The sequence below is a fragment of the Maylandia zebra genome, linkage group LG15 (assembly GCF_041146795.1).
Source record: "Maylandia zebra isolate NMK-2024a linkage group LG15, Mzebra_GT3a, whole genome shotgun sequence".
NCBI classification, from domain to species: domain Eukaryota; kingdom Metazoa; phylum Chordata; class Actinopteri; order Cichliformes; family Cichlidae; genus Maylandia; species Maylandia zebra.
The window spans coordinates 25,282,026-25,426,204 of NC_135181.1; the positions used below are offsets into that span (position 1 = coordinate 25,282,026).

Consider the following 144,179-nt stretch of genomic DNA (forward strand, 5'->3'; position numbering starts at 1 on the left):
GCCGTTACAACTTGTGTCTAAAAATGTATAGTTTCATGCATCAGTTAAAACACTCGACTCCAGGTACATGACGCCCAGCTGGAAACACTTCACGCAAGTTGAGCTGCCCGAGATTCACAGAATTTACATAAAAAAGCTACATTTTTGTGATTTATATCGTTATCGGACGATAGTAGAGGTGGGAATCACCATATATATTATCACGATACTTAACGCACAATACGATATTATTGCAATTTTTAAAAATATTTTGCGGTATTCAGATTCTGTACATAAAGGTAAACTTTATCAATATTCATTTTATCTAATGTCAAAGTCTCACACTCAGTCTTTGTCTCATTTCAGTCAGTTTTATTGGTGACAAACTGAACGGTTTGTATTACAGTCTAGTCCAACTTAACTGAATGCAACCATCTGGTATAATTATAGCTATTCTGAACTATGCAATTTATGATAACTATGCAGCCCATTCAGCAACTGAAGAATTTGAAAGTAAATTAAAACAAAATATAATTTTACATTAAATAAAAAAGTTTTAAACTTAATTAAAATAAATCATGTCTTAAATTAAAAGAAGTAAACTGTCATGTTTATTGCTGCCAAAAAACAAGTTAAACACATTTGGACAGTGAAGGAATGTCAGGATTCTTGCTCAGAAAAAGGATCAACATGCTCTGAAGTCAGAGTTCCAGTCCACAAAAACTTTTTTTGTAACAAAATATCGATTTGTTCTGTCCCTGTATCGATACATTATTAGCAAACAAAATATCACGATACTATACAGTATCGATTTTTTCCCCCACCCCTAGACGATAGATGTCTTAATATCGGGATATGAGATTTTGGTCATATCGCACAGCCCTAAATACAAAAACCAACTATTTACATTTCAACTTTTAACTATTTAAATTTTCAGCTTTTTCCTTTTAAACAAATTTAAAATGAAACAACACAAAACCTGCAAACCACAACACAATTAAATATAAATTACAATATGAAAACAAAAAGAAGATGCACATTCTCTGTCATATGGGCCTGCATGAATAAACTTTCTGAATCCTTTATCATCCACAGCTTGTTGAAAAGGCTGTGGAAGTCCCTATATTAAACACGTAGACCTGTGACACAAAAATCACCAAACTCGGACGACCACAGACTGTTTTCCTTCGTGGTGATTAAAGAAAACGCTGGGTTGGCATGTAAAAGGGCATTTATTCCCTTCAAAGACCTGCAGTTCAAAAAAGCGCCCCTCTGACAGCCAAACCCATCTGTTCTCTGATTGGATTGTTACATTTGTGATTGACACGACATTGACCAATCAGATGAAAGGAAGAAAAATAGGGTCAAAATTCGTACTTGTAACTTGCAGGGTTTTTTTTGGCTAAGTCCACACACAAATCTTTTTTATGCACGCACAAATCTTTTTTACACATACAAATCTTTTTTATGCACGCACAAATCTTTTTTACACATACAAATCTTTTTTACGCACATACAAATCTTTTTTATGCACACACAAATTTTTTTACACATGCAAATCTTTTTTAGGCACACACATTTTTTTTTTTACACATACAAATCCTGATTTACAAGTACAAAATATTTATGACCACATTTTGAGCCCATACCTGTGCTACTGCAAGTGTAACTACTGCCCCTCCCCCCTCTGCTCAGCGCAAAGCACAAGGCTGGCATGCAGAGTGAAGCGGAAAAAAAGTGCGAGAGAGAGAGGGTGAAAGAAAAAAAAAACAAAAGGAGCCAGCTCACGTAGTTCACGTCAAAGAGTCGGCTCTAAGAGCCATTTCGTTCGCACCGACACATCACTACCATCTTTCTAGCTGCTGAAGATAGGCTAGCTCTGAAAGTGAAGGACTTTCAGTTAAGTTTATTCGGAAGGTGAGGAGGATAGGCAGCGGCTAATGGAGAAAGAGGATGACGGCTTAACAGGTAAATAGTTATTTGTGTAGTTTGTATATCAGTTTGTTGAAGAGTGCAGAGAAAAATGGTGAACATTAGCTGGACTGTTAGCTGTGCAGCTAGCTAGGTCCCATTAGATTTTGTAGTTTGTAGTTTTAACTTCACCTGAAGCAAAGTTTCACTCAGTTTTAGTTCTCCTCTCAGCTAAGGGTATATGAAAATATAGAAAATAAAAACGGATGGACTGTGTGAGCTGTAAAATAAAGTCATGGGTTTATTTCTCTCTAGCGCTCTATTAGCTGCCTGTCCAAAAATAGATGCATAATATATTTGGATAAAATTGGGACAAAATGATCACCACTACCACATGCAGCATGAAGGACATAATTTCATTGTATCAGTGAATAAATGCGTTATATATTTTGTATTGTCCTGTGTACTGTCTATTATACTGTGGCTCATTGGATAAGCACTCAGTTAAAATGTGACAGAAGACACTCACTAAACTTAGTTTAGTTAACTTAAACTATAACAATTAAATAAATTAACACCTTCAAATGTAAAAACTAGACTATAAAGAACAGTAAAATTAGCGATAAACAATAAACAGAAAAAAGGAAAAATGTGTAATTTTTGTTAATTTGGCTTTAATATTTAAGTTCAGTCAGTAAAGAATTTAAATAAAATATAAGAAGTAAAAATACCCCCCCCCCCCCCCCCAAAAAAAATGCATTAAAGGTAAAAGGAAAAAAACTCCAATGAGCAAAAAATGTAAATAATATCCAATAAAATTAAACCTGAGAAGTAAAATTAATTAAAGGGAAGGAGAACAAAAGTTAAAGTTTCACTTTTTTATTTTAAGTTAAGACTGAAAGAAAATATAATTAAACCTATTTAAAATATAGATATTATTTAAAAAAAAAACACACATTAAATATGCTTAACCTAATAAAACTATGTTTCTAATAACATTTCTACATTCTACATTCATGCAGTTAGTCAGCCCATCAGTTTTTGGAATGTGGACTTCCTGAAATATTTGCCCCTATCTTTTAGGACTGAGTCGAGCCGAGTGGTTTTCCACGCAGGCTAAAGTGGCGGTGGCGGTGGCTTTAATAAGAAACCGCCCCCCGGGTATGAGCGGCAGGCAGTACGCCGAGGCTCTGGGCTGCAGGCTGAGGAGTCAGGATGAAGGCTGGAAGAAGAAAGCAGAGGAGCTGCAGCGGGAGGTGCTGAGGCTGCGGCAGGAAGCACTGATCGCCACAGCGACATGTGCCTCAAAGAGCAGCACGCAGGTGGCAGGTAGGCCTTCCTCCAGAGTCAGCTCACTGAAGTCAGAGTGGCTTATTAGTATAATTAATAAAGAGTTTTTAATTTGAATTAAATCCTGTAGAAATGCTGCTTATTTACAGAGTCTACTTCTAAAACTCTATATGGCACATTTATATGCGCTCTCCTTCTTTCCACACTTACTGCCCATCATTCCTCTTTTATGTGGGAGACCTGTAGCTGCCTGCTGGTTCTCGCCAGGCGCCATGACAGGCTTAAATGATGATATCATTCATTTCCCATACCTGAATGAATCCTGGTTCCCAGCAGAGGCTCCATCTTTTTGTCATTTAACAGACTGTTGCATATAAAAACAAACAGAGCTATAAATAGAGCCACCTTTATGAAACCTTTTGTTTCAAGGAAAACGTTTGTCCTCCTAAATCTAAACCTCAAGGGCCGTAGGGAGACATTTAGGGCTACCGAGGTGCATCTGCTGTCAGGGTTACGAGGTAAGACGGCTGTAATTCTGAGATCAGAAGCCCACTGATCTGTTTTTAGAGACCTTTAAAACAACAAAGCATTAGGGTTCATCTCAAGGTCAAAAATGAAGTTTTACCTCTGAGAAACTCTTAAACGTACACTTTAAGTAAATACATATTTATACGAAATTAGACTATCAGTCTGGCCCCTAATGCTTCTTCATTAGATACTATAAATGCCACACCATTAACGATAATGTTCTAAAAGTATTTAAAACAGTTTCCCTCTTTAAAAAAAATGAGGTGTTTAGAGGTGTGAGCTCTCGATGTTTTTGAGTGTGAAGAAGAGCGCAGGCTGAAACATAAACTCCAGTTTATGAGATGTCGGCACCTTGTAACTTCCAAGGTCGACAGTAAAATTCGGCTGAAGGCAGCTCAGTGACAGCTTGTCCTGACGACGGGGATCATATTGGAAATAAGTGACTGTGATTATCTTCTTTATGGCATAATTACATGATTATTATACTATTTATATTAAACCAAGCCATACATATGCTGCCAGTATTGCCCCGCCCACAGGCCGCGATGGCCTCTTGCCCCAAAACCGCTTTATTGATGAGAGTCTCCTGACCTTCATTCGCCTTTTAACTTAAAGCATTCAGAATTCAGGCAGCAGGAAACGAACATGCTGTGCGCTCGATTCATTCTTCTGTGTAATTCTTTTTGCAGACAGCAGCAGGATGGATGACCCTTCCCAGGATTTGTTTGGTCCAGGAAGAGTGGAGTTCAGCGAAGAACATCAGCAAGACTTTGACTCAGAGACTCCCGAGCTCTTCCTGCATAAAGCCAAGCCTGCCGCCGCTTCCCCTCCACCGCTGTTTCCCTGCAGTCACCGTGATGAAGCCACGCTGCATCCTCATGTGCAGTTCATGCAGTCGCTGTGTGCCCTGCACCGAGTGGATGGGAACAGCAGAGGAGTGGAAGCTCTGTGGTTCGGGTGTGATGGAGACGTGGGGTCAGTACTCGCTGACACCGTGTGCCAGCTCCTTGACTCTGTGGCGGCCGCCTGCAGGGATTCTTCCACGCTGGAATCACACAACCTCCTCCTGAAGGCCTGCCAGATCGCTGCCCAAGCGATGGACCTCTACTGCTCCCAGCAGCTGCCGTCGGCTGAGCTTGTAAAACGTGTGGAAGAGCCACTGAGGGAGCTGAGCAGGATGCTGCTGCACAGTGATTGGCCCAACAGGGTGAGTACAGGAAAACCTTCCCTGAGGTTAGAGCTGTACAGTTACAGGTTTAAGCTTCTCAGTGCGGGCTGCAGAGGGTTTGCTCTGTTTGAGTCTCCATAATTTACACAGTCGCTTTGTTTACAGAAGCTTTGAGCTATTTTACAGTTTTTGTTTAGTCTGCAATGATCTGCAGATTCAAAGAGATTTTTTCTTTACATTCTTTTGCTGTCTCACCAAACCTTTCCCAACTTCCTGGATTTAGTTTTTGGGTGTGTTTGTTTTCATTAACTTGTTGCCTGATGGACATGTCCTCATCGTTTTCTGTTTAGTTTCCGCCTCAAGACAGCCTGTGTGAATGTGTGTGTGAATGGGTGAATGTAGTGTAAAGCGCTTTGGGGTCCTTAGGGACTATGTAAAGCACTATACAAATACAGGCCATTTACCATTTGCAGGCCATTTACAACAAACGCTCCCAGTTTGTAGACCAGTTGGACTGTTGTGTGTTGAGCCATTGCTGGCTTTCAGTATGCCAGTCAGTTATGACTGGAGCCAGTCGTATCCTCTTTTCAGCGGTGGTAATCGTGGGTAGTTTGGCTTCAGCCCAGTGCTGTGAGTGTGTATCGTGGGGAGTTTCTTTGTTTCATGCAGCAGAGATCTGCAGAGTAACTGGCAGACAGAGAAGCACAGAAGAATGAATGATGGTGAAAGTCACAGAAAAAAACAGAGTGTCTTTGTTTGGAGACGTTCAAGGGCACCACTGATGTCCTAAACTAAAGTCAGCCTCACACTTCTTTTATGACAACATAGACAAAGTATGTGAAGATTTTCAGAGTTTGGACACCAACATGGAGAAAAGACTACAGCCCCCAAAATGTGCTTACTGTAATCATGTCTCATCGATGTGTTTTTGCACTGCAGTTTTTCTTTTGTGATCTTTTCTGTTTGGGTATTTTGTGTGAAACGTGCTCAAAGGCTCATGCTAACGGTTTCATTCACACAGGGATCATCTCCTTTGTCTTTGTGTCTGTCTTTATTTAATTTTTGGGGGGTTTGTGTGAAAATATGTGTCGATTCAGCTGAATGTAGCAGCAACGGAGAGCTCAGAGGCAAATGTAAAAAATGATCATTAGCCCAGTGAACCACCAACAACCACAGAGTGTGATTAGGGGTGAAAGAGACGCGTCGCTGGGGTGGATTTAAAAGCCGGCTCTGCAAACAGCACAACTGTTTTCAGTCTCTCCAGTTTTTCTTTTGATCAATTACTCTGTAAAAAACAGAAAAAAGAAAGAAAAGACTCAGTTACAAAGATATAAAACAGAGGAGCAACTCTGAGGCTCTCAGAGAGGCTGCGAGTGGCTGTAGCAACGCAGATATTTGTTGTGCAGAGAGTTAACATGTTGCTGTCTTTGTTTTCATCCTCATGAAACTGGAGATTTTTCTTTTTTCCACATGAATTCTGAACAGTGTTTGTTCGATGTTGCTCTGCCGTAAGTGTACACAGTTCGACATAACCGGTGGCCCGATGTCCAGTTTACGGGACACTAAACCTGGATGCACTACAGTCGACATCAAAACCTTCACATGTAAAAAAATTATATTTCCTCCAACCAAGATGAAGAGAAACATCCAGCCACCACTGCTTTGTGTTATACAGCAAAATAAATGAAAAGCTAAAGCTCTCTGTATGCAGATGAAGTTTTATTTCTCCAGTCTCTCAATTCCTCATATTTCTTGTAAACTTTGCTGCAGGCCAACAGCAGCTGTCCTCCTTCTTTCTAATAGAAGTGCCTGTAGCCAACAGGGGTGACTGAAAGCTGCAGTTGGTCAGTTATTTGCAGATGTTTATAGATTAATAATAGAAGACTGATAGGATGTGTAGTGGGGGTCACAGGTCAGGTGTATTTTCATTACTGAAAATCCTCGGCTTGGTTTGGATGAGGAACTATGAATTAAAGTGTGAGTAACACTGAAGTGCTGCCAGTCAAATCCACTTGATTGATTTATAATCAGTAACTGTGAACACATACTGTAAAACAGCTGCTGTATGTGCTTACAGCAGTTTGCTGATCTGCAGCATTCAGTTGCCACATTGGATTAGACATCCCATCTCAGATTCACCCTGAGGTCAAACTGTGCAAAACAGCAAAAGACCCAAGAGCTCCATCTGAGACTCTACCGGCCTCAGTCAGCCTGTGGGAGGTTAAAGTTCACGAAAAAGACTGAACAAGTACGGCCTGGTTGGAATGGCAGCCATATCTTTGCTCTAAGCTTCCTGGAGCCATTTAAAAGAAATGCAAATGAAGGGACAATAATATGAAAATAATAAAAACTGTTAATACATCAAACAGATGTAGAGAAAGAGAGAGCATTACAGCATATCTAACCAGCATGTCTGAAGATCCAGAGAAGTCATGTGATTGTAAATGATTTACATTTACAATTTTATTCTGCGCTTTATTTTATATATTTATATATTTTACTAATAATCACAATAATGCAGAGTGAATTCAAACTGAGCAACATCAGCCGGAAGAACAGGGTTTAACTACGACACCAGCAGCAGCGCTTGATCATTTTAAAAGTATGTGATATATGCAGTGTTGGGTAAGTTACTTTAAATTAGTAACTTAGTTACATTACTAGTTACTTCTATCAAAAGTAACTCAGTTACTTCAAGTTACTCGTTACTTTCAGAGTAACTAGTTACTAGGGAAAGTAACTTTGGTTTTACTCAGAATTCTCTTGTTAATGTGTTGCTTCCGTAACCCAGCAAGATTGCCAGTCTTCTAGCTTGCTTACTTGCCACAAGTGCACTGTGCCACCAACCAATAGAAAGGAAAAGATAATGTGCACATTCCCACGAGAGAAATCCCACGCCTGATTCTATCCTAGCCTGCTTTTTACATCCAACACAAAAACTGCAGTCGTGGTGCTTTCAATTGTACTCAGAACTCGGAAATTCTGCCTTCTGAATAGGAAGATGTAGGTAACACCAGACTGCAGATGAGCTGCATACAGGGCTGGACTGGGACAAGAAAATCGTCCCGGGCATTTTGACTAGAGACTGGCCCACCATTATAGGAAAAATCATGAAGCCTTTGAATGAAAATAAACACTGTTGTGACAGTGATGTACACTGTTCTGATGGTATATATGCATCAATCTATCAATTGTTTGTTGTAAGATTCAGATAATTATTTTTTAAAAGTGAGACATTTTAAATGAGAATAAAAAAGTATTTCCTTGTGCCCCCCTTTCCCTTTTAATGCCCTACATGGACCCCTGGCAACACTTTGCTAGACCCGCCCCTGCACAGTTACCAGCTGTCAGCTACATAGAAAAGGATCCTGGTGTTATTTGTCTCTCAGAAACAGTTCATAACTTCCCTTCAACTCATTCATGTTAACTAAAAGGTAAACCTGTTTCTCCATCACAGCTCTGATGATTCAGTAAGGACATCTCCTGTTTTCATCTTCATGTTTCCCTCTCACCACATAACCAAACAGACATCATGACCAGCAGGTTTACAGCTGTGGCTCCAGGAAACATCAGCTGATACTAGAAATTAATATTAAATAAATTCTAACAACAGCTGATCAAGCTTAAAAGTGCTGCTGTTGTTTAGCGCGACATCGGCTGGTTTCCTCTTTCTGGCGCAAAGTGGGCGATAAATAAACAAGAGAGCCGATCAGCTGATCATTGATCAGTTTCATGACTGAAGTAGAAACAGGAGAGGGAGGGGCAGAGAATGAGAGAAGAAGAGGCAGCTGTGCAGCAAAGACACAGAATAAATACAGTTTTGTGCCTTTTTCATTCTAGCTGAAGTCCGGGACAAACTGTGTTCCTTTTCACCTCAATACGAAACGCGTAATTCTGAATACCAGACGATTCCGTTTTTTACGGGACGGTTGGCAGCTCTAATAATTAACTTTATGAACAAAATAAAGTTCAACATCAGTAACATAGCACCCACCCAGCTGTATAGAAACTCCGTCATGCTAGCTAGCACGCAGTACGAAAAAGTCAGCATAACGAAAATAAACTCCACCTAAACTTGGTTCATATCTGACCCAGATGGACTGCAGGTTATAACTTCTTACCTGAAGTTCAGTTCACCTGACACTCTCGGACCAGCGGCCACTTCGGGTCTCTCCTCTTGCCTCCCTTTTCCCTCATCCACCTGCTGGCCTCCACCACTTGCTAATGTTATTGAATCTGTGGAAGCTCCGCGATAGCCACCACACGAAGTAACGAGTAACGAGCCTATCTAAATCCCAGTAACGAGTAACGCGTTCCCGGTTTTGGCATAATAACTAGTTACCGTGCTCGTTACCACAATAATAACGTAGTTACTGTAACGCGTTACTTAATAACGCGTTAGTCCCAACACTGGATATATGTAATGGGCACATTTGATCTGTTTAAGCTACACTCGCATTAAAAGAAATTTAGCCTGGAGAGCCTCAAAATTGTAATTCGTATTTATCATTGCTGTTAGTGATTCTTTACAATCTATGAATGTAAACCTGTATAGCCACTACACAAAAAAACATAAACATCAAAAATCAGTAGTTGCACTGAAAGTAGTTACAGCGACCAACAGGCCATCTGGAGGTTGAGCATTTAACACCTTTGCCTGGCAAACTGTCTCCAAACAATCACTGTCTGAATCGGACTGACTGCAGTCACTCTGAGACATTGGTAAAGGTTTGCAAATAACTGCCGTCTGATGTAGAAATGTAGAGAGTTTGCCAAGAAACTGCAACTACTCAGGGTCAGCCTGCACTGACGAGTACAGCTTATCTCTTTGCATTGGGGGACTGAACTGGCCATATTTCTGTATAAAAGCAAGGCTGCTGAGCTCCTGTTGATTTGCAGCTAGGAGGCCGTCACTCACAGCATGGCCAAGCTGGTGACCACCATGAGGAGGAGGTGCCAGGTAGGGCTGCTCGATTATGGCAAAAATGATAATCACGATTACTTTCACTGAAATTGAGATCTCGATTATTTGACGATATTTATTTAACCCTTTAAGACCTACCATAGAACCAAGTCCGCCAGAGCTTATATTATTTTTTTTACATGCTGTAGTGCCATTTGTGGGAGCATTTCAAGTTGCTATACATCAATACAACTGTTATAGCCCATATTTTAATAATATGTATGTATTAAGTCCATAGTAACTACATTAATTCCAAAAAATTGCAATAAACTACAAAAAAATTGAAAATCATTTTTTTGTTTTTTTTTTTACATATATTTCTACTTGGAGAAATTTAAGAGGTTTATCCCTCAAAACTTTAAATACAAAAAAGTTGCAAAAAAATAGTTTACAACAACAGGAAATTTATTTTGAGCGTCTTCATAGTTTTATTTTGGAGATACAGCAATTTTTATATGCTGCAGGACAAACGAAAAACAATCCTATGATGCAAATTTGCAAAGAAAACAGCATGTGCATCAAAATAAACTATTTCCAGCAGTGCAATTCGAGTTCTAAGCATCAGAGAAACTATTCAGAAAAGTCAAACCTGACTTATTAAGAACACCAGTATAGGCTTTTAAGGCCTACAAGTAAAAAACTACATTTTCCGCGAAAATGACGTCACTTCCAGTTTCGGGCAGGAAATGGCGGACATGCGTGAGTTAGCGGTGACGTCTGTTTCAATGTGGGAAGTGTTAGGAACAGCTGATCGGATCGGTAAAGCGTGTTTCTGGAGTATTATGTTTTTGTTGCTGCAAGCGCTTTTTATGCAATATTTGCAAAGCTTTATGTGGAAGGAAATCGTGACCGAGGACAAGCTGATGGCATAAGATGTAAGTACAACTCCTCTGGTTTCATATGCAAAAAAAATTATTGCGCTAGCTTACATGGTTCAGGTTCTACAGGGATTTAAAAATAGTTACACAAAACAGAGCGTGCTGCTCTGACCGGCTTTAAAGGGTTAAAAATAACAATGTATTGAATAATGACTTTAAAAAAATAATATAAAACAGTGTGCAAATACTGATAACAGTGCAAATGTTTGCAATATAAAAAATAAATGAAAAATGTAAACATCTATGTTTAGTGAACTTTGCAGTGTTGCTCTGTGGTGCAGCTACCACACCATAGCAAAGTTTACACACTATGTCTACTTGATCCACATCTGACTCCGCGAACCCATAATGTTTCCACACCACTGAAGTTTTTTTGTTTTTTTTTACCTCTTTTCAACCAACGGCAGTCACTCTCCTCTCCAAATAACTTCTGCTTAGCTTTCCGAGCTTCCCTCGGGTCCTCCTAATTGTTGTGACAGGTGTTCGAAATGCAGAGAGGTGCGCTCGATTTGCCACACGGAGCAGCGCGAGAGTAAAGCATGAGGGAGGGGCTCATAATCGGCTCAGTCATTTTTAATGATCGTTGAAAGCCCAGCTCGTAATCGTGATTAAAATTTGATTAATTGAGCAGCCCTAGTGCCAGGCGTTTGTGGCTGTGTGCGGTTCTTCCACATACTACTGATCCCCCTGTTTGCTAAATCAATAAATTGCTAAATTGCCATTATGTGTCGCTTCTTGACCTTTCAGTCATCCAATCCAACAAGCCCAACCAAACAAAAGTCAACAGCAGAAAAAGCTGTTTGGCACTGAGGGGGAAGATTGAACAAGTTTTTCAAAAAAAAGGTACAAATTTCCTTATTTTCTTATGCTGAGATTATATATTTTTGGGTGTTTTCAGTCTTTAAAATAGAACAGTCTGGAGAAAACCGGAAAGCTGGAGTAAAATTGGTTCGTTCGTACAATATAAATATTATATTGTACGAACGTGATAATTATGTATATTGTAATAACGTGATATTATGTTGTTCAAACGTGAAAAGTATATTGTACAAACATGATAGTATATTGTACAAACAGGAAAAGTATCTTGTTAGAACAATAAACCTTTCACGTTATAACGTGATACACTTGTATTTTTCTTTTGCCTGGGTGGCTGCTCTACGCTTCCGTAGATTTGTGATTTTTCACTGATTTGTCACATTTAATGACCGTACTAGCAGAACCAGAACCAGAACCAGATTGCATGCAGTGGCCTGTTATTTTTATGTTTTATCACCATCTTCATGGAGCAAAAGTCACTTTGAAAACGATGTGGTCCCTGTCTTTGAAGCGCCCATTTCACAGGGGGCGAGATTCAAAGTTTATTGCATACGGTTCCAGTAACTTCTCCTCCAACAGTTTTCCCCAGTGTGACTCCAACTCAGAGCAAAAATCCTCTTTGATGGTTCGATTTGACCAATCAGTGATGCATGTGCAATCACTGTTTCTGATGTGCTCCCTCCTCTTTCAGTCTGGGGTTTGATTTTTTTTTTTGCAGAATGAAGCAGCGCTCAGCACAGAGGTGTAAAGTTTCTCCTCTGAGTCAGACATGGTTGTACACAGGCAGAGAAATAGCTTTTAAAATGTGATCGTTCTTCTGTAGGTGATGCAGTTCACTGAGCTCAGCTGGGCCCGTTCTTAAAATGCAGCAGCTCCAGGCTGTGGTGCACTCTGGTGCACTGATGCTGCCGAGCCTGGAGAAACTGGTTTTTCTACCTCTTCTGTTATCGATGCGCTCTGGTGTGGTGGATGAACTATAGAACAAAACAGCAGCTTTGGGACGAAGCCTTTGCATGTCAATTCAGAGCTGTTGGCACTGAAACATCCCAGATAATGCGCACTGCTAACAGTAATACTGTAAAAACATTTTACAGAGTGTTTAACTCATTAAAGCATTAAAAAGCAGCAGCAGATGATGATTTCTGGAATAACTAGTGCTGTGCAAAAGTTTAGAGCCATCCCTTTAAATTTATCTGGGAAAATGGGAAATGGGTTTAAAGATTTTGTAAAGCTCTGAGCAGCTCTCTGTCAGCTCTGTGAGGATCTTCAGGAATCGTTCTCCAATCAAAACTCTTCTTTGGATGCTTCTACGTTTTGTTCTGTTCTCTGTCAGGATGATCTCATGCTGCTTCAGAAATGCTGAGGTCCAGGCTCTGGGAGGCCCATCCATGACTGATATATAAGGTATATGTTATTATAACTGTTTGAATATTTAAAAATCATGCACATCCTTTGTTTTGACTGGGGATGGCACAGGTTTTGTAGTTTTCTGCTCTCCTCTTGTTTCCAGTGTTTGCTTTGGTCTGATGAATGAAATGTTGCATTCTCCAAGTTAAGAGTTCGCAGTCTGTCGGTGTTAACAGAAAATAGGGTAATGAAACTTTTCAGCACGACGTTTTCATGAAGTCTGAGCTCTTCGACCTCGTGGTTGGCAGTTGGAGAGGCAGATGCTGTCTGTTTACATGTTTCCTGTCACTCCTGATTAACCTGTAACACGACTGGACTGGAATACGGCTCATCATTAGCTCATCACTGATAAACACAGCTGCTCTGTCATATCAAATGCAAGCATACAAAAACCCCTTTAGCTTGATTTTCCTGGCAGGAGGAGTGTGGACCTGGCTACAGAAACCAGGTGTAACGGCCTTCATTGTTGAGCATGTGAAGCGTTTTCACTTGTTAAAATGGAAAACACACTGAACCCTGCTGTGTCACATGTTTTATGCCATCCAAACATTCACTTATTTTTAGGTTTTTAAATACTCAGAGGTCCCACTTATTCTACGTATTTGTTATTAAGTAGTTTGCAGAGGAGCACCTTATGAACCGTCTTATTAAATAATTAAGAGCGCTTATATCTGAAGCAAAATGTGGTCATTCACTGCTCTATCTTTAAACGCGGGGCTCTGGGGTCTCCAGCACACTAAGCATTTTCATTGTGCAGCTGATAGCCTTCTCTCAGCTTCCATTAAAAATTTGCATTCTTTGTAACTTCTTGGGTCAGGACGTTGGAAAGGACTTTGAGGATAGCCGTTTAATGAACTCTTTCTGTTTCTGACGAACACGCCATCGCTCTGCCAGTCAAACTGATTGTCACAGACAGTTCGTATATATCAGAGGAGGTCAGAGATGAAGGGCAGGGGTAATTATAATACTGGAAACGGCTCCTGACATGATCGAGGAGGAAAAAACGGCAGCTGGGACACGACTGTAAAGCTTTCTGACACCAGACTAATCTATTAAACACGCCGTTCAAGAACAATTTCATATCTGTGAGCAGACGAGATTGTCTGGCAAAGTTCGTGGAGCTTTGAGTAGATTTCAGTGTCTCCCTTTAACTGACAGAGATGAGGGAGAACACTATCGTGCATTATTACGACCTCCCTGCCTATTAAAACTGTTGAAATCATTTAATAAACAACATCAGTCTTGATCCAGTTTATCGTGAGATGTTTTATACACAAGCAGTCGCTCTGTTTCTGTCAGGAACTTTCGTTTAATTGCAAACACAATTGAACACAAAATAATAAAACTTACTTTTAAATAAATGATTAATCTGCTTGTGATTACCTCATGCAATTGCTTTAAAAAAGAGAGGACTTAAATGTTATATCTTTCAGGATTTTAAACTCAAAGTATTCCTTGTCTTGCCCGGAGTTCTTCTTCGTTTTGCAAATACATAAACCAAATGTGCGGAAATTGTAGGTTATATAAAGCGAATAATTTTGGATCTGCTTCCCCACCATAATTTATCTGAAATTAAAAAACCTAGGTGTGATTCACAGTCTCAGCTTTAATTTTAGGTTTAAAAACTCAAGGGCTTACAGACATTTTTATACCCAATTTCCTCTTATCGAGGACTAACATGTAGCTGGGCAAATTGTCATAATCATTGTTAAAATGCTAATTTGTAATACGCTGTGGAGAGTCTTTTGCATGCGGCTCAGTCTGACCCTTCAGTCATTTGTGATGGTTTGTCAGGATTTATTGTAGCTGTTTTTAGTCTTCGTTTGTTTGTGGGTCGAAATGCTGATAAAATCAGATTAATGAGCAACATAGTCGTACCTCAACCTTCAAAGATTTCTGGATCGACTTTGCTGATTATTTTGGGTCATTTTTGGTCTAATTCATTGTTCCTGAAAGGTTTGGTGTGAGTTAAGGCGGGCCTTGGTATTTTATTATTCTAATATACATCAGCATACAAAAGTAATGAATGAATTATTGAACCATTACTTTGTAGGGACTTATCTAAAATTTTAAAGTGAAATTTTATACATGAAATTTCGTTTTTAAAGGGATCCAATCAAACAGTCCAGCACTTTAAGAACAAAAGCATTCAGAGAATTAGTACAGCCCTTCCCCTTTAGGGTAAGGGCTGTACTAACACTTACACTAACTTGTATTAGCACTTTGTTTTTATGATGACGTTAGCCTGTTATTGTGTCACTGTCATGCTGAATTGAAAAAATAAAAAGCGTGTTGGACAGCTGTCTTCGTGCCTGTTCATATGATGTATTACTCTATGTGGTTTCTAGACATTTTTTTTCCCGAGGTGAACTTTGGGCGCTAATAATGAAGGTGAAGGTTAGCTTAGCAAACCTAGGTACTTATGTCCCCAAAGATCAGGTGTGTTGTTGGGAAGCTTGAAGATGTTTTTACTGATTTTGACATTTGTTGTGACCTTGACCTGATTTTCACTAAAATTAAATCAGCTCAAATGGTTATTGGTATCTGCCATCACACAAAATTTTAAAATTATATCTCTCAAACTATGTTTGTCTGTCCGTCTGGCTGTTAGCAGTCTAGCGTCAAACAGAACTGATTGACACGAAGCTAACATGACGACCTTCTGGGAGAAACCCATCCAACTTACCTGAAACCTCCATATTTTCAGTCTTCTCTCTGTGGTAGACTTTGCTATCTTGATAGGTTGAGAGGATCCTGTGATCAGCCACCACTACTGTTCTCTCCTGTAGAGACATCAAGAATTTTTTTTATATTTCAGATTAAGTTATTTGGCTCTCATGCCTGTTTCACTTGCACAGAGAGCCACAGTCTTGACTCTTTGCATGTTTATTTGATGAAGAAATGTAAAAGAATTGCCCAAACTTGTTTGAAATGTGCTGTTACAATACATTCAAGGCCCTGAGAAAGACGAGGTTCCATATCCTAAACCCTTTCTCCAATTTGTGTGTGAATGGCATCAAATAAAACAAATGTGCACTTGAATATGCTTCGGTCCAGAGTTCACTCCTTCCACACATCAGTGAGCATCGGGCTGACTGTGTTGCTGGCTCACTGATTATCTTTGGACCACTTTTGGTGGGTATTTCATCACTGGTCCTTGCTGTTGTCGAGATGCTCTGTCTCAGTCATTCAACCATCACAATCTGTGACTTTCTAAAGTCTCAGATCCATTTTCTTTCCATCAGTGAATCAACACCAAGAACTGACTGTTCCCCCGTTGCCCTCATGTATCCCACCCGTTGGCAGTGCCACTGTAACAAGATAATCAGTGTTATTCTCCTCACCTGTCAGTGTGTTTGGTGCTGTGGCTGACAGTTGCATGTTGTAATATTTAACTTGTTTATCTCATCTTGCTGTGTGGACATATTCACTCATGCCATCTGTTGGGTCTGTCTAGCACAGGCCCACCGCACACCATCCAGCACAAGTCTTATCAAAATCGACGCTCTAACTCTTCTTTATGTGATGACTTTTTTTCCCCACAAAACAAGAGGTGGTCTGTATACATGAATCAGAGGTCCTGGAAATTAGGTTTTGGAGATGGAAGGCGAGGTTCAGGTGCAGTTTAACACGAGTCCTCTCGCAGTTTTTCTTTGTTGGGGGACAGCTATAAAACAACTGATCATCCAGGATGGAGTGATTTATTCTTTAATCTTTTGTTTTTCTTATTATGACTTGAAATGTTGAATCGAGTGACTCATAAGAAATAGGTTTTAAAAAGTTAAAAACACCATAAAGTGACTTTAACCCTTGTGTTGTCCATGGGTCATTTTTGTCCTCTAAAGAAATCTTTTGCTATCAAAAATGTATTTGTTATTCATCAAATGGGCTGAAAATAACAGAAGTTATTCATTACTATACTATGAATGATTGGAATAAGTTTCAAGTAATTTGATTTATTTATGTGGTTTTTATTGAATTTTATAACGTTGTTGGCCCTCGTGGACAAAAATGACCCCAAAGTACAAAGTGTTGCAAAGAGCCGTATTTTCACACCATACTGCTTTCAAACATCTTTGATCTTGGATCACTGATGTGTGGGGTCAAGCACTGGTCATAACAACCACAACAGGCAGCACAATGAGGAGGCAGGTGCTCTATATTCAATGAAATTTTATTTATACAGCGCCAAATCACAACAACAGCCGCATCAAAGTGTTTCGTATTGTAAGGTAGACTCTACAATAATACATACACAGAAAGTATCCTCAAAAGCCTCCATTGCACTGGAGATTTGCATACTTTGATGAGCATACTTTTTTTTACCATGTTGTGCAAAGCAATGACCAGTAGGACAAAGCACATATTGTCCTCTAGTATAATGAGGAGGGAGAATCAATGTTCAGGAAGATCCAGGGTTAGAAGATATAGAAAATATTGTCAATATTTAGAGCACATGCTACCCTTTCTCTGAAAAAGCACATCAGCCACCTGCAGAAGTGGAAGAAGGCTATGAAGTGAAGAAAAGTGATGAAGAATCTGAACTATGTTCAAGTAGGTTCTCAGGCATCCAGGACATGGTAGTCTGAGGAGCTTGGAGAGAAAGTGACTGGGCTTCTTGAAGTTTCTTGAATTTTCAGAATGTGAAACTGAAATAGAAGATGTGTCAGAGGACTACACATCATCCATTTCAATTATGATGAAGACAAAGAATCAAGCAGGAAAGAGGAATCAGCTGAGACAGAGGAATATTTGCAGTAACGTGAGGAAACACTGATCTGGTCTTCTAACCTTCCCAGTGACAGACGATGCATGACTCTCTCATGTGCCTCAGAGAAAGATGATCTACCACAGTCCAAGCACATGTGCCAGGTCCCATACTCCTTCAGTGGCTTTTCTACTCGAGTACTGAAAGCATTATACACAGTGTATTCTGCTTGTATTCTGCTTTTTAACGTTCACATGCCAATGGATGCATCAGAGACCAAGTTGGGGTTCAGTAACTTGCCCAAGGACACCTTGGTAAGAACTCCAGACTAGAGCACACAGAGATTGAACCAACAACCATCCAATTAGCAGATGACCTGCTCTACAGCCAACTCAATGATGAACAAGGAGGGACAACAAGAGAGGAAGAAAAATGGACCGAATGCAGCTGTAGGCATATGTGGGTGTGTTGATTCTTACTGCCGTGCATCCAGTAGAGTCGCTACGGCCAGTTTATGACATCCTGAGTCTGGTAGAGAAGTTTTCATGCTGACACAAGATTAATCATAGAAGCACAAAAAGGACATAATTTCTTGATAAAGACACAATAGATGATCGTCGTTCATGACACAAACGTGCTCCCATTTGAGGTGTATGATGTGTGTTGGTGTTGACTTGACTTGAAACACAAGTGGGTGTTCCTCCTGCTGTGATGTAAGATCCTGGTACTGATGTGACTGTATGAGCACCAAGTCCCCTTCAGAGGACTCTGTCCCCTCCAACAGAACATCCAAGTAAACCAGGGAACTTTGAGACAAAAACATGGGCAGCATATGATGCAGGTCCAGCTGTACATGGAACATGCTCGTGTGCGATGGCAAACCGTCTGTCCTGCAGTCAGGACACGAGTTGTCCCTAACATTGCAGGTTTCCAAAAGAAAACAATCACCTGTAACAGCTTGTTTACTGTATATGCCCCTTGGCCTGCAACTGCAGAAAGAATGCTGTCCATGATGGGACCAGTGCAGAGGAATAAACCTGAGCTTCCTCCTGCACTTGGGTCAAATATGGACACGCCTTTGTCCTCATGAAAGTTTGCCTTCACTCAGACTCATGCCCTCCTACCATGCCAAAATATAGAAAACTGTCAGGCAATGAGTTGGAATAAAGTTGAATAAAACCTTGAAACACAGAGATGGATGATATTTTATACTTGTTGCTTCAAAGCAAACGGGGTCATTTTTGAGCCCTGAGGACCACAGGTGTGATTATGTGCTGCCATTTAAAATTTATAGATGGTTCAAAAAAAGAATTCTCACTAAAGTTCAACATACAGCACTCTGTATGTTGAACTTTAGTGAGAATTTAAAAAAAAAATTTTTTTTTTAAATATTTAATTTTATTAAATATTTAATTTTCTTGTTTTATTTTCGCTAAAAAACAGGGTGTATTTTTTGTAAACAAGGTCTGGTGGCCCTAAAATGTAAAATGTTGGGTAAATTATGTGTTAATGTGTTGGTCTTAAGTAAAACTAAGGTGTAACACTGAATTGATTGACAATTTATACTTTTTACTTTAAAAAAACAGTCAAATGAAGTGGGGACATTTTTGACCCCTGAGGACCACCAGTGTGATTATTTGCTGCCATTAAAAAAATTTCAATGGTTCAAAAAAAAAATTCTCACTAAAGTTCAACATACAGCACTCTCTAGTTATTCAGATAGTCAAAATTATCTAAACAATTAAATATTTAATTTTCTTTTTTTATTTTCGCTAAAAAACAGGGTTTATTTTTTTGTAAAGAAGGTCTGGTGGCCCTAAAATGTAAAATGTTGAGTAAATTTTGTTTTAATGTGTTGGTCTTAAGTAAAACTAAGGTGTAACACTGAATTGATTGACAATTTATACTTTTTACTTTAATGCTCTACCTGCCCCCCTGGCAAAACTTTGCTAGACCCACCCCTGCACAGTTACCAGTTTTCAGCTACGTAGAAAATGATCCTGGTGTTATTTGTCTCTCAGAAACAGTTCATAACTTCCCTTCAACTCATTCATTTCACCTAAAAGGTAAACCTGTTTGTCCTTTACCTGTTCAGCTCACCACATATCCAAACCGATATCATGACCAGCAGCTTTACAGCTGTGGCTCCAGCAAACATCGGCTGATACTAGAAATTAATATTAAATAAATTCTAACAACAGCTGATCAAGCTTAAACGTGCTGCTGTTATTTAACGCGACATCTGCTGGTTTCCTCTTTCTGGCGCAAAGTGGGCGATAAATAAACAAGAGAGAAAAGGCGATCAGCTGATCATTGATCAGTTTCATGATTAAAAAACTCCTGCTTTGTGTCTTTTTAAATTCTAGCTGAAGTACGGGACAAACTGTGTTCCTTCTCAGCTCAGTACGAAACGCGTAATATTTTCTCTGAATACGGGACGATTCCGGTTTTTACAGGACGGTTGGCAACTCTATTAACTAACCTTATGAATAAAATAAAGTTCACTATCAGTAACATCATAGCAACCGAACAGCTGTATAGAAACTCCGTCATGCTAGCTAGTACACAGTAAGAGTTATTGTAACTGACTGTAAAAAGTCAGCACAACGAAAATAAACTAAACTTGGTTTAAATCTGACCCAGATAGACTGCAGGTCATAACTTCTTACCTGAAGTTCAGTTCTCTCCTCCTCCTGCCTCCCCTTTCCGTCATCCACCTGCTGGCCTCTGTGGAAGCTCCCCCATAGCCACCACCAAACAACTGAGTTATTTTTACACATCGACCAGCATCCGGCCAGTCCACCACCTTTCATTGTTTATACCGTTACAAAACAAACAAACAAAAAACAATCGGCCCATAAAAATGAAAAATCACCATCACAATGCCCGGTGGGCCGATGGCCAGTCCAGCTGTGGCACGCGTGCCCTGGGTTGCCGACCCCTGCACTACTCTATATTTCTAGGAATACAAAGTTTTAAAAAAGCAGTGATTAACAGGGAATGGGGGGCACAAAGAAATACTTTTCTTTCTTATTCTCATTTAACCCTTTAAGACCTACCATAGAACCAAGTCTGCCAGAGTTATCTTTATATTTGTACATGTTGTAGTGCCATTTTTGGGAGTATTTCAAGTTGCTATACATCAATATAACTGTTATAGCCCAGATTTTGATAATATGTATGCATTAACTCTATAATAACTACATAAATTGCAAAAAAGTGCAATAAACTACAAAAAATAGTTGTTGTTTTTTTGTTTTTTACATATATTTCTAGTTAGAGAAATTTAAGTTTTGTTCCTTAAAACTGTAAATACATTAAGGTTGCACAAAATAGTTTCTAACAACAGGAAATTTATTTTGAGTGTCTTCATAGTTTTAGTTTTGAGATACACAAATTTTTATATACTGCTGGAAAAATGAAAATAAATAGTGCAATTTGAGTTCTAAGCATCCCAGAAACTATTCAGAAAAGTATGAAGTCAAACATGACTTTTAAAAACACCAGTACAGGCTTATAAGGCCCCGAAGGTACAAAACTACATTTTCCACGAAAATGACGTCAGTTCCAGTTTTGGCCAGGTAATGGTGGACACGCGACAGTTCGCGCTGACGTCTATTCCAACATAGGAAATGTTATAAACAGGTGATCGGATCGGCAAAGCGTGTTTCTGGAATATTATGGTTTTGTTGCTTCAAGCGCTTTTTATGCTGTTTTTGCAAAGCTATATGTAGAAGGAAACCGTGACTTAGGACAAGTTGATGGAATAAGATGTAAGTACAAATTATTGTGCTAGCTTACGTGGTTCCGGTTCTACAGGGATTTAAAAAATAGTTACAGAAAATGGAGCGTGCCCGCTCCGACCGGTTTTAAAGGTTTAAAATGTCTAGCTTTTAATAAATAATTATCTGAATCTTACAACAAGTTTTTATCTGATGTAAAATGTATACATATACCAACAAGACAGTGTACATCACTGTCACAACAGCATTTGTTTTCATTGAAACGCTTTATGGCCTTTCCTATAATACCTGGTAGGTCCGTCTCTAGTCAAAGTGCCGGGCCAATTTTTTTTCCCAGTCCAGCCCCGGGCATGACACACAGTGAATTAATCTGAGATGGTGCATTAGAAAATAAATGACCTGGCCAGTGGTGCACATCGCAAATTAACTCGCATAGACACATTAGTTGTGCCACTTCTTAATGACGGTATCTTAGCTAACAACCCCAACTACCAGATTAAACTTGTAATTGGCTAAAAATAACTTAGCCTACCGGTGAGAGGGACGTTGCTTGCTGGCAGTTTTTTCAAGCAATGTTGAACGTTCCATATTCAGACACTTCAAAAGCTTCAGGAGCATCAGCACCACCTAAATACACGGATACATCCGGATACTCGAGTCAGAATTCACAATGGGTTTTTGGGACTTTCTTGTGTATGGACCAATGTTTTCTTTTCTGATCAAACCAGAAAGCTTTAATGAGCAGCTGGATTTGTGTTGCATTAACTGGCTGGACACAGAGGACATCGAAATGCAGCTGATTGAACTGAAAAGCTCGACTCTGTGGGGGTCAAAGTTTGCAGAACTACGAACGCTGGAATCCACAGCTGTGCGTGTTCATGGAGCTTTTCACCTGCTGGACATCACTACCTGACAAGTTTAACTGTCTTCAGAACATTGCAGAGGCCTTATTGACAGTATTTGGCTCTACATATCTGTGTGAGCAGATTTTCTCTCACATGAAGAGTGTCTTCAGGTCTGAACGCTGGACACTCGGAGACCTGTGTCTCTGAGTGGGAGACCAGAGATCACATTGACATGTGTGTCTCTGTATTAACAAACATGCCATATTGGCCCAGTTTACTTTTCTTATCATTGTTGTGAGGAGGCCATAAATAGCATTTGTATTTTCTGTTGTACAGTTCATTTGCTGTTATGGATAAAAAGTCTTTTTTTTGTTTCAAAATAGTTGATAACTATTCGCTGATAGCTGCCAACATCTGCGCACAAATATAATTCTATAAAGTGGTTCTATATAGTGTGTAACTGTTAATATAGAGCGTTATTAAATTTATTGCTAATGCAATCATATGGCACACTGACTTCTGAGGACATTTTAGATGGCACTCTTCTAAGGAAGCAGCTAAATTATCTGTTATGTAGTGACAGTCAGCGTTGTCAGAATCACAGCAAAGATCGTCGCTACAGCTCAATGCTGAATGTCAGTAATGTCAGTTTTAATAAAAACTATTAACTAAAGTTTAGTTACAGATAATAAGTGCTAAACTGGCAGTTATGAAGTGTCACCTTACAGATCTGCTCATATTCAGGTCATTTGCTTCATGTTTTTACACAGATTATTTTTGTTGTTGCTGCTGTTTATGCAACTAGTTTTTAAATAGATTAGATACCCCAGTTCACCCTTCAATAACACTCGAAAGGTCCAGTTTTATTTATGTCTGTCTCCTATATCCCAACGGGGAGCTGGCTCCAAAGAAGAGAGGCCTGAAATGTTCTGCCTCCCATTCTACTTTTAAATACTTGAGGAACAACAAGTAAGCCTGCAGTCTGAGAGCAAACAGCTCTGCTCGGTTACTATGAGGTCTTCAAGGTATGATGGGGCCTGATTATTCAAGACTTCGACTTTGGAAAGGGTTTTCAACATCACTGTGAGACAGGGCGTTTATAATTTTAACATTCTTCTAAAAGTTGGGATCTTCTGACAAACCTACCTCGTATTCATTCACATGCTCCAGACTTCTTGGATAAGTTGCTACAGGTTGTGCATGCCTGTGTTTTAGCACTTAACCCCTTTGTGCTCATTAACTTGATCACTTCTATCAGCTACAGTCTTCATTAGATGCATTTCAGCATTTTGTTGAGCCACTCAGTCATTTTGTAGTCGTGCAGAAAGGAATAACAAGAGATTTCACTGTTTGGTGTTACTAAATTTGAAAACGGAGACCCATGTGACAGCTTTAGACAGTTTTATACCATCATTGTTTGGCCTTTTTCTGAAACCCTGGCTGTGTATTCAAACAGTGAAAACAGCTGAGTAAGAGTCCTCTGCAAGTTTCAGCAAACTGCTTACAGCCTCAGTTTACAGCTGCAGTTTATTCGGTGGTAGGTCCTGCCTTCAGAGCTGCTCAGGTCCTCACGGTGAGCTCTTATTTCTGCCTGCATTTCTCAGACACACCTGGACGAGCTGTTGTGTGCCAAGACGAATGAGATTGGACAAGATGAAGAGCTCACAGGGTGAAATTGCCAGCTCCGGATCCCCGAGCGGCTTCGTTCAAATGTCACTCTCCCTCTGTGCTGAACTGCAGACATATTTCATGCAGTAACCTTTCAGAGGGTGAACAGTTTGGTGTCTGTCTGACTTCTTATAACTCCACCGCTGCCTCATCTTACCCATGTCATCCTTTTGTCTGCTGGACGAACTTTTATTACCTTCTCGTACCCTGGATCCAGCCAGTGTTTAAACTCGCCTTCATATCACACCATTAATTTTTCTGACGGTGCTGCCTTTCACTCTTACAGTGCCTTCACATATGCAGACAAATCAGGAAGCTAGGCTTAAAAAAATAGGCCTCTTGCACAGGTTTGTACTCTGTAACATCATTTTTCCAAAGGCATACAAAATAAATGCATTTTTAAAGGATGTGCAGGTAACGCATGAAAGACATGAAATAAGAAGATGTTGCAGTAAATTTAAGGGGGGAAAAAAAACTTCCAACGATCAAACCAAAGACTGTGAGTAATCCTCAGTCTGTCTCACAGCTGAACAGAAGGAGAATAACAAACCTTTACAAAGAGTGTGTCATACTGGTTGAAAGGCAAAATTTTTTCCAGCAGCAGAAAGGAGATGCAGGCTGGCTTTTTGTCTCTTTCATATAAATAAATAAAGATTTACACCTCTCTGCTGGGCTTCAAACTGCCAGGTCAGTCGTAGGTTAACTGGACGTGGTCCCTGCTCAAAATTGAAGTTTTAATGAAGTCTGAGAGTTGGGTATTTCACCCCCTGGTTGCTGTTTTTGGAGCTGCCAGGCGGAACTACATCAGAGGACAGTTTGGATGTGTCGGCTGTAAAATGGCTGACAGTGTGTTTTGGGATCAGTATACTTTTAATATTCTAGTCAAAAAACCTCTTGTGTGCTCCATTAAAACTATTAAAAACACGTCAGTGAGCTGCACTGCTACCCTGAAGAGTCCTGCTGCCACAAATACTCAAGAAAGCACCAAACACGCCACTGAAAATAGTCCTAAACAAATGCACTGTTTTTGTATGTTTGATGGGTGCAACATCACCTAGCTGCCTGGTTAAAGTAAAGACCCCTTTTTTAAAGATGGTGTTGGAGGTGTGTCACCGAGTGAGGACTTGGTGATCTGCTGGTTTCATATGGGCTCAAAATGTGGTCATAAATATTTTGTACTTGTAAATCGGTTTTGTACTTGTAAATCACGATTTGTATGTGTAAAAAAGATTTGTGCGTGCATAAAAAAGATTTGTGTGTGGACTTAGCCAAAAAAACCCTGCAAGTTACAAGTACGAATTTTGACCCCATTTTTCTTCCTTTCATCTGATTGGTCAATGTCATGTCAATCACAAATGTAACAATCCAACCAGAGAACAGATGGGTTTGGCTGTCGCTTTTTTGAACTGCAGGTCTTTGAAGGGAATAAATGCCCTTTTACATGCCAACCCAGCGTTTTCCTTAATCACCACGAAGGAAAACAGTCTGTGGTCGTCCGAGTTTGGTGATTTTTGTGTCACAGGTTTACGTGTTTAATATAGGGACTTCCACAGCCTTTTCAACAGCGCTGCGGACCGCGGGGTGGGGGCGGGCAGTGTTTTGGAAATGACAGTCTTCATTACAAAGCTTTCTTCGTTATGAATTAGCATAGATGTTTTTATTTAACATTTGAAGAACTAGCAAAAAAACCAGAAACTCTTGTAGAGGACATAAAGTCAGAGATAGAAACGACAAGGAGCAGGTGCATCTAGTACAGGTAGAGCTGCTGCAAAAACCCACAGAGCCCAGCAGCCAGCGCAACAAATTCTGGATCCTTTGCTTTTAGTTAGCAGTTAGCATTAGCAGCACATCCTGCGTCCGATGTGAAAGGACTTTTATGCTGCGCACTGTGACTCACAGCAGTGGTCCCGGGTCAGCCCTAACTTTGTGTTAAACTAATCCTAAAGTAATAATAATATTTCTAACCACTGATATACCACAACTTTATCCTTTCAACAGTTAGGGGACCTAGCTGCTATCGGATATTTATATAGAGATCCTCCAGCTTCAAACTGTATTACCCTTCAAGGACCTGCAGTTCAAAAAAAGCGCCCCTCCGACAGCCAAACCCATCTGTTCTCTGATTGGATTGTTACATTTGTGATTGACATGACATTGACCAATCAGATAAAAGGAAGAAAAATAGTGTCAAAATTCGTACTTGTAACTTTCAGGGTTTTTTTTGGCTAAGTCCACACACAAATCTTTTTTACGCACGCGCAAATTATTTTTTACACACACAAATCTTTGTTACACACACACAAATTCTTTTTACACATACGAAACTGATTTACAAGGAAACTGATTTACAAGTACAAAATATTTATGACCACATTTTGAGCCCATAGTTTTACCCAACCTGAGAATATTAATCTGAGTTTGTTTGATTGGTTTCTGTTGTGAACCTTTAATCGGGCAGCTTCTGTTTGGTTGGGAGGTCATTTAAGTTCGTAGTGTCAGCCTCAATCAGTGTCGAGTGATTGTTGCCTTCAGGATTCTCGTGTGTTTGAGAGTTGCGAATTCTCAGAAGGATTTAAGACTGTGACTGAAGTCTGTTCTAATATTCATGCTGCAGAAAGCGAAGGAGACGACAATTGTCGAAGGTTCTGAAGAACTTTCAGACAGGAGCTAACCTCACAAAACAGATTTCTCACAATGGATTCAGTCGCACATTCAGCCTGCTTTGGCGAGCTTTCCAACCACCACAGTATTTAACCACAAAAATCACATAATCTTCACCAAATCAATATTTAATTATCACATATAAGGCACCTGTTTTCCACAGAATCGATCTACCAGCATAATTTTTTTTCCAGTCCACAGGTGAAAGATCATTAAGTAAAAGCTGAAATAATGAAACAAAAATAATCTTACTGGAAATGTGTCAAAGTATATTTAAATTCCCAGACTGGAAGTGCACATTATGCAGAACTGTATACATGGAATTATTGGAGTCGGTGTTAATTACTTTATACACTCCCGGGTAACTTAATCTGTAAAAACCTATTAACTTATGTTAATGAGATGAATCTGCAAAATTAAATTAGTGCTACAGTAGTACAGTACAAAAGACATTTTCCTCTAATATGCACGTTCGTTGAAAACCACAACCGATCAAAATAACCGCACACATGCAAGTAAAGGTAGGTGAACCCCAGCTTCTTTAACAGAATAATGCATAATAATACATGTTTTGTGACTGTATTAGATACACAAGCACTAATTTATCTTTTTGGTTTCACAGACAAAACTCACAGATTTTAATTGATAATTAGAAAAGTTATTTTCAGCTGGTATTTATTTACGAGAGGTCGCCACAGCGAGGAGCTCCACGTGTTTGATTTGGCAGAAAGGGAACTAACATGAAAAAGTGGAAATGTAACACATAGAGCACATACACCACAGGGTTTTCATATAAAGATGTTTTTATGATTTCCACCAATGGAAAACTGACAAGGCTGATTTAAAAAAGGAAAAGAAAAATGCTAGAGTTCAGTTTATTCATCCATCTTTGCAAAACTGGAGCCTTGGCAAAGGATGCGCTCTGAGCGTAATCTGGAATTTAAAAACAGCTTTTCTGAGTCGACTGCTTCTACACCTGGGGCATCCAGTTATAGGAAAACAAGGAAAGAAGCTCTGCTGCGGTTGGATCGAAGTCTGAGTGTTTTATCATTGAAGTAAAAAACTTATTCTTTTGTATTCATTTTTGGAATTTCCATTGACAAAACTGCATTATTTTACAAAATGAAGCAACTTTTGCTCCACTTGAGTATTTCCATGTCAGATATTGAGCATGCTGCTATAAATCATGCTCTAAAATATTCTCAAGACTAAAAATATTTGGCTGCTCCTCTGTCATCGAGTGTCGGAGCACTTTCTCAGCTCAGCAGAGCTTTTCAGTGAAATTAGATTTTTTTTTCCCGACTGGAGTTAAATCAGCAGCTGAAATAATTTAAAAAGTTTGTTAATGAGCTTCGGGCAGTGTTTGTTTGTTCTAAATGTGAGGCGTCTGGAGACTGTGGAGCAGCACAGAGGATGTGTTGGTGTGTGGAGAAGTTTCTTTGTGGCGCACAAAATAAAAGGAAAATCTGAAATAGGTAGGGTCCTGATCTCTTATAAATCCATTCATCATTCCTGAGTCAAATAATGCAGAAAATAAAAGACAATAAGGGAAGATGTGCGTTAGATATGCTCTATAATCTGTGTCCAACCAACCAACTAACTAATATTAAATAAGTAAATAAATGTGACATAAAATAAACCTAAAGTACAATTAGGGCTGGGCTATATCATACCGTTCGCGGTAATACCGGTATAATGTTGGGCAACGATAAGAAAATGAAATATCGTGATAGAATATGGGTAAAACGCGCATGCTCAGTGCCTTTGTTTTCATAAGCACATGGCGGAAAAAGCATGGCGGCAACGGAGAATAAGAAGGGCAAAAGCAGATCGTTGAATGAAACGGATGAACCAGAATTGGTTTGTAAAAATGCTGCAACTTCAGTGTGGAACTGGTTTAGCTTTCGTCCGTCAGATACACAACAAAGCACTATTTTTGGTAGAGCATGCTAGCGGGCCGTCGTTATTACCGTGTTTTTTGGAAAATACGGCACACTTAAAATCAATCCTTTGATTTTTCTGAAAATCGACAGTGCCCCCTTGATGGATACGAACCCGCACCGCTTGATGGATTGTGGGAGGATTATGGCTATCGTTGGCAGGAGCCTCGCAGAGTGATACGTACTGTGCTTCAAGATAATATTACCGTATTGTGTGTGTATAACCTCTTTTTAAGTTTTGTGGATATTATACATGGTTATGCTGAGGATATGTCTTTTGGTTAAACTGTCAGCGAGGAATTTGCATTTGCACTGTTAAATTTTTATATAACTTTAATGCACATAAAAAACAGCTGCTGTTTAAGTGAAAATACATTGATGGTTTTCTTTTTTTGCACTAATAAAGTTGTGGAGTTGTAAAGTATTCTATCTAGTGTAATTATATTGTCAGTTATATCGTTATTGCAAATTTTCAAATGTATATCGTGATAAATATTTTTTGGTCATATCGCCCTGCTCTAAGTACAATTACAGCCATTAATATTCAATACTTTAGTATGTTTGTCTGAAAGAGGTTTCTCTTTTAAATGAGACTCAATATCATTACCTGTATAAATAAAGGTTAAATGAAAATTATGTTAAATTTAAAAAAAAAATCACAGATCGTGAAAGTGGTTTCTTCTGGCTCAGGTTGAACCATTCACTGGAGCCATTTTTTACATTAAACATAACAATGTTATTCTTATCTTTTTTATGTCTTTATTTGCTGGGTTTATTCAGAAAAGGTCTCACTTATTGCATTTTTCGTGACCTGCTGATCAGGATTGATCCTGATTCTGGTTGTCTTTGTTTTGTTACATCAGTGTTTTTTTTCATAAAAGTTTGGTGAATTCAAGTCGTTATTGAGTTGCCATTGGTCGTGCCGCTGCTGTGTGACAAACCCTCTGTTAAAAAACAGCTTATTCCGGTCACAGGCTGATATGAGGTGCTGCACAAAGGCCCAGTATCAGATTAAGAAAGCTTATTTTGAACTGGGAAACATTGTTCTACCTTTTCCTCATGTGTCAATAGAAAAAGCTTTATTAATTTCATAAACTAACTATTTATTGTGTCTGTTGTAAAATGTGAGTGTAGAGAGATCCATGTTAAATGCATCACTAAATGATGTCCACGTTTTAGTTTATTTTACAAAGTTAGATATCATGATGAACTGTTGATGCTGGAGGTGAATCCTGCAGAAACTCTGTTTATGATTAGTTTAGAATCTTGAGCAACAGAATCAGTGTATTTACAGATTTTATGTTCTGTGTTATTAAGTTCTAAAGTTCTAAGGAAGCATCATCGTGGTGTTTTTCCAAACTCAGCTCGAGCCTGCGGAGAAGCTGATGGAGTACGTGATCGCGCTGGGTAGCAGCCGCATGTCAGCATCTTTGCTCGTTCGTCACATCCTCTCAGAGATCGGCGCCTTGGCCGATCAGCTCTGGCAAGCCTTCCAGGTAAACGCCCGCTGCCTTCCCCACACCTGCTCCTCCACCTCTTCTCCTGTGTCTTTATTTTTGGCTCAGTGACAATGCTGATCCCTTTTGTTTCTTTCGTCCTCCGCTGCCCGCTGATAAACTGCAGGTTTATTTTCCCAGTCTCTGCAGCTTTGCAGCTCTTTTTTTTAAAAACCATGTTCAGATCATAAATGTGTGACTTGTGCTCACTGTTTTTTTTGTTTTGTTTTTATTGTTCTTCCCCACAGATTCTCTCTCTCTCTCATACATCTATTTTTTATTTGACCTTTTTGCTCCTCAAAGTCGCCCTTTGTACGAGGCTTCAGGCCCAAACAGTTTGCCCTTATCGACTCATTGCCACGGTCGCGTCTGAAAGACCGTAATCAATACCGCTTCCTACAGGTTTCCTGTCCACCGTATTCAAGAGTTTCTCAGTGGGTTTCTCTGACCAGGTGAGAGCTGCGTGTGACCGGCGTTGCTTCCTGTGAAAGACAGAGGCAGGTGTCATGTCTCCGGGGTCCTGCGAAATGGAAATGTGTAAAAATCAAAATTTAAAAAAAAAGGATACAGACAATTTTCCCCCTTCACTGCTCCTGCTGAGCTTCCCTCCCACTCAGCAGGGTCGGTCACGCTCACTTGAAATTTATCCATGCTGCATTTTTTTAGAGCCAAGTTAAAGAGGACAAACAGCTGAACACACTGTTCACTGGAGATATTGACAACGCAAAACAGCCTTGAGCTGCAGTGAAGCCTTTGTCTCCAGCAAACTAGCAGTAATGGGTATCTGTAAGCAAGACTCTGAAGAGGTAGTCCTTCGTAAAAGTGCGGCCCTGTTATCATCCTGTGTGCATGCACGAGGCCTGTAATTGCGAACTTGAATTAAGCAGGATGTTAAACCTGTTGCTATGACGGTGTGACATTTCCAAGCACACGGGCAGCCATCAGTGTGTCCATGGAAATGTCTCAGAGACCATCCCTCCCCACCCCACAAGCCTTTTGTTCCTCTTTTCTTTCAAGGCTAGAGAGATGGGATTGAGATTGGTATTTGCAGACGGCGGTCCCATATTTGCCTGCAGCTCTCTGTGGTTCAGCCTCTCGGGGGAAGAGCTGTGTGGCTCCCATTATGTAAAAAACTGGAGAGCAGCATTTGAAACACACAATCATGCTCTGCTTCACAGTAAATGATGATGGCTGCCTCTGTTGAATCTTCAATTCTTCAATCACAGCCTTCAGAAGAAAACTATTTCAGCCCGCAGTCCTCAATATGTTTTAAATGCCTTCTCCTAACAAAGTATGCTATTAAAAACTAGAGATGGCACGATACCACTTTTTTATGTCCGATACCGATATCATAAATTTGGATATCTGCCGATACCAATATGAATCCGATATAGTGTTTTTTAATCAACAAAACTGTTTTTTTAAATATCTTGCTGCATTTTGTATAAGTTCATACTCAAGTTTAAAACAACAACTACACTAAAGCTATTCTGTTATACCTGTATGCAAAAAAAAAAAAGTTTCATAGTTCAGCAATACTGATCAATCTAATAAACTTAAACCTACACCATCCTTGTCACGGATTGCCGGGGCAAGCCGTGTGGAATGTAGAAAAGGACCCAAAGGGCAGCAGCTCTGGAGCAGGTGAGTGTTTATTTAACAAAAGAAAATACAAACAGCAATGGCGTGGGTGAAGGTGAAACAGGAAAACCTAAACTGGGTAAAACTAACAAAACAAACCAGAAACGAAGATGCAGAGGTCCGGGGAAATACATACGGAGAGACGCAGGGAGACCGAGGGGAAACAACACAGACGAACAAGCAATTACTAAGACAGAAAATACAACTTAATACACTCAGAGAACACAGGGAGATTACACACAGGTGGGAAACACAGCTGGGAGTGATTAACATAACGAGACTAGGGAGGCAAACTGAAAACACTCACATAAGACGCAGACCTTCACAATAAAACAGGAACACACGGGCAGAACAGAGTAAACACTAAACAAAGGAAGAACAGAACCAAAATCGAAGAGAAAACACAAAATGCTGGGTCAAAAGGACCCAGGATCATGACAATCCTCCCTATTCTGGTATTTTAAAGAGTACTTAGTGTAAATATTAAGCAACCTAACTAATAGGGTTCCAACTCCCAGCAACAACAAAAATAAATAAATAAAAAATAGGGAACCACCCCTCACGCTCCACCTCATGATGCTTAATCAACGTAATCAACTTTAATTTGATGCAGTGTGGAAAAAAAATGCACAGAAATCAATTATTTTTCAAGAAATATTAAATAGATTCAACATCTTTCTTCAACAAAATTGCAGACTGCACAGATGGTACCTTCCCAAAGGAAAAAGTACTATAGCTTACTAGGGTGTATATATATTAGACTTAATAGTTACTATATACAGTAATTGACTTCTATTCATTTTACATCAAATTAAAACTTTGGGTGTCAGATAATTATTTATTAAAAGCTCGACATTTTAAATGAGAATAAGAAAGAAAAGTATGTCTTTGTGCCCCCTTTTCCCTGTTAATGCCCTATCCGCCCCCCTGGCTAAACTTTGCTAGATCCGCCCCTGCACAGTTACCAGCGTCAGCTACGTAGAAAAAGATCCTTGAGTAGAAAGTAATATTAAATACATTCTAACAACAGCTGATCAAGCTTAAACGTGCTGCTGTTGTTCAGCCGCTGGTTTCCTCTTTCTGGTGCAAAGTGGGCCAAAAACAAACAAGAGAGACGGACTCGCGACAGAAAAGCCGATCAGCTGATCATTAAGCAGTTTCATGATTGAAGTAGCAGCAAGAAGAGGCAGTCGCTTGTTAAGCTTAATGCAGGAATGCTTTACAAACATTCAGAGATGGACTTACACATTTGCTTTACTTCTCTCGGGGATAACTCTGTCGGAGATGAAATGCCGGGTTGCTAGCAAAGCTCCAAATGCTATCCAGACCACCGACAGGTCCCGCATGCCACAGCCGCTCTATCACGTGATGCATACTGCTCCGACGTGCTAACGTTCTGAGGTGAGTTACGGTGTGTTGCAAGTTTTGTGAGGTGCTTTCGTGATATTTAATGGATCGGATTGCATTTTTTATTTTTCTCCGATATCCGATCCAGTAATTTAGGTCAGTATCAGACCGATACGTAATATCGGATCGGCCCATCTCTATTAAAAACACATAGAATGTATTCGTGGTTTGGGGTAGAGCTGGCTGGACTCAAATTAGAGGATGTCTTTGACTCTGTAGTAGTTTTTCTGCCCCAAAATGGACCTTCAGTGAGATTGGTCCACATGAAGAAAAGAAAGTCTGCATCACCTTGCTTACATACACCATCTGTGCATTTTCCCTTTGTTTTAATAAACAAACATTTATTTTAAGCTGTAGCAGATTAAACATTACTTCAGAATAACCAATTTTGACCAAATTCCTGGTGATTTTTCCTTCCTTGTGGTCCTACTTTTGCTTCATTGCACAAAAAGCAAATGCATACATTTGCCTAAGGAAAAAAGAAAACACTGGGCCAGTTTTTTATATCAGGAAAATGTTTTAAACCCATTATTTGCACTCTGTACAGTTTTATATACAAGGGGAAACTGCTGAGTTGTCCACTTATTTAATGTAAAACCAAATGGAAAGCCTCAGGACAAAGTGAGAAGTGCTTTATGTAAGACTGCTATGTCCAAGTAGGGGATTAGTGACTATATGAGTTCAGACTGATTTTTAAAAATTTCTGCCCTTCACCCCAAGGGTGAAGTGCACAAAAAAAAACTCAAAGTAAAGGTAAATGACACTCATTGTCAGCATTCATGAGGAATTAACTTCACTTTTAACTTAAGTACCAAGCAAACTCCTCAACAACAGCGATTTCAGGTCTATTGGGCTGAAATGTAAGTAGAGTAAAACATAACCCCTTAAACATTTCACCAGAGACTTGCGGGATGTTAACTAGTGAAACAGAAACATCCAGTGAAAGTTCAGTGAAAACTGTACTATGTCATAGATAAGAAGATTGAAAAGCAGTCACAGGCTCTAGTCTGATTTGTGCATGTAGGTCATTCCCCAACTGTGAGGTTCTTAAAATGCTCCAGCACCTTTAGTTTCCTGAAAATACATACAGTGTATAAATAATCTGATACACAGAAGTAGAGATCTATGTAAACTTTTGTATAACAAAGCCTAAAGGTCAACGTTCTTGGGTTTGCACTGGTTTTACACTTAGCTTTGGCTTTTTGGCTTGGGTTTGGAGTAGTTTAAGATCTAGTTTTGGTTGTGGGTAAGTTTTTCTCTTCACTTTAGGCTTGGTTTTGAACTTGTGTTTAGACAAGTTTGAGACTTGGTTTTGTTCTAGAGTTTGGGCCTTTTTGTAGACAGGTTTGTTTTGGGTTTGGACTGGTTTTAGATTTATTTTGGTTTTGGGCTGGTTTAGATCTATTATGGGTTTGGATTGGTTTTAAATCTAGTTTTGAACTTAGTTTTGGGTAGTTTAGGGATTTGATTGGTTTAAGACTTGGTTTTGATCTTGGGTTTAGGCTGGTTTTAGACTTTGTTTTGGGTTTGGACTCATTTTAGATCTAGTTTGGGCTGGTTTTAGATGTAGTTTTGGGTTTGGGCTGGTTTTGATGTAGTTTTGGGTTTGAGCTGGTTTTAGATCTAGTTTTGAGTTTGGGCTGGTTTTAGATGTAGTTTTGAGTTTGGACTGGATTTAGACTTTGTTTTAGGTTTGGGCTGGTTTTAGATCTAGTTTAACAGCAAAAATTAAGAAAAATTATGGAATAGGATAAGAAAAAAAGAATAACTCACTATAAACAATAGAATACAAATCAAAATATCAAATTCAAATTTTATTTGTCACGTACACAGTCATACACAGTACGATATGTAGTGAAATGCTTGGACAACTGCTCGTGACCTAAAGAAAACAAAAAAGGAAAAGGCTATGAATAAGATAGGAAATAAATATGAAAAATTAAAAAGGGTAAATTTAACTAGGAAGGAATAAAATATAAATTAAGGTTAAAAATGAAATAACTGTACAACACAAATTAGAATGAAGGGTAAATTTAACTGGGAAAGAATAAGATAAAATATATAAATTAAAGTTGAAAATAAAATAACTGTACAACAAAATACACAATATAGAACTATATAAGAATGTATGAAGAAATATAAATAAATATATACACAATAACAGCAGCTGTACAAGTATTAACTGGAAATGAAGAATGTAGTGACCAGTGTTGTGCAATCCACATTATGTCTTGTGCAGTGCAAATATGCTTAAAGTGATTTAAGTGATGAAGTGAAAACAATGTCCAGAATGTCCAGTGTGTGTGTAAGAACTATATGTGTGGGTCAGTACTGTGTGGTGGTGTGATTGAGAAACCGTATCGCCTGCGGGAAGAAGCTCCTCCTCAGTCTCTCTGTGTTGGTCTTCAGGGAGCAGAATCGCTTTCCTGACCTCAACAGAGAGAACAGTCCGTTGCTGGGATGGCTGAGGTCCTTCACGATCTTCCTGGCCTTGGTCCAGCACCGCCTGCTGTAGATTGAGTGCAGGTCAGGGAGCTCGGAGCGGATGGTGCGCTCAGCTGATCGCACAACCCTCTGTAGAGCTCGTCTGTCCTGCATGGTGCTGTTCCCGAACCAGGTTAAGATGTTTCCCGTCAGGATGCTCTCTATGGTGCACGAGTAAAAGTTCCTGAGCACCTTGGAGGGCAGTTGGAAGTCTCTCAAGCGTCTGAGGTGGTAGAGACGCTGACGGGCCTTTTTCACCACGGTGTTGATGTGACAGGACCATGACAGGTCCTGCGTGATGTGAACTCCGAGGTATTTGAAGCTGTCCACTCTCTCCACTGGGCACTCGTTGATGACGGGGGTCTGGTAGTTCCTCTCCTGCTTAGTGCTGAAGTCCACTATCAGCTCCTTTGTCTTACTGACGTTTAGAAGGAGGTTGTTCCTCTGGCACCAGTTCTCCAGATTCCTAATCTCCTTCAGGTAGGCCGTCTCGTTGTTATCAGAGATCAGGCCCACCACGACGGTGTCGTCAGCAAACTTGATGATGGTGGTGGAGCTGGTAGTGGCCACACAGTCATATGTGTACAAAGAGTACAGCAGGGGGCTCAGAACACACCCCTGGGGGGCTCCAGTGCTGAGAGTGGTGGAGGCTGAGACATGTCCGCCCATCCTTACTGCCTGTGGTCTGCCAGTTAGGAAGTTGAAGATCCACTGACACATAGATGAGCTGAGTCCCAGATGCTCCAGCTTGGTGGTGAGTGTGGAGGGAATTATGGTATTAAATGCAGAGCTGTAGTCTATGAAGAGCATTTTAACATAATTCCCCCTTCTAGTGTCCAAGTGAGTGAGTGATGTGTGGAGGAGATGAGAGATGGCATCGTCTGTGGAACGATTTGGACGGTAAGCGAACTGTAGTAGGTCCAGTGTGTCTGGTAGTGAAGAAATGATGAAGTCTCTGACCAGGCGTTCAAAGCACTTCATCACTACTGAGGTGAGGGCTACAGGGCGGTAGTCATTGAGAGAAGCAGGGTGGGGTTTCTTCGGGACAGGAACAATGATGGACTCTTTGAAGCATGTGGGGATCACCGACTGAGATAAAGAGATGTTGAATATCTCAGTGAACACAGGAGCTAGCTGGTATGCGCAGTCTCTGAGGATACGACCTGGGATGCCGTCTGGTCCTGCTGCTTTCCTGGTGTTCACTCTCATAAAGGCTCTCCTTACTTCATGCTCGGAGATGACGAGCACGTTTCCGGTGCTGGCAGTATCTTCCTGTCTGCAGCCGTTAGCGCCGCTAGCACTAGCATTGTTGGAGTCCTTAGCTGCAGCCTCGAAGCGAGCATAGATGAAGATGAAGATGGCGCCGGTGAGGTCGGCTGCCGTCACGACTGCTCCGACCACTTTTTCTTTGTCTTTGTTTTTTAAGTTAGTTTTCAGCGTTTCTAAATCGGCAAAATCATCACCATTGGGTACATTAGCTATGACAGTGACACTATTGTCTCTATTGGTATACAATTTACTCACAATTCGAAGTTTTTAACTCCGGATCCGAGCTGGCCGAGTGAGATCTTGAGGGAGAACAAAGGGAAGCGGTGGCAGCCTAGAGGGAAGCGAGCCGGCGTCAGGAACAGGCTGAGAGCTCGTGCACACCGCACACCTCTGCCTAGCATCCTGCTCGCCAACGTCCAGTCACTGGAGAACAAGCTTGACGACCTCAGGGCCAGGGTAAATACAAAACTATATGCAATAGAATAAAATACTGTGTCAGAAAAAATCTAACATTTTAGATTTTGGGTCTAGAATGAATGCTTTAACATTTACTTAATTTCTATTGCAGTTTTTAGGTAAAAATAGTTTGACTACATTTTAAAGTGATATACAGTGGGGCAAAAAAGTATTTAGTCAGCCACCGATTGTGCAAGTTCCCCCACTTAAAATGATGACAGAGGTCAGTAATTTGCACCAGAGGTACACTTCAACTGTGAGAGACAGAATGTGAAAAAAAAATCCATGAATCCACATGGTAGGATTTGTAAAGAATTTATTCGTAAATCAGGGTGGAAAATAAGTATTTGGTCAGCTCAAACAAGGAAAATCTCTGGCTCTCACAGACCTGTAACGTCTTCTGTAAGAAGCTTTTCTGTCCCCCACTCGTTACCTGTATGAATGGCACCTGTTTGAACTCATCATCTGTATAAAAGACCCCTGTCCACAGCCTCAAACAGTCAGACTCCAAACTCCGCCATGGCCAAGACCAAAGAGCTTTCGAAGGACACCAGGAAAAGTATTGTAGACCTGCACCAGACTGGGAAGAGTGAATCTACAATAGGCAAGCAGCTTGGTGTGAAAAAATCAACTGTGGGAGCAATCATCAGAAAATGGAAGACATACAAGACCACTGATAATCTCCCTCGATCTGGGGCTCCACGCAAGATCTCATCCCGTGGGGTCAAAATGATCATGAGAACAGAGAGCAAAGATCCCAGAACCACACGGGGGGACCTGGTGAATGACCTGCAGAGAGCTGGGACCAAAGTAACAAAGGTCACCATCAGTAACACACTACAACGGCAGGGAATCAAATCCCGCAGTGCCAGACGTGTTCCGCTGCTGAAGCCAGTGCATGTCCAGGCCCGTCTGAAGTTTGCCAGAGAGCACATGGATGATACAGCAGAGGATTGGGAGAATGTCATGTGGTCAGATGAAACCAAAGTAGAACTTTTTGGTATAAACTCAACTCGTCGTGTTTGGAGGAAGAAGAATACTGAGTTGCATCCCAAGAACACCATACCTACTGTGAAGCATGGGGGTGGAAACATCATGCTATGGGGCTGTTTTTCTGCCAAGGGGACAGGACGACTGATCCGTGTTAAGGACAGAATGAATGGGGCCATGTATCGAGAGATTTTGAGCCAAAAACTCCTTCCATCAGTGAGAACTTTGAAGATGAAACGAGGCTGGGTCTTCCAACATGACAATGATCCAAAACACACCGCCCGGGCAACAAAGGAGTGGCTCCGTAAGAAGCATTTGAAAGTCCTGGAGTGGCCTAGCCAGTCTCCAGACCTCAACCCCATAGAAAATCTGTGGCGGGAGTTGAAAGTCCGTGTTGCTCGGCGACAGCCCCAAAACATCACTGCTCTCGAGAAGATCTGCATGGAGGAATGGGCCAAAATACCAGCTACTGTGTGTGCAAACCTGGTAAAGACCTATAGTAAACGTTTGACCTCTGTTATTGCCAACAAAGGTTATGTTACAAAGTATTGAGTTGTATTTTTGTTATTGACCAAATACTTATTTTCCACCCTGATTTACGAATAAATTCTTTACAAATCCTACCATGTGGATTCATGGATTTTTTTTTCACATTCTGTCTCTCACAGTTGAAGTGTACCTCTGGTGCAAATTACTGACCTCTGTCATCATTTTAGGTGGGGGAACTTGCACAATCGGTGGCTGACTAAATACTTTTTTGCCCCACTGTAATAGGCTTCTAAAGCCCAAAGAAAAAGTCCAAAGTGCTTCAAATCCTCTTTTAATGACTAACTTTAGTCTTTCAACTAATGAACCAATTCAACACTATACAGCATTAAAATCACTAAAACTTTCTGGCACATTCCTTAACGGCACCACACATAGCTAATTTCAGCCTGAATGTTTATGTCACTAATACTGACTGCGTGATTTGGAGTGACATTAAACTACATATTACTTTGCCGGCGACCCGCTGGGACGCTACAAAGACCCTCTAAGAGCTTCTTGTTCGTCATTCGAAAACCACTGAGCTCTGCAGTTACAAGCTCGCCCCATACAGAACTGAGATCTTTCACACTCTCGGCAGGCTGAGTCAACGCCATGAACAGACCCCTGCCTCAGCTCTTTGTCAGTAGCAGCAGACCCCATGAGCAGTGTTGAGTGAAAAGTAGTTCTCAGCATGGAGGATTTCTTTTGACAGGAGAACCATCATGACAGTGGCAGAAGTGAGTGGGTGGATTTTATTTGTCTCCTTTCATTTTCAAATGTTTTGATTTTTCTTGCCAACATTAACAGGACCATCAGAGAAAGTGAACACTCCTTCATAATAGCATATCACTGGGTGACAGAAATTTATCACCAACACATTCATTTCAAAACAAAATACCCAGTGGTGTGTCTTTATTTCACCTCACGGTGCCTTTAAACCTTTAGCTTAGGTTAATTAATAATCTAATTCTAAACATACTCTGCCGCAGAAATATTACTACTAGTTTCACTACTTACCTGTAGCAGTCACATGATCCGATCATCTCGGTAAATTAACCTGTAACGATAGGCCAGCATTTACTGTGTTGCGCCAGAAGCTCGGGAGGAATGAACCAACAAAAAAAACGGCTTCCCTTCATACAGACAGACACCACCCTGTAATCAATATGCAGGTAGGTTCCTAAGTAGCCCAATCACATGATACAAGGAGCGAATGCAGCGGAAAGAGAGAAAAGGTGAAGCAAGCAAGCAAACAACCAAGAGAGAGAGACACGCGCAACCCATCCGGCCACATAAGTATAAAAGTACATCCAGTTCTCAGTAGGGCTGCCACGATTAATCGGCTTGGCTGAGATTAAAGTTATAGTTTTTACACAGCTGAATAAACATCAAGCAGACAACTGATTATCAGAAGTGTGAGATGCTGGAGAATATACTCCGGTGTCCTGTTATATTTTAAATAGCAAGGAGTTTATTAAACTTCAAATCTGCAAATTTCATTAAAATTTAATAAACCATCATCTTGTCTTTATTGTTAGTTAGCACATACCTGAAACACTTAAGGCTATAAGCTAATGATAGTTATATAAGAGCAGATGCTGCTGGTGCAATAAGCTGTACGTCCAATGGGTGATGATCTGATTAGTCGACTAATCGCAAAAATAATCGGTGACTAGTCAACTATCAAAATAATCGTTTGTGGCAGCAAAGTAATATGTAGTTTAATGTCACTCCAAATCACGCAGTCAGTATTAGTGACATAAACATTCAGGCTGAAATTAGCTGCTATGTGTGGTGCCGTTAAGGAATGTGCCAGAAAGTTTTAGTCATTTTAATGCTGTATAGCAGCCCTAGTTCTCAGCTGGAGATACTACAGTTTTTTGGCTAACCTTCATCTTTAAACTAATGATTCAGATCAGATTCAGTCCCACGCGGGCTTAAAGTGACTAAAACTTTGCAACACATTCTCACTCCCAAAGTGTAATATTTTATGCTAGGTGACAAATCGTCAACATCTTACACTTCTGGGCACCCAACACGTCCCTTAATTATGAAATCGGAAAAATTAGGAAACATGAGAACCGTTTGGAATCAATCTACACATGTTTGTTCATTTTACTTAAATCGCTTTGGAAAACACTATTTAGGCTACGTCCACATGTACACGGGTATTTTTGAAAACGGAGATTTTCCGTTTTCGTTTTAAAAAATAATCCCGTCCACACGTAAAGGCAGAAATGAAGGAAAACGCTGCTAGGAACATGCCAAAGCAGCAGGTGGCGATATAGTCCTAACCGTGCAGAAATGTTGGCCAATCAGAAGTCTAGAAGCCTCGGTGGGAAAAAGTAAACAAAGCTGGGGCATAGAAGCAGAACCGAGTCGTATGTGTGGAGGGACAGTAACTGTGTGTATATGTAAGCATTTAAACACTGCAGAGAGTAGAATTAACAGTAACAGTATTGTAGAAATTCATTTCACCGAAACAATAACGTGGCGCACAGTGTGACATCAAAAAATGCGCACACATTTGACGCTGCATTTTCTCCGTTTTTTTCGTCCGCGCGTAAATGCAAAAACAGAGTTTTCAAAAATATCCACCCTGGCTGGAGTTTTTAAAAATCTTCGTTTTCAGTGACCAAAAACGCCGTTTACGTGTGGACGAAAGGTGCAAACGCATAGAAAAATCTGCGTTTTCAAAAATACCCAGGTACGTGTGGACATAGCCTTAATGTCATTATAGTGCTGGATAAGGTTAGGGATCAGGTTAGGGTTAGGGCTGGAATACATGGCTGGAATGTGTATTACCGCGGGACCGTAATTCTATTGGATTTAACCCATAACCTGGCGCATAGCATAAGAACGCTGAAGGTCACCTTTCGCGTTCCTCAGGAACGCCTTGGGAATAAGAACGGGCTGAACTTTATGGCAGATGAGTTTGGAGTACATTTAGTTTTTGACTGGCTTTAAACGTGGTTTGGTGGTTTGGACATATTTTGGTGTATGTTTTAGTCTCTGTTTTGCAATTGCATGAAGATTTATTGTCTTCATGTAATACCTGAACGATGTAAATAACTCGCAAAAATAACATGTTTTTCATGCGATCAGCAGGTCAGTTTATTTATTGTGTCTGTGATTTGTCATGTCATTCAGTTGATTTTCTGTCTAACAGCATCTAATAATGTTCGTAATCATTTATTCCTGTGGGAGATCTGTGACACCGGACAATCTAAATATGCATATAAACAACGTTAAACTCTGGATTGCATTGACAAACACGCTGCTGCCCTGTAGCACACGATCATAGAGCTGTGTGCGTCATGAGTTATCCATCAAATAGTGAGTTGCTATGCATTTCTGTCTACTCTTGATAAAAAACACTGATTACATTAATCAGAGCTGAGCATTAGTCATACGAGCAGCACATTGAAATTTACAGGAAACCTTTGGGAGCTGGAGTGATGAGAAACCTTGGTTTGAAACCTTGTTTGGTTTGAGCGTGCCTCTCTCTGGGTTTGTGATTTTGCCTTGAAAAATGAAGAAAATAAATGCAGCTTTCTGTTGGCATTCATTCTGCTGTATTTCCCTAGAAATGAAATACATCATTGAGGGCTAAACTGAGGTTCTCAGGCGGTGAGTAAGAGGATGTTGGATTTCTGCAGACCTACCAGATCGTTTTAGAACGACGCTGATAGGCTGGTTAATTGAACAGTTGATTGTTTAATTAGTAATTTCTTTCCATTGAAGGGACAAACTTAATGTTATGAATGCCTCTCTCCTTGGCTTCAGTAAACTGAAACTTTTTAGATTATTTCAAAACCTTTCACATTGTGTTTTGATGATTTTCTTTTCCCCTTTGGTTGTTTCTTTAAGTTTAACAAATCATTTGTCGCAGTTTTCTTTCTCTTTAATAATGGTGGCTTTATTGTTGGCCTTTTTCTGCAGTGCTTCACTCACGTCCAGAACATTTATTGCAAAGGTTTGCTGATTGATTTTTGTGTAATAGACCAGTGTACCGCCTTCAGCTAAAAGCAAGGATGTAAATGTTGCTGTCGAAGACGTAAGCCATGATAAACAAGTCAAACTATAAACTCCCACATGCTGACTTTTGTTGGTGGCTATTGAAGAAAGGCTTGAACTGGGCGCTCAGGTGGTGCATTAAGAACGTTTCCCCTGGGAGACGAGAGCTGAAACTTTGTAACTTTACAGAAAAAGACTTAAAGGCAGAATTTGAGTCCCATGCTGTGTTCCCACAGGTTACTCAGACATCCAGGTACTGTGCACTCTATTTTTAGTGTCTGTCAGTGAGTGATTTATGTGGGCATTGAGATTCAGTTAACCCTTCACTCCTGCTGATAACAGAAGCAGATGGCTTTCCAGTCCTCTCTGTAGGACCCTCCCCCCGGACAGGAAGCAGTTCATCTACCCGAACAAAAACTTGACTTTAAGCATTTCTTTTGCAAACCTCAACACAGATTCCCGACATTTAGCTTTACTGAGGAAACATCGAGATTTTTTTAAATCTCACTATAAAGTCATTAGATTTTTATTGTTACTTTTGAAGAGGCAGGTTTTCCCTTTTCGAAGTTCAGACCCCACTTTTGTCATTAAGTAGATTTTAAAACAGTATCTTTATTCTTGTTTTCATAAATATTAATAGAAATGAGCAAAACTGGACAAAACCCAGAAACTAACACTATTTACTATTTACCCAACTAACTAACTTTAATCATAATTTTGTCCTTCTGGAAAGAAACCAGAGAGCACTGACATTCAGGTTTACGAACGCGTAACAAGTGTTCAGAATAACATGTTGGTTCCATATCTTAAATTTTATGCTCAGTTTCCATTTAAAGTGCACTGTACCAGTAACTGTTGATACATGGAAACATTTTTTAAATAATAAATGAAGAGGAAGCTCCATTTGGTTGGCTGTGTGTACGGATACTGTTAAAGCAGTAATTAATTGAAGTGGTCAGGTCATCGGCACACTGCCGGCCCTCTTTTTCTCCAGCTGGTGGTTCAGAGAGCAGATTGTTCCCATCTGTCCGGGGACTCTCCGCTGACTCAGGCCTTCTTTTTCCAGTGGTGGAAAGGACAGGCGATGATGGCTGAAGGGCGTGGTGTCAGGTTCACACATCATCAACCTTATTTCCTTGTTGTCAATCGTGCTGTCTAGTCAGAGACCTGAACATTGTGCTATGAGCCAGTCTGGAAGCACATTCAAGCGAGAATTAAAATGGATACCAGCACAGGGATGTTATTTGTTGGTTTTTCAGTGGCTGCAAGTGCTGATGACACTATTGTGAACTGTATTATTACAGTTTATATGTCAGTATGTCAGCAGTTAAACTGGTTTTAACAAGTCAGCATTCAATACTGGGTGCAAAAACACATACAAAATTATAATTTAATATATATGTATTATTTGTGATATATTAATTCAAAAATGTTCTTTAAAAACATTCTGAAAGGTAGAAATGTCTTCCACACTATGAATGCCTGGATCCAGATTAGTTTGAGATATTTTCCTATTATAAATATATAAACTGAACGAGCAGCCTAACTGACAGACCCAACAAACTATTTAGTCCCACAGTTTGATTAGATTAATCATAATGAACAGATTTGTCTTCTTCAGGCCGAAGCTTGTAATAATGTTTTTGTTGGAAAATGGAGCACCAAAACATGCAGTTCCACAAATGTCCACTAGGGTTTCCAACAGAGAGTCGGTTCTCATTGCGTGCATTACTAAAATGTCCAGCAATAAACTGTTTTGCTGTCTGTTAGGAATAGTTTCCGTATTCCTAACAGCAGTCCAGGCAGCTGGTGAGCATTAAACTCTATTAAGGCTTTAAAGTTTGAATCCTTAGGGGTGTGGTCTCTTGGAATGACAGGTGTATGGTGAGAGAGGTATTTGTGTGCTAGGCTTATCTGCCATCGTCTGCTGTGCAGCTAATCGTCACGCTGTCCATGACACCTGAGTTCCAGTTTTAGTGAGTAATATTCTAGGATTTAAAATTGGACGTTACTCAGAAATGATTAATTGGGATCTGTATTGCTGCCTTGCAGCTTACTCACTAACCTGGCCAGAGTTAGCTCTGATAACTTAGCTGATAACTTAGCAGTCCTCCCTCTTGTTCAAAGATTGTATTAAAAAACCAACATGGCTGTGGCAGAAGTGCTAACATGGTAGAGTCCTAACCCCACTGACTTAACTAAAGATGGGTAGCTGTGGTTGTCTTTGGATTTTCATATATGTCGCTTTTACCCTTCTGATCCTAGTTGAAGGAGAGATCCTAATCTTCAAACGCCTGTTTGAAGACTGTTGGCAGTGTCATGCTTTTTTTCTTCTGCTTTTGTTTAGTGGAGGTTTGCAACCTGCTTATAGCTGCATTAGCACCACCCTCTGATGGTTGTAGCACATTACGTCCTACCAGGAGCTTTAAAATGCACACTGACCCGCTGGAGGTCAAGAATTCATCATAAACCTGAATTACAATGTTGATAATCAGATAATGTGAGTCTGTGATGAGGCTCTGTGTTAATGTGTAGGTAGACTTGATGATTGTACTAAAGCAAAGCAGACACTAGCATGTAAACTTCCATATGATGACACTGAGGTGCAAGATGATAAACTGCGCATCACTGAAATTCAGAGCTGTCACGACTAAGGAATTTTTTTTATTTTTTCACATGCACGGCTTCAAGGACACGAGTTCTCAGTGAGTAGTGAGGAGGGCGAGAGGATGAGGGGCTGCGGCACTGTGTAGGCGGGCGTTCCTGTCTGACATATGCCCTCAGAGATGCTCCAGCCCAGTGCCGCTGTCCTTGGAGCGACGCAGCATACAGATAAGCCTCACCATCTGGACGTTTCGCTGTTCTGTCAGAGGTCCGTGACACTCGGTGGCAGCCCCTTAGGACAAAGCACGCAGAGATCCGCCAAACCTCTGGGCAGTGTAAATGCCACTCTGACGCCATTACTATGCACCCTCAGTGGTTGCTGTCCCGGCGTCTGCCTTTTATGCAAAGTGTCGGTGGATACTTCATCCTTTTCTTTTTCTTTTTTTTAAACTGATAGTGCAGAAGATTTTTAGGAGGGTGAAAACAGACAAAAGCACCAAATCTCAGCTGCTGAACAAGCTGAAAACCAGACGACAAATAAATGTCTTTACGGTGGAAATGGGCCCAAATCATGCAAAACTCTATAAACTAGCACTGAAACTGCACGCACGACACAAGAAGATGTAAAACTCGGTCAACAGACCGACGTGAGCAAGTTAATTAATAAGATAAAAATGAGAAACAACAGAAAAAAAGAAACAACAGTCACCGGCAAACACAAACAGAAAGGCAACAAGAGGATGCTAAAAACTTATTAAAACTACAGAAGACACAGAAAATGATTACAATCAAGAGTAGAATTTTAAAAATGTAAGAATCAAAAGTTAAAACCAGTGAACAATCAACATTAATCCAGTAAAAATTATTACAGGGTAAAAACAGACCATAAAAATGGCCTCCCTTTGTTTGAAGGTACTTAATATTCCTTCAGGTCAATTTTAATCTCTAGGATGTGGAGGAAATAAATCTTTGGTGTGGTAAAAGCGTTTTCAGCGTGATGTGACGTCACCGCTGCAGTTCTGTTGGTGCCTCTGAATCTTCTCCCTCAAGCCTCAGGACATCATGGTAGGTCTCACGTTCTCAGTCTCACCCTGGGGACAAATTCACGGTGCATGATCCGGTGAATCCTCCCAGTTACCTGAGGCGCTGTCTCCGGGCTTGGAACGTGCGGACTCTTCAGCTGCAGTGCCAGCTCTTAAAGGACGATCCTTAAATATAAATTCAGGTCAGTTTGAAACAATTTTGGGGTCTGCAGTGAAGTCAGAAATAAAAAAAAAAGCTGTGGACATACCTGAGAAGATGGTTGTTTGGACTCAGTAAATGGTGGAAAATAAAGAGCATGACAGTTTGCCAGTGAGCACAAAGTGACGAGGAAGAGAGAAGAAACACAAACGGACACATCTTAGGAGCTGAAGGCAGAACCGGCTTTTTTTCTAAAGGCTCCAGAGACAAATATCTGGCTCTGGATGCTAAACATCCGCCTTTCTTCACTTCCTGCCTGCGTCCGCCTGCTGCTTTGTGCCGGGCAGGTGGTGTTTGGTGACTTTACTGCAGCTAGTTTGATGAAAACAGCTGCCCGCTGCTGCCACCAAACACAAACCGTGAGCTGGAAGAGATCAGCATGCAACGTTTGATGAGGTTCTCTGTGGTTTGTGACTAAGCAAATGACTGCTTTTGCTTCATATAAAGTTGTGGTAGTCTGCTCTGACACAGCGGTGCTTTCAACTAAATGTCATCATTTTAAAGCAGAGAGAAAATTCATTAATTTCCAGACGTTTGCACGTTCAGCAGCAGCTGGAAAACCTGCTTTCTGTATGCTTTTGAGCACACAAACCATAACATCAAGTCTTCCAGTCTTTTTCCAATGTGGATATTTCTTACCAAGCTCTTTGTGACATAAATAACATCCAAGACAGGAAGCTGGAGTTAACGGGTTAACTCCAGCATCTCTAAATGATTCTAAGTTTGGATTTGGGGGTCAGGTAAGTTTTTAGACATCTGATGACTTTGTGGCTGGCAGGTTGGGGACCCACACGCTCACGATTCAGGAAACCAAGAGTCTACTCAAAACACAGATTTAATGGTGGTAATTCAAAATACAGAGAAAGCGAAATTCTCAGGGAATCCAGGGCAAGGAAACACAACAATGAGGGATGGTGCGACAAAGGACAAAAGGAGACAATATGTACAGTGGGGCAAAAAAGTATTTAGTCAGCCACCGATTGTGCAAGTTCCCCCACTTAAAATGATGACAGAGGTCAGTAATTTGCACCAGAGGTGCACTTCAACTGTGAGCGACAGAATGTGAAAAAAAAATCCATGAATTCACATGGTAGGATTTGTAAAGAATTTATTCGTAAATTAGGGTGGAAAATAAGTATTTGGTCACCTCAAACAAGGAAAATCTCTGGCTCTCACAGACCTGTAACGTCTTCTGTAAGAAGCTTTTCTGTCCCCCACTCGTTACCTGTATGAATGGCACCTGTTTGAACTCATCATCTGTATAAAAGACAGCTGTCCACAGCCTCAAACAGTCAGACTCCAAACTCCGCCATGGCCAAGACCAAAGAGCTTTCGAAGGACACCAGGAAAAGTATTGTAGACCTGCACCAGACTGGGAAGAGTGAATCTACAATAGGCGAGCAGCTTGGTGTGAAAAAATCAACTGTGGGAGCAATCATCAGAAAATGGAAGACATACAAGACCACTGATAATCTCCCTCGATCTGGGGCTCCACGCAAGATCTCATCCCGTGGGGTCAAAATGATCATGAGAACGGTGAGCAAAGATCCCAGAACCACACGGGGGGACCTGGTGAATGACCTGCAGAGAGCTGGGACCAAAGTAACAAAGGTCACCATCAGTAACACACTACAACGGCAGGGAATCAAATCCCGCAGTGCCAGACGTGTTCCGCTGCTGAAGCCAGTGCATGTCCAGGCCCGTCTGAAGTTTGCCAGAGAGCACATGGATGATACAGCAGAGGATTGGGAGAATGTCATGTGGTCAGATGAAACCAAAGTAGAACTTTTTGGTATAAACTCAACTCATCGTGTTTGGAGGAAGAAGAATACTGAGTTGCATCCCAAGAACACCATACCTACTGTGAAGCATGGGGGTGGAAACATCATGCTATGGGGCTGTTTTTCTGCCAAGGGGACAGGACGACTGATCCGTGTTAAGGACAGAATGAATGGGGCCATGTATCGTGAGATTTTGAGCCAAAACCTCCTTCCATCAGTGAGAACTTTGAAGATGAAACGAGGCTGGGTCTTCCAACATGACAATGATCCAAAACACACCGCCCGGGCAACAAAGGAGTGGCTCCGTAAGAAGCATTTGAAAGTCCTGGAGTGGCCTAGCCAGTCTCCAGACCTCAACCCCATAGAAAATCTGTGGCGGGAGTTGAAAGTCCGTGTTGCTCGGCGACAGCCCCAAAACATCACTGCTCTCGAGAAGATCTGCATGGAGGAATGGGCCAAAATACCAGCTACTGTGTGTGCAAACCTGGTAAAGACCTATAGTAAACGTTTGACCTCTGTTATTGCCAACAAAGGTTATGTTACAAAGTATTGAGTTGTATTTTTGTTATTGACCAAATACTTATTTTCCACCCTGATTTACGAATAAATTCTTTACAAATCCTACCATGTGGATTCATGGATTTTTTTTTTTCACATTCTGTCTGTCACAGTTGAAGTGTACCTCTGGTGCAAATTACTGACCTCTGTCATCATTTTAAGTGGGGGAACTTTCACAATCGGTGGCTGACTAAATACTTTTTTGACCCGCTGTATACACACACCAGGTAATGAAACAGGTGATATGATGAAACATAGCTGACACTAATTGGTTTTATGAGACAAAGGCAGAGAAACCTAAGAAGGAGATGACTGTGGAGATTAGACTAACTCCACACAGGACACCCTGAAGGACAAAAAAACTAAGACCAGAACAGAAAGGAACAAAAAAGGAATAAACTCAATACTATTTACCCAAGCATCACAGAGACCTCCACAAGATAAAGGTAAAACATAAACGGACAGCCTGTGATGCAAAAGGAGCAAAACTCAAACACAAATGATCCTCAAAACTAAAACAAAATCACAACTGTTCACAGAAACCCCAAACTGTGGGTCCAAAGCCTAGGCGGTGACACACAGCTGTTGGGCCTCAGCTGTGTGTTGCATCTAATCTTCAAATATCAGGACTTTCAAATACTCAGTCCTCTTTTTTTCTCCAGAGCCGCCTGATGCTTGTTGGTGATCTCTGACTCAGAAAAATGTGGCTTTAATGGGATTGTGCTTTCAGTTTGAGTGGCAGAGGTGTTCTGAAGGAGAAAGTCTCAAGGAGAGATGAGAGGTGAACTGATGAAATCTCCAAAAAGCGTTCAGCCTCTGTAGGTGTGACGGTGAGAACTGAAATCCTTGACTCGGTTAAGTCCTGATAAAAGTGATCGTTGGTAAATCAGCTGTTAAAACCCATCATTTGAAGACAAAATGATGGGCTGCTGTATTGAGGAATTGGGTAAGTTTTCCCACAAATGTCTCTTCATACAGAAGATTCACACTGAGGTTTAAGGACATCACACTGAGATGGTGATGAGAGAATCAGTTTGATAAGAAACAATTGAGCAAAAAGGACCTTTCTGTGTGTGATGTTGAATCTCATCTCCACACAAAAGGGAAAAATATGAATCGTATGCTCACAAGCAAAGTGTGCAGCATGCAGTTCTGTCAGTTATACTCTGAAAACGTGGATGAACATTAAAAACTGAATTATAAAAAGCCCGAGTCTCAGCTGGAGTTCCTGCAGCAAGCTTTGTCAGGACTTCTTGGCTTTCTTATTTATCCTCACTCACCAGCTCCGCTCTGTTCCTCGCGGGGACAGAAAACCAATAAAACACCTTAACGGAAAAACAAATGATGACATCAATCCTAGAGGCGGTGCTAAAGTTGGTGAATGCGGCCATGTTGAGTTGAGTCAGCAGTACGTTGAAAAGCGGTTGAGAACACGGGAGGCATTGTCAGGTAATAATCAGTGAACCGTCAGGTGCTGACAAGGCTGAAAAAGGCAGATCAGCAGGTCCAAATTAAACGTTTTATTTCTGGTACCAAAAATAAGAAATTAACTTTTAGTTTTAATTAAGTTTCCTGTCTGACACAGACAATAAGCTTCACCCAAATCTATGGTTTTGTGAATGAAAGAACACATGAATTTACCAACTTCATGATTTGAGGCATGTACTCTGTTGGAGCCCACCTCCAGTGGACGTTAGAGGAGCTGCAGTTTTTTAGCATCTCCTTTCAATAAACTTAATGACTTAAAGGATTACCCACAGTCATCCATAGCTGTTACGGTAATACACTTGAAGATGCAACATCATTAATCTAGCAGCATGCATGAGTTTGGCTGAATCTGTCCGATCAGGTTCTCGTCATGTCATGTGCTGCAGTGCTTTGCTTCTTATTGTCTTCTCTGCCTCTCCAGCTTTTTATTTTCACGGTTTACGTGCAGCACACCTTTAAGATTTGGCCTAATGGCCACACAATATCCCAAACACCAAGAAAAGAATCACTCAGATTTTAGTGGTGACATTTAGTTCAGGATCAGAATACTTATATCGAGTTGCCCAAACCATGCAGCTACATATTAATGACTTAACCCGGTGCTCAGATGTTCTTCGACTGAAGTTTTTTCCATTTATGGTGCCTTCTTCCTGCTGTATGATGGAGTTTGTCCAGCGAGGCCATCGAGGATCCCCGGCATGAACTTTTAGTCTTCTCACCAACATTTATTGATGAAGACCATCTTAAAGTTGCACTCTTGTGATTAAAACTCAGGTTTTACATTGGTCACTCCTCAGTTGGCCTTATACTGAATGACCACATGGCCAGCCCATCCCTGCTGGTGCTCCATTGGTAGATGTGTATGTTGGATATTTACAGTTGGTTGTTTTGTCCACTAGAAATATTTTCTACTAAAACATCAGTGCTATTTAAAGTATGTCTGGAAGATGTCTCGATGATCCTGATGAAGGCTACAGGCTGAAATGTGCTGGTCCAGAAGTAAAGTTGTTCTTCCAGATGTTACTCGAACTTCAGCCTAGTCAGAGGTTTGATCTTCTCCATGCATCTCAGAAGCACTGCCAGTTGCATCCTTCGTACCATCCTGTTTCCTGGAGGAGCTACATCACTAGCATGCAGCTCTGCAAAAGCCCACTGAAGATCTCGAGCATCATATGAAATTGCTGTCTCATTCCTGCTGGCATGTCATTTTGTTAAGAGGAAATAGGGAGCCAGGCACCAAGAGGTGTGAAACTGACTGAAGAAGATGTTGGATTGCAGAATGAAGACCAGCGGGATCTGGAAAATGATGATGGTAAATGGTAAATGGCCTGTATTTGTATAGCGCTTTTCTAGTCCCTAAGGACCCCAAAGCGCTTTACACAACCTGTCATCCACCCATTCACACACACATTCACACACTGGAGGATGATGATGATTATGATGTGTGTTACACTAGTGTGGTAAGCAGCAGGTCTGTTATTTTCTTTAAACTCATAGCACTCATAATTCTTATTCTCATGTATATATGTCTGGCACTGATCACCACCTGCACTCATGTATATATCTTTCTACGTAGCACTCATAGCACTCATAATTCTTATTCTCATGTATATATCTCATGTATATCTCATGCACATATCTTTCTTTCTACATAGCACTTTAATTCTTATTGTCTGCACTGAAGCACCGCAGCAATTTCCTAATGTTGTAAACCTCAACATCTGGCAATAAACCCATTCTGATTCTGATTCTGATTCTGATTCTAAAGTCACAGATGGAAGCCACACAGAAGAATTAATGTCATTTTTATACTTTTCTTCCTTTTCTGGGGAGTTTTCTTTTTCCTTTGCATCCTTTGTCTTGAAGCTCTGGTGGCATCTGTGGCGACGGCTTAATTAATTAGCATTCTTGGGCTCTCGGGCTGTCTGTTGTCTTTATCTCTATTTGTCGTCTTCCTCCTACAGTGCCCGCCTGTCTCAGCTGTCACTTAAATAATCAATTGGATCCACTTTTCTGCTTAGTCTTTAGTATCACATGCGTCAGGCGACTCGGGATGGATAACCACATCGAGGAGCTGCAGTGACTCTAATGAATTGGCAAAGACAGGATGGGAAATATATGGTTTCATCGCCTTTATGGCCTTCATGTAACATGATGAGTTAATATAAGCAGAAAAGACAGAGAAGATATTCCTCTTTCCCTTCGTTGACTCTTTTTTTAGTGCTCAAAAGCATTATTTAGTGTCTTACTGTCAGTTAATTGTTCCCCACGTAAATGCAAGCTGCAGCATTTTCATGTAAAGCTACCAGCTCCTCACAGTTGTAACGTCTTTGGCATTTTCAGTTGAGCTACTGTCTGACTGGCCTACAAATCTGCTGAGAAGCAACATCCTGACACTGTGGTGTGTCTGCATAGCAGCTCAACTTTGGCTGTCACTGCTGGAGAAAATATAAAATTAATTGAGCCAATATTTAGACCTATCTCCGGTGCTGCCAAGTACATTTAAAGAGCGGAAATTTGGCAGACAAAAGCCAGTTTTCGCCAAAACTTTCTGGACTATAATCCAAGTTATGACTGAGCTCACATAGAGAGAGACTGTCTGCCAGTTTATTTCCAAAATCCACTGATGTGTCTAACTTTAGCGACCTCAGAAGCACATAATGTAGGCAAAAGAGAAACAAAACTAACCAAGGTTGTGTTAAGGGTGCTAGCAGTGGTGTAGCGGTAGTAAAATCGTTTTTTTATTCTTGGAAAGTGGTGTTAAAGTTTCATAAAGGAACCTTAGCAGATCTGTTGGAACGAAAAGAGCAATCAGGACAATTTTTTTTATTGAAGAGGCAATAAATAACACACAAGTTCATATTCAGGGAGAGCAAACTCTTACTGCAGAGCCCCCCTTTTCTATCTAAGGGGTTTTCTTGGTAGTCCATAGTGTGCTACCAGTGCAGAACTATGCATATTTGCAGTTAAGCCCAGCTATTTTCACTCTACTCCTTTTAACTCTGGCCTAAATCAGAACCAGATTGAATCATTAATCCGATAACGGAGATAAATGAGGTTGAGAGGCCTCCTAAAACTGCAGATATTTCATCTGCTTTCAGCATAGGTTTAGAGATCTGTTTAGAGTTAGAGACCACTGGTGGCTGGTTTTCCGCCTAAACAGCCTGATGATGGACATTCTCTCTGTGCGGTGAGGTGGGCTCTGTCCGTCCACCGGTGCATGTGTGACATCTGAAGAATGGTCAGATTAAACAGGATGAGGCGAATAAACTGACGGACAGTTAGCTGCAGATCAAAGCTGTCCTCTGTCCTCACAGCACACCGGCCTCATTAGAGGAATGTTCAGAGCAGCTGATCAAAGTCACTTTAGAAAAGTAAACGTGGAAGCCTCTGAGGGGTCACTTTACTACTCACAAGCTCCAAGTCTGAGGGGTTACTTTACTACTCACAAGCTCCAAGTCACAAACACGAGGTCATACAAAACAGGCTTTTAACATTCTGCCCATCCATTTACAAATGGGGAAAGATTACTGCTTGAATCTTAATTTTAGAATTTCTAAGATGATTATTTCTCATAGAAAGCATTCACCATTTCAGTTTTTTGTCCTGAGCACACCAAAAACTGCATTTCCTCTGATGCTTTTATAAACTCATGCTAAATCTTCACAACAGCTGTAAACATGTTTACAGCCTGATACTAAAACTGTTTGGCATTTATTGCTACATAACAGCTGTGTGGGGGATTCATTTATTAATAACTCATCCATTTGGTTACAGTGAAGGTTTAAAGGTAGGGGTATAGTGGCCAAGTTCCAGTTTAATGAACAAGTCATTAAACTGGAGCTTTTGACTGTGTGTTTGCTGCTGCTGACATTTGGAGCATTTTAATAATTTTTTTTCCAAAAAGGCCTCCTGTGTGGTGCAGACCACCCAAGAAGGTGGTAATAAAACTGTTTTATCAGTGTATCAGTATCCATGTAGTGTGTTGTACCTGTACAGTTTAAAGGTGTAGTTTGCCAATTGAGCTTGCTAGGTAAATATTTAGCGCTCCATGCCCGGTTCGTAGAGAGTTAGTAGTGACTGAAATTTCCCTGGTCTGGTGTTGTTATGGTGGTTCTCTGTGTCATTCAGCTGTTTCTCTAATGGTGCTCCTGTTCTGCGAACACCAGCATTTTAACCTGCAGCCAGCGATTGTGTTGGTCCTGTTCTTCAGTTTTGGTGTTGGTGGTGTCGTGGCACACGAAGCGGCTCGGTACCTGCTGCAGGTTCTGCGTGATGTCACCCGCTCTCCCCTGATCTCGTCAAAAACAAATTTAACCTGACCAGCCGGCTGTGAAGTAAAGTTTACCTGCTGATGGAAAGACTGAAGTGCTGAAGCTTTGGCAGTGGTGCTGTTACAGAACTTTCTTGACCTTGTTGGCCTATGTTTGTTAAGTTTGGGCTGTTAACATTAAAACCAGTGGTTTATGAACCACTTCATTTGTATGTTAAACTGAAAGTGAGCTCCAATAAAATGTGTCACTGCTAGGGCTGCCACGATTAGTCGACTAGTCACAATTATGTTGACTATCAAAGTCGGCGACGACTGATTTAATAGTCGATGCGTCGTTTGAAGCTTTGTAAGATCACAAAAGACGCAGGAATAAGTTGTTATGATTCAGTGTCATGGATATTTTTTTTGTACTGTGTTTTTTGTCTTCCACACCAGGGGTCCGTTCTTCGTACCTCGCTAAGTAAGTTAGCTGGATTTGATTGTTGACGATTTCGCATGATCTTGGATCGTTCGGTTCTCCGAAGCTCATCCGGGACTTGCTGTCATAGCAACAGATCCGTAAGCGTAAACCTGCTTGGGAGCAGGCTTACTTTATGCATTTCCCAGAAGAACCCACCCGAGGGATTAATAAAGTTCTATCTTATCTTATCTTATCTTATCTTATCTTATCTTATCTTATCTTATCTTATCTTATCTTATGTAAACAGGATTAGATCGCGGCCACTCAGGTATGTCCGCTTCATCTATATGAAAGCAACAGCGATATTTTTCCACTGTTTTTCCATAAATAAATATTATCAATGTAACTAAAGCTAATGCAGTATTTGATTCTGTTATTGATTTCATACAGATACATACAGGCCATTTCCTAAAAAAAGGGAAATGTACTATTAATCATTCTATTCCATGTATTTGATTATTTCAGATGTAATTCATATTTTAGAGTAGTAATAGTAAATTACTTCGTGTAATCAAGATGAGAGACCACGGCTATAAAAACGAAGGGGGATTTGGGAAGTCTGTCGCAGCCATGTCCTGTCCGTATACGCGAGCCACCCATTGCGGAAGGTGCAAGATTGATAAGGAGAGTCCTCAGAATTCAGCGTATATTGCGGGATAGACAGGATCCTTTAGCTCAGCGCGACAGTGTGCTCATTGAGAGATATCGATTTTCCCGTGAGGGTATTATTTACTTAACCAACTTGTTGACGAGGGGGTGCAGGACCACCACCTGTCTTTTTTTGCTCTGCCCTTTTCTTGGTTGCTGTTATAAACAAACAAACAGATTATTTCAGGGTCTCTTTCCAAGAGACTAAAAGCAATATAAGTGATAAATCTTACCATTCTGTAGAATATTCTTATATTTCACCTTTACTTGTTCCCATGTTCTAGTGGGTCCTGTTGTGGCTCTAATGTGAAAGAGGATTTAATGTAATATAATATAATATGATATAATGTAATATAATATAATAGATTTACCCTACCGCCTACTGGTGTTGGCCAGAGGGGCCGATGGCGCGATATGGCAGCCTGGCTTCTGTCAGTCTGCCCCAGGGCAGCTGTGGCTACAACCGTAGCTGCCTCCACCAGTGTGTGAATGTGAGAGTGAATGAATAGTGGCATTGTAAAGCGCTTTGGGTGCCTTGAAAAGCGCTATATAAATCCAATCCATTATTATTATTATTATTAAATTACTTACGAGTTTAATTTGTCAGCAACTTTCTGCCAGCCCTCTCTCCTTGCTTTTGCAGCCTTTGCAGTGTTCCCTTGCGTTTTAATTAAACTCTGAAACTCCTGAAATCCCTCAATCAAGAGTTCTTGCTCTGCTGCCGAAAAATACTGAGCGCGCTCCTTCGACATTTTCGCCGACCAATCAAAGGGTTGCCGATCAATGTTTCTACTATCGATGCGTAGCCCCTGTTAAGCCACCCAGTGATCTCACATTACTTCATCCAGCTATACTAATCGTCAACAACAGGTGTGTTCGGAGAACCGGAATAGCGAGCTCAAAGTTGGCGCGATGATTTGATCTTGGATGTGTCATTTGATCTTGGATGTAGTAAGCGAGGTACGAAAAACGGACCCCAGAGGGTGCCATAGTTTGTGTCCTGTGTTATTGCTGCTATGTGAGTTACAGGTGGAGGCTGACCATTGGTGGAGGACTGGGAGAGGCCGGCTATAAATGAGGACCCTTTTCAACTGACACGCCCTTGCCTACTTCCTGTTCCCAATGAACTGTGCATGTGGCTGCGTGTGAATTTGTATTCTGGGAGCTTTTGCCGTGTTGTAAATAGTTTGTTGTATATAGATGTAAATAGTTGTCGATACTTGTTTTTACTCGGTGGCTGTAGGGGTGAGAAGCCATTTTTCTTTGGGAACCTTTTCTCCTGTTTTTGGTTAGGGAGGCAGGTAAGACACCTGTAATTTTCTTTTGGGGTTTTCTGTGAAGGTAAGCCAGCTGCATTTCATTTCTAGAGTTTTTTGTTTGGTGTTTTGGCCATGCTCACCCTGACGCCTGCTACCTTTTGGAACTTAATAAACTGACTGGCTGTTGTGAAATCCGTGGTAGCTGTTTTTTGTTGGTTTCTTCCTTGAGAGCAGGGAGTGTGGGGGCATTTCTCCTTATTTTTATTTTCCTTATGTTGCACGCCGGTTTTCCCTGGGCTGGGGTGTAACGTAATTGGGGGCTCGTCCTTTCCTTTTTTTTCGTCTTGTTTGGGTTGGCTTGGGGCGTGGGCTCGTTCGTTCTTTATTTGTTGTAGTCGTCGTTGCCGGTGTCATTTGTTGACTCTGTTTTTCTGGTTGGCAGTTTTTTCTTGTGTGGGGGGCAGGGTGTTTGTAGTGGGTGTGTTAGTATGGAGTTTAAATTAGAGGAGTTCACCATGAGTCCAACTAAGGGGAAGTTGGAAAGGTGTAAAAAGGGTGATTTGGTGCTCATTGCAAACTTTTTTGATGTACCTGTGCCATTGAACGTGAAGGAGAAAGAGCTGAAAGAGCTCCTGTGTGTTAAACTGCATGAAAGGGGGTTGTTTGGTGAGCCAGCTCCTGCAGAGGGAGTTGAGGCGGGAGCTGTTGCTGGCATTCCTGCCCCACTGAAAGATCTCCCTCCTCAAACTGGCCCTTCTGCGGTTAACACTGCGCATAAAGGAGGTTGAGTTACAGAAGCAGCAGTTGGAGGTGGGAGCCGCTGTATCTGCCAGTCCTCCTACACCTCGGTCAGCCCCGCAGTCACCATCCCCGCAGTCAGAGGACGGCTTTGATGTAAGTAGGCACATCAAATTAGTCCCAGCTTTTAGAGAGACTGAGATAGATTCGTATTTCATAGTGTTTGAGCACATTGCAGGTGCACTACACTGGCCAAAGACTGTATGGTCTCTTCTACTCCAGTGCAAATTGGTGGGGAAAGCTCAGGAGGTGTGCACAGCTCTTTCATTGGAGGACAGTTTGGATTATGAAATGGTAAAGGCTGCTGTCCTACGTGCATACGAGCTTGACCCAGAAGCTTACAGGCAAAACTTTAGAGGTCTTAGAAAAACTGCTACCCAGACTTATGTAGAGTTTGCCAGGGAAAAGAAAACTCTGTTTGATAAATGGTGTAACGCTACCATGGTAAAAACCTTGGATGATTTGCGTGAGCTTGTGGTGTTGGAGGAGTTCAAAAGTCAACTCCCAGAGAAAGTAGTAACCTACTTAAATGAACAGAAAGTTACAACTCTTGCCGCTGCTGCTGTACAGGCCGATGAGTTTGCATTGACACACAAAAGTGTGTTTTCATCTCCTGTTTACAGCACACCAAACTCAGTCAGTCCAAAAATCTGGTCTCCAAAGAACACCCGCAGTATCACATCCGCAACCACTGAAAATAGAGAGTGCTACTATTGCCATGAGCAAGGACACCTCATTGCTGCCTGTCCCGTTCTTAAGAGGAAAGGAGCAGTCCAGGAAGGCTAAATCTCCTTCCCCAATCAGCTTTCTGCAAACCAAACCGTATGCTCTAGAAGGGGTGGCCGTACTTAAAACTGAGAAGGACAGGATAGATGACGAGTTCAAACCGTTCGTGTAAAAAGGTTTTGCTTCTCTGCAGGAGGGGGAGATACAGGAGAGGTGGAGGAAGATCTCAGCCTGGGTGTTTATTGTCTTATGTAGTCTGGAAGATGAGTGGATGGTGGGGTGGGTGCAGTTTTCTCTGTGGTGGGGTTGGGTGGACTGTCCCGGGCTCTGTGGGGCCGGGGGGCGCTGCTGCACTGGGCCCCGGTCTGGATGGGCCTGGGCCCCCTTTCCCTGGCGGGTCGCGGAGTATGGGGGTGCCTACTGGGGTCAGCGGGGGAGCTGGCCCCAGGGAGGGTTCACTTGCCCCTCCCTTCCTTCCCTCCCCATCTCCAGCTGCCTCCCTCTTCCCGCTCCGCCACAACCACCCACACATGCAGGACCTTGGAGTAGGGGTATGTTACCAGGGTGCAGAGGAGGCTACCCCCCCCCCCTCTGTCCCCTTCTGGCTGCCTCTGCCTCAATTTTATCCCACAACTTAGACATTCACATTACTCACACTCTCATTACACATACATATAGGATCTTGGGGGTGGGCACGGTACACGGAATCCAAAGTACCATCAGGGTGTACACCCCACCCCTGGCGTCGTTGCCCACCTCTCAAGGTTAAATACACGTAGACATTGAGGGCTAGCAGGAGGGACCATGCGCTTACCTGCTGCTCTCTGGCAGGTAGCTCCATGCCCTCCTGGGTTTTAAATGTACCTTAGAACACACATGCATCAACACTACAATGAGCGGGTGGAGGGAGGTTTGGAGTCTTCTCTCACCCCCATTCTCTGCGACCTGCTGGAGCGGGGGGGCTAGGAGGAGGAGTTGGCCGTCCGACTGCGGTCTGGAGTGTGGGGCCTCCCTGCTGCTGCGGAGTCGGGGCGGTCTGCCTCCCCCCACCGCAGGGAAAAGGGTAACACCACCTGGGTCTGGGTGCAGTTCCCCCCTCCAGGGGCAAGGGTACCTAGACCCGGTTTGTAGAGTACGCTTGGGGAGTGTGATCGTGTGTACAGCGTCTCTTTATGTCTGTCTCCACGTTGGTTGAGTGTGGAGTAAGTGCATATGAGAGCATGAGGGTGGGAATGGATGTTTGTATATGTGTGTGCCTGTATTTCTGTGTCTATATGTCAGGTTGGGTGTCAGGCGCCACCTCTCTGGGGACATCTCAGGCCCTCCAAGGTTTGGAGGCCTATCTCCCCCCACCACCACTTCCCCTGCCAGTGGCGGACTCCCTCAGACATCGGTGCGTTGGTGGTTCTTTGTGTCCGGGGATGGGCGTCCAGGTACACACCGGCTCACTCCTTGGCGGCCGCTTATCGGGGCCTGGAGCCTGGGGCTCGCTCGGCCACTTCGGAGGTGGGGTGCCCCCGGCCTCTCGGCCTGGGGCTCGGTCACTCAGGCATGGCTGGCTGCCGGCGGAGCTCATGGGCGCGTCACTGCAACTCCCCCTGGCTTCTGCTCCGCGGCTGCTGAGTGAGCCCTCATCTGGGACTCTCCTCAGCTCTTTCTAGGACAGTGGCGCGGCTGCCCCTCTGTTGGTCTTTCTTGGTCTCTTGTGTTCTGGGGGCCTCTGGATGTCTGGAGTTTTGATCTCCTCCATACCTGCTTCATGCCCTGGAGGACGGGGCTGTGGCCCCCCCACACCCTCTAGCAGATCATTACATGAAGGAACCTTTAAAAAACAAAAAAAACAAAAAAAAACCCCAAGCGCGTCCATGTTCACAGGTGTACACACGGGTGATCACACCCACAAACTACACCCTTTTTGGCTCCTACCTCAAAGCACACTGTGTTCTGTTGATCTTATGTGCTGCACAATAATGTTTGATATTTAGTATTTACTGTCATATTCCCATATATCATTGTGATGTTGTTTATTCTATTACTCTTGTTCTCTTCTGGTTGTTTTCTTTTTTCTTTCTCAGCAGGTGATCCAGGTGATTGATATATGCATTTTTTTTTCTGCTCATTCTGTTGGTTTTTGTTTTTTGCCCTTCTCCCCCGTCCCTCTTCTCAGCTGTTTCTCTTTCCCTCTTTCTTTCTCCCCTTCTTTCCCCCAGTCAAGTCTGTCCCGTATTCAGTAAGTGAAAATAAAATAAACAATAAAAGGTGAATCAAATGGACCATTACGGCAAGGCTGGGATGGTCAATTTGGTAAAGTAAATCCGTTGGGCATCTTTCTTTGCCTTTAGACAACAATTCTGATGGCAAAAGAGCCAAACGGGACAGGCAAAAAAAAAAAAAAGGTTTTGCTTCTTTGGTGGGAGGAGAGAAGAAAGTTGCTGTTAACATTCTGCGTGACACTGGGGCAAAACAGTTACTCATTTGTGAGGGTGTTTCACCTTTTTCAGCCCAATCGTATTGTGGCGCCGACGTATTAGCGTGGGGAGTTGAAATGGGGGTTATGCGTGTGCCATTGCACGCACGCGTCGTTTGGAGCTTTGTAAGATCCCAAAAGACGCAGGAATAAGTAGTAGGATTTAAGAGTGTAATAAGATAAGATAAAATAAGATAAGATAAGATAACCTTTATTAGTCCCACACGTGGGAAATTTGTTTCCCACGGACTGAAACAGAAGATGGCAGCAATGCATGTACAAGGATGCCAGCTGCCGTTAAACCGTGAAGAAGTAGCTCTGTCCCAGAATTCATAGCGCGGCCCAGCTCAGTTTTCAACAATGGTGGCAGCTAGTTAGTTTTAATATTACTCTTATTATTCTTTCTGGGTCACAAAATAAACGTTTAACATATTTTCAGCCGAGAATGTAGCTGTGTAAACCTCAAATATCTGCCCAGTTTATCAAGACACCACATATTTTCAAAAGCGCTCCGACGTTTTCAGAGACGTCCGTTACCCACTAGCTCGATAGCTAGCCGGGGGCAAGGCTCACTAGCGCCGTGAGAACACCGGACTCCCCGCAAATCATTTTCAAACCCACCGCCGTCTTTCGCTACTCAGGTTAAATATATATGAGTCACTTAGATAACTTACAAATGTTATTGTTTGGCTTTTTTAGTATTTTATTTGTTCCTGAGTAAATCGGTTTGGCTGAGATTAAAGTTATAGTTTTTACACAGCTGAATAAACATCAAGCAGACAGCTGATTATCAGAAGTGTGAGATGCTGGAGAATATACTCCGGTGTCCTGTTATATTTTAGATAGCAAGGAGTTTATTAAACTTCACCGAAACAATCTGCAAATTTCATTAAAATTTAATAAACTATCATCTTGTCTTTATTTTTAGTTAGCAAATACCTTAAATACTTAAAGCTATAAGCTAATGATAGTTATATAAGAGCAGATGCATGCTGGTGCAATAAGCTGTACGTTTTACATCCAATGGATGATCTGATTAGTCGACTAATCGCAAAAATAATCAGTGACTAGTCGACTATCAAAATAATCGTTTGTGGCAACCCTAGTCACTGCACAGGAGAGCTGTGAACAAGTAACTGCAGCAAAGGCAGTTTAGTTAAATGTGTAATAAACAGACTTTACAACAGTCCTTTAACCTGAGCTGATGCATCATGTGTCTGAACATTAATATTCTGGATTATTTCTGACCTTCAGAGGCTTCAGAGACAGGGAGGCAAACAGAAGGAGGAAAAAGAGTAAAGCTTATTTGTCAGTTCTGGCATTTCTACTCTATCAAGTCTTTCCAACTGGGTAAACACTGTAAATACTGTGGTTTGGTCTATGGGGGAACGCCGCTGTCAGATCTGCCACCTCCACTTGACAAATCACCCAACCCAGTGGAACTTTCTAAGTTTCTGATCATGAGAAACTCACAGGTGTGTGTGTGTGTGTGTGTGTGTGTGTGTGTGTGTGTGTGTGTGTGTGTGTGTGTGTGTGTGTGTGTGTGTGTGTGTGTGTGTCAGAGAAACCTGTGTTCTTCCACCTCCCCGGGCAGCCGAGATGTCAAGATATGAGCCAAGAGAACGCCGACTAGGATGAGATTGTATCGACTTTCTGTCAGTTGAATCAGTGGACCACCCTGAACCAGATGGTTAGCAGGGAAGGAAAATAAAACACGGGTAGGAGAGGCTCCTGAACGGACAAAGAGAGGAAAAAGGAAGCCGTCAGTTTCGGGGACTTGTTTCCTCCTCTGTTTGTGCGGAAAGCAGAGAGTGGTCGTGTTCACGTCAGTGCAGAACCAACAGGAATAGTCTGTGTTCCTCACCTTAGGTCCAGGTAAACAGAGTCAACAAAACATTAAGATAATAATAATTAAGATTATTGTGGTTTTATTTATGTGGAAATAATATTTCTGAAAGCATAACAGATGCTTTTTGACACATGTAGACATTCAGAGATCAAAAAGTCTGCCACTGCTGAACTCTGTCGAATAGTTCTCAGTGAATAGTCACTGCTCAAAATGCCCATTACCAACTTTACAGTACTTCATGTTTAAATACTTTGGTCATTTTTTCAGTATAAACAGCTAATAAATGCAGTGAGTCAGCCTGAAAGAGCAGCGCAACAATGTAAAACTGATTATGCTTTAAGAAAGGAAGCAATTCTTCACATCCAAACACGTCTGGAGTATTTTCTAATTATTGCAGTTTTAGTTTGTTTTGACTTTTTGTTATTAATTCAGTTTAGTCTCATTTAGTTTCCAGAGTGAGTTTTGATTGTTTTGCTTAAGTTTTTATTAGTGTTAGTGTTAGTTTAATGCCAGAAGGAAATCAGCATAAAAACACAGAATCTTCTGAAAGAATCTCCAAAGGCTCAATAAACAGGCCCATCTAAGCTTCATCTGCAAACTGTGATAACCAGTTCTCTCCAAGTTAATGAATACTGAAGCTAGGGCTTAGTTGTAGTTTTAGTTTAGTTTTCAGAGTCAACAAAATCATTTCACATAGTTTTGTTTTCCAGTGTCAAGCTTTTATTTTTTATTTTAGTGATCTAGAATAACCTTACAATCCCAAATTTCAAATCAGAGTTCCCTTAAAAGGAAAAAGAAACCAGATTTTAAGATACAATAGTAGATTTTAAAATTTGACATAGATATAAACACTCCACCAACACTATATGCAGTAACAAGAAGAGACTGACAGCGATGTGGTTATCATTAAACTCAACAGGAAGTTAAACTGATCTCAACTCCGAGCAATTAAAATCGTTGGAGCCAAGCTACCTGTAACTCCCAGTGGAGCAGGAGCCCAGAGAGAGAACTCATCCCACTGGAGGGTGTGAAGTGATTATCATCAGTTACTCTAGTTTCTCAGTGAAAGCTCGTGTTCTTCCAGGCTTTACTGTTCTGGAATAAAAAAGTGATTAAAAGCCGACAGCACGTTCAGATCGAGACAAACTGAGTCACAATGATGTAAAATACCCAGTTTAGTTCCAAATCTAAAGCTCTTATGTCTTCTGTGATTTCTAACATATGAAATAAATTAGGGCTGAACGATTATGGAAAATAATCTAATTGCGATTTTTTGCCCCAATATTGCGATTGCGATGCGATATGCGATTATTTTTTAAGGTATTTGTCTTCTGTATTATTAAACAAAGACAAGCAATACATCATATAGTATGGCCAATACTATATTACATTAATTTTAAACTGTTCTTTCCTGGAAGACAGACCTCTGTTATGATGACATGAGGTGATGCATGAATTGATGACTGACATTTTTATTTAACTTCTTCAATCACAACAGTATATTTGAACATACACAATAGTTTATTTTTAGCTTACAAACATCTGAGCATAAAGTGCTGACAAGGAACCCTGGTGTAAACATTAAAATGAAAGTCAGTACAATGTGCAGGTTGCAGAAATATACATAAAAAAAATCAGTGGCTTTACCACACTCAGTTTTTCGACATCTGTGAACTACTAGACAGTCATTCAATTAAAAAATAATATTAAATAAATAAAACTAATAAATAAAAAATACACACATCTTACTGATCTCTGCAGTCAGTAACATTACACATAAAGTGCAAACATAATAGCAATTGTATAAACACACACACAAACACGCCTTTAAAGTTTAAAGGCGTGAAATTGGACGGTCTAGCCTTCTGAATCAGAAGGCTAGTTCTGATTAGTGTCACCGCTGTCTCGGTGGAGTTTAATAAACTCGGCCGTCTGCTTCTTGCTATCTAAAATATAACCAGACACTGGCGTAAATTCTCGACTGTCTCATACTCCTGTTTAATAAGTTTTCTGTTTGACGTTTAGTCAGCTGTGTGAAAACCAAGGAGGAACCCACCCGGGGGATTAATAAAGTTTTATTTTATCTAATCTAATAACTTTAATCTCAGCCAAACCGATTTACTCACGAACAAACAAAACACTGAAAAAAGCCCAACAATAACATTTTTAGGTTGTCTAAGTGACTTATATATTACGTTTAACCCGAGCAGCGAAACTCCGCGGTGATCTGAAAATGATGTGCCGGGAGTTGTGCCGTTCTCGGCCGCATCAGTAACCCTCGAGCTCCCGGCTAGCTGTCGAGCTGGTGGGTAGCAGACGCCTCTGAAAACGTCGAAGCACTTTTGCAAATATGGGATATCTTGATAAACCGAGCAGATATTTGATGTTTACACAACTACTTTCTCGCCTGAAAATATGTTAAAAGTTTATTTTGTGACCCAGAAAGATTAGTATGAGTAATTTTAAAACTTAGTAGCGGCCGCCATTGCTGGAAACTGGAGTTTGGCTGGGCCGCGCTATGAATTCTGGGATATGGTAGTAATTTGGACAGCCTTCGGCGCGTCGCTGTGACGTAATCGGTCTACAAATGCGGCCTCAGGAGGATGCAGCCCATGAATTGTATAATATAATCGCAGTATAATCGCAGCCTTTGCGGTTAGAAAATTGCACTTGATCATGTCGCGATATTATCGCAAATGCGATATATCGTTCAGCCCTAAAATAAATATAATGAGTGATGGCGGGTGGGTTGAAGCTCTGTGTACGGTGCTGCTGTGCAGGCTGACTGACTGACAGAGTTGTTGTGAGTGTGGGCTGAGAAGCTGAAGCTTCTCACTCTCACTGTGGGCTTTCCCCTGCACTCGGGTGACAGATGAGCCCGTCCTTGATCTGTAAATTACTGCCCTTCATGCTGGCGGCCGAGCACAGCTTCATTATGTGCCTCTCCCTCTGCCGCTCTGCCTCTGATTCCCACTTCTCCTCCTTTAAAAAAAAAAGAAAAAAAAAGACTTCTCTGTTTGGCTTTCTGGACCAATTTCTGTGAACCACCTTCCCTCTGCTTTTCCATGTGGTTTCCTGTGTGTCTGCACCTGCATAGTTATAAAAAAGAGCATATAAAAAACTGAGTAAACTCTGGAGTCTACATCAGAATTGCAAACAGACGTGCAGCGATGAGTCACTGAAGGCTCAAATCTAATTAGCACCATTTATCTGCTTTAAAGGAGTTTCGTCAATTAGCACTTTGATGTGAGATTTTTTGAAAGCAATGGTAAGAAGCTCCTCTGAAGGACTGAAGTCCAGAAATCAGCCGGTTCACATTTAAAAGGGCCTGAACTTTGGTGTGTGTGATCCTCGATGCTTTATTGTCGGTCTCGGTTGGGTTCGGGTCTGATCATATAGAGAGAGTTGAGTTTTGTTGTCCTGATGTTTGGTGTAAACGCCAGGACCAAAGGTGCGAGTCGTCGTTAACTCTGTGTAATCTATTCAGTTTGCTGCCGGTGGGCTTCAGTCACGTTTTCCACATGTCTTAAGGAAAATTCAAGGAAACTGATGAATCTGACCTAAGTTTAGATCCACAGCAAATAAGCTGAATACATCACATGGTTTCACATATGCCTGCTTGAATTTGGCTTAAAATGCTTAAAAATGCTTTTAACCTCCTAGGATCTGGCGTCCACATATGTGGACATCACATTTTGGGTTATTTAGACCAAAATACTCCATTTTGCTCTACAAGGGCCTGATATCCACTTACTGGTACTGTTCTATCAAAATTTTAAACGAATATCCTCATATGTGGCTCTTATTTTTCTTAAAAACAAAAATAAGGTAAAAAAAAATAATGGTAATTCTTTGTTTTTACATTCATCGGGCCCCAATATCCCCAAATATCAAAGAGAAATTAAAAATGCATGCTGTGGAAGAGTTCGTGTCTTAGGAGGTTAAAGAAGGTTTAAAAGCATTTTTCTTTCGGATGTGTGTGTGTGTGTGTGTGTGTGGTGGGGGGGGGGGGGGGGGGGGGGGGGGGGGGTGATACTTCTTCCAAGCCAAATCTTGGTGTATTTTTTCTCTTGAAGATGCAGCTGTGAACATATTTGTGTTTGTATTGTCTAATTTTTGCTTTAAGATTTAAAAATCAGGCCTGTGGTAGCGTCTTGTCTCTGTGGTCAGAGATGTTCAGCTCAAAGTTTTTAGTTGATATTCAGACCAGGAAACACATTTGACATCATTGTCATGACTCCTGGACTCCTTTTGTGATTATGTACTGTTAATCTCGCTCTCTCTGCCTCCATTCTTGTTTTCTTCTACTGGAGAAACTCTGATTAACACCTCGGCATGACCATCCCTCCATCACCATCAACGGTGTGCGTTGCTGCGGTCCAGTTGTGGTGTTACGAGCTCCGAGTCTAATCAAATGGACGATTAAATACCTTTCAGAATGCTGTGCTTTAATCTCAGGGCAGCTGATGCTATCTGGGTCGTGGTGCTTCAGACTGCCTCGCTGCATACAGATCTAAAAGGGTTGCCAAGTGCAGGTCCTCCACCTCCACCCATCCACCTCAGTGCAAATTGCCCCGCATATTTCCAAATCCCCGAAGTGGTAATTAACAGGTTCACCCAGCCTGTTAGCCAATGACCCGCTGCGACCCCGCTTGGATGAATGATGGAGGAAATGGGTGAATGAATGGAGATTTCGACCCGCTGATGACAGGGTTAGAAATCACCAAAGCTGTTACAACTTTTCCTGAGGGACACAGTAATGTATGTCCCAGTCTAATGGACTCTGGCTCATAACGTAGATATTTTAGTCTGGATCGATGTGATGGACTGCTAGCACAGTTAAAGAATATATTTTTTATGGAACTGTAAAAACATAGACTTGTTTGTGTTTTGATAATTTAATCAGGTACTCTAAGTGTTTTCTTTAAAGGCCCACAAGTTTTTAATGCCTTTATAACTCAGTTGCACTTCACCGTCATGAACACCTGAAATATATCAAGAGGTAACTGCAGAGTCAGAAGCACAAACTCCTTTCCCCTCCTTTCTCCAGGTAAGTCTCCTTACCTGCTGCTTTTAAACATGTCAGGAGCTGTAGTACAGTTAAGTCCATATTCAAATCGAATAATGACACAACACCACTAGGGCTGCCACGATTTGTCGACTAGTCACGATTACGTCGACTATCAAAATCGTCGACGACTGATTTAATAGTCGACGCGTCGTTTGAAGCTTTGTAAGATCACAAAAGACGCAGGAATAAGTAGCAGGATTTAAGAGTGTAATAACGGACTGAAACAGAAGATGGCAGCACTGCATGTACAAGGATGCCAGCTGCCGTTAAACCCCGAAGAAGAAGAAGAAGAAGAAGCAGCTGTGTCCCAGAATTCATAGCGCGGCCCAGCTCAGTTTCCAACAATGGCGGCAGCTAGTTAGTTTTAATATTACTCTTATTATTCTTTCTGGGTCACAAAATAAACGTTTAACATATTTTCAGCCGAGAATGTAGCTGTGTAAACCTCAAATATCGGCTCAGTTTATCAGGACACCACATATTTTCAAAAGCGCTCCGACGTTTTCGGAGACGTCTGTTACCCACTAGCTCGATAGCTAGCCGGGGGCTAGGTCACTAGCGCGGTGAGAACACCGGACTCCCGGCAAATTGTTTTCAAACCCACCGCCGTCTTTCGCTACTCAGGTTAAATATATATGAGTCACTTAGATAAATTAAAAAAGTTGTTGTTTGGCTTTTTTTTTTTTTTTGTATTTTATTTGTTCCTGAGTAAATCGGTTTGTCTGAGATTAAAGTTTTTACACAGCTGAATAAACGTCAAGCAGACAGCTGATTATCAGAAGTGTGAGATGCTGGAGAATTTACTCCGGTGTCCTGTTATATTTTAGATAGCAAGGAGTTCATTAAACTTCACCGAAACAATCTGCAAATTTCATTAAAATTTAATAAACTATCATCTTGTCTTTATTTTTAGTTAGCACCTTAAAAGCTTAAAGCTGTAAGCTAATGATAGTTATATAAGAGCAGATGCTGCTGGTGCAATAAGCTGTAGTTTTACGTCCAGTGGATGATGATCTGATTAGTCGACTAATCGCATAAATAATCGGTGACTAGTCGACTATCAAAATAATCGTTTGTGGCAGCCCTAAACACCACACAACACCTCTGATCACATGCTATAAATGTATTATTTCCTGTGGAGTTACTGAATAACATTAAAATGAAACTAAAATCTGGGTGCTGAGCTCCTGCTGCACAGAGTAAACATGAACTGATTCTAATTGTGGTCTTTTAAGAGGACATGTCTCTGTAACATCTCAACTTCCTGCACTCCTCCAGAAAATTGGCTCAAACTCCATTTTGCCAGCTTTCAAAGTTAGCACTTGCCTGGACCTCGGCCTCAGACTCAGGTCGCTGTGAAAATGTTTAGGTTCATTGTGACCTCATGGTTTGGCCTGGATTAAAAATCTGTACCTGGCGTGGAGGGATAGGGCAGTTTATCAGGATCAGCTTGTCTCATCACTGTCAGCCTGCAGAGGAGGAGGAGCGCTAACGACCCGACACTAAGCCCATCATGTTGTCTCCAGCTTTGCGTTTACAGCAGGAAACATGCAGTTATCCTCTGCTGTCTCCTGGTTTCTCCTGTATGCCAGCTCTGTGGTTCTGTGAATAACCACGTTTACAGTGAGTTTATAATGATTGCTGCTGCTGCCTTCCTGCCTATACCAGGATCTGGCAACTTCTAAAGCTGCTTTTGAGCCTATAATAGACACAGCCTGTTAAGTATAAATGATCCTCTCATATCCCTCCTGGGTGTAAATAATGCAAATCTGCTGCCATATGTGCAGTTTAGTTCAGCTGAATGCAGCATTCAGCCCTCAGACCTGTAGCACCATTAAATGAAAATTAAAACGTTAACCAATCAACACAATCAGTTCATCACTGTAAAGAGAACTGCAGGAAGAGGAGGTCCGCTTTTCAGGGAGGGACCTGAAGCTTGTGTGGCCAGAAACACAAACTTTATTATTTTTCATGCAGCAGAAGTTGTTTTTTTTTATTATTATTATTGTTATTGTAGTTCTGTCAAAGTTGCTGAATGAACACAAAAAGAGAAACTCTGCAAATAAGTTTGTTTCTGCTTGGTCCACTGGATTTCTCGTTCCCTTCAGCTGCTGTCTGTTCTTTTGCTGGTCGCACAATTTTAACTGGAGGTTTATTTGGTTTTGTTTACTCATTAAAATCATCTGGTGGATTGTAAAAGAGAAGTATTACCCGAGGGAGATTTTAATCTCTCAGACCCACAGAGAGGATCAGAAGCACCCACTGATGGAGGGGTCTCAGCTCATTAGAAAGTCTCTTTAACATCTCCTTTCCTTTGTTTGGAGACGACCTGAGGAAGAGTGCAGTAGATGAGATGCTGCTCGTCTCTGCGTGCGGACGCTCTTAACCACTTTTTCTTCAGAAAGCTTGTTTTCTCTCTGGTCGGACTGTAGTTCTGTAGTCACAGCAGAGTTCACGCTGACTTTTTTTTGCAGCACATTAAAGGAGGAGTTAGATGTGCTGTTGAGCGGGGGAAATGGAAGAGTGATTATTTAAAGTCTGTGGTGTTTGTACCTCGTGTTTTTGGGGCAGATACTCCTAGATGAGGGAGAGAAAATGGTTTGGTTTGATTGGTTTGGTGTGCATTGTACTTTGGATTGGAGGAGGAGGACTGGTTCAGACTGCCTTTAAGCAGTCTGCTGAAAAGTCACAGATGTATTTGAATGTTACAGAAGCTTACAGTACAGTACCTCACACTTCTAATATCTGATCACTAAGAAGTGAAGCCAGCGTGGAAGCACCAAAAGCTGCAGTTCCTCTAATGTCCATTAGTGGCTGGCAGTCAGTCCTCATAACCGCCTAGGTTAAAATGTCTTTATAGGAGAAATTAACACATTTACAGCCTGAAAATATACTCCCATCAGCTCGGGTGAAAGATGGGACAAAATGAAGGTTTTCTTTGTGAGCTTTCTCCTGCAAGATTCACACAAATGCCATAAATCACAGGCTGAATTAACTGAAGACTTACAAGTTAATTATGACACAAAGCCAAACAAGCTCAGATTTCACTCAATGATCCTCATTTCGCTTTCATTTTAAATAAGAAGCAAAGTTCTGTAGTCACACTGAAATCCCATAAATATTCACCCCAACAGCCAATGGGATGAGGAGGAGGCGATCAGGTGATGGCTACAATCACAAACATGTTTTCAGGACTTAACACGAAGTTTCATGATTTTACTCGCTTTCCTCCAAGCTTCCTCTCTCTGTTTTTCTGTATTGTAAAACAAAATTTAACAGCAACGACAAAACCTGCCCTCCATTTCTTACTGTTGGTGGCATCGTGAAAATCCAGTCTGTGGAAGTATCTTAGCAAACACGGCGTGAAGCTGATTTTATTCCCAAAGTTTTTTATTTGTAGTCCCACAGAAGCAGATTCACATATGTTCACCTTTCCTGCCACCAATTTGTGTCTTTGCAGAGACTTTAATGTAAACATGGTGGACAGTTGTTCAATAACTCTGTGACCTCTAACTGAAACTAACATGGCAGCAGCCGCAAAGCTAATGCTGAGGCTCCTTTAACCAGTGGGTGGATGCAGAAAGCTGGATGCAGCTTCAGATTCTGAAAAATGAAGCTTTTCAGTGCTTTAAACTGGTATTATTTTTAATGACCAGCAGGGGGCGATTCTTGTCGTTGCAGAAAGGCCCTAGGTGCTTTTTGTCATGGTCCTGGGTCAAGCGACCCAGTATTTGAGTTCCATGTATCTTCTGTATTCATTTGCACCTAGCTTAGTTCACCTAGTTAATTTCTAGACTGCAGTTTAGTTTTGTTCCTTAGTTGTTTATGTCATCTTCCCCTGTACTAAGTCTCCCCGGTTCATGTGTCATGTCTAATCTCCATGTTTCCTGTTTTACTTTGAAAGTCTGTATTCACTGTCAGTGTATTCAGTTTCACTCCTCCTGTCCTGTCGTTAGGTTCATGTGTGTCAGCTGTGCTCCCATGTGTGGCCACTTCCCCTGATCATCCCTCATGTGTATTTAGACTCTGTGTTTCATACAGTCTGTGTCGCGTCGTCTGTGTTCTCACCTCCATGTTTTCCCGGTCAGTCTTTACAGCGAACATCATAGTCTCTGAGTTTCCTTAGTTTGTCACAGTAGTAGTTTTCCCAGTTTAGTTATAGCCTAGCCACGCTATCCTTGCTTTGTTTGTACACCTTGTCTCCAGCCATAATAAAGGCTCGCTTTCTGTTAAGTTCACTCCCGTCTACTCACTTGTGTACGCACCTGGGTCCATTACACACATTTCCGCACGATCTGCCTCCGCAGATCTTGACACTTTTGCTCTGTGACCTCAGCAAGCGCTTTCCTGATGAGTTTCTTGGCTCACTGAATGAAGCCTGAAGTTGATTTTGTTGTTTTGTAAAATACAGCCTGTGACTAAAGAAACATTAAACTCCCTGAAAAATGAGTTTTATTGGAGTAAATGTAGAAACTTTGGGAGGTTGTTGATTTTCTTAATCAGATTTGATAGGAGGAGGCCCAGCAGGTCCTCTGAAGGTATTTCTGTCTCCTGCAGCGGAGCTCGAGCCCCCGTTATGTTTCTATATGCTCCTCGCAGATGCTCCATCACCGCTCCCTCTGGATCCTCGTTCCAGTTATCGATTTCTGCCGTTCATTGAATCTCGCTTCATGGCTTCATAAATTTCATGGGCATGTGAGTGTTTGACAGGTTGGAGATTAAAATGGAATATCTCGCCAACCTCACGGGCATAAAGCTGCTCGACCTCCTTGACGTTGCTTTGTTGTTGTCAAATGAAAGTCGTGGTATATTCTCCTTTACAGAGGTTTAAATCTGGTGGACGCACAGGTCTGCAGACAATAAACCATTCAGGTTGCACATATTTCAAAGGTAAAAGTTGGGTTTTATTGTTTTCCTCTTATCAACAGTCCAAAGCCCACAAATGAGATTGTGACTTTCCTGAAGGAGGACCCAGAGACCACGAATTCCTTGTCGGTTTGTTCGAATTGATTGGTTTTGTATCACCTGCAGTATTTCTTTTAGGCTGATGGATTTCACTGATATTGATGAGTCATAATATAAGAGCCATTAAATTATTGACTTTGTTTTTTTGGTGACCTTGTTAGAACTGAAATGTTTCCCCAGTTCCTCAATAAGTTGACTGATTGAACTCGCGAACAGTTTAGCAGCCCCTCTGTGTGTCCTCTGGCCGGTTTGTCATGTTAGATTTCTATCAATTAAACCGCAAGTCGGTTAGCTGAACCAGTGATGGGTAGTAATGAAAATAACTGGACTTCATCAACAGTGATTAGGTCTGGTTGTTTTTAGGCCTGTGCTAATTACAAGAGAGTAAATGGTAAATGGCCTGTATTTGTATAGCGCTTTTCTAGTCCCTAAGGACCCCAAAGCGCTTTACACTACATTCAGTCATTCACCCATTCACACACACATTCACACACTGGCGATGGCAAGCTACATTGTAGCCACAGCTGCCCTGGGGCGCACTGACAGAGGCGAGGCTGCCGGACACAGGCGCCACCGGGCCCTCTGACCACCACCAGTGGTCAGAGGAGGTCTAGTCCCTAAAGACCCCAAAGCGCTTTACACAACCACTCATCCACTCATTCACACACACATTCACACTTTGTAGCCACAGCCACCCTGGGGCGCACTGACAGAGGTGAACAAAGATAGGTCATATCTTTGTTACATAAACTCAGTGAAGGTAATAACAGAACTACAGTCAGCGGCTTCATGTGAAGCCCGAAGTGTGATTGACATTTTGCATATTAAAACATTCAAACATTCAAAGTCCTTTAGTTGAGCGTTAAAAAGAAAACAAAAAAATTTATAGCACAAAAACTATGTAGTGATCATTTTTGAATCGTACATAGTTATATTTCACATTAATACTCAAATAAAACAGAATACTTTTTGTAAATTCTTTGTCACAAAAATGAAGTAAATGCTATTTTCACTTTTATGCTTGACTTAGCAAATATCACAAGCTGTGCCACAAAAACAAAAAGTTGACGGTCTAACCCGAATAGAATAGAACAGATTTCTACTACTCTAATTTTAACCGATTAATTCACAGGCACCGTTATATATGTGTCCAAACTTTTTATCATAACATTTTTATGCAAACTGGAGAAAATGACCTGAGTGTAAGTCTGAGGGTAAATGCAACGACGTATGTAGCCTTAAGACTGAACTGAAAATCTGAAATCAGACGCTGAATGTGTCCGATATCAAACAGCAGTTAATCAAGCAGCATGTAAGCCTGAGCTCTGCTCTCATCCACAGCTGCTGTATTTCACTCAGGCGATGGATCTGCTGGCCGAGCTGATGCACTAATAGTCTTTAATGCTCTGACTCTCCTGGTGTTGTTAGTATGCTCCAAACACAGACGTTTGCATTCAGTGATTAGCTACCAGTGCTGGTCCACTCTCACTAATCAAACGCCGCATTTAGATTAAACAATAACAGAACGTTCTCACTCGAGGGGTGTAACACAACAAAGGGCCGGCTCATCTGCAGGTAATGAGCAGGACTTTTTATGTTTGAATAGCTCCATGTATTTCTGTCAGGTTTTCCACTTTGCTGCTCAGGAGACAGACAGCAGTTGTGCGAGCTGCTTTCCCCCCCACGATTGAATATTAATTTCACAGCTGAATGTCTAATTTTTTTTTTTAACTGATTATATAATCAAATTATGAAACACTGGTTGACAGCCCTCCTGAGATCAGTGCAGAGCTTTGGTTGTTTTTCTGGTATAAAGCGAGAGGTTCTTTTAAAAATTAATCATGATATTCTCTCTGCACTTATCCCTCTGTGTGAACCGCTTTCATTCCCTCGTCTCAGCTTCACCACTTGGTCGGTTTGTTGGTTTTAAACGGATGGTAGACCAAAGCCTGTCGGCGGCACAACGACGTGAAAGAGGAAGGACTCAGAGCGGATTGAGTCGCCTCTCTAGCAAAGACCTGCGAAGCCTCGTCTCTGCCTTCACGCCTGTGTTCACCACATCAGATGAAACCGTCTCCATCTTGCTGACAGCCGCTGACGGCCGATTGTGCGAATATCTGCGGCCTCTTCGTGTTCCACCAAATATAACCACATGCTGTGAGTATGTGCATACCATAAATTCACGGTTCAGACGCAGAGCTAACAGGACTGTAACCTGCTGTCACGCTCACACTGACTGACATGCCTCTAAATAAACAGCACAGTTACATAAGCATGAGCTTTGCATGTGTGTGGTGCAGTCTGGAAACAGCACAGCACATATTGAATAATCATTATGTGTGAGCCCTCCAACGAGCTATAAACATTAAACATTTCCAGCTTTGTATTGTTACTCTTGGATTCTATTAGAGTAGCTTTGCATGATTTACGGATCATAATAAACATCCTTTATTTCACCCTGAGCCTCGGTGGAGCTCGCATCCCTACTGGTGCCTCCTGGTGTCTCCTTCACACCCCCGTGATTGTGCCAGGACACTTGACAAACCTTCTTCAGGTGACACGTATGGATAAGCTGGACTTCCTGTGCTAACATAAAGCTGAACAGGCTGAAGGTGACGTAGAGGACACTAAGAAAAATCAGTGAAGAAAATGCAGCGGTCTGTGACCACCACCTGCAGAAGTGAGGGTTGGTTTGTTGTTCCCTCTCCTGTTCATCTGTTTTCACGTCAGTTTGGATGAAAGCAGCTGAAATGGATTAACAGTGGTTTGATATCCCTGACTTTGTGTTGTACTGAGCCGATCGAGTGTTCCCTGAATCTGTTTATTAACAGTGTCTTATCGGTTGTAATTCAGCTTCAGCTGGCTTTTTGGGAGCTCTTTTCATTACCATGAAACATGTCATACATCTATAGTTACATTAAACGACCAGTGGGTGGCAGGGTGTGGAGTGACACATCGCTGTCCAATGTTGTGGTTTATGTGCAAGTATACCATTAACACTGACACAAATACAAGAGAACAGTCTTTGACTAGCTGTCCACTGTAGGCACCACTATGCGTGAAAGGGTTAATACATTTAAATTCTTACGTTTTAGGATTTTAACTGATTTTTTGTAGCTTTGCCTTTGTACAACACCACAGTAGATTTTAAATTAGTCAAGAATTTTTTGGCTTTAATTCAAGGAGTTCAACAAAAGTTTTTCATGAACTCTTCAGGAATTACTGACATTTTTATAACTATACAAGTTAAAGGTTAGTTAGTTAAAGTGCTGTAGCTGCTTGGGTTTAAATGTGTTGGTGGAACGATTAAATGTACCTGCAGGTGTTTCTGGAGCTCTGATCTCAGAAATGTGACGCAGTGATTGAGCAACTCATCACGACTGTTAGATTTGTATTGTTTATTGTCATTTATGCTTAGAAATATTTAACCATATATGCTTGGAGGTGTATAATCGATTGTGTAGTGATAGGATGTGTGATCCTTAGTTGTCTGCAAAGACTTTGTGTGCATTCCAGAGCACTCTGGCATTCACACCCACATTCTTGTCTTATTGTTTTATGGTAGGATAAACTTATCTGTTTTAGGCTAGGTGCCTTTTGTTTAGATGAACTGCTGGACTTCCAGATTTAGGGAAGTCATTTATGGGGTCACACTCTGACCACACACACACACACACACACACACACACACACACACACACACACACACACACACACAGACAAGTATACCTATGTAAGATGTTATATGTTAATGAACCAATGCATATTCATGTAAACCACAATAACAGGAGTGCTATGGGGAACCTGGCTGAGAGTCTGGCGGAGGTCAAGTGGGTGGAACGACACTTGGCTCCAGGCAGGTCTCCCTCATGCATGAGTAACACGAAGAACTTTGCCTACTTGCTGTTCAATGCTTTTGGCTGTGTAGTTAAACTGTCTCGTTCCAGCGGTGGGCCTGTGCTAGACAGACCCAACAACGACTAAATATTATCTTATTTGGTGATGGTGAAATTGGCTTTTTCCTTTCTCCAGTCAGACTATCAGAGGCATTTTTAATTCAGTGAGTTCAAATAATGAACAACAACAAAAACACAGTTCTAGTATTCTGCGTGAGCGGAAGTTAAAATACACCCAGGATCCCAAAAATGTTGGGACACTTTGGAAAATATAAATATTTATTCACAGTACAACGCACAAAGCATCAGATGCTTACACTGAGAAACAGTTGAAGTCACTTTAAATTTGATGGCATCTGTGTTCAGTGATTTCTGGAAGTGTTCCTGATCCGTAGTCTCCACAGAATCAGCGCTTCCGGAGGACCAGAGATCCCAAAGATTTAGATTTTTACAGTTGTTACAGTGGAAGATGACATATTTGAAGTGTTCACAATTTCACATTTCCCTGAAATATTTCAATGATTTTTTGACAGTTTATGTGTTTTTGGTGAATCTGTGTGTCTCTCAATGTTTTGTCTCTTTGTGTCAGCAGAGGAGAAGCTGGAGAGCTTTCAGGCAGAAAAACATGAATCGGGATTTTAAAAAATGGCTGCTGACCTGATGCTGATGGGGTCCGGGCCTTTGTGTTTGTGTTTGTGTGTGTGCATGTGTGCATGTGTATGTGTGTGGGGTTAAGAGGGTGTTGTTGTCACATCCTGTCGGTTCTCTGAAGGTTTTTGCCAGGAGGAATACCTGACAGCCATCTGGCGCTTGTTTTTCTTTGTGATATCCCTCACACACCAACTTTGACATGCAAATAACACACACACACTCTCTCTCTCACTGGGATGTACTTGGAATGAGATGCGGCAGCTTCTGCTGGTTTGAATAATTACGTTTTGATTTGAGCTGTTGTGTGTTGTATTTCCTTTCACTCAGTTTGTACTCATCTTTCATCTGCAGTTAAATAACTCGTGGTACGAGTATTTGTTGTTTCATCATCTAAAAACCCATCGTCTCAGGGATTACCCCAGTGCTCCAGTTCTTTTAATAATCATTTGGGCTCCTGCAGATCCTTCAAGTCTTCAAAGTCAATGATCTCAGTTTGAAAATAAGCCCTTAATTGACACTAAAATATTTCAAATTACTTTTTTGTTGTTGTTGTCTCCTTAAAAACGAGGATGAGTTGCGACAGCTCGTCTCGCTGTTGTCATGTCTGAGACCTGCCAGCACCTTACGCAGACCTTCATCACATGAGACCAGTTTGGAAACCCCCCGTTTAAAAAGATCAACAATACAAAATTATCTCCTCCTGCTTGTTCTTCATGTCCTCCTTCTCCTTCCTCTTCATCATCATCTTCTGTCTTCTCATCCTTGTCTTTCCTCTTGCCCCTCTTCTTGTCCTTGTTCATCTTTTTGCCGCGTTTCTCCCCTCATGTTGATGAGATTTGTATCGCTGTAACAGTGAGTGAAGTGAGTGGAACAAGTACTCCTTGTTTTGTGCTGAATTCTGACCTTAAACCTCACACAGGAAACTGGTCCTTTCATAGATTCGAGTTTTGGTTAAACTAATTTTCATTTACAGGGGCGTGACGGCTCGGTGCTTGACACGTTTCCCGTCGACCGGTACCAGAAGTCATGCTACCTGTTCACCGTCCTGGAGGAGCTCCTGCAGAAACCCGAGGTGGCGCACAGGGTCGAGGTGGGCCCGGAACAGTTGGAATTCCTGAGCCATGTGGAGCAGCAAGTCTTCCTCCTGTCCGATGAGTTTCCGTTATTTTCCATCCGAATGTGGGGGATACGAGGTCTCCTCACCCCTCTGAGCAGATAGGATATGTCTGGAAACATTATTCCTTTCTCTTAATGCAAAAAATCTGACAAAAAACCCCCCAAACATTAAATAAATGTATCGCTTTGAGTGCTTTATTTTCAGATATCTCATTTCTTTGTGCCACAGCAGGCACACACTGTAGTTTCTTAACCAAAACACATCATTTATTTGCCACAAATACCAAAGGCGTCAGATGTTGCAGCAGACAGAGCTCCAGCACACCCTATTATTGTAAAAAAAGAAAGGCTTTAATTGGCATTGGTAGACGACCCCAACCCTCCCATACACAGAAGTCTCACAGACATATTAAAAAATTAAAAACACATAGCAAGTATTTTTCTCTATTTACAGCCTTAATTTGATCTATTTGTAATGAATTTATCTGCGTTAGCTCCTGTGTCAGGAGATAATATATTTTCCTTCTATCACTTTAGATAAAACCACCAAAAATGTGTGAAATGTTTCTACTGGAGTCTGTTTTTTTTAAGCGTCTTTATTCTGCTAAGTGGTACAAAAACATTAACTGTCTCAGTATTTCATTATGAGCTCTGTGGGGATTTGCTGGACTTTAAAGTGTTTGTCTTTGGATGAATGACACTGAAACATAATTGAAATGATTCACGGTGAGCGCTAATAGGATTGATTTCCCCGTGAAGCCGACACAGACCCGCTTTATTTCTGTGAATAATGACTGGAGCTCTTGACCTTTGATATCAGAGCTTTTGGTGTTTAACAGAGTCAGAGCAGGTCTGTGAAACTTATTAGCTGTTGGAAGGCAAGTGTTTAAACTTTGATCTGATAATTTGATCCATCCATTTTATTCATGTATTTCTTAACGCAGGTATAAAATGAATCCATTAAAAATCTGACATGGAATAGATGAAACGTTCTGGAGGTCTTTAAACTCCTCTACAGGTTTAGGCCACGCTGTTAACGTTTGGGTAAAGACTATGAATGACTCATGATGAATGGTACCATTTATTATTAAATGCCATGTACAGCAGGTCCCCGTGGGTTTGCTGTCTTCCAGGTCATGGCAGCCTTAGATTAGGCCCATGTGACCCTGATAGGTTGGCAACACCTCAAGATGACAACCCCACTAGAGGTTCATTATCTCAAACTCCTCATCAGCTTTGATAACTAAAGAAGCCTTTCAGATAAAAGGTGAAGCATTCATGCATCCATCCATCCATTTGTTTTGATTCTTTCTGTCCGGGTCCTCATTAACTGCCCCTCCCATTCTTTAGGAAAAAAGAACTTCACTTGTTTGGGAGCCTATATGAGCTGATATCGTTCCAAGATGGCAGCTCCTCACTCTCTCTCCTCCCAGAAAGCTGGTGCCTTTCTGGCGCCCCACTTAGGTCATCTTTCTGCTTTGGTTTGTAGTTATTTCTAATTTCAGTCACGTGTTGGTTATAGGTTAGCACGTAGTTTTCTTTTGTCTTTCTTTTCCTCAGTTTATACTTAACAAAGGAATCTGCTTTATGTCCTTAGCGAGCCGGGCATAACCATATCTCTGTGCAGGCTGAAAACATCTTCATGAACCTAAAAAGAAGTTTGCACCAACTTGAGTTTTTAAGACTTACAGAATATCTAATAAATACATTTTAACTAATGAGAAAAGTTTTTCTTTCTGAAACAAAGACATTACGTGGCTGATCACTTAAAACAAACCATTTGTAGGCAGTGTATAGGAGCTGTTTTGTTTTCTGGTTTCATTTTGGCCAGTTAAGCTCAAACTGCAATCAAGCTTCAGTTTTTGTTTCCTGCAGGTTAATAGTCCATCTGGATAATAAAACAGAGGGATCCTATTTCCCAGAATGCATTAGATAATGATGAAATAATGGTTAGTCGTTTATGAGCTTCAAGTTTTCCTTTCCTCCGTCATCCACAAAGGGAATTGATGTGTTTGACGGCTTACAAACATCAGCTTCGGCGTTAAATCCACCGTGTTAGTTGTTTTGATGCCAGAAGTGATCAAAACTAAACTGTGTCCATACACTGTGGCTGATAATTAGTGCTAACTAAGTTTCCTTATTCACTAAAATTGGAGCACAATCTTTGATGATTGTAACAGTCACGGCCCTAATAATGCAAAGTTTAAGGCTGCGTTATTAAAAAAATCACTGCCTCTGATTAACAGGCAAACTATACATAGAAACTAGTAACAGGTTGTTTTTTTTTATCAGGCTGTAAACAAGTTTATTTCTATGGTAAGATTGGACATCTTAACATGTGTGCCTGTGGGGACTCAGGCACTGTTAGAGACCCTCAGAGGAACTGCATGTTTTGGGACTTAAGTAATGGCTTAGTTTTCCGATAGTTTTTCCGATTTTAATTTGCAGTCAAAAATAAATGAAAATAGAACTCACTGTGGTTATTACAGTGAAATTATTGTAAATGTTACGGCTGATGGAAATTATTTGACTTTTACATCCACTCATCTCTCTCTCTGAATTTTAGGAAGGGAAAAATGTAGAGGGACTAAAACGAGGTTTTAAAAAGTCAGAGGAGACGTGCTCTATTATGTGGAGTGTAAATGACTCCCTGACTGTCTCTGGTATCGGATTCTTCTAATGGAGGCTGTATCTCTGTCAGCATCCTAATGATGTGGGCTGCCATCGTTCGGTTTCCAACTCCCTCCTCGGGAAGCCGAGAGGCTCCATCAGCAGTGCTGCTCTCTCCCCTGCTGTTCATTCGGCGTGTGAAATAATAATTTGGGCACGAGCGCGGCTAAATAAGCTTCCTGGTACGTCATCGATACCATCGCTCCTATTGTGTTTGCTGCAGGCTTCTGGCCCTCTCCGTCTGTGATCTCCTCATCTTTCATATCCTGTTGAGAACAGCAAACCAGGCATAGGGCTCGCATTAGAAAAAAGAAAATTGGGTCGCTCATACGTGCGCTGCTGGTTAATGTGCCTCTGTGGAGAGGTGGATACGTCTCTTCCTGTTGGGGGTGTTTGACGGGCGCAGGCATGGCGGATTGGGTCATCAGCTGAGTACCCCAGTGAGAGGCACTCCCAATGATGGATGATGGGAAAATGACTTCATAACATGAGAAGTTCAGAGGCTGGTCCTGGTTTATTTGTGTTTAGCATATAGAGCCTGAATCATTTGTTCTTCTTTTTACATGTCTGCACTTTCTAAATCTTCAAACTTTATTAGCTTTTTAGCTTTACATGAAAATTTGCCCCTGTTGTGATGTGGTTCCTCTTGCATGCTTCCAGCAAAGGTTCAAAGTTAGTAATTGGACGTTATCTAAGCTCTATATTAGCTGGCCATTCGAATCATAAAGGAGTTGTTTGGTTCAGGCTCTGTTTGGTCTTTCGACTGGATAATGTCTGTAAATATTAGTGTCACTGCCTCTGCTGAAGTTCCTGAAATCTGCATTCTATTTAATGGCGACCAGGGGGCAATACCTGTGTTTGAAAAATGACATCTGCGTGTATTGAGATTTCTCACACGACATGAATTAAGGGTTGTGTGCCATATTGGATGCGATTCAAACGCTGGCTGAGGAGACATTTATTCTGGTTGGCAGTAGTTGTTGGAGGTTTCTGGCTCTTGCTGGGTGAAATCAGTTCCCAAGAAGGCATGTTGGCGTTGTTAGAAGATTGCCTGGTTTTTCATTTTTATCTGCAAATGGTTGCTAACAACTCAAGAAAGTGCAAGGCAAACTTTTTCAAAGGCAAAACTTTTAGTTTCCGTGTTTGTGGACGAGTCTATTGCTTCCATTCAATCTATGACTGCAGCGGTATGCTAACAGCCAAAACAGTCGGAAATATACATTTGTCCCCCAATGACCACTGGTTGCCAGGTGGTTGCAGATCAGACTTTAGGCCTGTGTGACTGGAGCCTACACTAGCCTACCTTGCTTCTCACACACTGAAAATGGCAAACAGGTCAAAGTTACGTAGTTGGTGGTCACATATCTGCAAAACCTCAGGAGAAGACTGTGGAGGCAGAATAAAATGCCAAATAAACAGGTGCCTGGATAACAAAAGGCTTCTTCAGTTCTGACACCTGATGGGGATTCCCAATATTTTTTACCACCTCAAATGTCGTCCTGAGAGACGATGCTCCCGCCTCCCATCGTGTGAGTCATGAAGATCACGAGTCAGTGTGTGAGTGGGAAATATAGTCTGGTTACAGCAGTAAATATGTTTAGTTTTCGTGCGTGGCAGAAGAAATGTTTTCTTATACTTCCTCTGAAGGAGCAGTGGTACTTTAGGCAGCAGACCAAACCTCTCTGAGGAATATAAGTGATGTATTGTTTTTCACTTATCATTAATTCAACAACTTTGACTGCCTGTAATATTATTATTATTATTATCATCATTATTATTATTTACAGTGATGTACTGAGGGAAAATAAGGGACGTTAAACCCTGTGATTTGCACTGAGCGGTGGGGGAGGCAGTGCAACCCTATAACCATAATGAAGACTCCAAACTGAAGACTCAAAGAGATGCATTGCAGCCTCACAAGGCTTGATTTAAGTTTGTACTGCTGAAGTTGTATGGGGTATCCTCTTCGGTGTGGAGAAGTGAAAACCATTAGAGGCAAGTTTTTGGTAATTTCATGGCGTTTGTTGGGTCAAAAAGCTGCACCCTCAAGTGTGTCTATGCTTATTTATTTGCGAGTTGTTGTGACGGAGATGAATCTAGTTTGTGGCAGTTGCTGGACGGGCTGACCGTGAAATACTGAAGGGATGATGAAAAGCACAGAGAGCTTGAAGTTCGGGTGCAAGAGCATAAATCAGTGAGGCTGTGAGACGGCTTAGTGTGGAAAGCCCCGCAGAAACTGAGCAGGTTGTGTAAATAATGCATCACTAAGCTTTATCCACACTCTCCCATTGGGATTGGATAATTTATGAGCTCTGACTTCTTCAAACTACACAACCCTGATTGATCTGAAGCTAATTTTCCATATGTTCTGTCACTGCTGTTATAGGTAAGGAAAATACTTAAAACCATCTAGTGGTGTAAAGGTCAGAAATGTGAAGTTGGAGGTTTCTGAGCTTTCTACAGGTTTATTAAATTCAGCACATGCTTCATCAAATCTGTATTTGAAAGGATGACAAAAATGGAGTTAAGCAGCAGAACAAGTGAAGAGAGAAAAGACAGCATGGAGGCTAACATGAGGATCACCATAAATACAGAGAGAATTGAATTTGTGAGAGAACTGATTCAAAGAAACATGCATCCGAATCCTCTGAGCAAGAGAAGAGGATTAAGCCTTTATGTGTTGGCACATTTTGGATGCAAAGGAGGTTTAAAGGGAGTCAAATGGGAGGTATAAAGACTTTTTCTTTATATCCGTGAGGGCTGGGGCTGGGGGGTTGATCCATTTAGACTGATAAAGATGACTTCTTGAGTTGTTGTGACCTTGACTGATCCGGGAGCTGATTGAACTTCCAGATGCTCAGTCTGTGGCTTTATATGACAGATGATTCAGAAATCAACTGTAACTGCCGCGAATCATTTTATTACCAGAGAGTAATTGGCACACCAAATTGGGACCTTGAAAGGATATTAATAACTGGGCTGCAAGGTGCTCGTTGAACTGATGTTAGTCTCTCTCTGCGTGAGAAGACAGATAAATGTGATTTATCTGGTAAAAAACAAAGTGCTTGCTTTCTTACATTGATTTATGATTTATAAACATTAAAAATTGGGCACACAGTGGCCTGGACACCAGATATTTGAAGACTTGGAAAAGTAACGCTCTTTCCGTATGGACATGAAGCTCAGGATCAGGACTTTCACAGCCAGTTATCCAAACCATGCAGCAGCATATTAATGAATGACCTCATGTTGTGGATGGATCATGTAAGGTGTTCTTGTGGCTGAGGTTTGGTCTGTTCTTCTTCTTCCCATCGTATGATGCCGTTTGTCTTTGCCCATCGATGACCCTCATCAAAATTATAAGAAAAGGTCTGTGACCTCATTGCGCAGACTGTTCTGGGCAATGACAGTCTGCGCAAAACTGAAAATTTGTGTTACCTGACACAATTTCAGAGACTTTATGTGGCGGGGCGTGGTCTGCGGTGCCGTGCAGAGGAGGCGGACGCACCTGCACGGCATCCGCAATCACGCCCCGCCGAATCAAATATTGTACTGGGTCCTGTGGTTGGCGTTGTTGTTGTGATAATGTTGAGTCGGCAGCGGGAGAGCTGCAGCTCTGTGAGTATTGTGGACAGCAACCGTCAAAGCATTAATAAAAAGCATCAAAATGCCACTGGGTCTGCCGTGTATGTTTACACTTTAATTTAAATTTCCTACAGTGAATCCACTGCAAGAGTCATACATTTCTGTTGTGGATAGTGGAAAAACAGGAAGTTTCTGTCATTTGTTTATCTATTACTCATTTACTTTCTTTGTAGTATGAATGTCCATAGGAAGGGTCTTTATCAGTAAGGAAAACCTATGAAGTCTCAGATCTATGCCCTCCTTCATATTTTCCAAAACTGTCCAGAGGGCCAGATTGTCAGAACAATGATGGCCCCTAGCCCTTATGTTTGACACCCCTGGTTTGGAAGCTCCAAAGACTAGAACTCATCACCTGCCTCTCACATGCACTAACTTTCACTGTTGTTCTGTCAGGTTTGTCACTTGTTTTTTAACCTTTTACTTTCCTTCTTGCAACATAGCATTTTGTTTTCATTAAATCACCTGAATCTTATCTGCTCTGTTTGAGAATGCACACTGACATTGAGAAATGAAACTAACGTGTATGGAAGTAAGAGCAGTAAAGACTTTTACACTGAGCTGAAATCTGAATACGTTGATTAAATACTTTTTGTGTTATTTATCTTGGTCCCTGTGTATTGTTTCACTAACAGAGTACAGTTCAATACATTTTATATATACAGTGGCTTGCAAAAGTATTCGGCCCCCCTTGAACTTTCCCACATTTTGTCACATTACAGCCACAAACATGTAGGCGATCGTGGCTCAAAGAGTTGGCAGTTCGTCTTGTAACTGGAAGGTTGCCGGTTCGAGCCCCGGCTCAGACAGTCTCGGTCGTTGTGTCCTTGGGCAAGACACTTCACCTACCGTCTACTAGTGTTGGCCAGAGGGGCCGATGGCGCGATATGGCAGCCTCGCATCTGTCAGTCTGCCCCAGGGCAGCTGTGGCTACAGCTGTAGCTTGTCTCCACCAGTGTGTGAATGTGAGAGTGAATGAATAGCGGAATTGTACAGCGCTTTGAGGGCCCCGAAAAGCGCTATATAAATGCAATGTTATTATTATAAACATGAATCAATTTTATTGGAATTCCACGTGAAAGACCAACACAAAGTGGTGTACACGTGAGAAGTGGAACAAAAATCATACATGATTCCAAACATTTTTTACAAATAAATAACTGAAAAGTGGGGTGTGCGTAATTATTCAGCCCCCTGAGTCAATACTTTGTAGAACCACCTTTTGCTGCAATTACAGCTGCCAGTCTTTTAGGGTATGTCTCTACCAGCTTTGCACATCTACAGACTGAAATCCTTGCCCATTCTTCTTTGCAAAAAAGCTCCAGCTCAGTCAGATTAGATGGACAGCATTTGTGAACAGCAGTTTTCAGATCTTGCCACAGATTCTCAATTGGATTTAGACACCAGACAGGTCAGAGATAAAGTTATTGAGAAATTTGATGTGTTAAGATTTTGATAAAATAGTAATAAATTTACAATTGAATGGAGTCAGGTTAGAATCACATGCAATCGATTTGTGATAAAAAGTGAATTAAATGTGAGAAGTTGGTGACAATCACAAATTTGTTGCTGTCTAGATGCACAGAAATTCCTATTAACCACTTTGGTTCAAAATCCAGCCCGAGCTTCCTAAATGTGAAACAGATGTTCAGAAATTCGTCCACAAATTTTTGTGTTACAGCAAACTTGGCAACCTCGCTTTTATATAAGGAGAGTCGAATCCCTTATTGCAGAAAAACAGCAGTAATCTAAAAACATTGAGAGAGTGACTGCAGTCAGTCCAAAGCAGGCCACAATAGGAAAAAAGGTTAGAGATTGGTTGGCTCCCACCTTGTGTCTTGGAGTCGAAAATAGTCGCTCAGAGCATTCAACCACTGGGGAACCAGCTACTCACTTATTACATCAGGGTGCAGCGGTTTACTATGTGTAAACCGCTGCACCCTGATGTAATAACAGAAAGTGTCTTTAACTCAAGCAGACGTGTTCAGCTGTATCCGTATCCGCCAGTGTCCCTGTAGCCTTCTGTTTCCCCCTAATAACCTGCTGTCAAGTCAGTGCAAACATAGTGACTGCCTCCGCTTATTCCCATGGTTGCTCTGTGGGAACACAGTCAGGCTGATGAATGTAATGTGCTTTAGCAAGCTGTAAATTCAGGATGACTCTGCTCATTCATCTTAATTTTACAGGTTTTTGCATCACTGGAATATTGCAGCACAATTTCCACCCCGGTCACGTTCAGTTTGTGTCTCAGCTTATCAGTGGAAATACACAGGGGAAGAGATGATGTCAATCAATCTCAGTATATAAAGCTTTTCTTAGTAACGCACACACTGTCGAGCAAATACCAGCCAGGGAAAGTGCTCACATTTCTCATTTCTTTTGTTTATCATGATGTGACCGAGTCATGTTGGGAAAGGAAATCTCATTTTCACTGTCATAGTTTTGTCATCTCAGCGGCTCATTTTAGAAATGGCTCACCTTTTGCTACCTTTTTTCATGTGTTAAACATTTTATTGCCAATGTGTGAGTTTATTGTAACTTAATTTTAAAAATGAGATCTTCTCTAGCTCTCTTGCTTGCTTCAAACCTTTCGGTGGAGCGACAAAATCAATGCTCTCTCCTGAACGCCCCACTGCCTCTCTTCTGCTCTTGGATTAAAAGGCAGCCATATTAACTATGTTAGCTTAGAACTCGTGATCAAATGACCAACAGTATAAACACAGAGTCAGACTCCAAACACCGATTCATCATAAGCTCCATCGTAGAGCCACCAACACGACCTCCGTGTTTTCCGTGTTAAATCTGTGTTAGAATAAAAAAAAAGGAAAATAGCTGAGGCTTTGTGCCTCTGAATCTGATTTACACGTCTGAATCCATCCTCTCTGGTAAATGGATGATTTTATCTTTAATTTAGGCTAATTTGACAGCCAGCATCTGTCCTCCACGGCTTCCTGCTGGCTAGCTCTCAGTCTTTCCAGAGGCTGATTGTGACCATCAGTACCAGGTGCTGTCCACTCCTCATTAATGACACTCATTTATCAGGAGCACAACCAGTAATGGATGCATACTGTCAATAACACAGTCAGCAGGAAGTGTTGCTTGTGATGCCAGTCCCACCGCCACAGCGGCTGAGTGCATGTTTGTTAAAAAGCTTCCCCCACCCGGAGACCGCATCTCCAGTCCGGAAGTTTTCAAGTAAGACCTGCAAGTAGATGATTGATTCGAAAAGCCAGCTGAATGTTTTCATTCATCTTAATTCCACTCTGCACCTGAATCTAATTTAGACCCGATAAATGGATTTCAGCTTTATATTTCTGGGGACTTTCGTGGTCTATTTAGGACTGCTGGAACCCCATCTTTATTATTACCTGAATAAAGGGCCACCCTGATGAAAAAATACCTCAGATTTCCCAGAAAAGAGGGGAAAAACATTAATGAACATTGGGGAAACATTGGGGGAAATTTCTGAGGACCATTAATCCAAGACATTTCTCTTCATCAGGTGTCATCAGTCAGGAGATGATGGACTTCATCCACCTGAAGGTGTGTCAAAATGTTCTTTCCTTGCCAAATCTGGTTTTAGGAAAACCCGCTGGTCTGGTGAAAAACACGCCACCTTTGCATTGGAAAATGAGAAGTTGTGAGTGACAGCCTCATATCAGTAATACCATAACCCTGTGTGTCATGCACCACCTCCAAAGTACATGGTGTGCATAACTGAGACTCTCCAGCAGCTTTGACAAAACAACATTATTTCAAACCCACGGAATGATAACGACCCGCTAATGCATAGATAAAAACCTCTTGCGCGGCACAGACTCTCCTCTTTCAGGCTGTCAAAGCTCTGAATCATTCTCTCTGAGTTTGTCATCTGCGGCATTTGTAATTCTTGGATGGTTGACAGACTTTCTTTCTGCTTCTTTTCTGTGGGACATTTATGTGGGGAGTTTAAAAAGCTGTTTACAGTTTTCACTAATTAATTTCCTCCATGGAAAAAAAAAGCATATTACGAGAGCCTACAGAAACTCCTGCAGGTGAAAATGAACCACCTGAATACCTCAGAACTATACTGATGTCCCCTATTTCACTCAGGAGAATAGGGGATATTATTCTCACCACTACAAAAATACTTCTTTTTTTTCAGTGTGATTTACCTGCTAAAAACTCTCAAGATTAACACCTGTGCTGTTGTATTGTTGGTTCAACAATGTAGCTAGTCCAATTGTACATGTTTTTGCAGATTAAAGTTCTGTTTGATTGTGAGTCCATTGGAGCCAGAAGACCAGGCATAACGTGCAGGTGGGAACTTTATACTTCCTAAATTGGGTTTTCTTTTATTTTCTCTTCAGTCTAAGTCAGGAGTGACAGATGTCTCAATAATGCCATAATCAGGTGTGTCAAGCTCCGCCTCCGGAGGAAACCTTGTGTATGAATAAGCCACTCTAGCACCTCAGACTGGAAGTACACATTTGCTGATGTGAAATTTGCGCCTGGTAATGCAAACGGAGGCAAATCCACATTTCATGACTTGAAATATTTTAACATTGGTTAAAACAATAAAATAGGATTGTTTTGTCTTACATCATGAAAACCTATTAGCTAGGATTTCCTGATACCACCAGTCAGAAAGAGGAGGACCTGTCCAACTTTTCTTTCAGATGAAAACCAGAGAGGAAATCATAAGACTTCGTGGTAAGTTCTTAAAATCAGTTTCTGTAAGGTGAAACTGTGTGTTTTTAGTGCAACTGCGCAAACATTTGGTGTTCCTCAGGGCTCGATCCCGGGTCCTTCTACAAAATGCGGACACACTTAGATTCTTGAATATTAGCTGCTGGGTTTTTTTTTCACTTAAAATTAACACTTTATAAAAGAAATTAAATGCAACAATAATGAATATATTGTTTATACTTTTATTTATACATCTACACTGAACTGAATGCTTTGTCATTATCTCTTGCACTTCTGTACAGTAAGGAATAAAATAACCGTTTCTCCTAAACAGTCTTTTTAATATTAACTGTATCATCAGCTCATTGTTTTTAAATTATGACACAATAAATGTGTCATTCGATATAGAGTCATTCAAAGCTCCCATCTGATCCCCTCAGAATCAGCAATTGTTTTGTATATTAATGACCCTTGATCTATAGTTTGATACTATAAAAATCTTTGACCTTTACGAGTGGGCTAGAGTTTGCACATTGGTGTCATGGGCTATACCCCAGTGTCAGAAAACTGTACCAGTTTCTTGTCTGTAACATGTGGTACCCTCTGGCTGTATCACCACGAAGGATAGATGGCTACTCAGAACAAGTGAGAACGTATGACAGGTGTCCTTTTTACCTAAATTTGATACCAGGATCATCTAGTTCTGTCTCAAAATAATTTACTGGTGTAGGCGACTGTAGCTGTATGGCTGTGAAATGCAGAAACAACACTAGTGTTCACATTTTCTATACTTTTTTTCTGTACTTGTTTTGACATGTCCTACAAAAGGCTCCAGGCTATTAAAATTAGAAATAAAGCACCAAACACAGTGTGTATTTGCAGTGCAGGGCAGCTGGATTGGTAGGATGATGAAATGAATTTGAAAATCCTGCCAGACTGAATCTGTTTTGCAGAATGAAATTACTTGTAGCTTTCCTGCAGCACAAGAAGAGTGTTTGCTTTTCCTTGTAAACAGTGTTGGCTCATATGTGAGTAAGCAGAAGCAGCAGCAGAGGATTGTTATGCAGTGGAGTAAAATATCTATAAATGCCAGAATCTGATTTTAATTCATTCCTTCTTACACGGCAGCCAGATTGTTTTAAAGCTAATATATTTCCTTAATCAAACTGTATAAAATAAACAGTATAGCTGTCTTATTTTTATTTTGAACACACAAAAAATCCACCTTAAGTAATTTTCTTTTTTATTATGTCATTTACAGGTTAAAAGTGACCCTAAATGAACTGTCAAACCTCTTAGAGAGCCTTCCCTTTGAAGCAGAATGACTTTTTAGCAGCTGCTGATTAGTCACTAAGTTACTTCAACACAGAATGACCATGATTAGATTTTTTTTCTCCAAGCATGTCGGGTACTGCTAAAGTTCAGTTTCAATTTATCTAGGCTAATTTTGGCCTTTGCTGTGTGTTTCGACCCCCATGGGAACAACCTAATAAGTCGTGAGAGCTAAGTCAACGGGAAGGACCCTCATTTTCTTGTGTTACTGGCCGGTTTGATCTGACTTCTGTCAGAGTCTACTTAATTCACTCTAGAGTGAAGTTTTCATTGCTTCCCTCTTGCCATGCAGCCCTCTAAAATATTCAACAAATAGCGAGCTGAACTCCAGCAGCAGCGGGAGCTTGGGTGTCTTCGAATTGCCTCCGGTTGTCAGAGTGCAGCTGAGCGTGCATCCTTCCAAACAATCCCTTATTTTCTGTCTTGTGCCATCCTTTATTGATCACCTTCTTTATACCTTTTGTCACGTCAGATACACATGGATTTGTGAGAGTAGTCAGAGGGCAGTGATTGGTGAAAGCTGGTGAGAGCCGGGGTCCACTGGTGTTAGAAGATTCGAAAAACTGGTGCCATGACAGGAAGCAGTCAACTTTGTCAAAGTGTGCTTTAAGAAGATACTGAAACTTTTCCTCCTTTATAGCTTATGATTCTTTAAGATAACTGGCTCAGCTTTATATATAAAACACAAATTTCAGTCATTTGTCAACACAGTTAGTTAACCTTTACAAAACTTTGCTCAGACAGGTGTAACAGCATTTGTTGGGGATTATTTTTCAGCGTTGAGATGATGTTGATGATGCCAGAGACCAAGGCATTCAGGGACTTTGCCTAGTTTCAATTTGGCAATAAAGTTTTAATTGCAGTAAGTTTCTTGCTTTATTTCCATCCATGCATATAATATTGATATTCCTGCAGGGTTGCCTAGACTGATAGAGATGTGTTTCTAAGATGTGCTCACTGGTCATTCTGGAACTTCCAAAGATAGAAAAGGGTTGTCAGAAATATGATTGACACGATAAAAAGGTCTTGGTTTTTATGTATTTGAGAGATATTAAGTTTGTCTGAAGATCCTCCTCTGTATTTCTGTGTGTGTTTGTGTAAAGGCTGATAATCTTGGAAACTTCATCTATCGAGCCTCGGACCAGCTCCGTTTAGTTCTACCCTTTCGTACCTGTCCCTCTGCATTCCTCAGTGGATCTCCGCTACCTTGTCACAATGGTAAACTTTGAATTATAACGTCGGGGAAAGGCGGTGAACTTGCAGGTAGGCATATCTGTCAAGTCGATGTGTGGTGAGCTAAAACTGTGGTGTTCTCGTTGACAGTGTCAATCTTGTAAAGGTCACAGCCGAAAGTAAGTAAGTAAGTAAGTAAAACTTTATTTATATAGCACCTTTCAAGATAAAAATCACAAAGTGCTTCACAGAAGCTAAAACCTAAAAATAAAAATCAACTAAAACCAAGTTTAAAAAGATGGGTTTTTAGCTGTTTTTTAAAAGTGACCACTGAGTCCACAGATCTCAGGCTCAAAGGGAGAGAGTTCCACAATCTGGGGGCCACAGTTCCAAAAGCTTTGTCGCCTTTTGTTTTCAGCCTCGTGTGCTGGACAGCAAGCAAGCCCTGGTCACATGACCTCAGGGACCTGCTGGGAATGTATGGATGCAAAAGTTCACTTATATATGTTGGTGCTTGTCCATGCAGGGCCCTGAAAGTCAAGGTCAAAACCTTAAACTGGATCCTGAATTTAACGGGGAGCCAGTGCAGCTGAATCAGCAGGGGTGTGACATGGGAAAACTTGGAGGACTTGGTCAGAAGCTTTGCAGCAGCATTCTGAACAACTTGCAGACGATCCAAAGAGGCTTTACATAAACAAGTAAACAAAGAATTACAGTAGTCCAGACGAGATGAAACAAATGCATGAATGACAATTTCTAATTCGGAGCGCGATACAATGGGACTCAGCTTAGCAATGTTTCTCAAATGATAAAAACAGGAGCGAACCAAAGATTTTACATGGGCATCCAAAGTCAGAGCTGAGTCAATAGCTGAAACCCAGGAGTTCATCACCAGTAAAGCTCCTTCCTATAGAAGTCGAGTTAGTTGGACACAGAAGAGATCTGCTCTGTTTGAAAGAAGTTTAAGTTGTCATAATGAGATTTCTGTGGAGCTTCATAAAAATTAGCTGGCACACCGAAAGGAGGTACAAAAGAAGGTGACGTTGGTATCACTGAAAAACTTTAGCTCTCTCATTGCATCTGATATCTCTTATGCGTTTGTCTTGAATATGTTTGGGCAGCCACAGAACGATGGGATATTATTAAGCCTTTCGATATATTTGGATATATACAAGCACAACAATTGTTTGTTAAGCCAGCGGTCCCCAACCCCCGGGCCTCGGACCGGTCCGTGAGTCGTTTGGTACCGGGCCGCAAGAGTTGAGGCTCAGGTGTGAAATGTATAGTTTTCAGGGTTTTTATCGGTTTTCAGCGTTATTTTGTTATCGTTTTTATCGTTTACTCGGTTTTCCTGGGTCTTTTCACATGTGTTATGAATAAATTTTATTTTTTTCAGTACCGGTACTAGTTTTATTTTGTTGTATTTATCCACACCTTAAAGGCCGGTCCATGAAAATATTGTCGGGCATAAACCGGTCCATGGCGCAAAAAAGGTTGGGGACCGCTGTGTTAAGCCATCGTGCACCGTTTCAGAATTTCTGTCTCTAACGACATTAAACATTTTGTTCTAATTTTTTTTCACATGGCAGGAGAAAATATGCAAGCATAAATTATTTGGCCTAGAACATCAGACGAATTAGTTTGATATAAAACCTAAATGACCTAGGCCTACAGAGAATCATTTGAAAACCTTTTGGTAAGGACGGCAATTCTCTGCTCTGTAGTTAGCATACTGTTAAGTGATTCTTGTTGTCATTGTAAGGAAAATGTGCACATGAAGTTGACAGGTTTGGATAAACCTTCATTCATAGCTACAACCATGTTGGCCAGTATTTGGTCTGTACCAGCTCTTTGATTGTTTGAGCCTGGTACGATTAATTCTCTCGTGATTGTGATTTTACAGATCTCGTCATCTATCTCCGGACTGACCAAACAGCAGTTTCTAGGTCGAAGGAAACAGGGATGGTCTCAGTCTAGAGACATTTTGTTCATTATTTTGGATAGTTCAGACTAATAATCTGGAGAATGTCAGGTTAACTTTAGAACCAAAACAAAGAAAAACAATAATGCAGGATGAAAGTCAAGCAAAAAAGAGGTGGTGAGAAAGATGAGGCAAGGTATTGGAGGTAATAAAGAAGACAATAAAGCTGCGGCAGCAGTGTGCAAACACAATACAGTGTGATTACAAAATTAATCTGTTAATTGATTTCTTCAAATAATACTCTAAGCACTGCATTGATGCTAGACACACACTGCTTTACAAACCAGTCATTTTGAAGTAGATATAGGTAAGTCATGTAGAATAATTTAGTCCTTGGGTGTACGTGATATGTGAACAGAAACTAACTGCACCAAATATTATGCATTTGTAATAAAAAATAAGTCTTGGTTTGGGCTGTCAGGTGTGAAAAGGCTGTAAATCATGCAAAGTGTTGTCATCTGGCCTCAGCCATCAGCAGGAGAGCTGAATTGAAATGTAACTCAAGTAGTTCATGTGACATTTTGAAAGATCATATGTCAAACTGTCAGAGAGCTTTAAATGGAGTACTACAGGGACTTTTATTTCTGTCAAATGTCGTTTAAGCACTTTCATTTCAGTTATTGACTGACTCATTAGGCCCTTCTCATGTTGTGGTATTGAGCTGCTGTTCAGTCTCTATAAAGTTTTTGTCACACTTTAAGTTCTCCTGGTTTGAATGAGCCTATTTGAATGGGGAAATTCCTTCCTATCCAAGCACAGTTTCACAACATTACAACTTCAAACCTGTGGAGAACCTCTCCTGTCCTCACAAGCACCAGCTAAAAAAACATCCATCCCTTTTCTTACGGAGAAAATCTCAGCTGTCGGCGCTAACCACCGCACCACTATGCCATCCGCAGAACACGACTTGCTGACATGTTTCTCAATTCAGCTGTCAATTGGTGATGGCAGCTAAGAGTTGAAGGAGACTGTTCGATAGTGCCTTTGGTGTCTTGTGGAGAAAACCCAGAAAGGTCTGCAGAAACCATCTCATGTACCATAGGAACACATCAAGATCCCTCAGAAGCAAGGAGAGAGAAGTGTCTACACTGAAAAAAGGGATTTGCCATCTCTTGAATTTATGTAAGCATCTTACGTATATTTAAAACAATTGCCTCATGCTTTAAAGTTAAGTGTAATTATATAGTGCAGAAAGTACATGATATGCAGAGAGGGTATATTAAATTGTTCATATCATGTTTGAGCAAAGTAAGTCAATAATATGGCAATGTTAAATCTCACATGATTTAATCTCGCGCGCTTCGGATCGTGGTTTGAGGAAGGTATCCATCTCAGTCAAGTCGAGCAGTCGCCTCTACTTTTTTCGGTGTGGTTGTTACATTTACAAAAGTCTAACTTGTAATTTGAACAAAATAATTTAATGTTTCTATGGTGAACGTAATTAAATCATGTAGGATCTGTAAGTTGAGATGACATGATACACTGTAGTAAGAGTGGTTAGTTTCTGGACTGATGAAATTTACAAGATCGCATGAGATTTCAAACTGCAGGAAAATCACTGGAGTTATAAAAGGCAGACAACCTGTCAAGGACAAAAACATACAGGAAATTCAGCATCAAGCCTTCAAACCACAGCTTTTCTACTTCTGTTAACCCTGGGTTGGTGGCATGGTGGTTGGTTCAATAGATCCAAGTTGTCAGGGTCCTGGGTCTGAGCGACCCAGGATCCCTGAGCAGTTATGGACTAATATTATAATGTATATTTTGTATTGCTGTCCCTCGTTATCCCTGCTTGTGTGTGTGTGTGTGTGTGTGTGTGTGTGTGTGTGTGTGTGTGTGTGTTTCTGCGGGCGCCTTCAGGCCTGGTGGGTGTGGCCCTGCTGGTGGACTGGCCACACCCGAAGCCACACACCTGCTGCTGATCAGGCCTCGTCGGGGGAGCTACTTAAGAGAGTCTTGGAGCTCCCACCGACACGTGAGACTTCCTGTCAGTTCTCCAGCTGGTCTGTTTGTGAGTGTGAGCTTACCAAGTGAACTGAGGGTACTAACTACTGCCTCTATTTTCCCAGGAAGGATTGCTGGATGAGAGGGCAGCAGACACAGAGTGCACTGGCACGAGGGAGCAGACACATGGGCACAAACACGGGGAGAAGACACGGAGTGGAAGTTGGGAGCACACGGGGATGTATTATTGTTGTGTATCAGTTCCATCACTGTAAATAAACGCACTGCTTGTACATAGAGCACCGCGCCTGGGTCCTCCTTCCCCACACCCCCCACGGTTTGCCATGCCGAACCGTGACACAAGTAGTATTGGCGTAAAAGTTATTGTATAGTGTTGGAATAAAATGAAAAAATTGTGGGGATTAAAATATTCCAAGAGCTCAACTTACTTCATCTGAATATGTTTCAGTCACGTTTCATCAACACAAAATACACTGGCTTATTGAATATGAATAAGTTGTGTTAATTTAACTACGTCATTTAAGTTTCTGCCAAAGCAAAACAATTGTGTGCAACCAATGTCCACTATTGAATTAAGTAAATCCAACATGCTCTTTTTTTCAGTGTAGTCTGTCTTACACGGTCTCTCACAATAGATTGCATTTAAAAGATGCTAGCTTCTAAACATACAGGGTGACTCGTCTGGGTGCAAAAAAGAAATCTGGTTTTAAAGCACCAACAAACGGGTGACATCACGGCCACCATCCCTGCATATATTCAACCACTTAACCTCTGGTTTATTAAAGGATTCGACTGGCGTGCTAAAAAAGATCATTGCAAACTTTGCTACTCTCACAAATCCATGTGTATGTGTATTCATATATACAAAGGTGTCTTTATTGGTGGCAAAAATAATGTCTTTTCACAAAATCTACTTTTTAGAGAAGCATGAGTTTTCTCTGAAAGCTGCTTCATGATATCAATACCAAATATTCTTTTTTTTATTACACTCGCACTGATTAAATGAACGAGTCTCTACATGCAGAGCTGACTTTATTCATACTTCACATAGGTGTCTGTTTGGAGTAACTGCTAAATATGATCCTGTAGAAGTTAATTTTCTAGTCTTCTGCACATCGTGATACTTCAACTCTGTTCTGCAAAGTGGAAGAGAATAAATATGAGGCTGAGACCTTCTGTAAAGCTCAGTTAATCACTCTGTACGGATAACTAATGAATTAGGAATTCCCTGCCAGGCTGAATCCACCTTTCAGACTGAAATGACAGAAAATGACTCAGATGAAACGCATGAAGCTCATTTCTGTCGTGCTGCAAACAATGCAGAGCTTAATATGATCAGACTTCTTGCTCATACCTGCCTCATCTCGCTATGATTCATCTGTCAGTAGCAACACGATCAGCATCCACATTATTAGATTTAAATGTTTGTTTCAGGGTTTTTTTTTAACCTTCTTTAGTCACATTTTAAAAGATGAAGCTTTGGTAAAAAATCCCAGGATCCTCCAAGTATTCCTCATATCATCATATAAGGAAAAGGAGGACACTAACAGCATGAGGTCAACTTCTTTTCTTATTTCACAGATTTTAGTGTCACATGTTGTACCTGCAGCTCGATAAGTAATAAACTATGAAAAGGTAAAGAACAATATCTGTCAGAAGTACCTCACACTGTCGATACAAGCTGCTGGTAGCTATTGATTTAGAGTACCAACAACTTAATCCTTTATTTTCAGGTGAGGCATATAGCAGTGACCAAGGTCAGCAGCAGCGCAGTCTGACTCAGCAGAGGATGAAACTTTGTCTCTGGCTGCTCGTTTGACCTTTATTTTTACAGTGGAGAAGTTGCTGAGCTGGCACGATTTTCCTCGAAGCAGCTCTCCGGCAGATACAGCCCCGGTCCTCCGTGGGACACTGAGGCAGGCCCAGCGATTCTGCTTTAGATTAAAGATGCTGTGATGTTTGTCTGGGCCATAGACTGTATACAAGACTGCACATTTTAAAGCCTCTGTGTCACCACTGCGAATTTCGAGCATGAAAAAGACCATGTTTGGATAAGATGGAGTGTGAAGTTTTCAGTTAACTCTAGCTAGTTTGCTTCAAAAGATGCATCATTTCTAGTAGCCGCTGCTAGGAACATTATGTACATCCAAACATCTTTTATTAATGACTTGAACAATTTGAATTATGAAGCCTAACTTAATATTGTTAGTGCTGACATTGCTGCTGCAGTGAACACGGTCGGAAACGGTTGTGTGTCCCTAGTGACGTACCTGCTTTTTGGTAAGTCACTACGGAACTTACTGATACGCAGTATATTACAAGTAAGCGCCCCCTAGTGTTCAAACATGTAATAATGCAAAAACAGGGAGTAAGTGGCTCTTATAGCACCCATCGATTCTAACACACGGAAACTGATATCTGCTCATTTGTGCTTAATAACAGAAACATACTCATCAAAACTGGAGTACAAACTTCCTGGACTTGTACTACCTTTTCAATTCAGGGACTTCCTGCGTTCATCAGCTGAGAAACTAGGCCACCACTGCTTTTGTGACCGGCGTTAGTTCATAGCTTAGCACTTAGCACTGCTTCTTCAGGGGTTATCAGCATTCACTACATCCAGTATCCTCGTCTGTAGTCTTTGCCTTTCCCCCTGCCTGGTAGCTCCATCTTCAGCATCCTTTGTCCAGTATATCCATTATCCCTCCTCTGCACATGTCCAAACCATCTCTTTTGCCTCTATAACCAGAGATCCTCGTTTCGTAGTGTTTTCAGCACATCCTTTGTGCTACCGACCTTCCAAAATAACCCAATACATGAAACATGCAGTAATGCAAAAAAAGACCTAGAAAAGAATCACTACAGCTACTTTCACTTCCTCCCATATTTGCAAGGGGTCACCACAGAAGGTAGCTCTGCACGTTTGATTTAGCAGATTTTTAAACTGGATGCTGTCAGCGGTGACATCATGCTGACGTAAGATTCAGGAAGTAGCTTTACACTTCAGAAATATGATGGACCTTTACATTTACTCTCATCACTAATCGATTTTAATGGAAAAAATGCTTCTGCTAACATTTACAACCATCACCTGAAGCTCAAAACCATAGAAATTCAGCATGAATGGTCCTCTCTGACTTCCAGGCTTCACTGCTTCACTTCACTGCTTTCCTGTTGCTCCTCAGACTGAAGGAAGACATGGACTTTGCAGTCAAGCTATACTTTGAGGGAAAGAGGAGTAAACAATGTATAATTAAAGGGATTTGCATTACGTTAGTATTCCCCAACACTGTCTGCAGTGACCCTGGAGGCTGATGGAGCAACAACAGTGTTCACAGATACATAAATTAGACTTGCAGAGCTAAAACAGCTGCTTGGGAGAGCGCCGCAAGAATGTGTTTGAGAGCCCTGTGACACAGAGCGGGCGTGTTGCTGCTGGGGGGCTGGGGGGGGGCCTCAGGGATCACGAAATCACTCAACGAGATTGGCAATTGCACCAAAGCTCATTTATTTGGTTTATGAATGTTTATTTCATTTTTTTACATTTAGTTTTTCACATTTTAACAAAATATCTTCAGGGAATCCTTTTATAATTACACTCAGTCCAGATTGGTTTGTTTAAATACTTTCTTTTTAATCAAAGGAACCTTTCAATGTAGCCCTGCTTTGGAGTATTAATTACACGTAGGTGTTATTTTAATGTGAACTGTCAAACATCAGATCACATAAGCAGGATGTCTGTGGACCCACAAGGAAATTCTGACCTTCAGATATTTTAATTTCCCTCAGTTTGATGAATTTTTTGTACTTTGACAACCAGTTTTGGAAAACTGCTGTCCAATCTAGCTCATTATACTCTTAAAGATATTTGAAGTTGTGTGAGAGTTTGCTTAACTTAACATGTGTTTTGTGCGCTTTGGGAAATGCATGGATGAGGTATGGGGTCTGTTGTTGTTGGCTATTTAATTCCCTGTACGTTTGCATTGCTGCAGATAAGTTTGACCTGTTCCTGGTGTGTGTTGGACTCATGGCTGTCCTGATTCTGTTTGTAACTTTTATTGACAGGATTTGTAGGCACAGCCAGGAGGAGGGTGTCTGGTTCAACAGCCTTAGGGTCAAATTCCAATCTATGCAGATGATGTGGTTCTGTTGGCTTCATCAAGCAAAGACCTCCAGTTTGCACTAGAATAGTTTGCAGCAGAGTTTGAAGTGGCTGGAATGAGAATTAGCACCTGGTTGTTGTACTCCTCAAACCATTCCTCAACCATTTCTGCTTTGTGGCAGGCGCATTACCCTACTGAAAGAGGCCACAGCCATCAGGGAGTACCATTTCCGCTAAAGGGCGTACATGGCCTGCAACAATGTTTAGGTAGGTGATAAGTGTCAAAGTTGCATCCCTATAGATGGCAGGACCCGAGATTTCCTGGCAGAACATTGCCCAGAGCATCGCATCGTCTCCGCCAACATCTCCACCTCTTCCATGCATCTTGGTGCCAGGTATTCCCCAGGTAATCACCCAATGATTCATGTGATTGATTAGACCAGCACACCTTCTCCCATTGCTTTGTGGTCCAGTTCGGAGGCTCAGGTGTCCATTGTTGGCACTTTCGGTGGTGGATGGCATCAGCATGAGCTCGCTGACTGGTCTCCAGGTCTGCAGCCCCATATACAACAAACTACTACTACTAATAATAATAATAGATTGCATTTTATATAGCGCTTTTCGGGACCCCTCAAAGCGCTTTACAATACCACTATTCATTCACTCTCACATTCATACACTGGTGAAGGCAAGCTACAGTTGTAGCCACAGCTGCCCTGGGGGAAGACTGACAGAAGCGAGGCTGCCATATTGCACCATCGGCCCCTCTGGCCAACACCAGTAGGCGGCAGGTGAAGTGTCTTGCCCAAGGACACAATGACCGAGACTGTCCGAGCCGGGGCTCGAACCGGCAACCTTCCGATTACAAGACGAACTCCCAACTCTTGAACCACGATCGCCCCAAACTGTGGTGCTTTGTGTGTTTGGACAACTAGCATGAACTTTTTCAGCAGTTTGAGCGACAGCAGCTCGTCTGTTGAATCAGACCACATGGACCAGCCTTCCCTCCCCATGTACATCAGTGAGCCTTGACCGTCCTGTCGCTGGTTCAGCAGTATTCCTTGCTTGGACCACTTTGATCAACACTGACACCTGTAGACCGAGAACACAGCTGCAGGTTTGGAGATGCTCGTATAACAACAGCAACCATGCCAGTTAGGTTTTCTCTAGCTAGCTGCTACTGTAGAAGTAAATGCTAATGACATGAAGATTTACAACTAAGTGATTTACTGTGTTTTTCTTTCTTTTAGCATGTGGATAGCCCTTTACACCGTATTTGATGTGGTAATAACTGTATAATTTTCGTGTTTTGGAAGCGTACACAATTTCCACTGTTTTTCTTAGATGTAACATGAGGGAAAGTACATTTGGAGTGCAAAATGTCCTTTTTTTTAAATTATCAGGCTCAGAGAATTCAAACAAAGATGGTAAACTTTTATTGTGAAATATCCCCACCATTGAGCCAGCCTTATCACAAATCACATTGAGTCTCATCAGGAGGAGAAAAAAAATGCACTAATTGCAGTTTTGATATTTTGAAGTCTTGACAGGTCTCTATGTCTGGCTCCATTGATTTACCCATCAGTCAAAGTCAGGATCTCGCCCACCGCCTCCAGACTTCCCCTCAAAGCACAGAGTTGTTCCTTGACTCCGGTTTTCTTGTTTGTTAAGAAAGTGGCACTTAAGAACCTGCTGATAGCGGCCAGCAGCTGCCTGAGAACAAGTGCCAACACGTTTTGCTTATGGAGATGCTTCGACCCCGTCCTCCATCATGCTATTATCGGTTTACCCCCGGCACATCCACCGTACTGACTCCAGCTACCACTAATATATCCCAGACCTCCCCATGTTCCACTCCTGGAGTTAATCAGCATTATTATTGTTTGATCCCATCAGTGTACATTAATACTGAATACAGGGTTACCCAAAGCGCCAACCTCCATCCTCCTCCACCTCTCTGCCAGGCTTCACCTCAGCTAATTGGAGACTCTGAGCTGGACCTCTGGACTGTGTTTGTTGAGTCTGTGTCTTTTGGAGCATTTTTAATGCAGGTTTCTAACTAATAATGTGACTGTTTTCTGTCACAGACAATCTCAGGGGTTCCTGTAGTAGGAAAATTTTCATGTTTAGTCTATGGCAGGGCTCAGCAACCTTTAACACCCAACGAGCCATTTGGACCCGGTTTCCACGCAAATGAAAACACTGGGAGACGCAAATCCTTTTTGACATCTAAAATGAAGATAACACTGTATATATTGTTTTTTACCTTTATGCTTTGTGTGAACAACTAAGGTGTGTTGCTTATGAAATCCATGAAGTGCTACAGATAAAATAACATTTTATTTATGTAATTAACACATTTTGAACGTAAAGAAATATAACAAAAGGAAAGACGCCCAGCTGAACTAAAATGATCCATGTAGCAAACAAAAACTGTTGTGAGCCGCCACCCTTATATCGCCTTTGGGCTTTTGGAGCTTTGACCTGACTTTTAAAAAATTATTGGAAAAAAAGCACTATGCTGCTAAAGATGAAAAATAGATATTGGCAAAATTCTGCCTAAATATGTATTTTACTTGGTTAATGTGTGTGGCGGGGCGTGGTCTGCAGCGCGGATGCACCTGAGCGGCACCCGCAATCACGCCTCGCCACCTTAACGTATGTGCTATCTATGCTGTTGTTGGTATATATGTTGGGCTGTGAGCTGCAAAACTACAGCCGGCTGTATGTGTACAGCAACTGTGTGTGAAAAGTGGTCAATAAAGAGATGCTGAAAAGCGTGTTCATGCAAACATCGTCAGGCTTGCCATGGTACAATGGGACTTCTGCTCCTGAACCTCTGCGCACAGCGTCTGCAAATCGGGGCTGTACGAAGTCACTTTCATCTTTACGCAGGACTGTAAGCTGTCATCTGTGAGGCATGAGCCGTGTTTGTTTTTAACATAGTTCACGGTGGAGAACAGCTGCTGACATAATGTGGATCCGAAGATCCATAATTGGCCTACCTGGGGCTGAAAGTTTCGATAAATAAAATTTTATTTTTATATTTCAATATCACAATAATCTTCCAATTTAGAACTACAAGTTAAAAAAGAACTAACATAAATAAAATACACTTCAGCTAAATACTTCTAATTTATTTTCCCAAACCACGCAGAGCCGCACTATAAGGACTAAAGAGCCGCAGGTTGCCGACCCCTGGTCTATGGTCTACCTTACAATATAAAGCACCTTGAAGCGACTGCTGTTCTGATTTGGAGCTGTATAAATAGAATTGAATAGAACTGAATTGAATGTTTTTGGCCTCAGCATGAAATGCTTCACCAGGGTGGTGCATGATTATTTACTTATTGTTTTTACTTAAATATATTTAAAGTTTATGGGGAAAGAGATCAACAAATGTGACTAAAATAAGAGAGTACATTTACTGACCAATGTACTGGAGATTATGGTTTTTGCCATAAGCAAGCAGCCTTACACTGACTCACCAAACATTTCACACTCGTAAAAATAGTGTTTTTCTGAGTTACATCACTTCACTTTTCAAGGTTAAGAACTGAATAACTCATTAGAAACATTAATAGAAGGCCAGCAAGCACTCTTCCAGTCACACCATTAAAGCCGACAACAAATCACAATCTCATTTTCAGTAAAACGAGCCATCTTTGACTTCTTATGACATGACTGTACAACACTAACAATACCCAATGCACACTGTGCATGCATGCATATCACTGTACATATGCACAATTAGCTGTGCTCCGTTACAGTGAACTGTAATGTAATGTTGCTGCTTTGGTATTTTTTTGTGAACTTTTTCCAGCCACCTTCAATTTAAAAAAACGAACCCCAAAGTGACCCTAGTGCAATGTTATACTGTTTTTCTTCATGTTTTTTTACACCCTTTTCCTATATGACTGTTAACTAGGTCGTAAATTGCTTCCATAAAGGTCTAAAAAAGGGCCTTTAACAGTCTGCACTTTAACCCCACTTATACCCGTCACATTATTCCGACCAGCCTTTGATTTAGCCCTCTGATTGTCAGTGGGTGGGTTAAAGTTTTGCCTCAAACAGGGTAAAATAATTCATAGATTTCCTTCCCTCTATAAATCCAGCATCTCTTACAAAAACCATGGCAACGTGGGCGTTATTACGGAGCACTGAGGGATTTTCGGAGCAGCAGATTGTCGGGCTGAAGCCACACATACCACACACTCATGAAATGCAAGTTAATAACTTTTACCGACAGTTTTGGTTGTAACATCGATGCAGACCCAAGCTCATGTCTGCTCTAACCAAAGATAGCGAGTAGCTTTCTGTGGGGCTCTCATCATCACCTGTTACCTCTTTTAATTTTTGAGAGCACCCTCAGTTACTTAGACAAATATCAAGTATTTTTTATTCTCTTCAGTAATTGAAAATCTGAGTTTGCAGGCAGATTCAGATTGTTTTTAAAATTAAGTGTCTGAGCTTCAACATTTATTATTCTCTGGGCATAAATATTAAGAACTATTCTGCTTACATTATTCACATGATGCGGTCAGTGAATGTGTGAGTACATTTGAATAAAACTGCATTATGAAACAATTTAAACAAGTTTGCATTATTTCACTTCCATTAACATGTCAGTTTACTTCATTTGCATTGATTTTTCTTGCTTTTCTGTCCATTCATTTCATATTTATGTAATCAAGTAACACAATATATTGCCATATACTGTAGTAAACGGTAGTACTGTAATGTGTTTTACTTCCAGTTTTAGTTCGAGAGCCACAGACTGGATGGGCAGAAGCTGAGACCTCTTTAAAGGCTCAGATAGCTTTGACATTTAGCGCTCGTTTGTCTCTGGTTTGGTTTCGTCTGGTGATGCTTTGCCATAAAATGCTGCAGTACTTGTTTTGCAAACATCCCTCATCCACATTTTCTCCCACTGAGACCAAATCTCTGGTTTTACGTGCTGCTATTCCTATTTTTCCTCTGTAGAATTGCTAACATATATACGATCAGCAGTCTGTTTTCCGATCACATCTCCAGTATCTATTAACCTTCATCATTAATGGTCTTTACACGATCATATAACAGAAGGAAACGCATCAAATTCTCACCTTTCAGAAACTGAAACCATTATTTTCTTTATTTAGTTAAAGAATATTGTACAAAATGCAGACTGACACACAAGCTTTAATCGAATAAAATCACAGTTTTTAAATCAATCTTTCCCACAGTTGTGATGATGAAGTGTCTCCTTAGCCAAGAGGACTGAATGAATTATTATTGGCAGCTTTTCTTCGAGGGCACGAACAGATGAACAATGCCACATCGAAGCTGCACAGCCTGGGATCTGCAGAGGGATTCTGTGCGGCATCAGAATTACACTGTTTGCTGTCTCGACTGCTGGGTGGTGGTCTCCATGCATGCAGTTCAGCTCATTACAGCAGGGCTGTTTAATGTGACTAACAGGAATAATGAGGGATGGAAAAGTCATCTGTGTGTGCGCCTCCTGGGGGAAAAGAAGCTGCCAGGCCGGAGCCTCCTCCGGACAGCGAGGGATGAAAGCCGGCGAGTGGAGTGCACGGAGCAGAAGTGCAAATGTGCAGATGTTCCTTTATCAGGATGGGAAAGAAGCTTTTTCCTTTTTTGACAGGAATGCTGAGATTTAATCCCGGTGGAAAGTGAATAAAAATGTGGAGAAATGAGATGACTGCTTGGGCCACGATGGGAACAGTTCAGTTTGATGTTTGACCAAGTTTCTCAAACATGGCATCTGCAGGTGAGGAGTCAGATCAGTCATGGGATTCATAATGTTATTGATAACTAAAATGATAAATACCCACAGCAGCAGGTTTAATAAAAAACTTCAGAACGAAAGCTGCTGAGCGTGAAATGGAAGGAAAAGTGTGTCGAAAAGTGATAAAATGAAAGACAAACAGGTCAAATCCAGCCTCCTGACATCAGTTGAATCTTCACTGGTTTTAACATGAAAGCAAGAGATGGGCAGTAATGCGTTACTGTAATCCGATTACTTTTTAAAGTAACAAGTAAGGGATTACTATTACAAAAAAATAATTAGATTACCGATACTTTCCCATAAGCACGCTGCGTTACTAAACCGTGATTTTGTTTGTGAGAGTGTCTCATGACAATGACGTACGACCATGCAGCGTCCGTGCAGCGTCCGTTTTTCCATATCTGTGTGGGAGGATAACTTCTTTTTACAGCAAAAAATTCAACTTCAAATCTGAGCGAGCACCGAGCACGCTGCCACGGGAATGTGAAATTCACAGAGAATCTCCCAGGTCCCCAAACTGAGATGACCACTGTGGCACCAGGCAAACCTCTGCCTGCTCCACTCCTGTGAAACAGGTGATAATAGATTTACCGGTAAGAGCGACAGGACTTAGTGCCGCTGAATCTTTGATTTTATTTATTTTTTCTGTGTTTTATTTGAATGTAATTGAAAGAGTGAGTGTAAACACAAAACATTATTTTATTGTATATGCTGGAATATGCAGAAAATTGGTTTAAATGTTAAACACATTTCTTAAAGCCAAAGACTGTTGCATATAATTGCATTTTTGCTTGAGGCAATGTTCATAAAGTTAAAAGAATAAAACTAATAAAACAAGTTTTAAAAAGAGAAAAAAGTAGAATTGGGCTGAAAGGTTTATTGCTTTATTACATATTCAGGTTGTGTATCTTTTTTTAAAAGTAACTAAGTCATAAAGTAACTAATTACTTTTGAAAATAAGTAATCAGTAAACTAACTGGAGTTCTTTCTTGGAGAAGTAATCAGTAATTAGTAACTAATTACTACTTTCAAGTAAGTTGACAACCACTGATGAAAGCATAAAATGTTTATTCACTGCTAGAATGGTGAATAAACTCTAACAAACCTGTTAATATTGAATATGCCTCGTCTATGGCAATGTAGTGTGACGGATGAGCCATCTGTGGTTTTGGCCGGAGAAATATCAACATCTGCTGTGGGAACTCGAGTAAACCCTGCCCTCAGACACAGTCCGACCGCTCTGTGAATCAGTTTGATTCTGTATGGACCTGCATGCATCTCCACCACAGGTGTGTGTGGGTGTTTGTGTGTTTGTGGCAGAAAAGAGAGACACAAATGGAAAGCAACACAGTCACAAAGCGTGAATGCCGCTGAGGGTTCTTTGGAGGTGGAGGACCTTTCCCCCTCCAGGATCCTCTGAAGTAGGTTTCAGTGTGGTGAAGGACCATCTGTAGCCATTAGCGAGCCATGTGAGGGTCTGAAAGGGAGGAAGGAGATCAGCCCAGCGGTGCTTCAATTGCCATCGGAAACACAAATGTGGGTCTACATTTAAAAATACTCCTGGGTATGAGAAGTCTCCATCAGCATATATTAGAAAATGAATGCAGCTTCACAGACCCCCTCCCCCCCCCCCCCCCCCCCCCCCCCCCCCCCCCCACCTCTGAGTAACAGCCTTTATTTCATGCATGTTTCATAATACAGGATATTATCAGCAGAACTTATAGGATAGGATCCGTTTTCTGCTTCTGTGGGATAAAATCCTTGGATTGGATTGGATCCAAATTCAAGTTCAACACGCAGATTCTCAAATGATCGAACTGAATCACTGAAAACAAACAACGAAAATAATTTGTTTTTGGTTCAGGCTGTGCTGAAAAATAAAGGCAGTCGTACCAAATATTCACTTTCAAGTTTTTTAGAATAGTACCAACTTTGTTTTTGTACAAATTTCGCATTTTACTAACAAAGATTTAAAGAGGTGAAGGGTGACTCCAGACTTTTGCACAGTACTGTGGTTGAACTCCATCTGTCTTCCATAGTCGGTTCCAGTAAATCACGACATCCCGTCTGAGTTTGGTGCTGAACAACTACCTACACTTCTATCACAGTGGAGCTGTCAGGAACACAGTGAACACATCTTAATTAGGATGCAGTGGAGTCAGTGATGAGTTACACTCGGAGAAACTCGGTTTCATCACTCGTGACTGATGACTCGTGCTGTGTCTCCTTTTCAATTCAAAAGCAGAGGCAGGAGACAGAAAAAGTGTCTTCATTTCTCAGGTAACTGTGTGTGTGTGTGTGTGTGTGTGTGTGTGTGTGTGTGTGTGTGTGTGTGTGTGTGTGTGTCAGAGCCAACAAGGCCACTGTAGTATTTCCCTTTGGAAAATCTCAGTTTTCAATTAGAGATTTGGATGAAAGGCTCCCCGAAGCTACATCATGTTTTTTTTTAATCATGTTCATTGACTCGCTGGTAATTGGAACAAATTATCCAAAATGAGATTTACCCCGTCTGGAAACAGGGAGGGGGGAATTGTAACTCAGGAGATTTGGGTCTGAATTAGACAGATTTGTGTTTTTCAATTTTACCTGCTGCAGCTACAGGAGGACAAAAGTGGGTTTTCAGTTTCTATGACTCCACAGGCCGACATGATGACTTTAAGTGGACCTATAATGACTTTTAGCTATTTATATTTATAGTAATTAAAATTTAAAATGAGGTCAGTTTAATCCCTTCAAACTAAAAACTATTCGAACTGCTCCAAACACTCACTTTGAGGCTGTTTTTTCTTACTCCTGGATCTATATGATATCATAGAGAGAGGATACCCCTTAATACGGTTATCTCAGCTGCAGAAGCCCCTCCCATCTTCCATTTAAACACTTTGCTTACAAGACGTAGCAAATCAGAAGAAAGTTGGATTTAAAGGGAGAGGTGCTAAAATGTCTTAGCTCATTGAATGAGATGATGGACTAAGGTGCTGTAGTGGATAAAGAAGGATTATTTTGAACTGTTAGTCATGCAAAGCTACTGTAAGGCTACTATCATCCAAAACAAAGAAATAACACTGAAGTGATTAGAACAGACAAAATATTAGCACCAGTTGAGGGCGCTGGAAAATCTTTAAAAGGGTAAGGCCAACACGTCTTCAGTTCATTTTTTCTGCCAAGATATGCGGCTGGGATGGTTGGTTAGGACTTCACTTGTGATGGCTGAGGGGTGAAAGGTTGTTTCTTGCTGTAAATATGTATTTCCTGTAAAAGGAAGTTGGGTTGTCTGGTTTATTACTTAGGATAGACGGCAGCCTGCATGGCCTCACATTTAGGAGGAGAATAGAGTTTGAGTAAAGACAGCAGTTACAGGTGTGTGCAGGTTCATTGTGCAACAGGTCAGCAGGTCAGATGAAGCTGGGATAGATGTATACTCAAATTTCTGATGTCCATGATTGAAATGGCTTGTATGGTAGTTGGCAGCAAATTCCAACCTGCCTAAATTTATTTTGAAGGCCTGTAACTCAATTTTCATCATATGAAGGTAGAAAAGTGCATGTCCTCATTAGATATACTAAAATTATTGCTGATTTTGAGGAGGCCAGGTGGGCACTTTCTCTAAAGTTCAGGCTGCATGTCCCTAATGCCAGTAATTCTGCTTTTGTTTTATTGGTGTGTCTGACAGCATCTTGTTTACCTGTGGCACATCCATCTGGACTGCTGTGTGCTGCAGACCCTTATTGAGTCCGTTACAGCCTAGCAGTCTGGACAGCCTGTCAGCAGCCGGGCAGGAATGATTTCAGCTGGGAATGATTGACACAAATACCCAGTGAGCTCCTGCGAGAGGAGACTGTGATACAGCCAGCAGTCAGGAAATTGCAGTCAGTCAGAGCATCGCTTCAGAGCTGATCCTAATGAGCGCAGGATTGTCACGACTGCACAGAGTTGCCACCTTCTGCTGGAGGACTCACCCTGCTGTCAGCAGCCAGTAAAGCAGACGGGAGGTTAGTCTCAAAGGAACGGGGGCAAGGGGTTTTCTTAAAGGTTGCTTGTAATTATTCCGCCTTATTTCTAATTAGTTTCAAAGCTTGTTTGGTGGCTTTATTTAGGTTTGCAGCTCATTAAAAAGCCTGTTAATCAATCGAAAAATGGTTTTGGTGTAATTTAGGAGAACGTCTGGGCGTCTTACGCCGTCTTCTATGGTCTTCTACAGTGGACAGCTCTCTGGGGTCTCCTACATACCCCGGATGTTTCCATTTGGTAGTCCAAAACTATGAGTTTGGGGCTTGTCCACTTCCTGTCCCCTGTTGTCTTCTTGTCATTTCCATGAGTTAGCTCAGGAGGATTAAATGTGACTGCAGAGTGAGATATCAGGGGTTTAAGTTACCTCACCATCCTTTGGTTTCTGGACTGCTGCTTTGAAGCCACCATACTTGGATGAGAGGCTAGACGTTGCAGAGTTTTGAGCTAACGCTAGTTCTGCCTAGCAAGCAAGGTGCACTTGGATGAATCATCCAGGCTGGAGTGGGTGGAGATGAGTATCAGGGATGATGTGTGACAGGTGAATAGCAGCAAGAGTGAAAGGGAAGGTTTATAAGATGGTAATGAGACCTGGTCTTATGTTTTGTTTGAAAATTGTGGCACTGACACAAAGACGGGAGGTCGAGCTCAAGATGGTGAGATCTTTGTGAGCAGGATTGGACATGAGTCCATCAGACGGACAGCTCAGGACCAAGAGTCTGGAGAAAAGGTTAGAGAGGTGAGGCTGAGATGGTGTGGATGTGTGCAGAGGAGGGAGAGTGGGGGTGCTGGATGAAGTGTAATGAAGATGGAGCTGCCAGGCAGGATGAAGAGAAGAAGATTTTAGAGAAGATTCATGGATGTAGTGAAGGAGGACATGCAGGGGGTTGGAGTGACAAAAGAAAATGCTAAAAACAGAGTGAGATTCAGGCAGACGATTGGACCCCTGAAGGGAGCAGCTAAAAGAAATACAATAAATAGAAGGGTAAAACCAACCAGATAATGCAGACTTTAAGTGTTAATTCAACACAATAAGTGAGATATATGAAAAAGCAACTCCTGTTCAGGTGTTATGAAGGAGAGTTTGGCTTTCTGTTGTAAATCTGGACATTTTAACAAGGGGACTGAGTCACTGTGAGAGTACATGTTACTTACTGCTGGTTCCTGCTGGCCTTACAGTCAGGCCTCTGTTACTGCCGCAGAGTTCAAGGGTCAATCGATAAATCCATCCATCCATCCAACCATCCATCATCCAACCATCCATCCATCCATCCATCCATCCATCATCCATCCATCATCCAACCATGCATCATCCAACCATCCATCATTCATCCATCCATCCAACCATCTATCATCCATCCATCATTCATCCATCCAACCATCCATCATTCATCCATCTAATCATCTGCTGCTTGTCGTACTGACTTAATTCGAGTTTGTTGCAGAATTTATTCCTGTCTTTGATCATAATTGAAAATATAATTATTTTAAAGCTTTAAAATTCACCTTCATTAAAAAAACATTTGTGTTGCTCTCCGATTTAATCTAATTAAATTGGGGTTGTTTCAGTGTTTAAAACTGACTGTTTCCAGTAAATTTTATTATGAAGTATAATTAGAATAATTCCTGGTGATTGGGTCTGAATCTATATTTTAATTTTAGTCATGCTGCCGGCAGACAGAAATCTAATTATTCTGCTTTGCATACTGATATTGGATCAGGCTAACGGCACCGCTGAAGACTCGGGAGTCTTTTCAGTTTAATTCACCGCTGTGCCGACGTGTTGTCATCAGATTCCACTTCCAGCCTCTTCACTCACAGATGAGGCCTGTTAGTATTCTGGCTGAGGAGGCAGCGTCTGCAGTCGGTCAGCAGGGCAGTGCCGGCTCTTCAGATGAGCTGAACTCTGAAATCTGGGCTAAATCTCCGGCCTCCTCCGCAGGTCATCCCCTGGCCCGCAGCAGAGTGGAACACAGCTGCGAAAGTAAAAAGTGACTCCTGGAGTTCATGTTAGGCTTTTGAAAAGTGGAGAGAATCATTAGGGTAAAGGTTCTCTGTGGCTGAGAGGTACAATGTGACTGAAGGAGCCGAGGCTCTCTTTCTACCTTAAACTTCTTCTCAACCTTTGCCCTGTGATTTCCTGGGAGCCATTCTCCGGGGAAAGTTGGTTTTAACTTCAAAATCAGTTTGCACAGGGAAAAAGTGCAGCTCACTGTCTGCTGCATTTATCTGTGCTACACTGGGTTTGCTTTAAACCCCAAATCAAGGTTGTTAGCTCGAGAGACATTGCAGTATTTATGAGAAAGAATTTATTTTGTATGTTTGTCCATATTCGCCCATTGATCGAGGTAACAGTGAATAAAACATTTTGCGTTTTGGCTCCTTGGTTGGTTGAGAGGAGATGCAGGCATTGTTCTCATCAATGAAAATCAGACTTATGCTTTAACTTAACCGAAATCATGCTCAATCATCCGGACTGTCATGAATGTAAACCTTAAAATACTGAACAGCTTACTGAATGAAAGCTTTTTCTCAGATTCATCTCCGTACAACATCTTTACCTCTCTGACTTCTTGTCAGACAAAATCAGAGCTACTGATAGAGCTCATCTCAGATTTTTCCTCAAGCATCAACTCTTCCTAATTTGTTTTATAAACTTTTATGGGTTCCCTCCGGGTACTCCGGCTTCCTCCCACCGTCCAAAGACATGCAGTTTGTGGGGATAGGTTAATTGGAAAATCCAAATTGTCACTAGGTGTGAATGTGCGAGTGAATGTGAGTATGAATGGTTGTCTGTCCTTGTGTGTTAGCCCTGTGACAGACTGGCGACCTGTCCAGGGTATACCCCGCCTCTCGCCCTACGACAGCTGGGATTGGCTCCAGCGCCCCCCGCGACCCTGAAAAGGAAAAGCGGTAGCGAATGGATGGATGGATGGAACTTTTATGATAAACCCCACCCACACATCAGATCCTACGTTACACACTCACATACCTCTGAATTCCGACCAGATTCAAAAGCAAATGGAAGGAAGTGGCCGTTCTGTCCATCTCTCCAACGCCAGCCGGTCGACTCTGACAGTGTGATTAAAGGTTTGTCATTTGTATGGTTCTCATCTGTGCTCGTGTGTCTGGATCCAGCAATACCACCAAAACCAAGAGAAAACCAGACCTCTCTGAGTGAGACCTGGAGGTAACGTTGACATTTCTGCAGTGCAGAGTCACGAAGGAATACATTAAATAAAGAAATGTAGGCAAACTTAAGTCTTAGGCTGCCTGTTGCTGATGAGCCGACTGTGAGCAGCTGGCTCTGGGAGCTGCCCCTGATGTTGAACGTTGTGTTGAGTTTCTTTCTGCTGTGTGGGTCTCGTGTGCGCAGCTGATGATGGGGATTGGTCCCAGAGCCGGCTCCTTAGCAGGGTTGACTGCTTATAGCTAAACATTGTCATACTGTGGCTCTGAGCGACACCCCAGCATTACCACACTGCACTGCATACTTTCTGTGGCAGTGGATCATGGATCATGGTCAGTGAGTTGGATCACCTTGGTCACTTTATATGACTAAATAACTGACAGGTTATGTTAGAAAACAGCAAAAATGCCAGCGTTAATTATTGATCGCTGACTGCGGCGGTCTGTGTGCAGTAGACGAGCGGGGCTGTGTGCTTGTGGCACTGCATCGTAATGTTTGCATTAATATGTATGAAGCATGTTCATTATGCAACCATGAGTCTGTAAATGCAAAGTGGATGTGAACAGCAGTAATCAGAGCTGCAAACTTAGGCCGGCTGGTTAAGTCTCATGGCCCGAGGAGTCCGGACCGTGTCCCGCATCCATGCTCACACTTTCTCCTCAACATTTATTGTCTCTTAAACTGCTGCTATCAAACAGGAAGGACAACTTCCTGTAAACACGCAGCAGTTGAACAGTTCAGTTCAACACTTTTCATCTTCATGATTCATGAGGGCTGACCTCTGCACCAGACCTTTAAGCTGATCATTGCTAGCAAAGACTTGTGACTCAGGGTTCATTATGCCCGCTGGATTGGTTGATTCATATAATGACAGTGATGTCATCACACAGCGAAAAACACGTCTACCCGCCATTAAAGTGTGGTTACAAAACTCAGGACGTGCACGGCCGGCTGAAACGACACCAAAGCGCGCCACACGTGAGTAGCTGTGACGTCATGTTTGTCGTACAAGAACAGCGAGCACGACGGCCCCATCATGGGGGCACGCTTGTGCAATGATTAGCACCGTCACCTGGTTTGGACCACCTGATTGGCTGGGACCTTTCTGCAGTTTGTATGTTTTTCTGTTTTTGTGTTTGCTCAGGTAGGTGTGGATGTGTTAGCCTGGCACGGTCCTTCCTCTGGTGAGAGGAGGCTTGACTACATCTGAACTCATCAGTTATTTAAAAAGTTCACTCTGTGAAAACGAGGTAAATGCTCCAGTACATCAGTTTGTGGTGCTCCACCACTCGTGCTGTGTTGGGGTAATTGCGGCAGAACTAAACTGCAGGAAAAGTTGACAAAGTCATCTCTCCGTTTATAGTCACCAGGCTCAGGTCGGCTCTTTCCTTCCTGAAATCCACTATTTTCTTCTCGGTCTTCCTGGTGTTGAGGGGGAACTCTCTGGTGGAGCACCTCTTCCCTGTACACAGTCATTGTTGATTGCTGTTGCTTTTCTATGATGGTTTTAATTGCTTGGACAGCTTGAGTACACACAGGAGAGGAGATTTCTTTCCTGACTTACATGAACGTGCGTTTATATTTCCTGCTTTATGATGTCCTCTCAGTCTTTTGGATTCTGGAAAAGCTTTGTGTGTGAGTCATCATTGAAAACAGTAAAATAAGTTTAATAAAGATGTTCGAGCTGTCAGGAGAGAGTAGTGGAAACATTTTCCTAGGACATTCGGTGAAGTAAACTTTAGTTTTAATTGAATTCCAGATTTGCTTGCACAGATTGTGTTTGTATGTGACAGTCAGCGGCTCCATGGGTGTCTCTGTTTGTTTGCATCCTAATTACACCTTGAACCCAGCAGTCAGCCGGCTGCACGGCTCTCTGAGCCTTACAGCACACCGTACAATATGCTTGGAAATCATTGCTGAGCTAGCGAGGGGTTACCAGGGAGCTAATTAGCCCCGAGTGTATCTTCAGTCTGTATTTATCAGGTTTTTTTCAGTTTGAATACTGAAGAAACATTTTCATCAGTACTTTTGAATCGACAGTCAAGATATTTAGTCTGAGGAGTCAGCTTTAGGATATCTGATATCTATGTTTGAGCACATGAGGGGCTCTGCAGAGGTTCAGGAGGGGTAACGCCACATTGCCTCATCAACATTTGGCTTTCTCATGATCTGGTTTCAGACCAGATCATTTTTTATAACTTGAGGTGCAAACTTATGTCCAAATTCAGCAAACAGCAACGTTATATATAAGTATTTACATTAACATGCAGGCAGTGCCTCTGGCGTTTCTTCTACAACTATTTGCAGAAGCATCAGGTGTCACAATAAGATGCAACACAGATTATTCGTCCCATTCTAGTTCCTGACCACAACGAGACAGAGGGGCACATTACAGGCCTGACACACAGGTGTATCACTCCTCGTGGCTTTGGTGGCTCTTCGCCAGCACCTGCGACCCTCAGGAGTTGCCTCATGTTTCGATTATACTGCACACTAACTACGCAAAATGTCTAGAATCTTTATACGCGCTGATAATATCGCTCTTCTCGCTTTTGCCATGACTTTCACAACTTTTCTTCCTCAGAAACAACTTCAAAGATTTGCCTTGACATTAAAGTGGTTACAGTTCATTTATTTTAAGGTATTTTTGTGCATCTAAAACTACAAACCATAAATGAAAGGAAATAATATCTGTGTTTAGTTTTTAATGTTTATGGATGACTCGTGTAAATTGCACGCCACTTAAGTTCAACCTTGAGTTCAAAGATGTTACTGAAAGAGGTCGCAGTTATTATTATTCCACCTGCAGTGAAGCCATTTTGCACATGTCAGGGATGCTCACAGCACTCTGATATTAAACTGAGATTTCTTTAAAAGCCCTTTCTTTTCCTTTCGAGGCTTTTTGTCGGAGCCCCCTGTAGTGACGTTGCTTGGCAACAAGATAAACACGTGGCCTGTGAGGCGATGTGGCGTTACGCTCACAGCTCTGCAGCATCAGACCAGCTCTCCAGTGTCCTAATGGAGGCACAGAATAAAGATACTCCACGCTTCTCCCATTTTATCTGATCTTGCCACTGCCACTCAAACCCACTTCTGCAGCATGTTGCAGTCACATGACTCACCCAACCAGCACTAAAATCACCTGCCGAATGTGAAGGATTATTACTTGGGGGAAGTGCAGTGACTGCCTCTGTTCGGAGTCCTGACTGAATCAGAGTAAATGGAGCTAAACAGCTTGTTCACCTCATTATTTGCACCATTTCAGTATTTGATGTTTTCCATGTATAGAATTCAGTACGTGAATTCCCTGTGACAGACTGGTGACCTGCCCACGGTACCCAACCTATCACCCAATAACAGCTGGGATAGGCCCCAGCCCCCCTGTGAACCCAAATAAGCGGATGGATGGGTTTTTGCCTTCATACCACCTTGAGCCTTTACATCACCTACACCCTGATTTGAGGCGTGAAACAAGCAGCTGCAGAAAAATGATAACAGCGAGTTGCTTCTTACCAAAGTATGTCTAAATTCCACCCATCCATCTTCTGCTGCTTATCATGGGGGCAGCAGTCCAAGTAGAGATGCCCAGACTTGCCTCTCCACAGCCACCACAGACGTTGGCTGATTTTTATATATTTGTAATATCAGTGAAAACCCCCAAAAGTTTATTCTGTTCATCTGGACGTAGCGCTTTCAGTGGGAGAAACGTTTCGTCACTCATCCAAGTGACTTCTTCAGTCTCAGCTGACTGCAGGTCTGACTGCCGAGCATAGTGTTACCAGTATTTTAGGGGTAAAGCCAAAGAATCATTATTTATTATTCATTTCTGACTGATGGCCGTCCTTCACTGAGTCTGATTCTTCCAGAGATGTTTCTTCTGTTTAAAAGGGAGTTTTTCCTTCCCATTGTCACCAAGTGCTTGCTCATAAGGTGGTCGCCTGATTGTTGGAGTTTCTCTATGTTATTGTAGGGTCTTTACTAGGGATGGGTACCAGTACTTTTGAAACGGTGCCGGTGCTTAAACGGTGCTCAAACCGGTGCTTAAAGAATGGAGAACACAAAATTGGTCCAAAAACCTCTCATGTTCAGCTGTTTTTTTGTAAAAAGATAACAATGTTAGCCTTTTCTGCAGCTATGGGGCACATATGGTATCACTCTTGGCTGGAAGCAGTGCTTAAACAATGGAAAAAACACAAACTTTGTCCTAAACCTCTCATGTTTAACTGTTTTCCACTTTTCCTTTGGTCATTTTAGCCTTTTTGTCCAGGGTGAAGGGAGTATCTGCCATCAAACAAGAAGACAGCCACATGTAGCTATGATGGTGTTTGCTAGTTCACCTTACATGCATTAATTTAATAACGTGGTTAGCCTACTCAACGTAAATTACACATGAACAACATTAAGCTACTCACGCAGAGAAGAACGGCTGCTGCTGCCATCATCATTTCTGTTACACTGGCAGGGCTAGGGGCCAGGACTCTCCTCTTCGGGTTCTTGGGGGATGTTGCTAACTCCGGGTCCGATAACAGGCACCACACCCACAGTAGATGTGCTCGGTGTGAGATCTCACAGCAAGCTATCAAATACGGCGCATTTCTCGGCTTTTAAAAAAAAAAAACGCTTTGCATCACCAGCTGTTTCATCGGATTTGAGGTGTTACCTCCTTTGACAATATCACAGTATCAGCTTAAAGCACTTGTTGCAGGCTGCTGAGTTTGCATATTTTGCTGTGAAGTACAGCCAGACTTTTGACCACTTCGCCTTGGGCATTTTTAAGCTGTAGCTCTGCTCTAAAAGAACGTACGTACCTGGACCCGCCTACTATCCTCGGAAACGTAAAATGATTGGCTAGAAGTGTATCACAGCTCAGGAAAAATAAAGCACCGAAATGTGCGCTGCTTTTCGGTCTGGTTACTACCGTTTATGTCAGAACCGGCGCCATGATACCGGTACCCATCCCTAGTCTTTACAATATAGATCGCCATGAGGCAATTGTTGTGATTTGGCGCTATATAAATAAAATTGAATTGAATTCACTCCAAGCCAATGCAGAGGTCCTCAAACCTGCACTCTTTCTAATGGCCGTCACTCTGTGGTCTCTGTCTCGAAAACGTGTCAGTTCAGTGTTTCAAGTCGTACTGAATCCAAAGTTGTGTTTATTTTGTGTTTAATTATCGCTCCCATAGGGTACGCTGCAGGCACCGGCCTCGGAGCAGTGTGATGTTAACTCAAAGCCAACGACAAAAATCAAACCTGTGGCATAAACATGATGAAAATCTCAAAATTCACAAGACCATCATCTTAGGCCCTTCTGTTAAAAGATAATTACGTTTTCCAGAAGAAACCCGTTTCGAGCCGTATTCATGTTTTTTGAGTGTGGCTATCACAGAGAGTGGGAGCTCTCAAGAATGTAGAGGCTCTTCGGTGGAGAATTTTTCAGGTGGATCATCTTCAGTTCATCTTTCTGGAGGCATCGAGGTCAACTTTGGTAGAAGCAGCATGGAGAGCACAGCCTCATATTATTCCTCTTCAAGTGTGGAGCAGATGTGGAAGGTGGTATAAAGAAAACTGCGCTGTGACACGTGAGGTTTATTCTGCACAAGGTGAACTTATTTAACTTTTATTCAGAGGAAGCCAGCAGATCCATTTTATGGCAGCAAACAGTCAATACCCAGATGAGCCACTGCGCCCCAAAAGCCACTGAATTTGTACTCGAAGTACAATCTGAGCTTTCGTCAATACTCTCCACGGCCATGCACAGACAAGATGTCACAGATTTACCGAGATGCTGATTCAAGCGAGGCCAATAAAACCACATTCGACCAGGAAGAGGATCAAGATGGCGGCTCCAGTTTGATGCTGGCTGTGAAAATCGCTTTACAGCATTTTTATGGGATATTTTTTGTTTTCGATTTGCCGTTGTCGCCTTCCTGTGTCGAGTATTCTTCTGGTTTATCTTCCTGCTGTGATGTAGGGAGGACGTTTTTATTGTTTACCAGAATCACGGGTTGGTCTGTGGTCTGGAAAACATCCAGGCTAACAATTTTACAGCTGCACAGTTTGTTATTCGATAAATCTTTTTTCTGACACTGTGTACCGATCCAACTTCCTCTGTTTCTGATTTGATACCAGTACCTTGGCTTTGGCTGTCTGCCTGTGCCGAGCATGATCTGAGTTCAGTGTTAATTTAATACACAAGTGTCTTTTATGTTTAAGGCGGCATCAGGCCCAGGATAAATAAAATGAAAAGTAATTAGACTGAGGAAATTCATTTATTTGAACTAGCTCAGAGCTGTTTCTGTTTTCACTCTGTGTTACGTGCTGATAAGAGACAGGTAAATATTAATAACCGAGTTGATGGAAACATGTTACCGTGACCTTAAGTGTAATAAAAGTTTCCCAGAACTGTGAGGAGAACGCATCGTCATCATCTCGACGATCCGTGGCAGCAGTTTGGGTTTAAGTAGAAAAAACATGCAAACGCACAAAGAGATGCTGATGATGTCGCTGCTGTTAGACCTCTGCTGCTGCTGCTGGCCTGCTGCATGAGTACGACACCGACCCAAGTCAGAAACCTCAGCTCTGTTTCCACCGTGCCCAATTCAGTTTCCTGAGTCTGGATCAGACCAATGTCCAGTCAACTTTCTCCAAATCCGCCAATAGAAAAGCAGAGATGAACTCATGGGTGCCTTTTTTGTGGAAAGCAAACTTGATTAAAAAAAAACCTTTTCATTTCATATTTATTACCAAACACCTAAGCAAAATGTACTAAACAGTGAGTGCTGCACATGTACTATATCCACATAAAGTTTATGGTAGATTAAAACAAGTTTCAGTGGGGCAAAAGACACAATAAGCTGCACTTCACACTGGTTTTGCTGCACTACAAACGTCTTAAACTTAAAGGAACAAAGAAAACTGAATATACAGAAAATATAATACTAATTCCTTAAAAGTAAATACTGCCTGTTGTGCGCTGCCTTGGCAGATGGTGGCATTCTCTGAGTGGATCTTGTTGTTCGTTGTTTTCGGGGCTCAGTTTTTGTTGTGCATGAGTTCTTGTTTTTTACGCTGGGTGATGCCGCCCTCTGCTCCAGATGTTTAAGAAGTCTGCAGATGAGCAGACGCTCCCACTAAAACGATGTAATCAGTCATTTGGTTAATCATTTCCACTGTAACTTGCATTCATTTTGGCCCTTTTCTTGTCATTTCACCTTTAACCCAGCAGCCCTTTCGTCACTTCACTGCATGTAGCTCAGAAGATCAAACTGAAGATCAAACCGGAGCTAATAACCCGACCTCTGTTTGAAACCTGCTGTGAGGAGTCGGCACTGATGCAATCAAACATCAACCAAACTCAGCGGTGAGAGGACGTTGATGGATTAATGTGATGGAAATGGAGTTTTCCACGTCGCTTGGTGCACGTTTCGCCCTTTTGTGCTGAGTTGGTCTAACCCAACGATCCCTGGCGGTATCAGACCCTCGCCTTTATCGTTGCTTTGACTCGGCACTGATCCCACCAACACAAATCCTTCCTCGTCCTTTGTACTCTGTAATTAAAGTGATTCTGATTCAGAAACTTCACTTCCCCCATCCATCTTCTATAATTATTTGTGAAGCCTATTTTAAGTGCAGGGTTATTAATCATGTCATGGTTGAAGCACCCCCGGGTCTCTGAGCATGCTCGGAGAGATTTCCTTTCATGAGCGGCAGGCTGCTGTTGGTATCGAGCCATCTCAAAAGCACTTCACACACCGTTAACCATCTGGCTTTTGTTGAAGGAAAATCTAATCTTCACAACAAACTATTGTGAAATGTTTGCATGAAAATTTATGCTGCAGAGAAGCAACGCTGATTTGGACGGCCGTGCTAAGGCGCCGTTTTTACTTCTTATAAGTCACCTTTACTCTTTCATCTTCAGCATCATTCTGTCATCTGCACAATCTTTTTCCCCGATCCCCCTTTTTTTCTGGGGCAGAAAGTATTTCTTATCCTCCTCCTGCTCCAACTGTCATTTGCCAACGAGCCTCAAGGATAGAAAAGTGGGCGTGTGAGCAGCAAATCACTGGCTCCAACTTCCAGACCATCTGGGAAAAAATATGTGTGGGGAAATGAATGAATAATATTCCTCTCCTCCTCCACCTATATCTCATCAAAATGTTAATCCAAGTCATTTTTGATGTCTGCGTGGACGCTAAATTTTCTCCCCAAACTGATTTATGGCCTGTGACACTCTGCAAACAACTCACACGAACTCCGAAGCAGCCAAGAAATCCTGGACTGGCGATGTATAATCTCTACTAACTGTAAGTGTGTCACACCTTAAACCTTCATCGGCTCTTTGAACGGCACCGGTGCAGGCCAGCAGTCACTATGGGGCAGGGCTGGGACAAAACCCTGAGGTTAATGCCTCAGAACATGGAATGACATCAAGGTGTCATCATGCATTTTATGGTCACAATATCAAAGTGACCAAACCCCTAATTACAGCATCCAGAGCAGTGATTAAGCCCTAGTCATGGAGGCCTGGAGACTGGTCAGTGAGACCCTTGGTAACCACCAGCTGCTAGGGAAAAAAACTACATTTCTCTTCTGTTTGGCGAGTGGTTGCTGGTCGTTTTAGAAAACCCCTCAGGTAACCCGACAGTGGTTATGAAGAGATAGATTTCTTCAGAGAAGCCAAAACTCTTAAATATCAGGCTGTAAACAAGGCAGACTTTTTAACATGGAAGTCTTGGGGGGACTAACTCACCTAGAGCCTCAAGTGGACATTTGAGGAACTGCAGTTTATGCCACCTCCATAGTCACTCAGCCCTCAAGATCGATTTTTTTGTTTTGTTTTCTGTTTAGAAAAATAGCACTCATAGTTTCAGTATCTTTTTCTGATTGGGTAGGTGGCTTACATCCTTCCTTCAGAATCACCTGCTGCTTTCTTCACTCTTCGTCTTTACCACCACACTAACCTAAAAATCCTTGGAAAAGTGATTGAAAGTGTTGGCTCGGAGGTCATACTTGAACATCTCTGAAACAGTGCCTTCGAGAAAAAGGGGCTAGTTCACAATAAAACCAATCATTTATTTTATAAAGTCATTTATTCACCAAAAATGTCTCATATAGAGAAACCTTGGCACCATTGTTTAACAGTAAAACCCTCATGTGGCTTTGCCTGATAATAGAAAACTTCAGGAGTGCTACTTAACTGAAGTGGGGGAGAATGGGTGCTAAGGGGTAGTCTCAGTCTCTCGGATGTCCGTGTGGACATCTGGATGGGAAGTTCCTGGCTCCAGGTGGAAAATATTCCTGCCAGGTTGAAAAGAGTTATTTCCCAAAATGTTATACTGCTCCATTTTTCCGATGTGTTTAACTAAGTTTTGGTTTTCAGGCTCTCGGGTGCACAGGCTTACGTCAGAGCCGTACCGCGAAGCCAATGATAACAGCTCCCTCCTCGTCCTCGGAAATCCCGGAGAGCGGTGAGTGTGTTTGAATGCCGACTGTATTAGACTTGTAAATGCAATCTGCATTTACACCCAGCTCCCTGAAGGTCATCGTTTTGTTATGTTTTGTTTGTGATGCTCATTTTACTTTCACCCTCTACCCAAGAGTGGGGGATACATTTCCTGCTCGGAGGATGAAGGCTGTAATGATTTTTGAGCTCTTACTCCAACGTTGTTGTGCAGCTCAACACGTGAGGGACTGATTGACAACATGATTTATGCTTTTCTGTCCCAATGACATTTGGTCAGAGTTTAGTTTGTAGTAGAAGCACAAACAGAGGAAATCCATCTATCCATCCATGTATCGTCACTTCAGACCCCGAGACTGAAACGACATGGTGGCAGGCAGAACACCAGAGTCACTGCTGAAAACCAACAAGTGTGCCTTTATTCATATTTTAGGCTCTCGGTTGTACAACATGGTGACCTCTGGCTCCAAAGAACATCCATCAATCAGCAGGTGATCAATTGCTGTGTCCACCTTTTATATTCAGTTCAATTCAGTTTTATTTGTATAGCACCAAATTACAACAACAGTCACCTAAAGGTGCTTTATATTGTAACGTGAGGTTCAGATTTAATGTGGAACTTGCAGGTTCAGTCTGCTCATATTGTAAGCCCAAAGCTCGGATCAGTGGGGGTAGGGGGGTGTCGGGAAGCACTCCAGTATAAAATCCTTTAAATGTAGCGGCTCCTCCAGGGAGGAGAAAAAGAGGAAGACCACAGAGGTTGTAGGTTGTAGTGAAGGAGGACGTCCAGAGGGTTGGAGTGACAGAGGAGGATGCTCGGATAGGGTGAGAACACGGCAGATGATCCACTTTGGTGACCCCTAAGAAAAGAAATCTTTATGAAACCAGGACACAGGGAGAAGATGCAAACTCTTCACACAGCAGAGCAAAGCATTTAATGGGCTCGTGTTGGGTTTTTACCAGATTTATTGCAATTTCATGACTAATAAAATACAGATGATCAGTAAAATCTGTGAGCTTTTGGCAGCTTTATTTTTATTGAGCTGCTTTCGCAGTATTTCCTGCTCATACATCTAATCAAATATTTTATTAATCCTCTCATCGTTTGACAAATGATGTGGAGCCCCTGAATATTTGTCTGTATTTCTGGGAAGTGCTGGTGAAAGCAGAAGAGTCAGAGGCTGGTTTAGGGAAGCAGATCTAAGTTTTCCATGTCTGTGGTCTTCAAAAGAAGAAAATGTGATTCCCAGGATATGTGACTGCGTTTGCAAACTGCAGATTTCATCCTCAGAAGCGTGGCTGCTCCGGTAGTGGTAATGATTGTCTTTGAACAGATAATAACCTTGATGGCTTTTTCTCAACATGAGAGGTGGAAAACGAGGAATGAAAACATCCAAGCTTTTCGTGTAGCGGAAATCACGAGATTCAGAGTGAATGTAAAAATAAAACTGTGTTTTTCTGGAAGATTGCCGTGTCTCTTTGTACCTACTGACATGTATTGATTGGGTGGTAGACGGGTACACCTGAGGCATCAGCGTATGAGGAGAAGAACACGCTCTCCATCATTTATGACATCTTGTTTTGTAGAGAAACCCCTTCCGGTGTTCCCCTTGCACCTCAGTTTGATTCTCCGTCCTCGGGGCCTCTCCGATGTCTTCGTTGCCTGTTTGGAAGGATTTCAGACACGGACGGGTTGACAGATTGAGTTGAAGCTGAGGTCTTGACTCTCAGCGGCTGTGACAGGGCAGCAGATCTCACCTCATCATCAGACCTCTTCCACGCTGTGCTCGCCGTGGGAGGCGCGTCGCTGGCAGCTGATGTGCGCCGACAGCCGGAGAGGAGATCGTGACGCAAATCGTGACAGGTGGCGAGCGGCGTGTTGGCGGGTGTTGAGCCTTCTTTAACCTGTAGTATCTCCCGTGTTCTGCTGACAGATGGGTTTCTCTGTAAATCACTGTGTTCACCACTCGCTGTTTGCTCCACCTCAGGTGAAGCAGCCTGTGTGGGGATTATCAGCTCTAGACTCTCAGACTATAAGTTGAAGCCACTACAATAATAACAACAGAACCTCGACAATCACATGATTCTCTATGGGCTGAATCTGGCGACAGTGGAGAGGAAGAACTCCTTTTTAACAGGAATAAATCGCTAAGAACAACAAACAGGAAAAACCACAAACTGCATAAAAGAGAGAAAAGACGATGGCAGTGTTGGAGGAACGTCAGTACAAGAGGAGTGGAGGTCATGTTAACAGCATTAATTTGACCATGGGAGGAGCAAATGTGGTGTCTCTGTATCATAACATTGAATAAAAATCCTCCAGTGTGGTCCATCTGTGACCATGAGAGAGTCAGAGGTCCCAAAGGAGCACGTGCAGCAGATTTCCTCCTGGTGAAGTGAACTTCTGACCATGACAGTATGGGTGAAATCCATCCTTCCACTTCAGGCTCGTGGCGAGCTGGTGCACACCTGGAGAGTGTGTCACAGAAAGACCATTCACACCTACGACCCATTTAAAGTCGCCACTGTGGGAGGAGGCCGGAGCACCCAGACAGGACCTATAAGGACACTGGAGGAACATGGGAACTCCACCCACACGGCCCTGGCCGACCCAGACAGACCCAGCAGTGTGAGACAGCAGTGCTAACCGCTGCACCACTGTGCCACCCTGTATCGATGAAATGGTGCTTATGTTGAACATGATAGAAACTATCACACAGAAGACGAAGGCCAGTATATTCTGAGAAACTGTTTGTGTCTTTTTGGCTAGAGTTATTTTTTGCGTGGCACAGGAGGGAAAATGTGTGTGATGTGACTCAGTATGAGTGTCAGATAAAAGTACGCCAAACAAAAGTCTGACTGCATCCAAACTGAAGCCCAAAAACTGTTCCCAGCAGGACAGCAGCTGAAATAAAAGGAGTGCAAGAAGACCATTGCACAAGACCTTAAGAACAAACCCGGGCTTCCTTTTTATCCTTATTGTATTTACTCAGGAAGAGAGTTAGGAATAATGTGATAGAGTTCGTCCTAAATGACAGGCAGTGTCATGCACAATTTATTAGATTTTGAAGTTGCATATGAAAGAGTGTTTGTGTTTGTTGGGATCTGGGACCTTAATAAAAACTGGATGTCAAGTACCTCAAAGTAAACAATGTAATTTGTCAGTTAATCGTTGAAACTTTGAACCTTAATAAAATCCAAATGTTTGAGTCATTAGAAAAATCTCCCCTATAAGGCAGTTAATGAGTCACTGACTGTGTTGGGGTGCCTGGGTCGTTGACCCAGAGTTCTGAGTGTTCATTATTATTGTACTTTGATTTTTGCCTTTATTTATCATTTCTAGTCTTTTGGTTTCTTTGTCAGAGTTGTGCTTTCTGCTTTCTGTTCTGTTCCATAGTTGCTGTACCGCTGTGTCTGTCTACGTCTCTGTTCCCTCTGTTGCAGTGCCTGCCTGTGAGTCTGTGTCTGTAAGTTCAGTCTGTGTTATGTTTCCTGTTTTACTTTGAAAGTCCGTGTCTCATGTGAATGTGTCTGGTTGTGCTTCCTTTGTCTCATTAGGCCTGATTTACCCCAGCTGTGTTTCCCTCCTGTTACCCATTCCCTGATTGCTCCCTCTGTGTATTTAAGCCCTGTGTTTCTCTGTGTCAGTGTTGCGATCTACCGTTTACTATGCTGTGTGTCGTGCGTGCGTGCGTGCGTGCGTGCGTGCGTGCGTGCGTGCGTGCGTGCGTGCGTGCGTGCGTGCGTGCGTGCGTGCGCGTGCATTGCTTGCTTGCTTGTTGTTAGGGAAAATATTCTAAAACACTTCTTCAGTAAAGACTCAGAGAAGAGAAACACACAGAACTTCTTGCTAGCAAGGGCAGCCTCCAGACTGAGACTCGCACTAAGAAACTGCCCCGGTCTTTATTTATACTTGCGCGTGTGTGTGTGTGTGTGTGTGTGTGTGTGTGTGTGTGTGTGTGTGTGTGTGTGTGTGTGTTTTCATATAACATGAAGGCACAAAAGGTACATCCTTGGTCACAAAGAGGGCAGTCTCCCCCTCACCCTAAATAACATGGTGAGGAAGTCCAGCAGTTCATCTATATGTAAAGAAGCACTTAAACTAAAACAAACATAGCTACGTTAATCCTACCATAAAACAATAAAACAAGGTACGAACTCTCATGCTCCCAGGACGTGGGGGTGCATTCCTGGAGTGCACACCAAGCCTGCAGCCTGTTAGAGATCACACACAATTGATTATATGCCTCTAAGTATACATGGTTGAATATTTCCTAATACAAATAACTACATGCAGTATTCTACTATATGCAAACTTATATCACTAAAAGATTATACTGACTACTAAATACAATTTTCCATTGACACTTGTATTTTGGAAGTTTGTTACTTTGAGTTCACGTCTGTTTCCGGAGTCTGCACTTTGGGTCCTTTTCCTGCCTGCACAAAACCGTTTCATAACAACACAAAAGATGGCCATTTCCTCTGTGACTCCAACCAGTTGTGTTAAGATTACTGCTTTGAAGCATCAAGCTGAGTGTTTTTGTTTTTGCCATCACCATCTTGTTTTGTTTTGTTTTGTTTTTTGTTGTTGTTGTTTTTTAAACAAAGCTCGAACAAGAGATTCCCATTGTATCCTTGTATCACTCTGGTGAGTATCATAATTTCCCCCGAAAGAAAGAAAAACATGATTTTTCATTCAGTTAAACTTGAAATGAACAACTGAAACCATTAACCCACTGCTGGTCATTAGAAACCGTGCTTCTTCTGAACTGCCTCTTCACTAATGAACTCTTAAAGTTATAAGGTAAAGACCCTACAATAATACAAAGAAAACCCCAACAATCAAACGACCTTCTATAAGCTACTACTTGGCGACAGTGGGAAGGGAAAACTGCATTTTAACAGGAAGAACGGAGGGGTGGGCATCTGCCACAACCTGTTGGGGTGAGAGGAAAAGGACAGGACAAAGACACGCTGTGGAAGAGAGCATGAGATGAATAATAACGATTAAATGAAATCCAGAGTGATCGTAGCCAAAACTGTCCAGGTATCTTCTGCAGAGCGCAGGACACGAGTCACCTTCATCTACAGGGTCTCATCCCTCATACAGAACCTTGTGACTCAATTCCATTTTCCATCTTCTCCGAGGAAAAGGTGAAACAAGTTCACAAAGATGGCGGCTGATGTTCCGTCACCTTCGCCGTCGAATGGGTTTTAGGTGCAACAGAGAGAAGAAGAATGAATCCGTGGGGGCGCGCCGTCACTGCGTGCGGTATTAATGCAGGGCGAGCAGGATGAAGGCGTGAAGGAGGAGTTTTATTATTCGCCGTACGCCTGCTGCATTCTTGTCCTCCTGATACGTCCGGCCTCTCTCTGGAGAGCCGTTGTTATCCATCAGCCGGAGTACGAAAGGCTGAAAGGAAAAGGCTGCGTCACTCTGCTGGTCCACACACCCTCATCCATTTCCTTTATTCCCCCAGAGCGAGCGTCAAAATACCCAAACATCCCTCATGATAACAGACCAGCACCACCAGTCCATTATTCATACAAACACAGAGACACACATGGAGACAAATCAGCTTTAATTCTGCTTCACTTGTTACTCTTCTGCCTCTGAGAGGCTGGCCCAGACTCATCTCTATCATTCTACTGCCCTCTGCTGGACAAAGAAGGAAAGGTTCAGCAGGTTGGTGTCACAGGTAGGAGGCCAGAATACGGGGATCCAACAGAGGTCGACGAAAGGAGCCCAGCCTCTTAATGAAAAGTGGGCATAAATCTAAACCAGGCCATAAGCTCTGTGACACCTGTACCTGTTCTAAATGTCGTATTTGATTGACATCAGGCTTCGGGACAGTAACCAGGAAAACTCCATCAGAGCTCAGAAAACAAATAAACACCGCCAATATTTCAAACCTTTGGAAGGAAATCTTCTGTGACCCACCAAACCTCCACGCACGGCTCTGAATCAGAGCTGATGTGTTGTTGGACGGTTTGCAGCTGTTTTAAGGAAAGAGAAATGGTGACCTGCCCCCCATGTGGAGTCTTCATGGTGCGTTTGATCTCTGTGGGAACATTTCATCTCATCTACATCGAGGTCAGATGCAAGCCAGCGCCGCTGAAATTAGAGGGGATTAATAAAAGCTGTGCTCATTAGTGGAGACACTGATTACCACCACGGGACTCCGTTTACTGCCTGATTCATTAGAACAACTTATTCACATCGAGTCAGACACAATTATCCAATTAGGAGGCTGCAACGCGTCCAGTTAACATTAATGAGACACAGAGAAAAGGTCTCTGCTCGTCTTCTCACTTCCACCTGGCGCACTCTGAAAAATGATCATGAATGTAGAGTCTGCGTTTGATTTTCCAGCATAGTTAACATCTTTGACATCTCTTCGGACCTTGCTGAAAATTCTAAAGGAAAGCTACCAAATCCTGTACTGTGCAAAAGTCTTGAGCCACCCCTGATTTATTTATATTTTGTTTCCAAGGAGACAGATTTTCTAGTCATTTTCAGGAGCGTCAGCTGATCATCTACTGTTCTCTGAAGCCTCATCACAGGATTTCTCAGAGGAAGGACGGCTGACAGGAAACCGTTCTTAATGAAGGGAAACAGGAGGAAAGGCTGAGTCTGAAGATCAGAAGAACAGTCTGATGGAGAGATGGATCCACATCATGATCAGTATATATAAGAGAGTATATATAAGGAGGAAGTCCAACTGTGAGAGTCTGCAGCCATCAGTGAAACAGGGTGGAGACTCTGTCATGGTTTCAGCTGCAGGTCAGTCAGTGGTGTTGGAGATCTTTGATGAACTGATGAATTATGAAAGAAGAAAAGTTCCATCAGAGTCTGATCCACCATCCAGTAACATCTGGAAACATCTGATTATAGTAGCTTCATGTTTCAGCCTGACAATGATCCAAACACACTGCTGTGGAGTAAAACCTGGATAGAAACACACAGGGGAACTCTATCAGAGCTCTGACCTCAGCATTACTGAAGCAGTGTGAGATCATCCTGGCAGAGAACACAACAAAAGGCAGAAACATCCAAAGAAGAGCTTTGAACATCCTTCCAGAAACCCGAAGAACTGTTCCTGGAGATCCTCACAGAGCTGCTCAGAGAGGTCAGCCTGAGCTGAAACAAACTCTGGAGTGTGAGTGTGTGTACATGTTAGGTATAGAAAAAGCATGTATATAATGTGTTTGAGTGAATGGGACTAGTAGTAAAAAGGCACAGTTTAGGTGAGCTTCTTTCTGGTTATCCAGATGTTGTTTCAGCTTTAAGTAGTCCTGACTTTAATCATTTCTTTTATGGAGCTTTGATTTCATCTGCTTTGCCTTTATTTTAATGTCCTCCATTTCTGCAGTGTGTTTCCCATCAAATGTCTTGGATGGTTGCAGTTACAGCGAAGGAGAGGGCGATGTTTGCTGTCCCATCCTTGTGTTCTGAGATGTGAAATATACATAATTATAATGCTAAGCTTACTTTCTATTGTAAATAATTAAAAAAAAAAGACAGAAAGCAAAATTGAATTCACACATCTGGCACATTTTCAGGCCTTCCTTTTCTTGGACTAACTGAATTCACACTTGTTTCCTCCCAGAGTAGCATGTGATGCAAAATGGCAGTGTAAAGATTGGGAAGAGTATCCAGGCTCTCCACATCCATACAATCAAAGCTCTCAGAGGCAGGTTGATCTTCCTCCTCTAATCGAGCAGCTTAGCATTTCAAAGATTTATTTTGCTTCAGATGAATCATACAGTGAAGCAGTTTGCAGAAATGAAAGTGCAGCTGACGTGTAGAATTGGGAACAATGGGCACTCCCTTTGAGGTTAATCAAGGGTTTGGAATGAGCTGCAGGTCTCGTATGTTTTAGGCGGTTTCCAAACATAATGAAATTCTCACAGACTTTAGCTGACAGGTTAGAATTTTTGCTTCTTTCATTTAAATCTGTTGTGCTCTGTGTGAGACTTGTACCTAAATTAATGCTTTCCCTGCCCTCTGCTGCCCTCTAGTGATACCAGACTGCAAAACTGAATCACATGACATGAAAGAGCACAGGAAGGAAAGTCGGCACAAACCCAGGAGACAAATGCAGTTGAACGTGCCCGGCCTGCAGGAGCTGCAGATCGGCTGTATGAGGCTCTGCCTCAGGTTTGGTTCAATTGATTGATTGATTGATTGATAATACTTTATTCATCCCGAGGGAACTTGGGTTAAGGCTGCCAGCCTTGCCAGCACCATCTTATCCTTCCGACCATACCTACATTACACAAACATCACGGGGAAGACAGGTCAGAGAGGTATAACAATGGAAAATGCACAACATGAGGAAAGACAAGGAGAAAAAAGAACTCCCCCCAGACTGAGCTCCAGCAGGGAGATCATGTGCTCAGCACATAGCCAATGAATCATCACATCTCACAACATAGAAGACATAAGCTTTGAAGGCGTTTGGACGGGGTGGGGGGGGGAGTGTAGGTGTGTGTGTGTGTGTGTGTGTGTGTGTGTGTGTGTTCCGTGTTCAACCGAGAGAAAGTGTTTTGAAAGGATTTTGAACAGCTGTAGCCGCTTCTTGTTCTTCGATAAGCCAGGTCTGAGCCAGCTCCATCAGCCAGAACTCTGTTACCGTAATTCCGAATTGGTAGATGTCGGTCAATGGTCAATATCCTCCAACAAGAGTATCGCTAGACACACAACGCAACCGACCATCGAGTATCCGGCAGCAAACATCTCTGCACGACAATCGGGCTCTCCCCAGCCCAGGAGGGTGTCAGTTTCATTAAGGTACCAGTTTGATCAAATCCATAATTCTTCTTTAGGTTTTTAGAGAACAAGTCTGGGAGACTCTCTTAGGGTTAGAGAATAAGTGAGACTATACAAAAGACATGAGAAGCCAAGCAGGAAAGATAAGGGAGAAGGAGAAAGTGCGACCACCTCTGTCAAGAGCCAAGAGTAGTATGGTCCATTTTCACTAAAACAAGCCTCATTAATGTGATTGAAGTCCTCTTACCTGGGTGTGCAGGCGCCGTAGTGCCCTGCTCTGTAGTAAGAGTTTGTCATTTTTAAGAGCTTGTGCTTATGAGTCTTCTGCTGCAGCACATAAGCTACTGTAAGGAGACTCCAACAAGCACAATGTTTCCAAGCTTTTTCACCATTTTCAGTGAAAACTAAGTTCCAGGTTTGGTGTTTTAGTGCTTGGAGCCAAAACCAAAGCCAACAGCTTGAAACTGAAGCCAGCGCCATTCAACAGCACTAACGCCGCTAATCAGTCTGCGGCTCAGAGCTTCTCCCATTAAATATTAAGTCTGTGTACTGTTTTGCTATCGTTGAGTGAAAAGCCTAGTTCACGGGTGAAAAAAGGCCCTCGCTGAGCAGATACCAGGCCTGAGGGAGAGCGCCGTCTGTGTGTGTGACTGGCTCGGGTTAGGAGTCACGCTGTGATTCATGCTGTGACTGCAGGCTGATTTCATGAGTGACACATGGGTAAAGATGATGACTGAGCTGTGGCACATTCACATGTCACATTTATGAGTAAAAGTTAGAGAACAACAACAGAAAGTCGTTTATTATTTCTCTTGTCACGTTCTCCCATTGAGAGAGAACTTGTTCACTTAAGTTGCTGAGCAGTGCTGTGGTGCAGGGATTATTGTTTTTTCCCCTCATATTTGTTCTTTTTTTTAACGTAAACCTGACCAGTGTTGCTGCTACAAGCATCACTTGGTGACAGTTTAAGGAAGAACTCTAATTAAACAGGAATAAACCTCTAATAGAACCAGGTAGCAAAGACTTCTGTTAATTTGTGTCTTCTGCAGTTCTTTCCTCTTGGAAAGACTTGAGTTATGCATTAAACAGCAGCATTAACTTCAGGGCTGAACACTAAGCACGCTGTTAGCAGATCATCCCGTTAAAAACGCCACATCTTTTATTCGTTTATCATAGTGAACGTGGTGAGGACTCACCGGGTCCATTTGATTTGTGGGTGTAAGTGTGCAGACAGTTTAACAAAACAAACGAACTGTGCTCAAGTCATCTGTTATTCAGGTTAGAAGGAGCAGCTCAGCGTAATGAGATGTTTTTGTGTCCGAGCTGCACTATAATTAAAGTCTGAGGTCGAGTGAATTATTGGGTTAAATTTGACTTCTGCTGAACAGCTGAAGCCAAACACAGAACTGAAGCTCATTTCCTGTGTGGTCGCTTCTGCAGACACGGGGGAGGACTAACGCGTTCACAGACTTCATAATTTACCATAAAGCTGACCCCAGCACAGATGTTAGGGAGGTTTCTGTTCTGCTTGCTGAGAAACCACGAGATGACTGTGCACTCGTTACTGTGACGCAGAGTTTGTCCCATATTGGTGGTTTGAGAAGTTTAGCAGATTCACGATGACAGAACAACTTTTGGTCTCATTCCTCTCACCTCCGGTCACGGCAGGTGGAGGCCCTTTCCTGAGTGTGATTGGGGGATATCTGGCTGTGTTTATGCTTCAAGGAGCCACTTGAACCCAAAGACTGACCTTCAAGCCTCATATAGGAACATTTTTCACGTTGAGCCGCTGTCCCAGGTTCATGTGTAGACACTGTGCTGGTGTTCGAAGGGACAGCGGCACATATCGAACTTCTAACTGAACAGATTGTGGCTTACAAAGAGTCCATTTCAGCAAAGCCGTGGACGCTGTGAGGGAAAGCTCTGTCTGCATGTCTCAAAGTTTCTTCCATCGGTGATGGTGGTTTTCCAAATATGCTCACTCACAAAGATCCACCAGACTGTATATGAGCAGAAGGGGTTACACGAAGCATTAAAGGCTCACCACAGGGGGGATTCATGCACTTTGGAGAGAACAGAACTCATGAACATAAGTCCAGGGACTTATTCCTGTTCCATTCTTACTCCACCATTGCCGAGTTTTCAGCTCTCTCTTTCTTTTCTCTCGTCTTCCTGACTGCTCTGTTCTTTCTGTGCTCAGCATCATATTTTACAGACGTGTCTGTTGCGGATTCTGGTTAACATTACATTTTCTGGGGCTGAGGTTTGCATGGTCTGTTCACAGAGCAGAAATTCACCTCCGAGTTCACAACTATGCTGGAGAGACTTCCTGAAACAGCAGAAGGAGCTCGTGGACTGTTTCATTGATGCAAACGTCGGGGTGACCATTATTAGATTTTATTGTCAACTGATGTCGGGTGTGAACTCAAACAGGCTTGCTGTACACCACATGAAACCACCCTGAGTCACATTTTTAATAAAATCTTTTCTTTCTTTCTTTTTTAACTTTGAGCAAAACACGTCTGGGCACAATCTGTAATTTTTTTTCATCTTTTTCTTTGGTTTCATAATAAAGTAAGTCGACACCGCGGCACCTTCAGCTGTTTATTTCCTGCCCCATCTCAGTTCAGTCATCCATCAGCGAACGCTGTGAGGACATTTCGTTCCAGTCTGAACGTCGCTGCAGGTGAAGCAGCTTCACTGAAGTGTTTGTGCACGATTAGAAATAATAAACAAGTGTAAAGCGAGCTGGAGGATAGATGAGCTTTATGTGTGTTTCTGCACATGGACACTGTGTGCATGTGTGCGTGCTGTGTACACAGAGGGTTCATGTCTGTATGGGGCAGTAAAACAGCTGTGTTTGTACAGCATGTGTCAAAGTGTTTTACAGGAGCAGAGGTGGGTAAATTTAAAGGTCGTGTCACTGCGGAGGACTGAGCTGCTCATGTAAGACGTGCTGAATGAAGTTAGAGAGCAGAGAGGGTCACAGGCCTGATGGATGTGCAGTGATATCCCTGCAGCCTCATTACGTCCTGTTTCACAGATCACCTGAAAATGATGCTGACATCCAAAAGGAGGCCACGGTCACGCTCACAACTCTGTTGTCTCCGTGCTGGCTTGGCTGTTTGTTCGTCATCACAGAGCAGGATGAAAATCTTTGAAAAGTATATTTATATATCAACAAAATCTGAATCGTGAAGATGTCAAACATTCCTGCTGTTTAGTTAAGTGTGTTGTGCAGTGAGCTGTAAATGGTTCTGTGTATGTAATGTTGGAAGAAAAGCTGCTTATTTTTATTTTTTATTTTTTTTAATGGATCCTTATGAAAGTGAAGATTCTCTTTACACCTGTAAGGATTTCAGATGGTTTTCTCCAAATCGGATGGAGAAAGATGGATGGATGTACTTGCTGTGATGGCCACCTTTATTGAACAGGGGTCCGTTCTTCGTACCTCGCTAAGTAAGTTAGCTGGATTTGATTGTTGACGATTTCGCGAGATCTTCGGTTCTCCGAAGCTCATCCGGGACTTGCTGTCATAGCAACAGATCCGTAAGCGTAAACCTGCTTGGGAGCAGGCTTACTTTATGTAAACAGGATTAGATCGCGGCCACTCAGGTATGTCCGCTTCATTTATACGAAAGCAACAGCGATATTTTTCCACTGTTTTTCCATAAATAAATATTATCAATGTAACTAAAGCTAATGCAGTATTTGATTCTGTTATTGATTTCATACAGATACATACAGGCCATTTCCTAAAAGAAGGGAAATGTACTATTAATCATTCTATTCCATGTATTTGATTATTTCAGATGTAATTCATATTTTAGAGTAGTAATAGTAAATTACTTCGTGTAATCAAGATGAGAGACCACGGCTATAAAAACGAAGGTGGATTTGGGAAGCCTGTCGCAGCCATGTCCTGTCCGTATACGCGAGCCACCCATTGCGGAAGGTGCAAGATTGATAAGGAGAGTCCTCAGAATTCAGCGTATATTGCGGGATAGACAGGATCCTTTAGCTCAGCGCGACAGTGTGCTCATAGAGAGATATCGATTTTCCCGTGAGGGTATTATTTACTTAACCAACTTGCTGACGAGGGGGTGCAGGACCACCACCTGTCTTTTTGTGCTCTGCCCTTTTCTTGGTTGCTGTTATAAACAAACAAACAGATTATTTCAGGGTCTCTTTCCAAGAGACTAAAAGCAATATAAGTGATAAATATTACCATTCTGTAGAATATTCTTATATTTCACTTTTACTTGTTCACATGTTCTAGTGGGTCCTGTTGTGGCTCTAATGTGAAAGAGGATATAATATAACATATTATAATATGATATAATGTAATATAATATAATACCCTACCGCCTACTGGTGTTGGCCAGAGGGGCCGATGGCGCGATATGGCAGCCTGGCTTCTGTCAGTCTTCCCCAGGGCAGCTGTGGCTACAACCGTAGCTGCCTCCACCAGTGTGTGAATGTGAGAGTGAATGAATAGTGGCATTGTAAAGTGCTTTGGGTGCCTTGAAAAGCGCTATATCAATCCACTCCATTATTATTATTATTATATTACTTACGAGTTTAATTTGTCAGCAACTTTCTGCCAGCCCTCTCTCCTTGCTTTTGCAGCCTTTGCAGTGTTCCCTTGCGTTTTAATTAAACTCTGAAACTCCTGAAATCCCTCAATCAAGAGTTCTTGCTCTGCTGCCGAAAATTACTGAGCGCGCTCCTTCGACATTTTCGCCGACCAATCAAAGGGTTGCCGATCAATGTTTCTACTATCGATGCGTAGCCCCTGTTAAGCCACCCAGTGATCTCACATTACTTCATCCAGCTGTACTAATCGTCAACAACAGGTGTGTTCGGAGAACCGGAATAGCGAGCTCAAAGTTGGCGCGATGATTTGATCTTGGATGTAGTAAGCGAGGTACGAAGAACGGACCCCAGGTTTCTTTCTGCTGTAAAGTTGGATATTTAGAGGACACTAGTGGACGTTAGAGGAACTGCAGTTTTTTAGCACATCTTTCAGCTCTGCAGGTCACACCCATTGGAACGTGCTTCAGGTAGGGGTGCTGCGGGGAGAGCTGTATAAATGAAGTTTTCTAATATGATGGTGGGTTTTAGGATGAAGTCAGATGTGGAATAAAAACTAATCTTGGTGTCTTTTTTGAAGTCTCAGGTTTTTTTTTATGAATGGAGGAATGCACTACAAGATCAAACTGAGCTCTGTGGGACCGATTACACTCTTGCTTAAGAAGGAACTTTTCTGTCCAGCAGGGTTTGCACACTTGGTCTGTAAACCGGAAATCTCACCACAGTGAAATTTCTCACCTCTCTTTGTATTTTCTTTTTGTAGCTCTCTAAGACTCTGAATGCAGGATTATTCATTCATTCATTCATTGGAACTACTGTACAGACAGGGCAATGAGTTCTGGAACAATGACACATTTCTCTGTGATCTCTGCTCAGGAATTACAGTTTAGTATCTTTCCATGAAACTCTAAAATAAAAGCTCCAAAGAAAGGTCATTGCATTGATGGAGGCCATCATTAGGCTGAAAATTTAAAATAAACCAGAGAGAAAGCAAACATTTTAGAGGTGGAAAAATCAGAATGTCACTGAGCAGCTCGGCAACAACAAAAGGCCTGAAAACGTGCATGATGACAGAATTATTTCTGTGCTTAAAAAAATAACTTTTAACCCACGAAAGTGATGCTCGAGGGGCCAGAGTATCACTGTCCAGGTCTACATTCAAGAAATGCCTTCATGAAATACACAGACTTTACAACAAGGTGCAAACCGCTGGTTACACTCAGGAGTGGGAAGGTCAAAGTTCACAAAAAAGCATCTAAAGAGCTGTGCAGATCTCCAGAAAATCCTTTGGACAGTTGAAACCAATATATAAATCATTTTGACAATAAATGTGGAGATTATTAGATTGTTGTTTCACTGCCACGGCTGCTGTTCCCTTTCCAAAAGCCTTGGTGGGGAAAAAAAGTGCTACGATGGATGCATCGTCTTTATTTCAGGAGGCCATAACCGTCAATCACCCCACATCCGACCACCGCAGATATGTTTCATTTTGGACAAATAAACTCTTCCACATTTGGTTGTTTGTCCTTCTGACCAGATGCCGCTTTCTGCTACATCGCTATTCAGTTCATTTCAGTTTAGTTTATACAGCGCCAAATCACAATAACAGTCGCCCCAAGGCGCTTTATATTGTAAGGTAGACATAATACAGACAAAAACCCAACAATCATATGACCCCCTATGAACAAGCACTTTGGTGTCCAGGGGACTGGATAATAAGGACTGATAAAAGGAGGTTTGATCTTTATATTTAAGGTTATGTGAGAGTGGCCGGTGTTCCTACTTTGGTAAAACATCCTACCGTAAGTAGTTTATGCACATTTCTGCTGTCACAGAGTCATTCCAGCACAAATGTAAGTAGGTATGACGGTTTGCCACTTAACTTTGCCCATCAGAGTATGCTTGTAGCTCACATTCATAAAGCCAGGATGGTTTGCCACTTCATTTTACCCGTTAAAGTGTGCTTGTAGGTCCCATTCAGAAAGGTAGCATGGTTTGGCACGTATTTATACCCGTCAGAGTATGTTTCTAGCTCTTATTAACAAAGGTAAGATGATTTGCCACTGAATTCTAGCTGTAAAATTATGCTTCTAGCTCATATTCACAAAGGTAGGATGGTTCGCCACTTAATTTCGTGTTGTGCGCATGCGTAGAAACAACGGGTAGGATGGATTCCCAGAACACCTGTTCGTTCTAAGAAAACTGGGCACTGGGTCTGAAATGTTTGTTGTTCTCAAACAGTGAATGCAGCACGTTTATCAAAGTCCGTGAACTCAACATCACACTGAGTGTTTCAGAACAAACATCAGGCGAATGTGAAGAAAGTTCAGAAAAAAGCAGGGATCGAGCATGTGTCCTGCCCCACAGTTCAAAGAAGGCGAAGCTCCAAAAAGATGAAAAACTTGCTCCAGGTTCTCATGCTCTGTTTGCCCCCTCACAGGGAGCAAGTAGCGGGTCTGAGGGCGGGGAGGAGGAGGAGGAGGAGAGGGAGCCGCCGTTCTCCGGGCTCCTCCTGCACTGTTTTTGCGCGCAGCGATGGAAGCGGTGTGCCTGCTCCCCCTCCTCCTCCTCCTGGGATTCTCCGTGTCCTCGTCGGCGGTCTGGGACCTGGTGCTGCTCCACACCAACGACGTACACGCTCGTGTGGAGGAGACCGACGTTAATTCCGGGAAATGCGGCGTTAACGGGCAGTGCTTCGCCGGCGTGGCCCGGAGAGCCACGGAGGTCAGCAGGATCCGCAGCACCGAGAACAACGTGCTGCTCCTGGACGCCGGGGACCAGTTCCAGGGTACCGTGTGGTTCAACTTCTACAAGGGGGCCGAGGCGGCACACTTCATGAACAAGCTGCGCTACGACGCCACGGTAGGAGCGCCTCCTGTCCTCCCCAGCTCCGCTGTTCAGGTCCTGTAGATGCTGGGTTAACTGAGTAATGCTGAGTAATCAGATTACTCTCTATGGTAGTGATCGTAATTACCCGTCCCACACAGACATGACCCCCCATCCACCTCCTTCATCTGCTCTCTGCTGCCAGACAAACAAGGATGGGGGGGGGGTCTAATGAAGTTCAGTGGAGGACTGAAATTTAGAAAATGTTTCTGAGCTGATGAGATCCAAAGTTTGAAGAAAAAAGCACAAAACAGGCAGAGAGCGAGCTGCTTACTCACATCTGGAGAGCACAGCCACATGTGCACCAGCTCAGAGAGGTGAAACAGAACATCTGACAGCCCGAGTGCATGGTGCTGCTGTCCCTGAGTTAGTGTAAGAGCTGAAGCATTCAGACGGTCTGATCTGATAATTACCCAAATAAATTACTGCAAGATCCTAATTGCTTTTATGCCTTTAGGGGCTTTATGGAAATCTTAGCATGAAGATGAAGAGCAGGAATATAAGCATCTCAAACACAATTTTGATCTCTGCAGAGATGGTGGGGTCCAATCATCGTGCTGGTTTTAATTGGGAGAGGCAGACGCAGGACTGCACTCAGTGAAAGGCTTGATTTATTGGTTCAGGTTTAAAGGCTGCACTCGATTTTAATTCATCTAATTATTCAGCTTCTTCTCTCTTCTGCTTTTTAACTCTCAGACAGAATCAGAGATCCAAGTTTAGAGTCTCCATTTAATTTACTTTTGGTGGGTAACAAAAGTACGTTTTTATTGGCTCAGCAAGTCTAAACATTTCGTCTTTTAAATTGTGAAAGTGGGAAGAAGGATTTGTTTCTAGCGGTCAAGAGAGCTAAATGTTACACAGCTGAATACAAGTTCATGAATGAAAAATAAAAACACATTACATTTAATTAATTTATGTGAAAATATGAATGACCTCACTGAGTACACAACAAAGCAAGTTTCCATAAGGCAAAACAATTTGCGGCTTGGTGAAACACTACGCCCACTTAAACTCACACCATCCAAATTTAAAGGTCATCTTTACCCCCGTCAAAGGTTTTTGGTTTGGCCTGGAAACTCCAGCTCATCTCCTGTCATCGTTCACCTTCAGAGGCTTCAGGGTGTTTTACTAGACGTTTCTGCACAAAGTGTCACCTCAGCAGCTGAATTCAAGGTGTACAATCCTGCACGGCAAACTCCTAAATAAGCGCTTGTGAGCTGATGAGCCCCCTCCAGACTTAAATGTGGCCGGTTCCACTAACTCTGCTGTTTGGTCTCCGAGTTGTTTGCTCAACTCTGATCACCAGAAACAGAAACTACACCAGCGCAGTTTAACAAGGTTAACGTTTTCTTTGTATGAAGGTTTGAGGTCTGTGGTGAGTTTATAGAAGCGCAGGAAGTGCACACAGAAAGAAGAAAGGAGCTTTATAGATCACGTACGAAATCATACAGAGTACAACATGCAGTGACATGTGTCGTGTCCGAGCTGCGGACGTAGCCACGGCATTCCATGGCTTGGTGTTTTGGCATGGGGGGCCTAGCCAGGACCCTTACTGTATACTGGGAGGGAATCTGACTTGCGGCTTCTTACCACTACACCATCCAGCTGCAGCAGGATTTTTATTTTAGCCCCAAACACTGAAACAAGAAAATAATTACATTTTCAGAAGAAACTCTGTCTATATAACCAGAACAGGTTCAAAAGCAGGAGAAGGTTTTTCATATGAAAGCAATGTTTGAGAAGGTTCCGTGGTTTTAGTTGGTGAGTGGACGGCTTCATGGCCATGGGTGATGTGAAGGCAGTTATGGTGGTCCAAACCAGAAGAAACTGAAGGACAGAGCGTGAGCTTAGTTGGTGGGGTGTTTTGAGTAACAACCAACTTCTGCTGATCAGTTCGTTCTTTGTCTCCAAGCTCTTCATTCCTTGTTTTCTTTTTCAGGTTTTTGGGAACCATGAGTTCGATAATGGAGTCGAAGGACTCATGAAACCGTTCCTGGAACAGATCAAGTGTCCCATTCTCAGTGCTAACATCAAACCGGACCACACTCTGAACGCAACGTTTGGGATCACTTATTTACCTTATAAGATATTTACCATTGGCAGAGAGAAGGTGGGCGTGGTGGGGTACACCACACAGGAAACACCGGCTCTCTCCAAGCCTGGTAAGTGGCTCCTCTGAGCTAATGTGAAAAAACTCCCATGGAAACTGTTTAATGGTTTATTAATGAACAAATGCATCAGTGGATGTAGTGTTTTCCTGTGAAAGGAAGTAACTGGTATCGGGAACTGGGATCACGCTTTAATTTGGAAAATAACACCACAGCATTTCCATGAGGATTAAAACCCAAGCTCTGAGTTGGGCCTTTCCATAATCCTCCATTCATCTTATTTATTAAGATCCTTTTAAATCAGGTTACAAAGTGTTTCACTGGACAAGATTGGAAACAACCATCAAATAAAACATCTAAAGTACAATGCATTTTAGATGTGTTCTGGTAATGACTGCACCCTGGCACAGTGGAGAAACCCCACAGCAGAACATTTCCACTGCCATGCTTCACAGTTGCTGTGAAGTTCTTCTTAAAGCTCTTTGTTTCCAAAAAAGCCAGCTGGGGCTGTGGCCAGACAAGAAGACCGTTGATCCATCTGCCCAGGTCACGTGACTTCAGAAGGCCCATTCTGTGTTGTAGTCGAGTATTTATTTCCCCAGGAAGCTTCCCGTGGAGGTCAGATTTGTTCAGATGTGCCTTTGACACGAAGACTGCAGATCTGCTGGCGATGTTTTGGGGCTACTGAAGACTTCTGTGTTTGAATGAGCTGCGACGGCCGGTCCCAGGTGTTGGAACGTGCAACATTTATTGTTCCTTACAATGGGATGAATATACTTTGTCTAACTCGAGCTGTTAAAACATCCTTGTCTGTTGGCCACCAAATGGTCTTCAGGCCTACATGAACACTGAAATAAGGACAGGACATAGAAATACTTTGTTCTTCTTCCTCTTCACAGAAGTTTGTTGGTCACAGCAGAAATAACTGTTACTTATGATAAATCACAGATATAAATATGAAAATAGTGCCTGTGCTGTTTTTTGGATTTGGCTGAAAAGCAGACAGACATGCACAAACTGACCGGTGCCAGTGTTTCTCCCCAGGACCTCACCTGCAGTTCCTGGACGAGGTGACCTCTCTACAGGTACAGGTGGACAAACTTCGGACTCTGGGGATCAATAAGATCATCGCTCTCGGTCACTCTGGCTTCACTGTAGATCAGATGATCGCCAAGAAGGTCCGTGGGGTCGACGTCGTCATCGGCGGACACACCAACACGTTCCTGTATACAGGTAGGAAGGCGGATAAAGCTGTCACATCTGCCACATCTGTCACCTACACTGTGGGGCTCACACTATTACTGAAGGCTCAGGCAGTTTTTAACGATTTAAACTGATCAGCAGGTTATTTAATGCATTTAAATAAAGTTTATTTTGCTTGTTTTTATGTTTCTTTTTTTAAGTAATCTCTTTCAGTGGTCTGTCAGTGTTGTAAGTCCTACAATGCTGATTAGCATTATAGGCGAAACAACAGATTTTACTTAGACGGGTAAAATCCTCCTCATACCTCAGCTGATTTTGCCCTGTTAATGGTCAGGCGGTAAAAACAGTGACCTGATTTTTCATCCAACCAATCTTAGTTTTGTTTTTTCGATCTGCTGCTGTGGCTCTGCTCTTTCATGCATCTTCATGAGCAAAATCATTTACATCTTGCTTCATGCATTTCATTCTCCCGCAGTCCATCTCTGTGAGGCATGTCTTTGTTTCTTCATGGGAGGAAACTTTGAGTCTTCATCCCTCTGGCTCGCTTTGGAGTAAACAGGCTGTCTGTGCGAGTGAGCCTCTTATAAATAACTCTGAAGTGTTGCATGTAAATGGGCAGGACGAGGTTTGGACCTCTAACTGCTCAGATGTTTTCCTGCAGTGTGGAACTGCCTTCACTTAGTGGCTTGGGCAGCGCTTCATCACTATTTGGGGATCAGGAAGGAAGAGAGTCCTTGAAGTCTTCCTGTTGTGCTGATGTTGTGCAGATAAACCTGCACAGCGAATTGGACTTGTGTTTAGACAGCCAAGCATCATTAATCAGCGTTGGTTAGTGGATATTCTAAACGTTGCTCTTTTTAGCCTTTAGCTTCTTCGTGATGGTAAACATTCCCCTGGAAGTGTCACGAATGCACAGATTAGACCTCAGACAGTGAAAGGATGTTACTGAAGAACAGGAGAGTAAAAAAGAGAACTGTTTGGAATTTCATTGAATGAATGAATATTTATAAGTGCAGATTTCACATCTTTGTCTCGGAGTGATGTCATCAAACTGAGTTGATATCAGACTAGAAGAAGCTCTTTGAGCCGCCTGCCCAGGTCACATGACTTCAGAAGGCCCGTTCTGTGCTGTAGTTTTGAGGCTTCCTTCCAGGAAGATTACCGTGGAGGATGAATCTTTTCAAATGTGCCCTTTGACACAAAGAGCTGAGAATGTTTTGGGGTTCCTGGAGACTTCCAGGTATTCTGAAAGCTTCATTTGATGCAGTTTCATCCTTCATTTTTGAGAAACTGCCGCGTGATTAAGTGATGAGATGTTTAGACCATTAATGGAAGACCAGCTGACAACAGTCTTTACACTTTATGATGTGAATTACTGCTTTTTAAAAAGTGTGGTGAACATGTTTTAGTTGTAGGGGAAAAAAATCTGCGTGTAGTTTATATTCAATGACTTCAATAATTCAAGTTTATATTCAGAAAACTTATCGTCTTTTTCTTTCCATCTTTTGTTTTTTCTGCTGTTTTTCCAGGAACTCCTCCCTCTACTGAAGTCCCAGTTGGTACATATCCCTACATGGTGACCTCAGAGGAAGGGCGAAAGGTTCCTGTTGTGCAGGCCTACGCCTTTGGAAAATATCTGGGTTACCTGAAGGTCTCTTTTGATGATGCTGGGAATGTAGTGAAGTCAACTGGAAACCCCATCCTCTTGGACAGCACCATCAAACAGGGTAATGAAGCAGAGTCTGCCATCTTTGTTCTTCGTTTTCTGTTTTTTACCAGATTCTTAGTGCCGTCTTTGTGCTGTTGGAGGATTTCTGATTGTAGTTGTCACAGGGTGACAGGGCACATGAGGGATCTCTGGCGTCTTTTGTGGATGTTTTGCCTCAGCAGCTGAAATCTGAATGTTCCTTGAGAGAGTTTGTGGGATCTTTTATCTTCTACTTGGTGCAAATTGGACAAATCTGATTGGCTGTCACATTTAGA

General features: G+C 41.9%; 2 protein-coding genes across 3 annotated transcripts in view; both read left to right on the plus strand.

Annotated features, from left to right (window-relative positions):
* Positions 1 to 1,785: 1,785 nt before the first annotated feature.
* mei4 (meiosis-specific, MEI4 homolog (S. cerevisiae)) lies at positions 1,786 to 79,569 on the plus strand. Of its 2 annotated transcripts, XM_004561065.2 has the most exons (5): positions 1,786 to 1,947; positions 2,974 to 3,219; positions 4,398 to 4,915; positions 29,873 to 30,004; positions 78,506 to 79,569. In XM_004561065.2, exons 1-5 carry the CDS (start codon positions 1,920 to 1,922, stop codon positions 78,749 to 78,751), a joined length of 1,170 nt encoding a protein of 389 aa, XP_004561122.1. In that variant the 5' UTR covers positions 1,786 to 1,919; the 3' UTR covers positions 78,752 to 79,569. The 2 variants fall into 2 exon arrangements, with proteins under 2 accessions (XP_004561122.1, XP_004561123.1); XM_004561066.2 differs by lacking the exon at positions 29,873 to 30,004.
* Positions 79,570 to 138,212: 58,643 nt separating this feature from the next.
* Positions 138,213 to 144,179, plus strand: part of nt5e (5'-nucleotidase, ecto (CD73)) — a 10,276-nt gene continuing 4,309 nt past the window's right edge. The window contains exons 1-4 of the mRNA XM_004561067.6: positions 138,213 to 138,861; positions 140,825 to 141,047; positions 142,038 to 142,226; positions 143,726 to 143,923. Coding sequence (XP_004561124.1) covers positions 138,535 to 138,861; positions 140,825 to 141,047; positions 142,038 to 142,226; positions 143,726 to 143,923 — 937 coding nt within the window. The 5' untranslated portion in view covers positions 138,213 to 138,534. The remainder of the gene's footprint in view (positions 138,862 to 140,824; positions 141,048 to 142,037; positions 142,227 to 143,725; positions 143,924 to 144,179) is intronic.

Bases quoted from the DNA above. Each gene is read 5' to 3' on its own strand.
- mei4 (XM_004561065.2), top strand. From the start codon at position 1,920: ATGGAGAAAGAGGATGACGGCTTAACAG. The intron at 4,916-29,872 runs GTGAGTACAGGA...TTCCAAACTCAG, and splicing joins ACAGTGATTGGCCCAACAGG to CTCGAGCCTGCGGAGAAGCT. The intron at 30,005-78,505 runs GTAAACGCCCGC...TTTCATTTACAG, and splicing joins AGCTCTGGCAAGCCTTCCAG to GGGCGTGACGGCTCGGTGCT.